General features: G+C 42.7%; 1 protein-coding gene across 1 annotated transcript; it reads left to right on the plus strand.

The window, feature by feature from the left end:
• The first annotated feature begins 3,199 nt into the window (after window positions 1-3,199).
• GXYLT2 (glucoside xylosyltransferase 2) lies at window positions 3,200-94,146 on the plus strand. The gene is made up of 7 exons (XM_012474206.3): window positions 3,200-3,668; window positions 24,609-24,801; window positions 39,792-39,923; window positions 73,563-73,814; window positions 76,036-76,159; window positions 85,059-85,231; window positions 92,275-94,146. The coding sequence occupies exons 1-7, from the start codon at window positions 3,394-3,396 to the stop codon at window positions 92,455-92,457; spliced, it is 1,332 nt and encodes a 443-aa protein (XP_012329629.3). The 5' UTR covers window positions 3,200-3,393; the 3' UTR covers window positions 92,458-94,146.
• The last annotated feature ends 24,038 nt before the right edge of the window (window positions 94,147-118,184 follow it).

Genomic DNA, 118,184 nt, shown 5'->3' on the forward strand with positions numbered 1-118,184 from the left:
TTTCAACATATGCTTTGCTAGAACACTGTGATAGATGAGCTGTAGAATTCTTTCTGTAAGATTGGGGGTGTAACGAGTTTCACTAACCTTCCGTAGGCACTGAAACTTCCCCCAAATATGATGGACCTAGAGTCAGAGAAGTCTGCTTTTGTACCTGCTGGGCCCCAAAGTTGGGCAGTTAGTCACATTTTACATTTTTTTCTCTCTGTTCCCTCTCTTTTGAAAGTGTAAAGTAAAACCAAAAATAGGCAACTTTTTCTTAAGCCATTCCAGTGTAGAGAACAAAACCTTATGAAAACAGGAATGTCAATTGTGTAATCATTGTTCTAACTAGGTGAATAGAAGTCCTTATGTATGTTTTACAAGAATTTCCCCCATAGCAGACTTTATGATTTAACTTCAGTGACAATTTGTGTTTGGCGGTAAAGGATTTTGTCCATGGCCCGAATTAAGACCATTAGAAAGCACTAGGCCGTGGGAGCAGTAACTATCTGATGACTGTTCTCGTGCATCCGGTGTCCAGGGATATGGGCCGATGTGCCTCGTCTGTGTTAGAGAGTGGAACTGATGTGTTTGGCACTGCATGGGATCTGGTGCTCCTCTTCTCCTGGATTCACATCCTGACCCAGGGCCCGCTTTTACTAATTTTCTGCCCTAGCCTGGTTCGAGGACGTCATCCAACTGACTTTATCAAGTAGAATTGGGATATATTTGATATACATTTGCCTAAAATCATGGAAAAGTGTTTTCATCCTCCTTTGCCTGCAAGGTACATTCTACTGCTTTGAACTTCCAAATATGCCTAGTCACTTTTTAAAATGTACAAGTTTTCATAAAAATGAAGATTGCTTTCTTTGTATGTGCTTATTATCTTGACTACCTGAATTGCAAGGAATTTTTATATATTCATATGTTCCGGAGTCAGCAACTTTCCTGTTGGTTCATTATTGAATGTGCTGTAAATGAAGTCTTTTGCAATTAAATTGAGATTTGCCCACATCCAAAAAAAAAAAAACAAAAACAAAAATAAAAAGAAAAACAAGGACCAATCAGAGCAATCCAAACAAAAGTTGGGTTTGGACTCAGTGGAAGGAGGTAAATCAGGCTTTTTTTTTTGCTTCAATGAGGTTCAAGAAAACTGAGTCCTCTCTTTGCTCCAGTCTAGCTGTCCCAAATTATTCTTTTATGTTTGAGGCTAAAACCCTGGCTACTAATCAAGTGTTACTTTGACTCATTTTGCCTTAGTTTATCTTTGTTGCATCCATCCTCCTAGAGGTACAAAGGAGGGGGCAAGACAGAATTGGGAATGCCTGCTTCTTTGCACCACGTATCAACATAATGGTGGCCATTTTAAAACCTGAAAGATCTAAACATCAGGCCTCAGTCTGGCCTAGTGTTTCTCAATAGGGTCCCAGGATAGCTTTTGTTGTTGACGTGTCCTGAGCATTGCAGGATGTTTTGCATATGCTAGGAGAACCTATCAGCCTTCTCAGAATTCCAGATGCTTCCTATAGGATGGCACCCTCCCCTTATCATCTTTGAGAACTAATGGATTCTTTGTGCTTGCTCACCTACATCATGTCCCCCACGCTGAACCTGCACCCTGCCATTTCCTAGGTGTCTACTTGGCAAGAGCTTCCAAATTACTAAATATTCTTATCCCTAGAACTTTAAATACAATAGGTTCTCAAGGAACTAAAATAAAATGCTAATATGAGAATAATTCAGAATATAACTGAATTTTAGATGATTTATAAAGCAACATGGAATCTTGCAGAAACTCAGGGACAGGCCGGGTGCAGTGGCTCACGCCTGTAATCCCAGCACTTTGGGAAGCCAAGGTGGGCAGATCACGTGAGGTCAGGAGTTCGAGACCAGCCTGGCCAATATGGTGACACCCCATCTCTACAAAAATTAACGGGTGTGGTGGTGTGCACCTATAATCCCAGCTACTTGGGAGGCTGAGGCAGGAAAATGGCTTGAAGTAGGGCGCCAAAGGTTGCAGTGAGCTGAGATGGCGCCATTGCACTCCAGCCTGGGCAATAGAGCAATCAAAAAAAAAAGAAAGAAAAAGAAAAGAAAAGGATGATGTTGTTATAACGAGTTTTCTTTGTTCTATGGTGTGCTTGAAAAGAGAGTTAATGGTTAATGGAGTCCTGGCTGTCAATTCACCGTGAGTCATAGAGGATGTGTCCTAATGTTTCAGATTTGTGACTGGGGATGCCCTGGAAGAATAGTCTGGAAATTATGACCTTCATCTGGCGATTGTAGCTGTTAAAGTCTCCAAAGAAGCCATTCTTACATTGTGTCATGAAGCTATTACTCTAGCTCAAATCTGTGCCGAAAAGAAAATGTGTGTTAATGTATATATGATAAGCTATGTTTTATTGGACTAATTATTACAGAACTTTTATTAGGCACCTACTGTGAGCCAGGCACTGTGCTAGAGTCTTTGAAGGCATTATTTAATTTAATGCCCACAAAACGCCTCTGTGGTGAGCAGTATTGTTATTCTCATTTTGCATGTAAGGAAGTTAAGGCTTAAGAAAGTTGTGCAGCTTCCTCAGGATCACCAAGCCAGTTAAGTGACTGTCAGATTTCAAATTCAGACTTTGAAATTCATTCTCTAATTTCTTCAGGCCACATGGATCTGTTCGGTCCAGTCTAGCTGTCCCAAGTTCTGCTTTGGTGTTTAAGGCTGAAACCCCAACTACTAATTTTACTTGCTTTGCTTTACTGCTTGTGTCCTTGTTGAGTATATCCTCCTCCACAAAGAAGGGACGTGGCAAGACAGAGGCAGCAAGATTTTATTCAACAGGTATTTATTAGCACCACTACGTGCAGACCTCTGCACTGTGCAAACAGGACAGACATGTTCCTGCCTGAGAAGATGAGTGGATAAGTGCACGAATGTGTGGATAGATGGATAAAATAAATTAGGGGGAAACATATGGAATAAACGAACAAATAAGTTAATCATGGCATGAGAGAATCAGAGGGACGAGTGGATGGCATGGGTGCGTGGGTGAATGGGGAGGTAAACGAACGAACGAATGAATGAATGAAGCGGTTTTGAGTCTGCGCTACCAGAATCCCGAGTGCCTGGCGGCGGGCGGGTGGGCGGAGGGGCGGCTACTCCACACAGTACGGTAGGTGCCGGCTGCTCCTCCTGGAGCCCCGCTTGCACCGCCTCCCCCTCCTTTCCTCCTGCTCCTCCTTCTCCGCCGCCGCTGCCGCCGCCGGGCGCCCGCCGGCCGCCACGACCCCAGTCCCCGGCGGGCGGACGGAGGAGGCGACCGCCGCGCGCTGCTGCACTGGTCGTGCCGCCGCCGCGATGCGCAGAGGGGCCGAGCCGCCGGGGGGCCGCAGCCGCCGCCGCCGCCGTGCCGCACTATGAAGCTCCGCAGCAAGGCGGCGGCGCTGCTCCTGCTCGCGCTGGCCGCGCTGCTGCTGGCGCTGCTGTCCCTGCGCGCCGGCCGCGCTGAGCCCCCCGCGCCGCCCGCGCGCCCCGCGTCCGCCCTGCAGCGCCACCCCGCGCCGGTCCCCGCACGCTGGCCGGGGCCGGGCGCCCTCCCCAGAGCCGGGCCGGGAGCTCGGAGGCGCCGTCCCCCCCGTCCGCGCCCCCGAGCGGAACGCCGGGGCTCTGTGAGACTGGAGAAGTTGGCGAGGTGAGTCGTGGCAACCCCAGAATCCCATGTGGGGACCCGTGTCTCGCTCCATACACCCGTGCCAAATCCAAGGGAGGCTTTGGGCCGGAGAGACAGACTTCCAAGTTTCACCCACGGGCTGCCCACTTCTGTTTCTTAGCCTGATTGAAATGAAGACCCACCTTGGTGGACTCCTCCTAACAGCTCAGTACTGATAAACGCGTACATTTTGAAGTGTCAAGGAAAGTGGTTTTGTACGTTACATTTTTTAACTGTCAAGGCAAGGCGTATTTTTGCACTCTTGCAAACATGCACCCTTTGTTTAATTTTTCAAAAGCCATCACGATGGAAGAATGCTTATCTAATTCTCATGTTTCACTGGAGAATTTTACCGAAACCGTAGATCTGATTGAGTTGGAAAAGTTAGATGTTTACCAAGGACTGGCTGCCTCTCATTCAACCTCGAGTACCCTCGTGCTTAGAACAGAAGAGACACTTGACCTAAGTTTATTAAAAAGAAGTTTTCTCCTTGAAAGGACTGATAAGTGGTACAGAAAAGACGGAGTGGGGGTTTCCTGATCTTCATTCTGTTTCAGGTTCAAGTATGGTCAAAGGGTCCTACAAGGAAAACATCTTAACCTTCGACCTTCTGTTTGATACTCTCTTTCCCTACACAAAGCTTAACACGCGGAGGCTTTTCATCCGAGCGCTTTATCTTTGGCCTTTGGGTTGCTGGAACGCCCACAGGTTAGGGATTTGCGTTCATTTCCTTTGTTGTGGAGGGTTTTCCACCATCCCCTTGTCTTGTAGCGGGTCTGTTTCATCTCCCCTTTTCAAAACTGTTGTTTCTAACTGCCATTGCAACGTCCTCATTTGCTGGGCTCTTTAATTTCAACCTGAAAAAAGTTGAAAAATTCCTTTTTGACCATAATGACTAAATCTCTTTGGCACTATTACTGTAATCAAGAGAAAAGACATGAAACCTCAAGAAGGAGCTGTGTCAGCTTTGTTTGCCTTATGCCACAGTACAGATGGATCCTGACAAGTTTTAGGGGGGAAAAAAAGCTCCCAATAATCTATCACTTTAAAGTACTTATAACACTTTACAGCCCTTTCTGGATGTATACAGTGTTTAAGGATATCTCTGTTAGGAAATTAATAGGATTTCCCCTCTTCTATACTGGAATTTCTTATAATAGATTAATTAGGGTTTAACTGCAAGTTTAATATGATTTCTAAGTTTGATGGGACAATTGGTAAGATAATAATATAATAACTGTCACCCCTTAACGTAGCTAACCTATTGCCAGGGACAGTGCTAACCGCAGTAAATAAAAATAGTCACAGTTAACACTTACATATACAACTACATAATCCACACCATAACCTCCCCCACCCCCGATTTTTCTTTTTTTAGAGACAGATTCTCTCTCTGTCGCCCAGGCTGGAGTGCAGTGGCTCGATCTTGGCTCACTGCAATCTCTGTCTCCCAGGTTCAAGCCTCCCGGGTTCAAGTGATTCTCATGCCTCAGCCTACCAAGTAGCTGGGATTACAGGCATGTGCCACCACGCCTAGCTAATTTTTAGTAAAGAGACAGGGTTTCACCATATTGGCCAGGAACTCCTGAGCCCAAATGATCCACCTGCCTCAGCCTCCCAAAGTACTAGGATTACAGGTGTAAGCCACTGTGCGTGGTCCACACCATAACCCTTTGATAGTCGTTCTCAGTGTGTAGACTTCAGAGCAGTGGCACAGGCATCATCTGGGAACTTGTTAGAAATGCAGATTCCTGGGCCCCACCCCAGCCCTATAGAATCAGAAGCTTTGGGGGTAGCATCAGCAACCTGTGTTTTAACAAGTCCCTCCCATTGTTTCTCATGCATAACAAAGTTTGAGAACCTGCTCTGCAAATAAGCACCAATGTGATCCCCTCTTTTCAGATGAGGAAAGTATTGCACAAGGGTTAGCAATTTGTCCAAGGTTCACAGGTAACCTGGTAGAGAAGGATGAAGATTCAGGCAGTGTGGGCTCTGGTTGAGCACTTACCTGTTATGCTGATGTCATGCCATAGACTTGCCTGCAATTCGTAATTTTACTGAGATGTTTTTTAAAGAAACACTATAGATTTTTGGAACTGTCTCATTCTTCAAGGTGTTGAGAACAGCGGCGCAGCATCTTTTTGTCTCTATCTGAACAAAGTGGCTCTGACTAGGAGGAGATCATGAACAGAATCCAAATGGATGTTTTAGGGAAGGACTATTTCCAGGAGCAACCGTACACTTGAAGCCATTTTTCTTTTGAACATATCTCTTAGACTATCATGGAAATCATGGCCAACACCATAGGAATAAAGAACAATATTTTAAAACTGGGGAAGGAGTGAAAAACAAAAGCCACAGGAAGTCTCAGACTCAAATGTGTAAACAGCTGACATTTTCTGGGACTTATTTATCTTTCTCTTGCTACCTCAACAGAAATGGCAGCAGAAGATTCTGAAGTTGTGAGGGAGCAGGAGGAAAGATCTCTACTAGGGCTCCTTTATTGCTTTCCTGATTCTGCTTGGGTTAAATTTTTGTGGTTTAGGAGGAATTTTATTTAGGGAAGGAAGAGAAAGCCTCGTGTTTTCAGAAAACGAGTGCTTTAATCTCTTGATATGGCTAGAATCCAGAAGAGATGAAGGCTATGTGATCTCATTTCTCTGGCCTGGGGAGGGTCAGACTTGCGGTTGTAGTTAGCTGAGAGCCTGGAGTTGGATGCGACACAGTCCACCACCTGCTTACCATCCACAGCCTGTGCTGCCTTGCCTCCCCTAGGGGCCTGCTGTAAGTAAAGTTCTGCCACGTCAATGCAGGAAACATAGCACTCTCCTTCCACATCTTGTTTTCATTTCACAGAAGTTTCCAAGGACTTGCCTCGTTAGTAGGCAGACCCTACAATTTTATAACTAGTCATTTGTATGCAATCTGTCCTGCAGTGGCCTCCTTCTCTATAAATATAAAGCCAGAAGGTAAGTAAGGTCTGAGCTTTTCTGTCAAGGGTGGGGAGGATTTGAAAACGAACACCATACTGGAGGCAGCAGTCCCAGTGCACAAGAGAAATGAAATCTTCCTTCTATTTTGGTTTATTGGTGATTTATAGCTGGCTGACTTCCAAAAAGAATTTGAGATGACACATAGTAAAAGACACATATACAGTAAGTCCATTGAAATGATATAAAAAATGAAAAGTCGTAAAGAAGAGGGGTAAATAAATACTGTTTGTCAAAAAATAAACAGTACTTTTGTTAGTAGGATTAAGTGTTAAATTTAACTCTAAGCTTCCCAGCAGCCATTTCAAAAAGGGAACCATGATGGGCTGCCTCATTTTCACTGAATAAGAGGAAAGGTTTATCAAGAGAGATCTTCTTTTTTTTTTTTTTTTTTTTCATGGAACTGCATCATAAGATGAGAATTGTACTTGGGAATAGATTTTAGACATTAGAAGACTCTCTCTAGGTTGCTTCTGAAAACCCCTCCTTGAGCCCACATATGGAAAAGGAAGTTTAACTGCGAATCAGTGCAATATAAAAAAGAATTTGGCATGTAGAGTCCAGCAAACTGGGTTCTAGTCCAAAGCCATTTCACCTTATTTTCTTCATCTGTGAAACGAGTAAATTAATCCAAAAGTTGTCTGAGATCTCTTCCAGCTCAGGCATTTGATGATCCTGTGATGAGATCATCAAGTTTAGCAACAAAATCCCAACGATGGCTATTGCATGGCCCTTTGTGCTAACTCTTGCAAAATCACTGTTTCTCATTTATGGGCTCCATCCTAGGACTCTTACTGATTACTCAACCTCAACCCTCTCCAGAACTTTATTCTTTTTCTTCTGTGTTGGCCTGGATATTGCTGTTTCTCTTAAAATATGGCTTCTAAGGGAGACTTAAGCTACCTCTGAGCCCTGTAGTTTTCCTCTGCCATTTTATTCCACAGTCATTCAGCAAAGGTGATTGCACATTTACTCTGCCAGGCACTCCTAGTACAATGGTGAATGGAGATGCTGCCCTCCCAGAATTTGGGGATGAGGGAAAGGAGACAATACAGAAATACATTACACTTGGCAGCATCCCCAGCTGCTCCAATGAAAGGAATCATGCGTCTCATCAAGAGACACAATTTCCTGCAGTTCTCTTTAGTGTCTGAGGTAAGTCTTCTCAGAGTATTCAACCCTAAATAAAAATCTCACTAAAAAGGGATGGTGTTCTGTAGCAAAAGGCTTCATCTATGGCCATCCTATAATTAGCCAATAGCCCCAGAGCACATTAAAGGTGTCTGGATCTTGAGTACCATCTATGATATTATGTAGTGTGAGTCTTGATTTTATCCACAATTCATTTTTGCTGATTGGTCCATGAATCCCCTCGATCACCCTCCACACCTACTCAGTCAGTAAGCCCTCTTGGTTCTGTCTCAAAAGTACATGCCCGGTTCCACCATTTCTACTCCATGGTTACTTACTGAGCTCCTAACCACCATTATTCCCTGCCTTGACACCTACAGGTGCCTACTCTCTGGTTTGTGTAGTTTCACTCTAGCGCCTTCTACAGTCCATTTTCCTCACAGCTGCTTAAATAATCTGTACTAAGTAGACCAGATGGGGTTCCACCCGTTTGCTGGTTAAAGCCCTCCAGCGACTGACTTCCCATCCCACTAAGAATAAATTTCAGTTTCACAGTGTGGCCTTTGAGCCCTTCCCTGATCTTAACCCCATTTAGTGTTCTGGCCTCCTCTCCTGCCACTTCCCATTTACTTGCTCCGCTTCAGCCACACTGACCTTCAAATACACCAAGCCCATTCCTGCTTCAGCAGTATGCATCCGTTCTCTGTGCTGGAATGTCTGCGCACATCCTAGCACGGCCAACTCCCCCTTTTCTTTCAGGACTATGCTCAAATGTTTTCTGAGAGGGGTCCTCCTAGCTGTTGAAGAACACAGGATCCTCTCCATCACTCTCTTCTTCCTTACCCTGCCTAGTGCTTTGCTTTTCATAGCACTCACTGTGTGAATATTGTATTTGTTCCTGCCCCCTCATGTACACTTAACAGTGATCTCTTTAATCACTGTTTCACTGACTCCTAAAACAGAGATGAGCTCATGGTAGATACTCAATAAATATTTGTTGAATGAACTAATGAATGAGTGCAGGACCTGGCTGTGCCAGCCCTATTCTATGACTTTACTTATAGTATTAAGTTCCTTATTATCTAATAATATTCAAAATAGTCCTATAGCCTTTAGAAGAATAGTGAGGGTCTTTAATAGTAACACCATTAAGGCCAGGCACAGTAGCTCACACCTGTAATCCCAGTACTTTGGGAGGCCAAGACAGGCAGATCATGAGGTCAAGATTTCGAGACAATCCTGGCCAACATGGTGAAACCCCATCTCTACTAAAAATACAAAAATTATCTGGGCGCGGTGGTGGGCGCCTGTAGTCCCAGCTACTTGGGAGGCTGAGGCAGGAGAATCACTTGAACCTGGGAGGCAGAGGTTGCAGTAAACCGAGATTGCACCACTGCACTTCAGCCTGGGCAACAGAGCAAGACTCCATCTCAAAAAAAAAAAAAAAAAAGTAACACTGTTAAAGGAGAGGGACATTTCTCCTTTTAAATAGATTGTATTATTTTTTATTATTTGTAGTAAAAGGAGGAGAGGTAGGAGGGTTTTTAGAAAACTAAATGGGGTTGAGATCAGGCAAGAGCTCAAAGGCACACTGGGAAACTGAAATGTATTCTTAGTATGATGGGAATTCAGTCACTGGAGGGCACAGTGAGATAGTGTCTCACTAGGTCGCCCCAAGGGAGTGTCTGAGACCACCATGATGATCCATCCCTTTCATAGTGTGAGCTTCTTGTATCCAGGACTAAGCCCATCAATCCCTTCATTTCTCTGCCAACAGCTATTGGTTCACAGGTGTGTCATATGACCCAAACTGGCGCAATCAGCCAGAAGGAAAGAACTTATTTTACATTATTAAACAAAAGACTCCATCTTCTAGATACAACCAAGGAAATTAATAGCCCCAGCTGCCACCATGATCATAAAGGAATCCCCTTTAGGATAAAGCCATCTGTTTGGGCAGTAGAAAAAGAAAGAAAATATGGGTCCTTGAGGACACCACTGAGTCCTGGAATCAAGGCATCCTAAAGTCTAACGTTTCTTGGGCCCTGTGTTGAAGTTGAGGGTTCCGTAATTACATCCAAAATAATCTTAGCTGAACCAGATGGTTCTTTTAAATAAAAATCTTGGAACTATTGATGGAGAGAAAGTGGAATAGTTGGGGGGCCACCCGGGAAGTGACCATCCACCACTCTGGAGCAGCCATTGTGTGCACTTGACCTTATCAAATGCTGTGGGTAACTTACCAGAGGTAGGTTCCTGAGTGAAATTAGAGCTTTTCTTAAGGATTTTTAAAAACTGGGATCACAGACTATATGGTAAATGTACCTGATAGCAATAGCTTGAGCATACCTGTAGAATGACCCTGCGAGGCAGACACACCTGAACGTGTGTTCCAACCTAGGGAATCGTGGAGCGGCCAACCCAGAGATTCATTCTTATGTTCTATGAGGAACATCTGAGCCCCTGTCCTTTCCCGTGGAACACGGACTGTACAGGGGATTGAGGCCTTGAGTTTGGGGTTGCATGAAGGTTGCCAGGTGGAGGTCGTTGAGGGGAGGGTGGTAAGTGAAAACGCCGTAATATATAAACTGCACACATTTTGCAAACAGTTGCGGTTCTTCTGCCCAGCCCTCCCCGACTGGCGTGTGCAGTCATCTTGTCCAACCCACCACCACCGGGCTGTATATAAGGCGGTCCTAAGGGAACAGCATAAGGGCAAACTGTTTCTAGTGGCTGAAGCTGTACACTATGCAACTCAGGGATTGCAGGCGTATTTCTGCCAGTGGAGAAGGCTGTTCTGCTATGGGTGTGATATGGAGAGATGAGAAGTGATGCAGAGCAACCCAGATGGGGTGGGGTGGGGTCAGGTGGGCTCGCGGGTCAGTTCCCAATGTTGTTCCAAGGCCAGCTTCTTGCCTTTCACTGGCTGTGCTGTCTCAAGCTTTTCTAGATTCCATAATGTAATCAGTTCCTCTTTTTCATAATCTAATTTGACTTGCATTTGTTACTTAGTAGCATAGAGTCCTAACTAATTTGAATATAGCACCTGCTTTTAGCACCTTTACTAAATTCAGTAAATACTGGCCATATTGACACTGTGCCTTTTAAAACTCATAAGTGAGAGTCTTTGGAAGAGAATTTGAGAACATATTTTCTTTAGGAATACTTCTCTTCATTTATAATTCACTGTAAAAAAACAAAAGACAAAGTTTTATGTTATACGTATTTTAGCACAATTTTACAAATAATAAAAAGAAAATAAAAGACTTCTGTTGAAGATAGAATTCATTTTACATTTCCCTTAAATATTCTGATTTATTTCAGATTATGAAGTTCTGAAAACTCCTCCTGGAAAAATAAGCTTTTTGACATGTACCTTTATTGGGAGTTGCTGATTTTGTGCCAGCAAAGAGAACCCTGATATATTTCAAGTGACTTTTAGATGATTCCCTATCTCTTTTAGCAACATGAGAAACTGTAATCTCATATGTATAATTTAGAATCCAAGCTTTACATAAGACAGTAGAGAATGCATAATCCAAAATGTGACTCCCGTTTATGAGTGAGAAAACTGAGATCCAAGAGGTGAAATAATAATGTACATAAAACACCTAGCACAGGGTTAGCTCGTGAGAGTCACCAAATGATTCGCTGCTCTGAGTACTGTTATTATGCATCATTGCATTATTAGTAACTGAGCCATAACTAGACCCAGCTAAGTACCTGTGTGACTTTGAAGAAGTCAGTCCTCAGCAAATTGTGGCTTTCTCAGAAATAAGTTCAGTGACAAAAGGAGACAATGCAGATAAAATGCTGACACTGAACATGCCACACCAGAAACTCCCAGCAAGTGTTAGCAAGGGCTAAGATGCAGATTCAAGGCTGGGCCTGGTGACACATGCCTGTAATCCCAGCATTTTGGGAGGCTGAGGCAGAAGGATCGCTTGAGCCCAGAGTTAGAGACCAACCTGGGCAACATAGTGACACCCCCTAATCTCTATTTCAATTTTATACATTTTTTAAAAGATGCAGATTCAAGCAGGCTTTTTCTGTGGGGGCAGGTATGACTTGAAACGGCAACTCAGCTTCTATATATAATAAATGATACACCAATCTCAGTCTCCTGGTACTCATTCAAAGCTGAAGGAATGTGGCCAGGCGCGGTGGCTCATGCCTGTAATCCCAGCACTTTGGGAGGCTGAGGTGGGCGAAATCTGCTTGAGGTCAGGAGTTTGAGACCAGCCTGACCAACATGGTGTAACCTGGTCTTTACCAAAAATACAAAAATTAGCCAGGCATGGTGGTAGGTGCCTGTAATCCCAGCTACTCAGGAGGCTGAGTCATGAGACTCGCTTGAACCCAGGAGACAGAGGTTGCAGTGAGCCGAGATTGCACCACTACAATCTAGCTTGAGTGACAGAGTGAGACCTTGTCTCAAATTAAAAAAAAAAAAAATGTTTTCCAGCAGTTCAAATCTGATTCACAGTAAGGTAGAGTATTGAGACATAAAATAATGTGCTTTTTGCTGCCCTGCCTAGCCTGGTTTTGGCTTGGATATAAAATTTTTAGAGAAAAATGAAGGCTTCTGATGAATTTCATGTTAGTATTTAATAATTATGATGATAACTAATATTGAATGATGACTTAAAATATGTCAGGTGCCTTATTAAGCACTTCACTACGTTATTTCATTTGATCTTCGTAATAACCTAAGAGGTAGGAACTCATATTGGATAGGGCAGAACTCTTTCCGTTGCAAGTGATAGAATGCCAGCTTATCCGTTTGTATCACTTAGTCATAAAAGGAGTTTTAACTGATTCATAAAACTGGAAAGTGCAAAAAGATAAAGCTTCAGTCACAGGTGAAGCCAGGATTTCTAACCATCTTGCCTCCTTTTAAGCTCTGCTTCCTTCTGTGTGAGTGACACTCTCAGGTAAGCTTTCTCCACGTAAGAATTCCCAATAGGTCTGGGCATGCAGCCTCCTCCTCTAGCATCCCCTAAGGGGAAGATCCCATCCAGCCAAAGTCCCAGGGTGGCCTGTGTTGGCCTCACTTGGATCACATGTGTATCCAATCACTGATGACCACATGTGAGATGTGCCTACAGCTGGTGGGATGAGGAGCAGCTGATTCAACCCCTCCAAGCCTCACAGACTGAGAACAGAAAAAGAGTGGTGTCTCCAAAATAAAATTAAGGTGCTTTTACCAGAAAGTCCTAAAAACGGATGCCAATAAGAAACCCAGAATTCAAAGCAGATGTCCATTATCATCAGTATGGCCATTTTACAGATGAGGAAACTGAGGGCTAAAGGTGATTAAAGCACTTGCCCAAGATAGGACAGCCAAGTGGCAGGCCTAGAATTTGAAGCAAGTTCATGTGCTTCTAGAGCAAAACTGCTAATCACCATGCTGTACCTGAGAACAAATCTCACAATTTAAATCATTTGATAACTTTCTAGAACCTCTCTAGTTTTTTGTAATTGTTCAAATTTTGTAGGAAAAAAACAAGTTTTGAAAATGATCCTACTTCAAGTTTAAAAGTTTTTATATATTTACATATTTATATACACACACCAACATATATTGGGTATTACTCTGAAGACAGTATACCAAAAAAGATTTTTTTGAGACAAGGTTTCGCTCTTGTTGCCCAGGCTCGAGTGCAATGGCTCACCACAACCCCCACCTCCCAGGTTCAAGCAATTCTCCTTCTGCCTCAGTCTCCCGAGTAGCTGGGATTACAGCACTTGCCACCATGCCCGGCTAATTTTGTGGGGTTTTTTTTTGAGACAGAGTCTCACTCTGTTGCCCAGGCTGGAATGCAGTGGCACAGTCTCGGCTCACTGCAAACCTCTGCCTCCCGAACTCAGGCGATTCTCCTACCCCAGTCTCCCAAATATTTGGGATTACAGGCACGTTCTACCACGCTCAGCTAATTTTTGTATTTTCAGTAGAGACGGGTTTTCAGCATGTTGGCCAGGCTGATCTCGAACTCTTGACCTCAGGGGATCTGTCTCGGCCTCCCGAAATGCTGAAATTACAGGCGTGAGCCACTGTGCCCAGCCAGTATACCAAAATTTTAACAGTAGTTATGAAATTGGAATTGAACGCCCCCCCACATTTGCCAGTAGTAGTTGAAAATTTTCTATGATGTATGTACTACTTGTATATGCATTAAATAACTTAAAGTATATAAATTACCATAAAAATTAAAAATCCCTCAATGGCCTGAGGCTTAAGAAGCTGGAAATTAGTTGGGGAGACCATTTTTCTTCGTTTCCTCCCTCTAAGTTTCAAAGTCCTTCATGTTCTTTTTCAGGAAATGAGAAATACCCCTTTGCGGAATATGTAATCCTCATGTAATTCTTCTCCCTCGTATGTCAACAGCCATTTATTTCAGCACTGCCGATTCATATTTTAAAATCTCAATAACATGTTAATTTGGAAAGAAGAAAGAGATGGAGAAATAAAATCTCCTATATGTCAGGAACAATCATAAAGGAAAAAATGAAATGAGAATAGTCCAGGTCCCTTCATAGAATAAACACAAATGTGAATGACCTCCACGAATGGCAAATGGATGGATTAGGAAGGTAGAGATGGTGAAGGTCTGTTGTGGAAATCGTTCCCTGCACATGAGCACTCGAGGAGGCTGGGCATGGGAGACCGAAGTCCAGTCCATGCCAGGAACCTTGCGTAGAGGCTTCATCTGCTCAGAGAGGGCTCTTTTTCTAACTTACTTATGTGTGGTTCCAAATGTAACATGATGATTAAAAGCATGGCCTCTTAAGTCCAGTTCTCTGGATTTGAATCCTTGCTGTGACACTGATTTTAAAGGTTATGTATGTGCACGATGATATCTAAAAGCAAACACACACACGTATATGCATAGCTGTAATCACCAACGTTAGGCACTGAATACCTACTATGCATTAGATCTAGACTTTGTTTAAGAATACAGTCTCACTGGGAGGCTAAGGCAAGTGGATCACGAGGTCAGGAGTTCAAGACCAGCCTGGCCAACATGGTGAAACCCCATCTCTACTAAAAATACAAAAATTAGCCAAGCATGGTGGTGGGCGCCTGTAATCCCAGCTACTCAGAAGGTGGAGGCAGAGAACTGCTTGAACCCGGGAAGTGAAAGTTATAGTGAGCTGAGATCGCGCCACTGTACTACAGCCTGGGTGACAGAGAGACACTCCATCTCAAAAAAAAAAAAAAAAAAGAATACAGCCTCATTTCAGATATCATGAGCCAAGCTAAATATGTACTATTAATAATTAAATGCATTTATCAAATAATGTCATTAGCCCTCCATGGAGTTTTTGGCACTCTGTTGGCATTATTCATATAATACCATGACTTCAAGGCAATTGCCAGCTCTTCTGTCTGTCTTGAAAGATTTATGATATTTGATTTAACTCGAAACCATGGGTCATTAAAAGTGATTTAACTTAGCAAAGTCTTTAGTGTCATCTGTGGGTTCTGAGCGAAGAATCTAATCATGGCATCAAGGGAGAACATTTTTGTCAGGGGATTCCTGCCTTCCAAAGCCTGTGGTTTGCAGGGAGCTTTAGGAGTGACTCTCACTGCCAACACTTGGCATGGCTATAATTATCCATCACCGGACTCTCCGTCTAGGGGCTGTATCGAAGTGTTGTTTCCACTTCCTTAACTGCCACTCTCGCCTCATTTGCAGACCTTCTCTGTGTTAAAATAGCAAAAATGGTTTCATCTTGCAAAACATTCCACTAGGGAAGGGGACACCACTAATCTATTCTTCCCATAAGGTGAGCATATTCAGCTTCTTAAAATTCATCTTCTACCATTTCCCCCCATGTATTTCTGTTTCCTTCTGTAAGTAAAACTAGTTGCCAACAGCACAGTTTGGGGCTGTATTTGAAAGAAGTGTGATTTTCCATCCAACTTACTCTGCCAGTCTGTATGGCAGCTTCAGGTGCACCTGAGTTAATTTAGCTTGACAGTTCAGGGAAGCACTGATAAGAGAACTAGCAGGAAACAGCAGAGAAGAGGGTCTGAGTAGAACCAATTACTCGCTTTAATAATTCAGTGTGTTTTGCAGTAATAGGCTACAAAGTAAATAGCACTACACATAAATGCCGTATTTCATTATTTATACACTCCAGAAATTGAAGTTTAATTAAGTTGCACGCTTGAGACTTTTAAGCGATTAAGGAGACGCTTGTCTCAGGCACCATGGAGAGGAAGCATGGAAGTTGCTTCTCCCTCCAAGCATTCTGTGTTATTCTGAATATCATTTTTCATTTGAGTGTGGGGAACACTCAAGCCAGGACAACTGGGGCAACATTTTCGAAACTTCACTTGTTCCCACATGGCATCACAATTCTTTTTTTTTTTTTTTCTTTTTGAGATGTAGTTTTGCTCTTGTTGCCCGGCTGGAGTACAGTGGCTCGATCTTGACTCACTGCAACCTGCGCCTCCCAGGTTCAAGTGATTCTCCTGCCTCAGCATCCCTAGTAGCTGGAATTACAGGTGCCCACCACCACACCCAGCTAATATTTTTGTATTTTTAGTAGAGATAGAGTTTCACCATGTTGGCCAGGCTAGTCTCGAACTCCTGACCTCAGGTGATCCACCCGCCTTGGCCTCCCAAAGTACTAGGATTACAGGCAAGAGCCACTGCACCTGGCCCACAAGTCTTATAATACTGCTACACTACCATTACCTGCTTTAAAATTTTTTGCAACATCTATCCATGTTATAAACATAAGTGCATTGATGTATTTATTTAATAACAGCTTTATTGCAGTTTAACTCAAATACCTTTTAAAAGTATACAGTTCAGGCCGGGCATGGTGGCTCACACCTATAATCCCAGCACTTTGGGAGGCTGACATGGGCAGATCACGAGGTCGGGAGTTCAAGACCAGCCTGGTAAACATGGCAAAACCCTGTCTCTATTAAAAATACAAAAAAAATTAGCTTGGCATGGTGGTGCATACCTGTAATCCCAGCTACTTGGGAGGCTGAGGCAGGAGAATTGCTTGAACCAGGAGGTTGCAGTGAGCTGAGGTCGCACCACTGCACTTCAGCCTGGGCTACAGAGCAAGACTCTGTCTCAAAAAAAAAAAAAAGTGTACTATTCTGTGGTTTTTAGTTTATTCAAAGAATTGTGCCTTCATCACCACCATCGAATTTCAGAACATTTTCACATTTTCATCACCCCAAAAAGAAACCCTGTACCCATTAAGCCATTAGTCACTTCCCATTTGCCCCTCCCCCTCGTTACTGACAGCCATTAATCTCTTCTCTTCTCTTCCACCCTCCCTTTCTCCCTCCCTTCCTTTTTTCCCTCACTTTCTTCCCTTTCTTTCCTTTCTCTCTTTCTTTTTTTTTGAGTCAGTCTTGCTATGTCGCCCAGGATGGAGTACAGTGGTATGATCTTGGCTCACTGCAACCTCCACCCCCTGGGTTCAGGTGATTCTCCTGCCTCAGCCACACGAGCAGCTGGGATTGCAGGCACCCACCACCATGCCCAGATAAGTTTTGTATTTTTAGTAGAGATGGGGTTTCTCCATGTTGGCCAGGCTGGTCTCAAAGTTCTGGCCTCACGTGATCAGCCCTTCTCATCCTCCCAAAGTGCTGGGATTACAGGCATGCACCACCACACCTAGCTAATATTTGTATTTTTAGTAGAGATGTGTTTCTCCAGGGTGGACAGGTTGGTCTCAAACTCTTGATCTCAAGTGATCCGCCCACCTTGGCCTCCCAAAATGATGGGATTACAGGCGTGAGCCACCGCACCTGGCCTCATTAATCTACTTCCTATTTCTGTGGCTTTGCCTATTCTGGACTTTTCTTAAATGTGGAATCATAAAATATGTGGCTTTTTACATTTTCATGACGTTCACAGGTTTACTGTTTTCAAGGCTCATTTACGTTGTAGCATGCATTGTATTGTACTTGATTCCTTTTTATTGCCAGTTACTATTCCATTGTATGGATATACCACATTTGATGTATCAGTTCACCAGTTGATGGACATTTAATTTGGACTTTTTGGCTATTTGGAATAATGCTGCTATTTGAACATTTGTGTGTAACCTTTTATATGGACACATGTTTTCAATTCTTGTAGGTATATAACTAGGAGAGGAACTTCTGGATCATATGGTGCCTTCTGTATTTAACGTTCTCAGGAATAGCCAAACCTCTCCAAAGTGGCTGTACCAGTTTCTAATACCACCAGCAATGTTTGAGGGTCCTAGTTTCTCCACATCCTAAGTACATTTATTTTTAAAAGAAATTTTATATTGGAAAGCCAGAAATTGTCAGTAATAACATAAATAGAAGGTAATTGTCAAATCAAACACTAAGAACACAAAATGTTGTTCATTTCTGGCTTGATATCCTTGCCTACTAAAGGTTCTATTGTCTTTTCAATTGAAAGGGAGGATTAGGCAATATCAGAAAAGTGTTCAAGACATATAAGCAGCAAGCTGAGTCGAGTGCAGTGGCTCATGCCTGTAATCCCAATACTTTGGGAGGCTGACGGGGGAGGATCACTTGATCCCAGGAGTTCAAGACCAGTCTGGGAAATATAGTGAGACTCCTTCTTTACAAAAATATAAAAACACAAAAGAGTAAGAAAGGCCAGGTGCAGTGGCTCACACCTGTAATCCCAGCACTTTGGGGGGAACAAGGCAGGCAGATCCCAAGGTCAGGAGTTTGAGTCCAACCTGGACAACATGGTGAAACCTAGTCTCTACTAAATATACAAAAATTAGCTGGGTATGATGGTGGGTACCTCTAATCCTAGCTACTTGGGAGGCTGAGGCAGGAGAATCATTTGCACCTGGGAGGTGAAGGTTGCAGTGACCTGGGATTGCGCCATTGCACTCCAGCCTGGGAGACAGGGCAAGACTTTATCTCAAAAAACAAAACAATAATTAAAAAAAAAAGAATAGGAAAATATTAAAATTCTTAAAACATATCAAGCTTAGACTTTCTTGTTCTTAGACGTTGAAAAAGCACTGAAAATGGAATAGCTTTCTCACTGTGTGACTCAGTGTTATTTGCTATATCGGAGTCTAAATGTTTACTAGCACCTATGCATCACCCCATTGGAATATGTGGAATTAGGAGGCAGTAGGTCTTATGCAAGACCATTTCCACTTACACTGTACAAGTAATCCAGAGATGGCTGGGGTAGCGTTTGCTATGCTTTTTGTTTTCTTCTCTTAGTCTGATGTTTTCCTTTAGAACTTGGGTAGATTTGGCTGGGTGTGGTGGCTCATGCCTGTAATCCCAGCACTTTGGGAGGCCAAGACAGGTGGATCACAAGGTCAGAAGACCAAGACCATTCCTGGCCAACATGGTGAAACCCCGTCTCTACTAAAATACAAAAAATTAGCCATTAGCCAGGCATGGTGGCACGTGCCTGTAGTCCCAGCTATTTGGGAGGCTGAAGCAGGGGAATCGCTTGAACATAGGAGGCGGAGGTTGCAGTGAGCCAAGATCATGCCACTGCACTCCAGCATGGTGACAAAGCAAGACTGTCTCAAAAAAAAAGGAAAAAAAAGAACTTGGGTAAATTTGAGAAACTATCAAAATTGCTATTTTTTTGATAGGATCATAGATATTAACCCAGTAATTCCATTTCTAGGAATGTAGTCTTAAGGGAAGGAGGAGAGGTGAGATGTGAGCTCAGATCCCTGGTTCCTGACCATAGCTGAACTATGGGTGATAACAAGTGTGTTAATATGCGGACTCCAGGACCTCACCCAAGACCCATGGAATCAGAATCCTGTGGGTTGGGAGTCTGCAGAATGACAAACACTGCAGATGATTATGATGCATGGCCGGGTAGGGAATCCCCTGCCCTACATGGTGTCTGGCCTCTCTTCCAGCCACAAAACTGGAATAATGGTCAAGATTTGGGTAAGGGTCATAGCAGTGAGCAACAGGGAAGGAATGGGTCAGTGGACATTTCAAAGGATCGATCAGGTGAATATGAGCAAGGCAGAAAGAGTCAAAGTTAATTAGAAACATCTTTTTAGGACCAGTGTTATGACTCTCATTTTGACTGCTAAGTTGTAAGTTTGTTTTAAATTGGATTGAGGAGGAGGGGATTTATTGACTTAATAACAAAAGTGCCCAAGGTTAGGGTCAGGTGCACCTAGATCCAGGTAGTATCACCAGAGATCTGTCCTGCCGTCATCTGGCCCTGCTTTTCCACTGTGATTAGTCGATTCCTGTTCAGGCTCTACCAGCTTGGTTACCGGGATCGTTGCCATCAGCCCCTGCCTTAGCAAGAGGTCCTTAAAATTCCTGGACAGCAAATGTTCACTCCAGTCCTCTTTTATAAAGTAAAAATAAGAACATTATTAACCATTAGTTAGAGCACTGCTGGAATTCCCTATCACCCACTCCCTGCCCAATCCTAGTCATTCAAGGGGTTAAGAATTTCTAGGTCCCTAGACTGCACTCCCCTGGGTCCTCACAGTCTTGAGTGACATTTGAGAGGTGCTGAGTGCCATCAGTAGGAGGTGGTGAAAGCCACACCATACCAGGGCCCTTAAACTTTATTATGCATTGTGACTGCATAGCACTAACACTGATTACCTAAAGCCTGAGATGTTTCATGTAATGTGAGAAGTAATAGGGTGAGGCCAGCAAAGGTCTCATTAAATCCCAGCCACTGATACTTGAACTGGCACCAGGAGAGGTTTTATTTTTCTTTTTTAGTACCTGTCACCAGACACTGTGAAAGATTGTTGTCCCTAGCCCCTGCTTTTTGTACTGTGCAGACCCAAATCACTGAAGCCTGCAAAGAAGAGAAGAGGTGGCCTGCTGTCTTGCAGGGCAGTGCATGCTTTTTTTAATTAAAAAAAAAAAAGTCAAATAGTTTGGGGCCACAAAAAAATATAGATAATAACAAAATGAAGTGCCCACCACTCAGCTTAAGGAATAAGATTTTAATCAGAAATAACCACTATCGGGCTGGGCATGGTGACTCACGCCTATAATCCCAGCACTTTGGGAGGCCAAGGCAGGTGGATCACTGGAGGCCAGGAGTTCCAGGCCAGCCTGGCTAACCTGGCAAAACCCTGTCTCTACTAAAAATACACACAAAAAAGTAAACAGGCATGGTGGCCTGCACTTGTAGTCCCAGCTATTCGGGAGGCTGAGGCATGAGAATTGCTTGAGCATTGGAGGTGGAGATTGCAGTGAGTTGAGATTTCACCACTGCACTCCAGCCTGGGCAACAGAGTGAGATTCTGCCTTAAAAAAAGAAAAGAAAAAGGAAATAACCACTATCCTGCTTTTGTTTTTGTTTTATTTTGTTTGAGATGGAGTCTAACTCTGTTGCCCAGGCTGTAGTGCAGTGGCATGATCTCAGCTCACTGCAACCTCAGCATCCCAGGTTCAAGCAGTTCTCCTGCCTCAGCCTCCCAAGTAGCTGGGATTACAGGCACACGCCACCATGCCTGGCTAAATTTGTATTTTTAGTAGAGTCGGGGTTTCACCATGATGGCCAGGCTGGTCTGGAACTCCTGATCTCAAGTTATCTGCCCACCTTGACCTCCCAAAGTGCTGGGATTACAGGCATGAGCCACCGCACCGGCCTGTTATTCTTCATCCTCTGGTCTTATGTTGGTACATGCCAGTCTGGTTTATCTTTTCTACACCGCTATATGATATTCACTTTAAAAACATAGCAAATATGCCAGGTGCGGTGGCTCACACCTATAATCCCAACACTTTGGAAGGCCGAGGCGGGTGGATCACTTGAGGTTGGGAGTTCGAGATGAGGCTGAGGCAGGAGTGTCACTTGAACCCTGGAGGCAGAGGTGGCAGGGGGGCGCCGAGATGGTGCCATTGCACTCCAGCCTGGGCAACAAGAGCAAAACTCCATCTCAAAAAAGACAAAAAAACAAAACAAAAACCCCATAGCAAATATATTCACTTTTCTCCTTTGCATGGTCACTGAAGTTTATTTCCAATTTTTCGTTACCAGTAAACAGGGCTGCTGTGAACATTCTTGCATAGGTCTTGTGCAAATGTGCAAGAGTTTCTGCAGGTTACACATGCAGGAATCGGACTGGAGGGGTGGAGGTTGTACATCCATCTTCACCTGTGCTTAATGTTGCCAAGTGGCCCTCCAAAGTGTTCAGTCCAACTTGCACTGTCCCCACCAGTGCCTGCGCTGTCCCCTGCCCCATGTTCACATGAAAGCTCAGTATGGTCAAGCTTCTATTTTATTTTGTAATTTTTGTCAATCTTAAAATAAATGAATCTATTATTTGGATTTATGCTTCCCTGATTACTAAGATTAAAACTTGTTATCTTTGCAGAAGCCCAATATGGACAGCTAAACCAGAAGGAGTTGTTCTGTTTGGGGGCAGGCAAGGGTGTTCGTATTTAAGATACCTAAGTGATTGCCTTTATGTTGTTAGTCTGTTTGAATCATGCACATATCCCTAAATATCGAGCATAATTTTAAACAAATGAGTTTGCATTAAATCTCTTTTGTAGCGTATTTCAGCTAGTGTCTTGACTGATTTTTAGAAATTGACTGTCATTTTAGCTTTATCTATAACATCTCCTTCATGCCTCTTTACATGTTAATTGGGAGTTGGCCTTAATAGCGAACATGAAAACCCACCCATGAAGCCAAGGAAGAGACCAGGCATGTGAGTCTTTCCAGTGGGGGTCCTTACATTCTTCAGGCAGACCCCTGATTTAGTGCCGTTGTTCTGCTGTCCTCTCTGCATGGCATGCTCCTCCCCAAGATGGGCACATGGCTCACTACCTCCCCTCCTGCAGGTCATTTGCAGAGCTCACCTTAGTGAGGCCTTTTCAAACGTGGCACTGTCAGGAATATACTGCCCCAGCCCGCCAGCAACACCTGGTACCCCCATCCTGCTCCACTGTGTATTCCTTTCGTAGTACTCATCACTGTCTAGCTTTCTATATAAGTTATTTAGTTACCATGTGCTTTGACTACTGTTTCTGTGTTTCCCTTAATTCCTCACAGAATGTAACTTTTTCCAGTGCAGGTGTCTTTGTTTTGTTCACTGCTGTCTTCATAGAATAATGCCTACACAAAATAGTACTTAGTAAAGATTTGTTGATTAATAAATGGGCTAGAGTTAGCAAGGAAAAGAGGGCAGAGAAGAGCATTTCTGAGAGAAAGAGAGACCGACAATGTATGTGCCAAGACCTGGAGCCAACACAGCATGGTCTCATGCACTGAAGTGAAACAGAATATGACTGTGATTATGAATGGCTGTCTCTCCAGGTTGGGGTGCTGGGGGCAGTTGTGAGAGATATAAGTAGGAGCCATAGTCAGCAGCTTGGACTTACCTTGGAGGCAGTGGGGAGCTATTGCATGATTTTATTAAAGAGAATAACGCAATCCTATTTGCATTTTAGAAGAACATCACCCTGGTACCAACCAGGAGAAAGCATAGGCTGGGGGTTAAAGATAACACTGGAGACAGGTGGACCACCCAGAGGGCTTTCTCAGTGATCCAAGGGAAGGGAGATGGTGGCCTCACCAGATAATGGCAGGGAGAATGGAGAGAAGTGGACAATTTCCAGAGATACTTGGGATGTCTCTACTGTCTTTTCCTGTGATTCCCAAAGTAAATGGAATCCAAGTAACTCTCTGCATCTGGTCTTAGCTGAGCCATGAGGCCGTGCTTCTACTAAGCATGCTTGTAAGTAATCAAATTGGGAAGCTTTCCAAAATGCTCCACCCACATCTTCAACTTTCCTCCTGGTGAAAGAAATCTGGAGCAAGACTGCCATTATTCAACCATGCAGTGAATAATGGAGCAGCAAGCTGATTGAACTCGAAGTTTTTGGAAGGAAGGTAGCATTTGACATCCAAGTTCCCCTGGTCTCCAAATCTTTTGTGCAAGTAAATTAGTTTCATTTGTCTCAGGGCACCTTTTCCAGGCCAACTTCTTCCAACTAGCCTGCAAATGTTTCTCAGTGGTGTGTTTGAGGCTTGGCTGCATCCCCTCGTCTGGAACAAATATTTTATTACTAGGAAATAGCTGGATGATGATTCTGGACCCTTGGACTCTATCCCTCTGTCAGCTGTTGACTCAGTATTTGATACCTTGATCATTTTCAGTTTAACCTGCCCCCTTTCCTGGCTGTTTCTCATTAATGTGAATTTCATACTGGAAGATGAATTTTATACCACCACCTCACCAGTATTGGCGAGACAGTCAGGATTAACACCTGAGATGTAGTCAGGGCACATATGTTGTTTTCTTTGCTCACCTCCCAGACGTGCATGACTTTCTTTGGTCCAGTGGTCATGCATTCCACCCCAACTTAAAAACATCCAGATGATGGGAATATCTTGTTGCTTGTTTCACATGGGAAAGCCACAACCCACCCTCCTCTTGTTCAAGTTGCATTCAAATCTAATTTTCATGGCCTGTGCAAGTGGGAGCTCCACAGCCCTGTGTCAGCTGTCGATGTTTAGCAATACTATTTCCAAACATGGGCCAGTAGGCAGCCAGCAGGCACTAGACAGCTGAGTGCTGGCAGAAAAAGCCTCAGACACCTATAGCAGTCCAAACAGTGACTCATCTTGCTATTGCCAGGATAAATATAGGAATAAATGGTATTTTTCTCCAAGCAGGAAGAATTGTCAAAATGCTTATCACTGTATAAAATATAACAGATTGTGCCTGATCATGTTTTGAAATGTTCTAACCATTCACTAGCTGGTTTTTTGTTGTTTTTACTTTTTTGAGTTCAGTAATAGCTTTAACTTGTTTTCCTTCTTTCTAGGAGGCCTGGAGAACCCAGGAGTTTCCAAGCTGTGCTGCCACCCGAGCTCTGGATCCACCTAGCTGTGGTGGCCTGTGGCAGTCGGCTGGAGGAGACACTGGTCATGCTGAAATCAGCTGTGCTCTTTAGCCACAGGAAGATCCAATTCCACATCTTCACTGAAGACTCTCTGAAGCCCGAGTTTGATAAGCAGGTGAATTTGCAGAAATCACGGCCCAGTGTTTTACTGAGTACAAACAGACTACCTTTTAGGAACTGCATATTCTGTTGACTAATGTATTTTGGTGCATGTTCAATTGTGTGACCTAGAACACTTGACTCTGAGCCTTGCTTTCTGGTAATACAGGGATAATTACACCTACCTCATAGGGATATGGTGAGAATTGAATGAGGACAGAGTCTCACTCTATTGCCCAGACTAGAGTACAGTGGTGTAATCTCAGCTCACTCACTACAGCCTCAACCTTCTAGGTTCAAGTGATCCTCCCACATCAGCCTCTCAAGTAGCTGGGACTATAGGCATGTACCACCATGCCTGGCTAATTTTTGTATATTTTTTAATACAGAGACAGAATTTTGCTATGTTGCCCAGGTTGGCTTAAGCGACCTACCTACCTAGGCTTCCCAAAGTGCTGAGATTACAGGCATGTGCCACTGTGCTCAGCCCCTGTTTCTTTTTTCTTTTTCTTTCTTTCTTTTTTTTTTTTTTTATGACAGAGGCTTGCTCTGTCACCCAGGCTGGAGTGCAGTGGTACAATCTCAGCTCATTGCACCCTCTGTCTCTTGGGTTCATGCGATTCTTCTGCCTCAGCCTCTCAAATAGCTGGAATTATAGGCATACACCCCCATGCCTGGCTAATTTTTGTACTTTTAGTAGAAACAGGGTCTCACCATGTTGACCAGGCTGGTCTTGAACTTCTGATCTCAAATGATCCACCTGCCTGTCCCTCCCAAAGTGCTGGGGTTACAGGCATGAGCCACGGTGCCTGGCCATTCTTTTTTTCTTTTTTTTTTGAGACGGAGTTTCGCTTTTGTTACCCAGGCTGGAGTGCAATGGCGCGATCTCGGCTCACCACAACCTCCGCCTCCTGGGTTCAGGCAATTCTCCTGCCTCAGCCTCCTGAGTAGCTGGGATTACAGGCACGCACCACCGTGCCTGGCTAATTTTTTGTATTTTTAGTAGAGACGAGGTTTCACCATATTGACCAGGATGGTCTCGATCTCTTGACCTCGTGATCCACCCGCCTCGGCCTCCCAAAGTGCTGGGATTACAGGCGTGAGCCACCGCGCCCGGCCTGGTTTTTTTTTTCATATACAGTTGTGTATCTGTATGTTTGTACATATAGATATGCATATGTATATGTATGTATACATACATACAAATGTATATATCCTGATTAAATTGTATTTGTAAGGTTTAAGTGAAGCAACCGAGGTTCGAATGAGGCAACTGAGGCCAGTTATTGAAATAAAGAAATTTAATCGGCTCCTGGGCAAGGTTCTGCGGTCCGACAGGAGGGGCCGGAGAAGTCGCGCGGACTTCCTGAGGTGTAGAGTTTTTATGGCTAGAAGTGAGCAGCGAGTAGGGTGCCCTGATTGGTCATGGGGAGTGGGAAGTGGGCGGGGCAGACTGCTATTGGTAGGTAGGCTGTCGGGCGGGACTTCCTTTGGCGGAAAGCGGGCAGGGCAAGATGTAGATGTAGGTAGGCGTGTCCGAGCTCCTGAAGAGGCAGCCGGCCTTACAGTATTTCTTTCACAAAATCAGGATTATACTCTGTATATTGTTGTGGAACTTGCTTTTCTGCACTTAAAACTGTATCATCAGCCTTGTTCCAGTATTCTTACCTCATTCTTTTTGGTGACTACATACTATTTTATTACATGGCTGAGTCCTCATTTATTTGACTATTCTGATACTGAAGAACAGGTAATGAGTCTTTTCCAGTAAAAGAGAAGAGCTTTGGAAAGGCCTCTTCTCCCAGGGTAGATACACACATGACCTTTGCAGATGAGGCTTTGTTTTCCTTGAGAGTTTTCTCTTGCAGTAAGTTCTCGAATGGTGGCAGAGCGAGAGGCTGGTTTGCTTTGTGTCCACTAACTTGAGTCAGCAGTGCTGTATGCTGTCACCAGGCTGGCTGCACTAATGAGAAATGCCCAAAAAAAAGCATGTTGGGCTAAGAAAGGCTTAAAATAGAAAGATAGAAAATGTGTTACATTTGAGTAGGAAAAAAAAATCATCTCGACATCTTTACCAAGAGAAACTAGGGAGGAAATAGACTTGGGGCTTTGGAATTGATTGGAAAATGCCTTGTAAAAGATTTGAGTCAGGGGAAGGGTAAAGGAAAAAGGCTGAAACTCTAATAGTTAGCTCAGAAGCGGAAGTATAAAGGAAATGATAATGAGAATATATCGCTTTTATCAAGGGCTTATGATTTATGAGTTCATCTCATTTAATCCCCATAATCTTCAAAGGTAACCTTTGAAAAAGGTAATCATCAGGTCCCAATTTTACAGACTGAGGTCATTGAGCCTAGAGAACTTTAGCAATTTGCTCATCAGGGTTCAGGTCAAGCGTATTGGCTCAACCTTCCATGGAATTAATCGCTATACCATACTACCTCCTGAACTAGTAGGCAGAAGACTCAAATTCAAAACTCATCTCCACTGTGTACTTGCTATATGACCTTGGGTAAGTCTTTTGGCTTTTTGAGCCTCAGTTTCTCTATCTGCTACTTGAGGCTAGCAGGTTTGATAAAAGAGATGGTAGATCTGTAATCTGGATAGGTCAGATCAGACTACAGTAACAACTCCCCCAGAACTCAGACACTTTTCATGTGCCTGCAGCTTGTCTCCCAGGGGACAGGGCCTCCATTCTGCACAGCCTCTTAGGTTTGGGATGGAAGTAGACTGAGACTATTCATGTGTTAGCTACACTTGCCAGAGCATTTGACATCTGTAGTTCCTGGGATGCCATGGCAGGAAAGAGACTAGACAGTCATAACCCCGCCTTTCATTCCCTCAGTGTGGCAGTGACACAGGTTTTTCCTTGCATGTTGAACTGGCTAGAAGTAGTCACAAGCCCATCCAACTGCAGGGGGCTGAGAAGTGCTCTATAGCAGAATGGACAGAAGCTGGCTATGTGCAGACACTAGTCATGTCTTGTATAATATCTGTCTACTTAGTATTTATTGAGTACCTGCTGCATGCTAAAAAGCAAGGTTGTGGGGATTGAGCAGAACAAAATACAGACTTGGACTTTAAAAGGGGAAGGGAAGGGCCAGGTATGGTGGCTCACGCCTGTAATCCCAGCACTTTGGGGAACTGAGGTAGCTGGATCACCTGAGGTTAAGAGTTCAAGACCAGCCTGGTCAACATGGTAAAACCACATCTCTTCTAAAAATACAAAAATTAGCTAGGCGTCATGGAGTGTGCCTGTAGTACCAGATACATGGGAGGCTGAGGCAGGAGAATTGCCCAAACTGGAAGGTAGAGGTTGCAGTGAGCTGAGATCGCGCTATTGCACTCCATCCTGGATGACAGAGCAAGACTCTGTCTCAAAATAAATAAATAAATAAGGGAAGGGAAGGGAAGACAGATGGGCACATGTACGTGTAACCATATCTATTTTGCAGGTTGTACTTTGCAAGGAGGCCCCCAGTGGTTCCACCTCCTGTTATACACAGCCTGGTATACTTCCCTCCTACACTGTCCCAGGGTCTTTTGTGTGACTAATAGGACAGGGCGGAAGGGACAGTATGTCACTTCTGAGATTAGGTTACAAAAGGCACTTTACCTTCCATCTTGGATCAGTGGGTCTGGGGGAAGACAGCTACCATGTCAGAGTAGCCCTCTGGAGAGCCCTGCATGGTGAGACACGAAGGCCCCTTGCCAGCACTGGTGTGTGAGCTGGGAAATCCTCCAGCCCCATCAAGCCTTCAGATGACCATAGCCCTGTAATCTCATGAAAGGCCCTGAGACAGAACAACCCAGCTCCTACATTTTCAATCCTAAGAAACTATGTAAGATCATAAATGTTTGTGGTTTTGTTTACTTTTATTTTTACTATTTGAGACAAGGGGTTTCACTCTGTTGCTCATTACAGTGGCTCACTGCAGCCTTGAATACCTGGGCTCAAGCAATCCTCCCTCCTCAACATCCCCCAAGTAGCTGGGACTATAGCCGTGTGCCTCCACGCCTGGCTCATAACAATTATTATTATATATTATATTATAATATATTATATATATTACATAATAATAATTATATATATATATGTTATGTTTATATATAGCTGGACATGTTGGCGCATGCTTGTAGTCCTAGCTACTGAGGAGTCTGAGGCATGAGAATTGCTTGAACCCAGGAAGCAAAGGTTACAGTGAGCCAAGATTACACCACTGCACTCCAGCCTGGGTGACAGAACGAGACTCTGTCTCAAAAAAATAAAAATAAAAATAATAAAAAATATACATATATATTTTTTGAAACAGAGTCTCACTCTGTCACCCAGGCTGGAGCGCAGTGGCATGATCCTGGCTCACGGCATACTCCACCTCCCAGATTCAAGAAATTCTCATGCCTCAGCCTTCCAAGTAGCTGGGACTACAAGCTGCACCACCACACCTGGCTAATTTTTGTATTTTTAGTAGAGACAGAGTTTCGTCATGTTGGCCAGGCTGGTCTCGAACTCCTAACCTCAAATGATCTGCCTGCCACAGCCTCCTAAAGTGCTAGGATTATAGGCATGAGTCACTGCACTCAGCACTGGCTAATATTTTATTTTTGGTAGAGATGGGGTCTCCCTGTGTTGCCCAGGCTAGTTTTGAACTCCGGGCTTAAGTGATCCTCCTGCCTTAGCCTCCCAAAGTACTGGGATTATAGGCACATGCCACCATGCCCAGCCTATTTGTGGTTTTATACCACTAAGTTTTGGGGTAATTTGTTATAAGGCAACAGTTAATATATTACATATACATATGTACATACATATACAAACATGTATGTATGTATAAAATACAATATGCCAAATGTAATGCTGTGTGACATAAAAAGGTTACAGCTTCTACCTGGCTTTTTTTTTTTTGAGACAGAGTCTTGCAGTGTCACCTGGGCTGGAGTGCAATGGCGTGCTCTTGGCTCACTGCAACCTCTGCCTCCCTAGTTCATGCAGTTCTCCTGCCTCAGCCTCCTGAGTAGCTGGGATTACAGGTGCACACCACCACATGGCTAATTTTTTTTTTTTGAGACGGAGTTTCGCTCTTGTTACCCAGGCCGGAGTGCAATGGCGCAATCTCGGCTCACTGCAACCTCCGCCTCCTGGGTTCAGGCAATTCTCCTGCCTCAGCCTTCTTAGTAGCTGGGATTACAGGCACGCGCCACCATGCCCAGCTAATTTTTTATATTTTTAGTAGAGACAGGGTTTCACCATGTTGACCAGGATGGTCTCGATCTCTTGACCTCATGATCCACCTGCCTCGGCCTCCCAAAGTGCTGGGATTACAGGTGTGAGCCACCGCGCCCGGCCGCTAATTTTTTGTATTTTTAGTAGAGATGGGGTTTCACGATGTTGGCCAGACTGGTCTCGAACTGACTTCGTGATCTGCCTGCCTCAGCCTCCCCAAGTGCTAGGATTACGGGAGTGAGCCACCTTGCCTGGCCCTGCCTGGCTCTTTGTGGGGATGCCTGCCCCTGCAAAGAACTGAGGCCTCCAGCCAACAGCCATCCTCGCCATCTAGACACGTGAGTGAACACAGTTTTGGAAGATTCCAGCTGCCAGCCTTCAAGACTTTCAGCTGAGGCCCCAGACACTGGAGCAGAGTCAACCTGCCCTCCTGTGCCTTGTCTGAATTCCTGATCCATGAAATCTGTGAGCATAATAAATGATTATTTTATGACAGTAAGTTTTGGAGTAATTTTTTTATGAGCCATAGGAACTGGAACATTATAAATTAGGAGCTAAATTGTATGGGAAAATTATTGCAGATACTTGTGAAGTTGTGCTAGCTGTTGCGTTGTCTGGATGACTTTATACCTTTGATGGTTCATTTCCTCAGGTTTTTATTAAACCAGTGAAGCTCATCTAATGAAGGAAATTATGATAGGGTGTTAAAAACTAGGCAGGCGCTGGGCATGGTGGCTTATGGCTGTAATCCCAGCACTTCAGGAGGCCAAGGCCAGTGGATCACCTGAGGTCCAGAGTTTGAGATCAGCCTGGCCAATATGGCAAAACCCCATCTCTACTAAAAATATTAAAATTATCCAGGCGTGGTGGTGTACCCTTCTAGTCCCAGCTACTCTGGAGTCTGAGGCATGAGAATCACTTGAACCTGGGACGCGGAGGTTGCAGTGAGCCAAGATTATGCCTCTGCACTCCAGCCTGGGCGACAGAGCAAGACTCTCTCTCAAAAAATAAATAAATAAAAATAACTTTAAAAAAATCTAGGCAGGACATATACTACCATCACTTTCTTGTCCATGCAGGGATTATGTTACCAGTTTAGTTGCATACCACCTTTCCCTATGTAAGCCATAGAACTTCTCTCAGCCTTGGTTTGTCATCTGTGTCGTGGGGCAAATGATACCCTGCTTCTTGCAGATTGTGGGGGTGAGGGCAAATCAGATAAAGTATTTTTTTTAATCCCACGAAGATTCTTTGGAACATCTCCTATATGTTAGGCACTTGTTAGGTCTAAAGAAATAGTGGCTGGGCGCAGTGGCGCACACCTGTGATCCCAGCACTTTGGGAGGCTGAGGCAGGCAGATCACTAGGTCAAGAGATCGAGACCATCCTGGCTAACATGGTGAAACCCCATCTCTACTAAAAATACAAAAATTAGCCAGGCGTGGTGGTGCATGCCTGTAATCCAAGCTACTCAGAAGGCTGAGGCAGAAGAATTGCTTGAACCTGGGAGACGGACGTTGCAGTGAGCTGAGATGGCACCACTGCACTCCAGCTTAGGCAACAGGACAAGACTCTAAAAAAAAAAAGGAGAAATAGAGAGAGAAGGAGAGAGGTGGAGGGGGGAGGGAGGGAGAGAGGGGGGGAGAGAGAGAGAGAGAGAGAGAGAGAGAGAGAGAGAGAGAGAGAGAGAGAACAGAACAGCAGCTTTGGTTTCTGTCCAGCCACTGGCACAGGCTGAAGGGGTGGGCTCTGTCACCCTTCTCCAGGGCACTGTGGGCATACCCTGGGTTTTTCAGGATAACTTCTGGGAAGCTCAGTACCACATATTTTTACCTCAGGGTGAAAATAAAACAAAATGCCAGTTACCATCATGATTCCTCAGAAGGCTGCAGTATGGGCGAATTCTGTATTTAATTAGATTTTTTTAAGTTGCATATGTACAGGATGTCTGGTGGTATTTGCTGTCTACGTGGTAGATACTTAAGTACTTTAAAGTTTCATTTATTTTCATCATCTCCCAACAGAGAAGTGGGAGATGCCAGCCGATCGGTTTCCTAGCCTCTTCCGGCAGCTCGGGATGGGGCATGTGGTTGGGGTTTGGCTAAACTGAGCTCCTGCCCAACTCAGAATCAGGAAATAGTGGGACACACAAATAAGGAGGCTACTAGTCCATTCTGGTGGAAGGGGCAGCCAGTGAGTGAGTGAGTGTGTGTGTGTGTGTGTGTGTGTGTCTGTACATGCATCTGCATGTGTGTCTGCCTGTGTTTGGGGTTGGTGAGAAGGGGGCTGCCATGGGAAGAAGTGTCATCAGGAGCCTCCGGTGCCTGGAGTCAGTGGGGCAAACTGTGGCACTTGTGGTGACAGTGGCTAGGGTTTCCTCACCAGACTGGCTTGTGGTAGATTCTGAGTAACAGATGGACAACACACAGATGCCGCAGAGCCTGGGTCTGGTTCAGACCGGATCAGGGCATGGCCCCTGAGTCTGGTTCTCCAGCCCTTCCAGTGGTCTTATGAGCTACCCAATATCCTTTCATTACGTTCTTTTTGGCTTAAAGAGCCTGAATTGGGCCAGGCGCGATGGCTCATGCCTGTAATCCCAGCACTTTGGGAGGCTGAGGTGGGCTGAGGTCAGGAATTTGAGACCAGCCTGGCCAACATGGTGAAACCCCATCTCTACTAAAAATACAAAAATTAGCTGGGTGTGGTGGCACATGCCTGTAATCCCAGCTATTTAGGAAGCTGAGACACGAGAATCGCTTGAACCCAGGAGGTGGAGGTTGCATGAGCCAAGATGGCACCATTATACTCCAGCTTGGATGACAGACTGAGATTCCATCCTTAAAAAAAGACCCTGAGTTGGTTTTATTGTGGGCAACCTAGCATCCTGAGAGTAACACAAAGTAACTAAAAAAGGGTGAGGAGGGTTTTTTTTTTTTACTTTAAAGAATATAAAAGAGCAGCCAGGCGCGGTGGCTCACGCCTGTAATCCCAGCACTTTGGGAGGTGAGGCAGGCGGATCACAAGGTCAAGAGATCAAGAGCATCCTGACCAACATGGTGAAATTCCATCTCTACTAAAAAAAACAACAACAACAACAAAAATTAGCTGGGTGTGGTGACATGCGCCTGTAGTCCCAGCTACTCAGGAGGCTGAGGTGAAAGAATCACTTGAACCAGGAGGCAGAGGTTGCAGTGAGCCAAGATTGCACCACTGCACTCCAGCCTGGTGTCAGAATGAGACTCCATCTAAAAACAAAAAAACACCAAAGGGCTGCTTTTGAATAATACCACATGCTTTTAGAGGAAAGGGACTTTGCCTCTTCATTATTCATATTCATTTCCTTTTTTTCTTTTTTTGAGGATTTAGGAAAAATATCCCAGAGAAAGAGATAAGGTATTCTTCAGTAGTTTAAAGACATATACAATTGGAATTAGATTTCTTCCACGTTGTTCTGCAGGACAAAACAAGAAATGAGAAGGAGGTCTCGGGCAGCTGGTTCTAATTCCATGCAAGGAGCCCTTTTTAAAGGTATTGGAGGGGCTGGGCGCGGTGGCTCACACCTGTAATTCCAGCACTTTGAGAGGCCGAGGTGAGCAGATCACCTGAGGTTGGGAGTTTGAGACCAGCCTGGCCAACACAGCGAAACCCATCTCTATTAAAAATACAAAAATGAGCTGGGCTGTGGTGGTGCACGCGTGTAGTCCCAGCTACTCAGGAGGCTGAGGCAGGAGAATTGCTTGAACCTGGGAGGTGGATGTTGCAGTGAGCCAAGATTGTGCCACTGCACCCCAGCATGGGCGACAGAGGGAGACCCTGTTCCAAAAAAAAAAAAAAAAAAAAAGATATTGGGTTTCTCATTACTGGAGAAGCAAGCTGAGGCTGGCCTAGCACTTTCAGTGATATCCATGGAGGACTCGGGAAAGGGAAGGACTGCCATTGTGTGGTCTTTGTCTTACCTTCATGGTTATTATTAGAGGTTTCCTCCTTTTAGATGCATGGCCATTTGGCACCTCCCTGACTCCTCTGAAGTTGGATGTGATTGTGTGATTTGCTTTGGCCAATTAAATGTGGGTGATAGTGATGAGTGTCACTTTTAACATAAAATATGTCACTTCCTGGTAGAAACTTAAGATCTAGTGTGTGTTTTGTCACACTTCCTTCTCTTGCATCTGTGTTTGCTGATGTGAGTTGAGACGGAGCCTCCATGAGTTTGGCTCCTGAGTGAGAATATTGAGCACAGTTCCTTGCCAGTCTGAAGATGTAGCAGGAGCAAGAAACAAACTTAAGGAAACAAACAAACAAAAAAACTCTTAAAATAAACTTTTGGCAGGGTGCGTAGAGATGAGTTCTCGCTAAATTGCCCAGGCTGGTCCCTAACTCCTGGCCTCAAGTGATCCTCCCACCTTGACCTCTCAAAATGTTGGGTTTATAGATATGAGCTACCACACCTGGCCATAAACTCTTCATAACCCTAGTTTATGCTGACTGATGCAATTGAGTTTGTTTTTTTTTGGTTTTTGATTTTTTTTTTGGAGTTAGAGTTTTGCTCTGTCACCCAGGCTGGAGTGCAGTGGTGTGATCTCCACTTACTGCAACCTCCGCCCTCTGGGTTCAAGCACTTCTTGTGCCTGAGCCTCCTGAATAGCTGGGACTACAGGCGTGCACTACCACACCCAGCTAATTTTGTAGTTTTTGGTAGAGATAGTGGTTTCGCCATGTTGGCCAGGCTGGTCTCGAACTCCTGACCTCAGATGAGCCACCTCACCCAGCTGCAGTTGAGTTTTAATGGCTTGATTGTATCTCGTGTACTACTGTAAGCTGGCAAAACCCTTGTGATAGCAATGTAATGGATTTGAGGTCCTAAGAGTCTTCTGTTCTATAACATCTGTAGATGCTCAAAAATACAATATTTGTTATAACTTGAAAAGAATGAATGAAACTGCAAGAAAGGAGGAGTTACGTACTGAGGTAAAGGATGAAGTAGGCAGTTAGATTGACAAAGGTAGTTAAACCTTTCATAAGAGAGGATGCTAACAGTCAGAGTGGCAAGGATTTTTTTTTTTTTTTTTTGAGACAGGGTCTCTCATTGTCACCCAGGTTGGAGTATAGTGGCGCTATCACAGGTCACTGCAGCCTCAACCTCCCAGACTATTAGAGGATGCTAACAGTCAGAGCCAAGGGAACCAGTGGACTATGTGAATTTCCCATTCTTTTTCCAGGGCTGATTTGGGGCTGTTATGCAGTGGTATAATTGTACTGTATTTGTGCCCAACATTTGTGCCAGTGTTTATTCTGACTGGCCAGTACTGTTACACTGAGAGTTTATGCCTAGTGTCAGTTCTAATGGATCTGTGCAATTATACTGGGTAAATACTAGGTAATGCCTGGTGTGAGTTATCATTAGTCAGTGCCCTTCATAAATCAAATGTCAAATACTTTGTCACTCCTCTCCTCATTCAGAATTGTAAAGTATTTCCAATGATGTATTTTTAAAAAAATGTTTATATTCCAGCCTGGGCAACGTAGCAAAACTTTGTCTCAATAAAAAATAGAAAAATTAGCCAGGCATGATGGCATGTACCTGTGGTCCAGCTACTTGGGAGGCTAATGTGGGAGGATCACCTGACCCCAGGGAGGTCAAGGCTACAGTGGCATGATCGTGCCACTGTACTCCAGCCTGGGTGACAGAGTGAGACCCCCATCTCAAAAAAGAAAAGTTTCTATGGTTATATACACAATATATGTACATTGTAAAAACCAGTCAATTCATAAATAATAAATGGAAAAAACCTCAGTGCACTAATGCTCAGGGACAACAGTTTTGGTGTATGTTTGTAATACTTCTTTCCATTCCTTTTCTTTTCATATAACTATCAGAAATGGGATCTCTTTTATATCACTGATGCTTATGTTACCACATTTCCTCTAAAATGAGTTGACCAATGTTTCCTGGAAAACACCAGATAGTAACTATTTTAGGCTTTGCAGGCTGTATGGTCTCTATCCCAACTACTCAATGTGCTATTTTGTGTAGAGGCAGCCATAAACAGTATATAAACAAATGGGTGTGGTTGTGTTCTGGTAAAATTTTATTTATAGGCACTGAGATTTGAATTTCATATAATTGTCACAAAATATTATTCTTGTTTTGATTTTTTAAAACTATTTAAGAATGCCAAACCATTCTTGGCTTGTGTGCTCTTTGTGGCAGGCTAGATTTGGCTCTGGTACTACCATAATGTGCTGACTGACCCCAGTTCTATGACATTGTCACTAACGACTACATTGCATTCTGTTATGTAGATAGACCCTGGAGCTTACTTAACCATTCTCTTCTTTAGATTGTTTCCAATTTTTCACTGCTACAAACAACACTAAAACAAACAACCTTGAAATAAACAAGTGTCCACTTTTGAAACTTTTCCTTAGGAATAATTCTTAGAATTGTTGTAGCAATGGGAAGGGATTAACTCAAAAAAATTAAAAAGGGCCGGGCGCGGTCGCTCATGCCTGTAATCCTAGTACTTTGGGAGGCTAAGGCGGGCAGACTGAGCTCAGGAGTTTGAGACCAGCCTGGGAAACATGGTGAAACCCTGTCTCTGCTAACCATACAAAAAATTAGCTGGGTGTAGTGGTGTGCACCTATAATCCCAGCTACTTGAGAGGCTGAGGCACGAGAATTGCTTGAACCTGGGAGGCAGAGAGTGCAGCGAGCTGAGATCATGCCATTACGCTCCAGCTTGGGCAACAGAGTGAGACTCTGTCTCAAAAAAAAAAGAAGAAGATACACAGATGGCAAACAAGCATATGAAAAGATGTTCAATGTTATATGTGATTAGAGCATTGTAACTTAAGATAACAATGAGATGCCACTACATACCTACTTGAATGGCTAAAATCTTAGAACCCTGACAACACCAGATACTGGTGAGGATGTGGAGCAACAGGAACTCTCATTCATTGCTGATGAGAATGCCAAATCATGCAGTGACTTTGGAAGATGGTTTGGCAGTTTCTTAGAAAGCCGAATATAGGCTTACCATACAATCCAGGAATTGAACGCCTTCGTATTTACCCAAATGAGTTGAAAACCTACGTCCACATAAAAACCTGTACACAGATGTTTACAGCAACTATATTCACAATTTCACAAAACTAGAAGCAACCAAAATATCCTTCAGTAGGTGAACGGATAAATAAACTGTGATACATTCATACCATAGAATACAGTATTATTAAATGATTTTAAAAATGAGCTCTCGAGCCACAAAAAGACACGTAGGAGACCTAAATGCATATTGCTAAATGAAAGAATCCAGTCTGAAAAGGGAAAGTACTGTGTGATTCTAACTATATCACATTCTGGAAAAGGTAACATGAAGAGATTATAAAAAGATCAAAAATTGCTAAGAGTTCAGGTGAGAGAGGGTGGGAATGTTGAATAGTGGGAGCAGAGGATTTTTAGGGTAGTGACACTATTCTGTATGATACTGCAGTGATACATACATGATGTGCATTTGACAAAATCCATAGAAAGTGTATACAACAGAAAGAATTAACACTAATGTAAATGTGGACTTTGGTTAGTAATAGTGTATTGATACTGACTTATCAATTGTAAGAAATACACCACATGAATGCAAGATGTTAATAATGGGGAAACTGTAGGGTAGGCGGAAGAGAGATGGTATCTGGAAAATCTGTTTTCTGCTCAATTTGTCTTTGTTTTCATTGTTCTTGTTTTTATTTATTTATTTTTTTGAAAGGGAATCTTTGTTGCCCAGGCTGGAGTGCAGTGGCACGATCTTGGCTCACTGCAACCTCCACCTTCCGAGTTGATGTGATTCTTCTGCCGCAGCCTCCTGAGTAGCTGGGACTACAGGTGTGCACCACCATGCCTGGCTAATTTTTGTATTTTTAGTAGAGACAGTGTTTCACCATGTTGGTCAGGGTGGTCTCGAACTCCTGACCTCAAGTGATCCACCCACCTTGGCGTCTCAAAGTGCTGGGATTACAGGCATCAGCCACCACTCCCGGCCTTGTTTTTATTTTTATTTTTAAGAGGCAAGGTCTTGCTATGTTGCCGTGGCTGGTCTGAAATTCCTGGGTGTAAGCAGACCTCCTGCCTTGGCCTCCCAAAGTGTTAGGATTATAGGTGTGAGCCACCAACACCTGGCTGACTTTTCTGTAAACATTAAACTGCCCTAAAATCTAAAAGTGTATTTTTTAAATTTTGTTATAAAATTAATATATGCCAAGAAAGTACTATATACTCACTGTGAAAATTCTAAAGAATATGGAAATGTGGCCTGAGGAAATGAAACCACCACCACCAGCTGTAGAGCTGCCACTTTTAATAATTTGGTGCATATTCATCTAGATTTTTCTCTACATATAAAATATACATGCATATATATGGGGTTTTTTTTTTTTTTTGAGTCAAGTCTCACTCTGTCCCCTAGACTAGAGTGTAGCGGTGCCACCTCAGCTCACTGCAACCACCACATCCGCCTCCCAGTTCAAGTGATTCTCCTGCCTCAGCCTCCTGAGTAGCTGGGATTATAGACACCTGCCACCATGCTCAGCTGACTTTTGCATTTTTAGTAGAGATGGGGTTTCGCCGTGTCGGCCAGGCTGGTCTTGAACTCCTAACCTCAAGTGATCCAACCTCCTGGGCCTCCCAAAGTGCTGAGATTACAGGTGTGAGCCACCACGCCTGGCTTCATGCATATATTTTTTCCTGTAAGACAGTAGTGAAGAAATTTTTTAAAAAAATAACCATAATTTTTTTGCACTTTGCTTTACCCAAAACCCAACTCTATGTTAAAACCATTTTCCATGTCAGTTCATATCTACATAAGAGAATACAATGCAGTCATTAGTGACAATGATATAGAACTGAGGTCAGCAAACTATGGGAGCTAAATCCAGCCTGCCACAAATAACACAAAGGACATCTACTTTATTCTAAGTGTACATAATTCTATTTCTATTTTTTAATTGGATTATTGTTATTTGAGACACAGTCTTCTTCTGTCACTCAGCCTGGAGTGCAGTGGTGCAATCTTGGCTCACTGCAACTTCCACTTCCCTGGTTCAAGCAGTTCTCATGTCTCAGCCTCCCAAGTAGCTGGGACTATAGGCATGTGCCACCACACCTGCCTCATTTTTGTATTTTTTAGTAGAGACGGGGTTTTGCTGTGTTGGCAAGTCTGGTCTCGAACTTCTGGCCTGAAGAGATCCACCCGCCTCAGCTTCCCAAAGTGCTGAGATTACAGGGATGAGCCACCATGCCTGGTCCCTGTAACTGTACATTATGCTATTAGATAGTTCTATCATAATTAATTGTCCCAATTCCTTATCATTGGACATTTTGATTGTTCCCAAGTTTGCTGTGTTTTTTTCCTCCTTCTAAGCTGCTAAGTTCTCAAGTTTTGTTATTACAAACTTGGTTGTGGTGAGTGTCCTCGTACGTCTGTCTTTTGGGGTGCGTTTTTACCAGTTTCCAGATTGCCCTTTTGGAAGTTTGTTCAAATCTATCTCCCCTCTGCAGTTTCTCAACACCGTTGCCAACTGTGAATGTTATTTTTTAAAATCCTAGCAATTTTAATGGGAGAAAATGCTCTTTCATTTAGTGAACATTCACAGTGGTGATGAAGTTAGACTTTCTGTGTAAGTTAAGTTGCCTGAATAATTTCCATTTGACCCTCCAGAAGCTTTCCAGGTGTTTTCCATATTTCCTGGAGCCTAATCACCCTTCCCTTGCTGTCCATGTTTTTCAGTTACGACAGTGGCCTGACTCATATACGAAGAAGTTTGAGCACAGAATCTACTCCATCACATTTTCTGTTGGAAACCCTCAGGAGTGGAAGAAATTGTTCAAACCCTGTGCTGCCCAGAGACTCTTTCTTCCGGTAGGAACACTTGTTTTTAATAAGATGTAGCTTGCTCTTGGAAATAAGGTGAAATTAGCTGAGATGTGTGTAGAAACATTTAACTTAACAGCTGAAAATGTGTGTCTGTTGGATTCTGGAGCTGATGCTGTAAGTCTGCAGCATGTAGACAGGATCCCTGTGTTCTGGAGGTTGTCATAATCAAAGACTGAGGGACTATGAGCATTCAAATCCTGTCTTGGATCACTGGTCTTTGTGACTATGGCTCCATCATTTACTGGTTCCGTGAACCTCATTAAATCCCCCAACTTTACTAACTTCATTTTTATCCATAACCTTGGCACATAGCTGGCCCTCAATAAATATTAGCTTTGATTACTGTTATTTTTCTTATAACAGCCTTTATAAGAGGTTGAGGCTGCAGTGAGCCATGATAATACCACCACACTCCAGCCAACATGACAGTGAGACCCTGTCTCAAAAAAGTAAATAAATAAATAAAATAAGTAAGTTATTTCTCTTATTACTCTTATTTCTCTTACTAGTTATAGCCATGCTACGGTATCTTTCCAAAAAGGTCCAGAATTTTGGTTTAGTCTTTTAGCTTAATGAATTTTTTAATTGCATGTTTTTTTTTTCCTTTTTTAAAATCTCGAGGCCAGGCAAAGTGGCTCACACCTGTAATCCAAGTACTTTGGGAGGCCAAGGCAGGTGGATCACTTGAGCACAGGAGTTTGAGACCAGCCTGGGCAACATGGCAAAATCCCATCTCTACAAAAAAATACAAAAATTAGGCGGGGTGTGGTGGCTCATGCCTGTAATCTCAGCATTTTGGGAGGCTGAGGCGGTGGATCATCTGAAGTCAGGAATTCAAGACCAGCCTAGCCAACATGGTAAAACCCCATCTCTACTAAAAACACAAAAATTAGCCAGGCATGGTTGTGCGTGCCTATAATTCCAGCTACTCGGGAGGCTGAGGCAGGAGAATCGCTTGAACCCAGGATGCGGAGTTTGCAGTGAGCTGAGATCATGCCACTGTACTACAGCCTGGGCAAGAGCAAAACTCCATTTCGAAAAAAAAAAAATTTAGCTGGGCATGGTGGCTCATGCCTGTAGTCCCAGCTACTTGAGAGGCTGAGGTGGGAGGATCATCTGAGCCCAAGAGGTTGAGGCTGCAGTGAGCCATGATTGCACCACTACATTCCAGCCTATGTGACAGAGTGAGACCCTGTTTCAAAAAAGTAAATAAATAATTAAAATTTTAAAAATCAAATAATAATAAAAATAAAATCTTAAATAGAAAAAAGATATATCCAAAGTGAGAATAATATTGCACAGGGATGGCAACTTTGAGTTGTCAATTGCTGCCTTAATTTTTGTGAGGGATTCATGCCTTCAGTAGACATTTGTTGAGTGCCCATTAGGGTGCTGCGCCCTGGCTCAGTGATGGTGACGTGGTAATAAGACAGCCATGGTCCTGTTCCCTTGAAGCTTGAGTCTAGTAGGGCCTTGAACAAGTAATTAGAAGTATGACCGGTACTGAGAGGAGACAGTCTCATGGATGTATATAACATGGGATTCCACCCTGGTCTGAGAGAGATTATAGAAGGTTCTCTTGAGGCAGGGCAGTGGCATATTTTTTTGTAGAGATGGGGTCTTGCTATATTGCTCAGGCTGATTTTGAACTCCTGCACTTAAGTGATCCTCTCCCCTTGGCATCCCAAAGTAGTAGGAATACAGGCATGAGCCACCATGCCTGCCTAGCAGTGGCATTCATATACAGAGATATGAATAAAGGAGAAGTAAGGGTTACTAGGTGACAAGGTCCTGGGAGTCATGAGAGAAAAGAGGGTTCCAGGCAGACGGATCAGTAGATACAAAGGCCCTAAGGTGGGAAAGGCTGTGTTTAAGAAAATAAAAGAAGGTCACAGTAACCAAAAAATAGAAAGAGGAGAGTAAAGCAATCAGCAGAGATTGGAGCTTATAGAGCAAGCTCTATAAGCCATCTAGAAGTGTCTGGTCTTTGTCTTTTTTTTTTTTTAAAGAAACAAGGTCACTCTCTGTTGCCCATGCTGGAGTGCAGTGGTGCACTCCCAGTTCAGGGCTCAAGTGATCCTCCCACCTGAACCTCACAAGTAGCTGGGACTACAGGTATGAGCCACCATACCTAGCTAATTTTTTTTATTTTTCGTAGAGGAGATGTCTTGCTATGTTCCCAGCCTGGTCACATACTCCTGGGCTCAAGCGGACCTCCCATCTTGACCTCCCACAGTGCTGGAATTACAGACGTGAACCATACCACCCAACCATGTCTTTTTCTTAAGGGCAGTGGGAAGCAATTGGATGACTTTTTTACATGCAAGTGGCATGTTCTAACTTGTGTTTTAAAGAAGACACTCTGGTTTATGGCAGCATGGACACGGTTGGTGAGGCCATTTCACCAACTTGGCTTGGGCTTTGGTGGTTGCCTTAGAGATAGATAATGGACCTGCCTGAGACAGAATTTACCAGCCTTCATGATTGGCTCATTGTAACAGTTGAAGGGGGAGTGACATGAAAAGGATTTTACCAGGTTTGTTTTTTTTTTTTTTTACCTGAACAACTGCTAATGTTGATCCATTTGAAATTGCCAATATTCAATCATTAATGATCTACAAAAACGGTAATTTCTTATGACTTGACTTAAGAAATAAATGGCAGGATCATTTAGGGATGGAAAAGACAGGGAAAAGCAGTTTTGGTAAAGGGGCCGAATGAGTTTAATTTGGGTCAGTTTTTGATTTTGAGGTGCCTGAGGATATTCAAGCAGAAGGAATCTTCACATCTATTGGTCTAGAAACCCTAACTGGAGAGTAGCATTTCCTATGCAGAGACCTGAGAGCAGAAAAAACGCTGGATGAATTGTTGGCAGTGATCAGCTGCCCAAGCTCACTTGCTCATTACATCATCTATTTTTCACATGTCACAGACCTTTATACCTATGCTGAGATAGGATTAATCACATAAAAACTGGGGTAGGAAAAGACTCCCTCCAATTGACATGAAAACCTCTAACTTGGTGGTGTAAAAACTAATTACTATTTGAAGTGAGAGAAAATGTTAGGTTTCTGTTTCTTGTCTCCATTTTTTGCAAAATATAAGTGTTAGAAAACTAAAGATAATGTTGGGAAATCGTCTTCCCATTCTATCCAAACTATTAGCAACCCAATGGAACTACATTTGAATTTTTCTTGACCTTGAATTGTGACTTTATTACCACTATTAAGAAAACAAATTCACCACCTAATGGCTTTAATTCTTTCCCAGCTAAGTAAGTGCTTGGTTTCAAATAACAAGTGGGTGCTGGCATTCCTTATCTGCTTCTAATAATGGAAACTAGCCCTCTTTAAAAATAATAGAGAGATTGTGGTTAACAGGACATTTGCCTTTTCCCAGTTGTATATGATAGCAGCAGATTACGAACGTGGCATTTTTGTGCACTGGTGAGATGTATTGATCTTGAGGGTAATTTGAAATAAAGTCTAGGTCGTGTATTCCTTGGAATTCATCTGTATGAAACTATATCAGCTGTGCTGCCTCAACAGCACAGAGAAAATGGAGATCCTAAAGTCCAAACATTCTAGCAGGTAGGCAGCTGACTGAGGACCATGGTCCCACCCATTTTCCGAGAGGCTGTCATCTACCCAAAACTGCAGAACAGACCCTTTCTCAACTAAGATTTTATTGTCTGAATAATATCAGAGCGTAAGTCTTTGCAACTCAAGCCTATTACAGTCTTAAGTACAATTAGTTTGATTCAGATCCCACCAATTCTAACTTTATGAACTCCTAGAATCAGTTGACATGTACTCCTCTACTTCTGTGAATGATGGTCCTGTGGTGTGGGACCATTATTAATGCAAACTAAACTGCAGATGGTTTGATTAAGCATTCTAAAATGCATATTTCTTTCAGGTAATTCAGAAGCTGAAGATATTTAAAACAATATGCCAATTACAAATAAATCAAATTTGTTCATTAAAATTGATCCTGAATACTTTTCTCTTTTTTCTTAGTAAAGGCCAGAAAGCCTTTACATCAGTAAGAGTAACTGAGTTGTATGAATTCACATCACCTTTCCCCCAGTTAATTGGAAGTAGTGAGATTTTATAATAGATCTGTACATTTTGCTACACGCTGTGCCTGTTTAATTATGAAGACTTCTCTCCTCCATAACTGTGGTCCTGTGGGAATCCTAGAGATATGTAAAACATGACAGAGATCACTGGATTGCGGAACCAGTGGATTGCAAAGGCATTATCAGTAAGTGGTACCCAATGTGGTAATTTGACATAGGGTAAGGTTCTATTCATACCTTACCCAGGGAGAAATGTTTTTGTTTTTACTAAGTTTTAATAAGCTCCAAGGTTATAATAATGTCTGATGTCTTTTTTGCTCCAAACATTCACCATAGATATCCATATTTAAGGAAGGAGTTAGAAAGGGTCTCAATCTGTTGCCCAGGCTAGAGTGCAGTGGTGCAAATATGGATGACTGCAGCATCGACCTCCCAGGGTCAAGTGATCCTCCCACCTTAGCGTCCTGAGTAGCTGAGATTACAGGTACACATCACCATGCCCAGCTAATTTTTAAAATTTTTGTAGAGACATGAGTCTCACCATCTTGCCCAAGCTGGTCTTGAACTCCCGAGCTTAAGTGATCCTCCTTCCTTGGCCTCCTAAAGTGTTGGGATTACAGGTGTGAGCCACCGCGCCTGGCCAAATTAGTTATAGCTACAGCCAAGCACAGTGGCTCACACCTGTAATCCCAGCATTTTGGGAGGCTAAGGTGGGCAGATCACAACGTCAGGAGCTCAAGACAAGCCTGGCCAACATGGTGAAACCCCATCTCTACTAAAAATACAAAAATTAGCCGGACATGGTGGTGGGTACCTGTAATCCCAGCTACTCAGGAGGCTGACACAGGAGAATTGCTTGAACCCAGGAGGCAAAGGTTTCAGTGAGCCAAGATTGTGCCATTGCACTCCAGCCTGGGTGACAGGCTTCGTCTCAAAAAAAAAAAGGACTAGTGGGATTACAGGTGTGAGCCACCGTAACTGGCCAAATTAGTTATAGCTTTAACCTGTAAATGTATTCTGAAAGTTTTCTGACTCCCTGTTTCCAAGAAACTTGTCCCACTCCTTAATATTTCAAACGAGTACCATGCCAAATAAAGACAAATCTTAGATTACCTAGCTTTTAGATATTATATTGAAAACAACAACACATAATCTCTTTTTCACTTATGGCTTGTTAAAGAGGCCTGTAACAGGTCCCAATGTTTTGAAATCTGTATGCTTACTAGTGAGTTAGCTGTAGCCTAATGGAAAAGGGAGGCTTATCATACTTTTTAGAACTTTTTATAATTAAGGTCAGACCTCTATATTGTTATTAAAATTACATCTTAGTATTTGCAATTAACATTGAGACATACTTAGAACAAACCCTTTGGATATTAACAAATGTTGACAGACATATAGGAATATATTAAAAAATCCTTATTAAGGGGAACATCAATTAGAATCACCATAAATGATGTTTATACATTTCATCAAGCACCAAGAGGCCATAAATTATTTGGGTGAGATTAGCTACCAAAATGATTACATAAAATGACCCGAGACACCAATTTTGTTGAATAAGCTTTCCATAGTACTTATCATTTACTCACACGCCATTAAAAGTTTGACATTCAGGATATTAGCTACAACTCTTGGTTATGTGTGAGAGAAACTCAACTCCAACTAGGAAAGAAGGAAATTAATTTGTTGGCTTATCCAGCTGCAAAATCCAGACAGCAGGGCTGATTCTAAGTGCAGCTAGATCCAGAGGCTCACATAATGTCGTCAGGACTCTGTGTCTTTCTCTCTCAGTCACTTGCAAGTCTACTCCACAAGCATAACGATTGCTTGAAGCAGCTTGAAATCTAAATTCTAGCAGCTTAGCAACTACAGCAGAAAAAGAGCACGGCAAGGTAGCAACTTCCAAAATGGTGGCATGAGGAGCCCTGTGGAATTGCTCCCCAGTGAAACAAGCATAACTTGTGAAAATTATTTTTAAAATAACTAAATACTTTGGAAATTGTTCTAAGGACCTAGGCAAATGAAATAATGTTTATTCAAGAAAATCTACTACAACTTGGTAATAAGAGTGAGAATCTGTGACATTTGAACCGCAGCCTCCCTCCTTCCCCTTTCCAGTTCAGTTTGATAAAAATTCACCTTCAGGTAGTTCATTAAAGAACACAGGGATTCCTCTCTCTCCAGCTCCCAGTTGAGGAATATGATATCTCCTTGGGAGGCGCAAGCCGTCAGCATTTCTCATTGCTACTAGCTAGCTATGTGTTGCAGAGCCTAAATTCCATGCAGGTATGGCCTAGAGGCCAGGGTGTTTCTTAATTAAGAGGAGGCTTGCAGCTTCATGAGAACAGCAAGCTAAACCATAGGCCAGTTAACTTACAAGGGAGAGCCAGAGGAAAATGAAGGTAAAAAGTGCCCTTTTGGTGTTATAACAGACATCACAGATTGGCCTAAAAAATTCAGATGGGCCTGAATTTAATCGGCCTGAATTTAATCGGATCAGACTGTGGGGGCAGATTTGTGCTCCACTGAGGAAATAACTTCAAGAAAATCGTGAAAAAAAAATTAAAATGCTCTATTAGAAAATATTCACTTAATGCAAAATAAAGCAGAAAAGAAAGAATAGAGGAACAACAAAGATATGAAATATTTAGAAAACATAAAGTAAAATGGCAGATATAAATTCCACTATATAAATAATAGCGTTGAATGTGAATGGATTCAACAATCAAATAAAAAAAAAAAAAAGCAGAGTTGCAAGCCAGGTGTGGTGACTTAACGCCTATAATCCTAGCACTTTGGGAGGCCGAGGCAGGTGGATCACCTGAGGTCAGTAGTTTGAGACCAGCCTGGCCAACATGGTGAAACCTCATCTCTACTAAAAATGCAAAATTAGCCAGGTGTGGTGGTGTACACCTGTATTTCCAGCTACTCGGGAGGCTGAGGCAGAAGAATCACTTGAACCCGGGAAGCAGAGATTGCAGTGAGCCAAGATTGCGCCATTGCACTCCAGCCTGGGCAAAAAGGGTGAAACTCCATCTCAAAAAAAAATAAGGCAAAGTTGCAGTTATAGTTAATAAAGAATACAGTCCAACTGTGTGCTGTCTATAGGAGTTGGCTCATGCCTGTAGTTCTAGCTGAGGTGGGCAGATCACTTGAGCTCAGGAGTTCAAGACCAGCCTAGCCAACATGGTGAAACCTAATCTCTCCTAAAAATACAAAAATTAGCTGGGTGAGTGGCATGCACCTATAGTCCCAGCTACTCAAGAGACTGAGGTAGGAGAATTGCCTGAGCCTGGGAGGCAGAGATTGCAGTGAGCCAAGATCATGTCACTGCACTCCAGCCTGGGTAACAGGAGTAAAACCCTGTCTCAAAAAAAGAAAAGAAAAGAAAAGAAAAAAAAGCACTATATTATGCAGTCAGCAGCTACAAGAAAGCTGGAGTGGTTATGCTAATATCAGAAAAAATAGAATCTTATGAGAGCTAAACAGATATTTTATAATGATAGAAGTGTCAATTTATCAAGAAAGTATAAAAATACAAACATATATGCATCTAAGGACAAAGCTACAAAATACATGAAGCAAAAACTGACAGAATTGGAGGGAAAAATAAGCAATTCATCAACAGTAGTAGTAGTTGTAAGTGCCCCTGTTTTCTTTTTTTCTTTTCCTTCCTTCCTCCTTTCTCTCTCTTCCTTCCTTCCTTCCTTGTCTCTCTTTCTTTTTCTTTTCTTTTCTTTTCTTCTCTTTTATTTCTCACAGGGTTTCATTCTGTCACCCAGGCTGGAGTACACTGGCATGATCATGACTCACTGCAGCCTTGACTTCCCAGGCTCAGGTGATCCTCCTACCTCAGCCTCTCAAGTAGCTGGGACTATAGGTGTGCACCAAAAAGCCAAGCTAATTTTCATATTTTTTCATAATTTTCATATGAGATGGAGTTTCACCCTGTTGCCCGGGCTGGTCTCAAACTCCTGGGCTCAAGTGATCCACCTACCTCAGCCTCCCAAAGTGCTAAGATTGCAGGCATGAGCCACTGCACCCAGCCACCTTACTTTCAATAATGGATTGAGCAACTAGGCTGAACGTTGACAAGAAAATAAAAGGACAACACTAAACCGACTGAATCAACAGACTTCTTTAGAACACTCCACCCAACACTAGTAGAACACACCTTCTTCTGAGTGCACTTGAAACTTTCTCCAGGATGGACCACATGTTGTACCATAAAAGAAGCTGTAATAAACTTAAAAGGATTGAAGTTATACAAAGTATGTTCTCTGACCACAGTGGAATGGAATTAGAAGTCAGTAACAGAAAGAAATTTGGGAAGTTCACAAAAATGTAGAAATTAAGTAACATTCTTCTAAATAGCCAATGGCTTTAAGAAGAAACTACAAGGTACATTACAATGAAAATGAAGATAAAATATGCCAATATTTATGGGAGACACCTAACACAGGGTTTACAGGGGAATTTATAAACTTCAACGGCACAAATGAGGAAAGATCTCAAGTCAATAGCTTTCACTTTGTAGCACCTCAGAAGAACAAACTAAATCCAAGCCAGCAGAAGGATGGAAATAATAAAGATTCAACTGAAAATTAATGATACAAAGAAGAGAAAAAAGAATAGAGAAGTAACACCAAAACTAAAAATTGGTATTTTGGAAAGATCAACAAAATTGACAAACCTTCTGGTAGACTGAGCTAGAAAACAAGGGAAGACTCAAACTACTAAAATCAGGAAGGAAAGAAGGAACATGACTATCAATATTACCAAATAAAAGGATCATAAAGCAATACTGTGAATTACTGTATGTCAATACATTAGGTAACTTAGATGAAATGGACAAATTTGAATTCTGTGTATTGTCTTTTAATTTTTTTTTTTTTTTGAGACGGAGTTTTCTGAAGTGCAATGCCACGATCTTGGCTCACAGCAACCTCTGCCTTCTGGGTTCAAGCGATTCTCCTGCCTCAGCCTTCCCGGTAGCTGGGATTACAGGCACCCACCACCACGCCCAGCTAATTTTTTTGTGTATTTTTAGTAGAGATGAGGTTTCACCATGTTGGCCAGGCTGGTCTCGAATTCCTGACCTCAGTTGATCCACCTGCTTCAGCCTCCCAAAGTGCTGGGATTACAGGTGTGAGCCACTGCGCCCAGCCCACTTTAATAGTGTTGTTGGCAACACAAAAGTATTTAATTGTGTTTAATTCAAAGTTATCTATTTCCATTTTTGTTGTGCTTTTGGTGTCATATCTAAGAAACCATTGTCTAATCCAAAGTCATTCGCTCATTTCTGAACCAATCATTATGTCCAGGAAGACAGGATACTCTGATTGGCTTGACTTGAGTCACATTATCTTTCATGGGCAACAGGGGCCAACAGCATCTAAGCCACATGAATTGGGTTTTAATGCAAGAGAGTGGCTCTTGTCAGGAGATGGAGGAAGATATGAAGGGAAGGGCAAACAATAAACATCTGTTTGACTTAACAATGAAGTTTTATAACATTTCTTCTCAGGCCTTCAGAGAGGTCCAGTTACTTTGTTAAGGTGAGGAGTATGAGATAATATACAAAGTGTGGCCTTCAGAAAATTTAATGCCACAGTATTAGGAAGCATTTAATGGAGACAAATTAATTTGTGATATTAACATATAGATATAGTATGGTAAGTTGTTAAGAACACAGACTCTGTAAGCAGCCCAGATATGTTTAAATCTTGTTTCTTCCACTTACCACTTTGTAACCAGAAGAAATAATTTCAACTTTCCTTGCCTTTAGTTACTCATCTGTAAAAAGGCAATAATAATATTGCCTAGCTCATAGTGTTGTGAAATTTTAAATTAGTTAATCCATTTAACACCCTTGGAAACAATGCCTCGCACATAGTGCTAGATGCTGTTTTTATTATTATACCTATTTTTTAGGACTGATATGTGGCATGAAACTACTGAAATAGTTAATTCTCTTTCCAAAAAGGACCTTATCTTGGTTAATAGCAATATCACTTTTTTTTTTTTTGGCCCAGTTGGCCAAGCCATAACTAACCAAGAACAATTGTAAACATGCCCCAGCAGATAACACTCCTATTATAGCATCAGCCACATTATAGGGAATTGTCTTTTTGACTCCAGAATAATCAGCATTGTAGTATTAGATGCTAATAGTTGCAGTAGTTGCTAATAGATGCAGTAGTTCTAGAACTGAAGAGTCATTATATTTTTTATGAAACCTAGTATAAGAATCATAATAATGTATGTTGATTACTTACTGTAACATAGTTCTTTGGTTGAAAGTGATCATATATAATGTTGGCTGTAGTAAGCACAAATATTAAAAAAAAGAAAAATAAATGAAAGTGATCATAATTGATTCAGGCTGAGTTAATCAGAAGAGCGTGTGATTGAAAGGATGTTGAGCCTGGGCACCGTGGCTCATGCCTATAATCCCAACACTTTAGAAGGCCAAGATGGGAAGATGACTTGAGCCCAGGAGTTCAAGACCAGCCTGAGCAGCAAAGGGATACCCTGTCTCTGACAGCAGGTGTGGTGGCACAGGTCTGTGGTCCCAGCAACTTAGGAGGCTGAACTTGGAGGATCACTTGAGCCCCAGGAGGTCTAGGCTGCAGTTGAGCAGTGATGGCCCCACTGCACTCCAACTTGAGCAACAGAGTGAGACCCTGTGTCAAAAATAATAATAATAACAATAAAGAAAGGAAAGGGTGTTGGGAGCTTTCAGAATGAAAGAGGAGCTTAGCCAACTGGTCTTGTGCTTGATTAAAGATGGCAAGGAAATTATTTGAATTTGTATTTATTTTTTCCTAAAACTACATAAAAATTGATAATTTTAATTTAATTTTATTTATTTTTTTGAGACAGGGTCTTGCTCTGTCACCCAGGCTGGAGTGTAGTGGTATGATCATGGCTTACTGAACCCTCAACCTCCTGGGTTCAAGTGATCCTTCCAGCTCAGCCTCCCAAGCAGCTGGGACTACAGGTGTGTACCACCATACACAGCTAATTTTTGTATTTTTTGTAGAGATGGGGTCTTGCTCTTTTGCCCTGGTCAGTCTCAAACTCCTGGACTCAAGCAGTCTGCCTGCCTCAGTCTTCCAAAGTGCTAGGATAATAGGCATGAGCCACTGTGCCTAGCTGATAATTAGTTTTTTAAAAGAGCATAAGTCTATTCTGGGACAACAAGAATAGTGTTTACCAACCTTAACTTGAGACAGCTAAATCTTTAACCGGCAGTGGGAAAAAGGCAGAAGTAAATGATATATATGGGAAAAAAATAACAAAAACAAAAAAAAACAAAAGCCAATGAATTAGTGGCATCAACTACATCTAGAGATGGCAATGAAGATGAATCTAAAATCAGGAGGTGTAGTTACTTTTCTGTTTGAAAAGCAGTTAAGGCTTCAGACTGCCTGTTTCATACTGTTTAACTTGGAATTTTATCCTCCCTTGGGCAAAATATTGGAAGTTTAGTTTCTGAAGAAAGTAAAACAGAGGGTCTCCGGACTAGGAGAATCCAGGAACAGTTAAGTATACCATGTTGAAAATATGAGATTCAATAAAATACTTAAACATGAATGTTAAGACTCCAGGCCTATTTCTACCATGTAGACCCCAGCACCTTGCAAAGAAAATTATGCCTTCCAGACAGAGATTTGGAAGCATATCTATAGAGATTTAAGAACATTGACATGAGAGGATTTCCCATTAGGGTGGCCCACCAGAGCTTCCTCCAGTGATGCGCGTAGCTGACAGGCTTACTCCACCTACGTCCAAGCAGCTGGAATATGAATAGTGATCTACCGATTGCTAGACCTTTGAAGAAGCCCTCTAATAGGAAAGACAGGGTCCAAAACAAACAAAAAGAGCTTATCAACCTAGAGAAAATCATATTTGGAGGATGAATAAAACTTCTAAAGAAATTATTATTAGAATCTTAGAGAAATAAAATAAGACATAATATGTATGAAGGAGGCATGAGGTTCTATTTCAAAAATGAAACATTTAGAGGATTTTAAATACCTGTTGTACATTCAAAGTACAGCAGAAAGAAATAGAACTCAATAAAAGAATTGGGGGGGAAATTAAGGAACTCTTTCTGAAAGTACAGCAAAAACCAAAAACTAAATAGAAGGAGAATAGCAATAAAATGATCAGAAGCTGGTCCAACATCTGAACAATACTAGCTCTGGAAAGAAAAATCAGAGAACACACAGGATAGGAAATCAACAGTGAAATTAATTCAAGAAAATTTCCCAGAACAAGCAGACATAAATTCCCAGATTGAGAGAATCCATCAGAAGACATCACATATGATAGAAAAAACCATACAGCATTAGGCAGATTGACTAAACTTTCAGAACAATGGGTGAAAAAGAAGATAATGTTAACTATCAATCAGAAAGGGAAGAAAAAGTCACATTCCCCAAACTAGAAATCAAAAGGGCTTCAAACTCTTCAACAGTACTGGACAAAATGTCAAAATATTGGAGCAATACCTTTAAAATTCACAGACAACATTATTTTCAATCTAGAATTCTATACCCAACCAAACTACAAATTAAGTGTCTAGGTAGCAGGACGTTTTCAGATGTGCACCGTTTCAAAATACTTACCTCCTGTGAGTGTTCCTACTTCCTCCTGTGAGTCTAATGTATTGTACTGAAATGGAGTACATTAAGAAAGATGAAGATGGGCCGGGCGTGGTGGCTCACGCCTGTAATCCCAGCACTTTGGGAGACCGAGGCGGGTGGATCACGAGGTCAAGAGATGGAGTGAAACCCCATCTCTACTGAAAATACAAAAAATTAGCTGGGCACGGTGGCGCGTGCCTGTAATCCCAGCTACTCAGGAGGCTGAGGCAGGAGAATTGCCTGAACCCAGGAGGCAGAGGTTGCCGTGAGCCGAGATCGCACCATTGCACTCCAGCCTGGGTAACAAGAGCGAAACTCCGTCTCAAAAAAAAAGAAAGATGAAGATGTGAGATCCCAGAAGCAGGGAATACCATTCAAAGGGGGTGTGAAAGGAGTATCAGAGGAAGGGAGATGATAGCTGCACAGCATCCTGGTTGGAGAAAATCAGGAAGCCATGGAAGAAGCTTTAATAAACATATAGAAAACCGGCCAGCGCAGTGGCTCATGCCTGTAATCGCAGCCCTTTGGGAGGCCGAGGCAGATGAATCACTTGAGGTCAGGAGTTCAAGACCAGCCTGGCCAACATGATGAAACCCTGTCTCTACTAAAAATACAAAAATTAGCTGGGTATGGTGGCACAAGCCTGTAGTCCCAGCCACTTGGCAGGCTGAGGCAGGAGAATCGCCTGAACCCAGGAGGCAGAGGATCTAGTGAGCCAAGATTGTGCTATTGCACTCCAGTCTGGGTGACAGAGTGAGACTCCATCTCAAAAAAAGAAAAAAAAAAAGAAAAGGAAAATGGAACAAATTAACAACAGAAAACGAGTCATTAATTCCAGGAAAAACACTTGTACAGAGAAGGAAAGTATGGCTGCTTATTTTGTGGCTTCACTGGAAATAATGTTTGCATGGCCATCATAATATTGTATATTGATCTAAACGATATTTTGATATAATTGTATTGGGGGATGGGAAGGTATGTGTGGGGTTGGGAATTTGTGTGAAAGAGAGCTAAAACCTATTGTTCCAGGGTAGGGAGTTAATAGATAAGATATATTTTTTAGAGACATAGAGGTATATACCTACAGAATCAGTTTAAATAATTGGAATTGGTGGTTTGCTTTGGGAGTAGAGAATATGGTGGAGGACATAGAGGAAGAACCATTTTTACTTCTTTGTCCATGTGTCTGCCTATCTATCTGTGTGTATTATTTACTAAGCTTTGGTTAACTATTCGACTATTCTGAGTTTCCCTAATTGTGGGAAATAACCCACCAGTGACTCACTGTTGTAACTAGTTTAGTGGATTATTGTCAGCTTTAAAAAAAATGAAATGGAATAGAATGGATATGTGTTGCGTCTAGTAAAAACAAGTATTCTTTTTGACATTTCCATCTTATATATTTATATATGTATAAACTAGAATTGTGATGAAAATGCGTTTTTTACTACGAGATACAGCTGAAAATAGTTTAAGAGATGCTGTTTTAAAATATGTCTTCAGGACATAGCACTGAAAAAAGAGGAATGTATGGTAGGTGGCCAGAGACCACCCAGTGCTGCACTTAACACAGGCTGCGATCTTTAGGTTTATGATTTCATTAACTCTTCACAACTCTTTGAGGAATATGCTCATTTGCATCCTCTTTACAAATGAGGAAACTGAAACTGAGGGAAATTAAATCCTTTTCCTGGGGTAAATCTTGGAGTCTGGATTGGAGCCCAAGATTCTCCTATAGTGTAGTCATTGTGCCCTACTTCTTAGAATGTATTAGTGCCAGCATTTTCTCCTGTACTTGTAGAAGACATTCCTAAAGTGTTCCCAAAATACCTCCTTAGGAAAATTCTCCTGAACCTTCCATTCTTTAACTGTTAAATGGGTAAAGAAAAAAAAATAGAACACATGTCTTTGCTCAGACTTGCCAGTTTAATGAGGTGTTTGTATTTATAATTGCTCCCCATCCCTGCTTTAGTTTTCTATATCCTACCATCTTCAAAGTTAGAATACTACACACTTATTTGTTTTATTTTTTAGCTTTTCTCAGGAGCATGTAAGCCCTCTCAGGACAAAGATTTTTAATCTTGTCCAGGCACAGTGGCTCATGCCTATAATCCCAGTACTTTGGGAGGCAGAAGTGGGAAAATTGCTTCAGGCCAGAAGTTTGAGACTGGCCTGGACAACATAGTGAGATCCTTTCTCTACAAAAAAAAAATAATAATAATTAAAAAAAAAGAAAAAGGTCTTTGATCTCCTGCACCTAGAGTAATATCTGGTACATATTAACAGAAGGCCCTCTGTAAAGCTATTTGGATGGATGAATGGGTGGAAGGAAAGATGGATGTATAGATGGATGGGGGAGGGCCAGTGGATGGAAAGATGGACAAATGGATGGATGGTCTTATAAAAAAGGGCTTTAACCACTGCTTACAAAAGTGGCAGAGATGATTTAAAGATAGAACACTTATAAAAGTGCTGAGCCCTGAACCCAATGTCTACTCAGTAATGTTAGCTGTATTAGAGTCTCAAATGTAAGAAAAGGGAAAAGCTTCTCTGAAAATCAGTCTAATTTGAGTGAAGAGCTACAGTTCCTTGTGATCTAATCATCCTGTTTTCAGCAACTCCTAGCAGAGAACACATTCTCTGGGGAGGCACCATCTGACTAAGAAACTAGACCCTGCTTTAAATGACAGTTGCCATGGCTAACGGAATGTCTACAGCCAACAAGGAAAGATACTGTGTGCTTGCTGGCTGGGATTGCAACACCTGATAAGAGGAGGAAGCAAGCCAAAAGCAAGCATGGAAGCAGATGGAAGATCTGAGACAGCCATTATCTCAGAACTTGCCGGAGAAACCAGATACTTTCAGTTACGCAAGGCCTGTGGAAAACGTCCTGCATGCAGTTCTAACAGTTGGCTGCACAGCTGAAATGATGAAATCAAAGACCAAACACACATTTATGAATCAGAATTTTAGAAGAACCATCTTGAACAAAGCCATCACTGATTTTCTCAACTCAGAGGCAATTAGAATCTTGTTTGCAAGGCTAAACTGATCAGAAGAGTCTACTTCATTGATTGGCACATGCCTGAATGCAGCCATGACATTGGTACACCCTGCTCTTTGTTAGAACGTCACAAAAATGAATATGTAAGTTATATGTAATTCCACAAGGGGGCACAATAGATACAAAAATAGAAATTGATAGACCAGTTTTCTCCTGTGCCACCCCATTTTAAGGTAATAATTTAACAAAATGAACAGTCTTAAAATCTCAGATTGAAACAATGTGGAACACTAATTAAGAATGCATATTTATTTTTCTGCAAACTCCCAAATATATATATGTATATGTGTGTATACATATAGAAAAGATTATGACCAGCCTGGCCAAGGTGGTGAAACCCTGTCTACTAAAAATACAAAAATTAACCTGGCATGGTGGCACCCATATACCCAGGAGGCTGAGGCAGGAGAATTGCTTGAACCCAGGAGGTGGAGGTTACAGTGAGCCGAGATCACACCACTACACTCAAACAGAATGTTGTTTGTTGTCTGCACACATAAAATTACAGGGAAGTATCCCAAAGTAGACAGTTAGAAAGTTAGTGTGTATAGTATGAGTCCACTGGTAGTCTTTTCTTTTTTCTTTTTTTGACATGGGTCTTAGTCTGTCACACAGGCTGGAGTACAGGGTGCTGTCATGGCTCACTGCAGCCTCAACCTCCCCAGGCTCAGGTGATTCTCTCACCTCAGCCTCCTGAGTAGCTGAGACTACAGGCATGCACCACCACACCCAGCTAATTTTTATATTTGTTGTTGAGATGTTTCACTGTGTTGCCCAGGCTGGTATTAAACTCCTGGACTCAAGCAATCCATTCCACCTGCCTTGGCCTCCCAGAGTGCTAGGATTACAGACTTGAGCCACAGCACCCAGCCAGTATTTTTAAAATGCAAAGAAATGGCCAGGTGCAGTGGCTCACACCTTTAATCCCAGCTACTTGGGAGGCTAAGGCAGGAGGATTGCCTGAGCCCAGGAGTGGAGGTTGCAATGAGCCATGATTGTGTCATTGTACTCCAGCCTGGGTGACACAGCAAGACCTTATCTCAGAAAAATAAGTAAATAATATGAAAATGCAAAAATATATGTGTTCATTTGTGTGTTTATAAACATTTACACACAAAACTATTCAGTAATATTTATTGAACCTCAATTATGTGACTGGCCCTAGAAATATGACTATGACTCCTAATTTCATGGAGTTTACATCTAAGTCAGAAAAGAATGATAAAAAATAAGTAAATTCATTAATTTCAGGCAGTAATAAGAATTACAGAAAAAAACAAAAGAGATTAAGGAGTGATGGAGTCATTGAGTCAAGTTCTGACTTCCTGGCCATACAAAGACCCCATGTGCAATGCATAGAAACAGACTGTGGTGATGTTCACTATTAATGCTGGTTGATTCTGAAGAGAGAAGGGCTTGTTATGGGGGGTTGATGTGGTGGTGTGTGTTGGTTGATTCTGAAGAGAGAAGGGGTTGTGAGCATAGGGACAGGTAAAGAGCAACTTGAACTTTGTTGACTGCCAAATTGTTTGTATGTTTTTACAACACACAAGCATGAATTTGTGTATTGTGGAATTCAGACAACTTGTTTTTTTCCTGAGATGGGGTCTCGCTCTGTCACCCAGGCTAGAGTGCAGCGGTGCAATCATGGCTCATTGCAGCCTCCACCTCCTAGGCTCAAGCAACCCTCCTGTCTCAGCCTTCCAAGTAGCTGGAATTACTGACACAAACTACCACGCCTGGCTAATTTTTTAATTTTTTGTAGAGATGAGATCTCTATATTGCCCAGGCTGGTGTTGAACTCCTGGCCTGAAGCAATCCTCTTACCTTGGTCTCCCAAAGTGCTGGGATTACAGGCATGAGCCACCACACTGGCCCAATTTTTAGAAATAGCAAGCCAATAAGAAAGAGAAAAAAGACAAAGCGTATCAGAGCTTTACATAATGTATGCAAGCTATCTGTTCACATTTGGGAAGATGTCACAGGCACCAGAATTACAGAGCCATGAAGGTATAGAACTTTTTCTGACCATGTGTTCTGGGTCTGGATGTATTTTCATTAAGACAGAAAATAAAGGTGGAAATGATAATAGAGAAAAGGGTTATTGTACTGTCCTGTTTATTCATCTTCCTGCTTCCCGTATCTCTTTTCTTCTGTGTACCATTCCTACATTTTGGTTTTTGAATGCTATTCTCATCAGATGGATTCTGGCCCAGAATCTTCCTAGAGTCCCTGTTGCAAGGTCAAGTCCAGACCTCTGGGCCTGGTGTTCAGGGCCCTTTGCATTCTGAGTTTACCTATTAACTTTCAGCATTATTCGAAATCATGAATTTCCTATTCCAGCCACGCTGGTGTGTCACACTCTTTCCCAGATGCTGTGCACACGACCTTCTGTCATACTGTTGCCTTGAGACAATACCCTGGCCATTCCACTCCCCACCTCCAGCCTCACTTAATAAAATCACACCTAGTTCTTCAGAACTTAGCCCAACACCCTAATAGTCTAAGCTCAGAATTCTCTTTGCCTTTAACAAATTATTTCTCACAGACAGACAGGCTCACACACACGCACACACACGTATACACAGTCCTGAGTTCAGTGTCAATGTGAACTCATTTTTTTTAAATAAATAGATACAGATAAATAGAGAAGTAATTATGGATACTCAATACCTGTGGAAAAAGGAAAAGATAAAAATAATAAAAAGAAGTAATGGCTGGGCACCGTGGCTCATGCCTGTAATCCCTTCACTTTGGGAGGCAGAGACGAGTGGATTACCTGAGGTCGCGAGTTCAAGACCAGCCTGACTAATGTGGAGAAACTCCATCTCCACTAAAAATACAAAATTAGCTGGGTGTGGTAGCACATGCCTATAATCCCCAGCTACTTGGGAGGCTGAGGCAGGATAATCACTTGAACCCGGGAGGCAGAGGTTGCAGTGAGCTGAGATCGCGCCATTGTACTCCAGCCTGAGTAACAAGAGTGAAACTCCATCTCAAAAAAAAAAAAAGAAGTAATTATGGATATGTATGTATACATGGGTTTGTATACATACATGTATATCCTAGCTCTATCCACTGTTAAGAGGCTAGAAGCAGCGACACCCGAGTAGCAATGAATACCCCTAGCACCTGGATATTGGTTTCTGAATTCCATCCTCCGGTAAAAGGAACCAGGGCTCCTGGGAGAACTGTTCATTCCTGGCTGAAGGCAGGGAAAATGCAAGATGCCCCTGAAGTTAACCTTATGGTGCCAGAAAGTAAGGATGTGCTAAAAAAATAATTTTTAACTATAAAAATAATTTTTTTTTTTTTTGAGACGGAGTTTCACTCTTGTTACCCAGGCTGGAGTGCAATGGCGTGATCTCGGCTCACCGCAACCTCCGCCTCCTGGGTTCAGGCAATTCTCCTGCCTCAGCCTCCTGAGTAGCTGAGATTACAGGCACGCGCCACCATGCCCAGCTAATTTTTTGTATTTTTAGTAGAGACGGGGTTTCACCATGTTGACCAGATGGTCTCGATCTCTTGACCTTGTGATCCACCTGCCTCGGCCTCCCAAAGTGCTGGGATTACAGGCGTGAGCCACCGCGCCCGGCCCCTAAAAATAATTTTTAAAAGGAGGGAGTTCATATTGGAAGGAGACAGGAGCCAATCTGAAAGAGTTCCAAATGACTGGAGTTGGAACAACTTGAGCAACAAAATAAATAATGATTGTATTTAATTATAACGCTCAGATAAAATAATTTTTCATAAATAACTGACTTGAAAAAATAAATACATAACTGAATAAATAAATGAAAAATCACACGTCTTTCTTATAGAAAATTCCAATTAATACATGTAGAACGAATGAGAAAAATAGAAAATCATTGTTAGAACACCATAGTAATAATTACTGCAGGTAAGATCTACCTGTGAATTCTAAAATTAAGGAGTGAAAGTTCAACCAGAAACAGGATATTTGTATGATTTTAAAGTATCACTTCCAAAATATTTAGTAATGAAAAAAGGGAAATCCTTAGTTTACTTTGAAGAATATTGGCAGACTCCACCTTTGCCAAGCAATCAAGGCTAACATCACTTGGCCTGGTCAACATCATTTATGCCCAGGTGTGTTTCACCTCTGTGTTGTTCTTCCCCGTTAAGCATAACCTCAATCTAAACATGGGAAAACATCAGACACCCAAATTGAGGGACTTTGTTCTAAATAACCGGCCAGTGCTCTTCAAAGCTGTCAAGGTTATGAAAACAAAACAAGGAAAGGTTGAGAAATTGTTACAGATTGCAGGAGATGAAGGAAATGTGACAAATTCAGTGTTTGGATCTTGGAACTGAAAGAGAAGATTTGTGGAAAAACTGGTGACATCTGAGTAAGTTCTTTAGTTTAATTAATAGTATTTCTACCAGGGTTAATTTCTTAGATTTGATTAATGTTCTGTTGTTATGTAAGATGTTAATACAAGAGAAAGCTGGGTAAAGAATACATGGGGACTTTCTGAACTTTTTATACCTCTTCTGTAAATTTAAAATGATCTCACAATGAGAAATTTAAAAACACAGCCAGGCACGGTGGCTCATGCCTGTAATTCCAGTACTTTGGGAGGCCAAGGCGGGCAGATCACCTGAGGTCAGAAGTTCAAGACAAGCCTGGCCAACATGGTGAAACCTCATCTCTGCAAAAATACAAAAATTAGCCAGACATGATGGCGAGTGCCTGTAATTCCAGCTACTGAGGAGACCAAGATGGGAGAATCACTTGAACCCACAAGGTGGAGGTTGCAGTGAGCCAAGATCTCGTCCTTGCACTCCAGCCTGGGTAACAGAGAGAGACTCTGTCTCAAAAAAGAAAAAAACACATAAAAGGCTGAGGTGGGAATATCCCTTGAGCTCAGGGGCTTGAGGCCACAGTGAGCTATGACTGCACCACTGCAGTCCAGCCTGGGTAACAGAGTCAGACCCTTTTCTCAAAAAACAAATTTTTTTTTAAGTACATGCAGGTTCCTGTGGCCCTTGCCAGACCTCGTAATTTAGAATCTGCAGCTAGGGCCTGGTAATCTACATTTTAAGCAAATGTCTTCAGTGAGTCCCCTGCCACTGATGTTTAAAAACAACTGTTCTGGACTGGGCGTGGTGGCTCACACCTGTAATCTCAGCACTTTGGGAGGCCGAGGCAGGCGGATCACCTGAGGTCAGGAGTTCAAGACCAGCCTGGCCAACATGGTGAAACCTTGTCTTGAAAAAAAAAAAAAACTGTTCTAGCAGGGCATGGTGGCTCACACTTGTAATCCCAGCACTTTGGGAGGCTGAGGTGGGTGGATCACTGGAGGTCAGGAGTTCAAGACCAGCCTGACCAACATGGAGAAACCCCATCTCTACTAAAAATACAAAATTAGTGAGGCATGGTGGCGCATGCCTGTAATCCCAGCTACTTGGGAGGCTGAGGCAGGAGAATCGCTTGAACCTGGGAGGCAGAGGTTTCGGTGAGCTAAGATAATGCCATTGCACTCCAGCCTGGGCAACAAGAGTGAAACGCCGTCTCAAAACAAACAAACAAACAAACTGTTCTAGCACTGACCAAATCTGTCATTTGCATTGTGAGCATGGTCTGTGTTAGGTGAAAATCAGCACAGTCAAGCAGAAGGATCATGAGCTTTAATGTCAAAGCGCCTGAGTCTCATCCAGGTGCTGCCATTTACTAATAGGACCTTAGGTAAGCTGTTTAGGCTTCTTTGTTAAATGGGGTACCATTCAGCAGGTACTGTCAGAGGTTGCCACTCATCTGTGGAAATGTTCTTTCTCATCTGGCTTTCTGGCTTTGCTCAATAATTATTGTCTCTGTAGTAGCCTGCCTAAAGATAGTTCCTGTGTGCATTCTTAAAAAACAGTGTGACAGAATGGTGGAGGAAAGGGCTGGGTGTAGTGACTCATGCCTGTAATCCCAGCACTTTGGGAGACCAAGGCAAGGAAGGCGAATCACCTGAGGTCAGGAGTTTGAGACCAGTCTGGCCAACATGGTGAAACCCTATCTCTACTAAAATTACAAAAATTAGCCAGGCGTGGTAGCGAGCACCTGTTGTCCCGGCTACTCGGGAGACTGAAGCAGGAGAATTGCTTGAACCCAGGAGGCAGAGGTTACAGGGAGCTGAGATCGCACCATTGCACTCCAGCCTGGGTGACACAGTGAGACTCTGTCTCAAAAAAAAAAAAAAATAGTGGAGGAAAGGGAACTTATTTTATCAAATTGAAAATATGTGTTGAAATATAGAGTGTTCTCTTACTTTCTGATTTTAGTCTGGGAACCTAGCAGTTTTGGTCCCAGAGGAAAAAGTCCAAACAGCCCTAGAAGCCCTATTCCATCCAGTTTGTCTTTCTGTAGAATGAGAAGGGGCAGGGGACAGCAAAATATGCTCCCTTGAATCTCCTACCCAGGAGAAGGCTCTCTGTTAAAGGAGAGAGGACACAGGTTAGAAGGGGATGCTGTCCATGCACCTCTCTTAGCAAAAGTGCTCTCTCTGACTGCTTTGACAACATTTTACCCAAAGATGTGCGTATTCCAGGAATGATGGATGCTTCAAATAGGATAAGGGGAAAAAGTGGGGACAGGGACTTGATGTCATTACAGAAATTAAATATTATCTTAGGATAACTTCTCAAAATGTATTTGGCTTAGGGAAGTGAAAATCTACAAAGATAAAAATAGTTGAATAAATACCATAGAGTACACCATAAAGCAATCTTTATTTTAACTGAAAAAATGTAGTAATGGTATCTGTATTTCTCTTTTTCCCTTTTTTTTTTTTTTCTGAGACAAGGTCTCCCTCTGTTGCCCAGGCTGGAGTGCAGTGGCATAAACATATCTCACTCTAGCCTTGATCTCCTGGGCTCAAGTGATCCTCCCTCCTCAGCCTCCCAAGTAGCTGGAACCACAGGCACCCCACCACCACACCTGGCTTTTTATTTTTTTGTGGAGATGGGGTTTCACCATGTTGCCCAGGCTTGTCTGGAACTCCTGGCCTGAAGTGATCCTCCTGCCTTGGCCTTCCAAAGTGCTGGGATTACAGACATGAGTCACAGCACCCAGCCTCTTTTTCCTATTCTTTATTGTGATAAAATAGAAATCACATAAAATGTACCATTTTAACCATATCAAAGTGCCTAGTTCTATGGCATTAAGGACAGGCACAGAGTTGTGCTAAAATGTTTTCATCTTCCCAAACTGAAATAATGTCAGTGCTTCCTGCACCTTTCCATTGGGAGCATCATTTTCTTTTAGATGTGGGGTGTTGCTGTAGTGCCCAGGCTGGTCTCAAACTCCTGGGCTCAAGCTATCCTCCCATCTTGGCCTCCCAAAGTGCTGGGATTACAGGCATGAGCCACCATACCTGGCTGTGAGCATTGTTTCTTTAGTTATAGTTTGATTTTTTATACATCAAGACTGTGACTTTCTGATTCTGTGTAGTTTAGTAGTTGCTGTTTTCATTATAGTCAAGTCTATTTGTTTGTTTGTTTAAAGACAAGTTCTGTCTCTGTTGCCCAGGCTGGAGTGCAGTGGTGCAATCATAGCTCACTGCAGCCTCAACCTCCTGGGCTTAAGCAATTCTCCTGCCTCAGCCTCCCAAGTAGCTAGGACCACAGACACATGTCCCTGGTTCTTTTTTTTTTTTTTTTTTTTTGAGACTCTCTGTTGTTGCCCAGGCCAGAGTGCAGTGATGCAGTCAGCTCACTGCAATCTCCACCTCCCAAGTTCAAGCGATTCTCCTGCCTCAGCCTCCTGAGTAGCTGGGATTAGACGTGTGCCACCATGTCCAGCTAATTTTTGTATTTTTAGTAGAGAGGAGGTTTCACCATGTTGGCCAGGTTGGTCTTGAACTCCTGACCTAAAGAGATCCACCTGCCTCGGCCACCCAAAGTGCTGGGAGTACGGCCGTGAGCCACCGCACCTGGCCCCAGCTCCGTATTTTTTAAGTATGTAGGTGATATCTTCTCTTGGCAAAAAAGGAGTGTTTCTCTTTTTCTTCTGAAACTTTGTTCTTTGCTCTTTTCTGTTTCTACCTCCTGTTTTAATCCTCTGTAATATTTCTTCTCTCTCCAGATTATCACCAGCATCGTTTTCTAAAGGTTCCCTCTCTGAAATTCGTTTCTGCTTGAATCTGAATGGCACCTTTGTCTTTGCTTCTGTTCTTTTCCTCCCTTAGCTCCCTTTCTAGCCCTTTAGTTTTTAGGGCATTTCCGAAAAGCTTGGGAGGTAAGGAAGTGGAATGATGTGCATGGCAACCTGACTGTCTTGTCAACAGAGGCCTGGAGGGTGACATCCAGGCCATTGAAGCAAAAGCAGGATATTCCTGTGGTTGGTGATACAGTGGCTTTCCTTCATGAACTTGAGTCTTCTGTGTTTCATTTGTTCACAGATCTTCTCATCTCTCAGAACCTGTCCTTCTCTTCTACAATCCAGTGGTTCGGAGCTAGCTCAACATTTGAATTCCTTAGCTCGTGTAAATATTTATTGGATGCCTAACATATATCATGTCAGGCATAGGTCAGGCACTCAGACTTCAGATGTTACCTAGATAGGGAAGGTCCCAGCCCTCAAGGGACTTCTATTCTAGTTGGAGGAGGCAAGCAACAAATGAGAAAACAATTTAACCAAAGGCCACTGATTGTGAGACATGACAGAAGGAAGGAAGTTGGGTGGTATCATAAAGAGAAAATGGAAGGAAGGAAGGGGGAGCCCTCTGGGAAAGTCTTTCTGAGAAGGGATGAGTCAGAGCTGAGTGTTTGAGAATAATGAGTGAAAAGCTCTGCCTGGCATTTGGGAAGCATTTGGTGACACTTCACCAGCAGGTCTGGGAAGCTGCTTATCAGGAACTACAGGAGCTCCATGGAGCTTTACCTCCAGACTTAGGGAAAGAGCAATGACTGCTAGTTCACCTACGTTAGCAGATTTTGGGAAGCATTAATTTTCACACTAATCACAGGTTTAATACTTTAGGCAATGATCAAACACGAGAGTTCACAAACCTGGAAACTGACTAAAGCATCAGGGGTAACACATGTATTTCATAATCAATAAAGATGCCTTTTTTTTTTTGGCTGGGCATGGTAGCTCACACCTGTAATGCCAGCACTTTTGGAGGCCAAGGTGAGAGGATTGCTTGAGCTCAGGTGTTGGAAATCAACCTGGGCAACATAGCGAGACCTCGTCTCTACAAAAAAATTTAAAGATTAGCTAGGTGTGGTGATACATGCCTGTGGTCCCAGCTACTGGAGATGCTGAGATGGGAGGGCCACGTGAGCCCGGGAAGTTGAGGCTGCAGTGAGCCGTGCCACTACACTCCAGCCTGGGTGACAGACCAAGACCCTGTCTCAAAAAAAAAAAAAAAAAAGATGTCATTTTAAAGTGCATTTGAGGGCTTTATCATCTTCATGAACTTAGGAAATGAAGTGAGAGAGAAGACATCCCAGTCGTGGAGAAGAGTAGGACATTCCAGAAGGCATGTCTTAGTTCAGGTGCTAGAACACAAGACCGTAAGTTGGGTAGCTTATAAACAACAGAAAGTTACTTCTCAAGGTTCCAGAGGCTGGGAAGTCTAAGATCCAGGCATCAACAGATAGATTCAGCGTCTGTCTAGTGAGGGCCTCCTTCCTGGTTCATAGATGTTGCCTCCTCACTGTGTCCCCGTGTGGTAGAAGGGGAGAGAGAGCTCTTTGAGGCCTCTTTTATAAAAGCGCTAATTCTATTCATGAGGGTTCCACCCTTATAACCGTATCACCTTTTAGGATTCTACATCTTCATCCCATCACCTTGTGAGTTAGGATTTCAACATATGAAGTTGAGGAAAACATAAACATTTAGTCCATGATAAGATGATTCCTTTGTTAAATTAGAAATTTATAGCTTTAATTTTTTGTTTGTTTGAGAGACAGGTCTCCATCTCTCGCCTAGGCCTCTGTGCAGTGGTGTGATCATAGTTCATGGAAGCCTCAAACTCGGGGGCTCAACCGATCCTCCCACTTCAGCCTCAGAAGTAGTTAGGACTACAGGCGCACACTACCACACCCAGCTACTTTTTTTTTTTTTTTTTTTTTTTGAGACGGAGTTTCGCTCTTGTTACCCAGGCTGGAGTGCAATGGCACGATCTCGGCTCACCGCAACCTCCACCTCCTGGGTTCAGGCAATTCTTCTGCCTCAGCCTCCTGAGTAGCTGGGATTACAGGCAAGCGCCACCATGCCCAGCTAATTTTTTGTATTTTTAGTAGAGATGGGGTTTCACCATGTTGACCAGGATGGTCTCGATCTCTTGACCTCGTGATCCACCCACCTCGGCCTCCCAAAGTGCTGGGATTACAGGCTTGAGCCACCGCACCCAGCCCCCAGCTACTTTATTATTACTGTTATTTTATTGCAGAGATGAGGCCTTGCTACATTGCTTAGGCTGTTTTCAAACTCCTGGCCTCAAGCTATCCTTCGGCCTCCAGCTCCCAAAGTGCCTGGTGAGCCACCACACCTGGCCTGTAGTTTCAGTTTTGTGTTTTCTTTCTGACAGAGGGGACTTAAATATTTGTTTTTGTCTAACAAAGACTTAAGAGCATCTCAGATAGAGGAGACCCTGGCTGTAGATAGAGAGAGAATTAGGAGCTCATTGGCTCCCTATTAGGTTTATTTAGCTCCCTACCCTCTGCTCACTTTGACAATAATAGAGCAATAATGAAAGGTGTAAGGCCCTAGAGCCAAAAAAATAAAAGAAAAAACTGGATTGTGCTACGCAGTAGAGGAACACCAGTGACAGCAGACTAAGTTGGAGAGGTAGACTGAGCGTGTGTATCCTGTGGAGCCCTTCATAGACTATGGTACAGGTGTGACTATTTGAAATGCAGTGAAGGCCAGGCCTGGTGGCTCACTCCTATAATCCCAGCACTTTGGGAGGTCGAGGTGAGTGGATCACCTGAGGTCAGGAGTTCTAGACCAGCCTGGCCAACATGGTGAAACCCTATCTCTACTAAAAATACAAAAAATTAGCCAAGCGTGATGGTGGGTGCCTGTGATCCCAGCTACTCAGGAGGCTGAGGCAGGAGAATCACTTGAACCCAGGAGGCAGAGGTTGCAGTGAGCCGAGGTCACACCATTGCACTCCAGCCTGGGCAACAGGAGTGAAACTCCCATTTCCAAAAAACAGAAAGAAATGCAGTGAAAGGCCTTGCAGGGGTTTAAGGATGAAAATAGGGTGACCTATTGTAGGTTTTGTTTTTGTTTCAAAGCCCTCTGGACATTTTGTAATGATATAAGGATCAACCCATCAGGAAGGTGTAACCATTTCAAATGAGTAGACACCTAATAACAAAGCTTCCAGTTCCACAAAGCAAAAACATTCCTAGACAAATAGAGAAAAAGATAAATCAACAGAGTTCTAGACTCCAGCATTTCTCTTTTAATAATTAACTATCCTTTGTGTGAAAATGAATAATGATTCCCAAATCATCTCTGTTGACATAAATGAATTTGCAGTAACTCCACATATCTCCATCCCTTTTTCTTTGTGTCTGGATGTAAAGCTCCGTGGAGCTCCTGAAAACCAGTGAGGATATAGAAGACCTTAACAACACTATCAACCAAGTGACCTAATCAACAGCTATAGAATTTATAGACTACTCCACCCAGCAACTGCAGCATAAACATTTTTTATCAAATGTACAGGGAACATTCACCAAGGTAGGCCATATCCTGGGCCATAAAACAAGTCTAGGTCAATTCGAAAAGACGGCAATCCTGCCCTGTGCTCCCTGACTATGAGGGAGCTAACTTAGAAGAGGATAACAAAAAGATACCTGGAAAATCCCAGATATTTGGAAATTAAAGAAGACACTTGTGCAGAACCGATAGCTTGAAGAACAAGTCACAATGGACATTAAAAATCCCTTTGACTGCTCTGTGAAGAGTGGATTGGAGGGGGACAAATGCAGACACAGGGCGACCAGGTTATAGAACTTTGCAGAATTCTAGGAGAATGGCCATGGTGCCTTGGACTTCGGGTGAGGAAGCAGAGAAGGACAGAAATGGACAGACATTTTGGAGGTAGAGCCTATGGGACTTGCTGAGGATTGGATGCAGGCAATATGGGTAGATGAGGAAGCAAGGATGACCCTGAGGTGTCTGGGTCAAGTCATTGAATATCTCCCTGTTGCTCTCAGGATTAAGTCCAAATTTGTCAACATAGTTCCTGATCAGGCTCCTGCCCACTTGGACAGCCTTACTCCTCCTCTCACTGTAAACTCCAGCCCCGCTGAGCAACTGGCAGTCCTGCCTTTGCCATGTTCTCTCTTTTCACATGCTCTTCCATGTTTGCCCTGCTCTCCACTTACTTATCTCTTAGCTTAAATGTCACTTCAGCTAGGAAGCGTTCCTCGCTTTTCCTCCAGCCTGGCTTAGCGGTTCTGGTCTGTGCTTATGTGCTACCCTCGTCATCATCGGCACCTCACTTTGCTTTGCCCCTTTTCTGTCTACCCCTTTAAAGCTCCCGTGAACAGGGAATATGTCTCGTTCTTTCATTACTGGCTACTACCATAGCCAGTTACTGGTTACCTTGGCTGTCAGTCAAGAAACCTTGCCCTCGTGAGAGTGGGATGAGAATAAGATCCTATAGCATTTATTTAGTCCTTGCTGTGTGTGTGTCAGGGGCTTCACACAAATGATCTCATTTAATCATCCTGGCAGCATTGTGAAATGCATTATCAATCCCATTTACGAGAGGTAACTGAGGCTTAGAAGGCTTAAGCAGGCCAGGCATGGTGGCTTATGCCTGTAATCCTAGCACTTTGGGAGACCAAGGCAGGAGGATAGCTTGAGCCCAGGAGCTCAAGACCAACCCAACAACAAAGCAAGCGCCTGTCTCTACAAAAGACAAAAAAAATAGCAGCAGGGCGCAGTGGCTCATGCCTGTAATCCCAGGACTTTGGGAGGCTGAGGTGGGTGGATCACTTGAGGTCAGGAGTTTGAGACCAGCCTGGCCAACATGGTGAAACCCCGTCTCTACTAAAAATACAAAAATTAGCCAGGTGTGGTGGCACACGCCTCTAATCCCAGCTACTCAGGAGGCTGAGGCAGGAGAATTGCTTGAACCCAGGAGATGGAGGTTGCAGTGAGCCAAGATTGTGCCACTGCACTCCAGCCTGTGTGACAGAGCGAGACTGTCTTGAAAAAAAAAAAAAAAATTAGGCCAGGCTCGATGGCTCACACCTGTAGTCCTAGCACCTTGGGAGGCCAAGGCAGGCAGATCACGAAGTCAGGAGTTTAAGACCAGTCTGGCCAACAGTGAAACCCCATCCTTATTAAAAATACAAAAAATTAGCTGGGTGTGGTGGCAGGCACCTGTAATCCCAGCTACTCAGGAGGCTGAGGCAGGAGAGTCACTTGAACCAGGAGGTGGAGTTTGCAGTGAGCTGAGAGCACACCATTGCACTCCAGCCCAGGCAACAGTGCAAGACTTCTTCTCAGAAAAGAAAAAAGAAACAGAAAAAAAAAAAAAACTAGCTGGGCGTGGTGACTTATGCCTGTGGTCCCAGCTACTCAGGAGGCTGAGATGAGAGGATCACTGGAGCCCAGGAGGTGAAGGCTTAGTGAGCTATGATTGCACCACTGCATTCCAGCCTGAGTGACAGAGTGAAACCCTGTCTGAAAAAAAAAAAGAAAAAGGGCTTAAAGAACTTGCTCAAAAGCACACAGTTAATGGTGGAAATGGAACTGGAACATTGGTAGTCAGATTTCAAACCTAAAACTTTTAACCACCAAGTCATACTGTCAAAGTCAGCAAGTTGAAAATGAATTTGAAGGTAAACTGGTGAACCCCTGATCATCTTGCTGCCCGTGGCCAGGCTTTGGCCCACACTTGCTGCAGATGGCTGAGCAGGGTTCACTGGAGGTGGGTGCCCAGGTTGGGGTGGCGCACGGAGTGGGAGCAGAAAGATCCATTACATTACAGCCAGCAGCGTCGGGTACAGAGAACTATTGTGTGCTGCCTTTTAATCCCACCCCCATTCTAAAAAAACAAAGGCCTCATTGCTAGTGCTGGCTAATTTCCATAAAGGAATTAGAATGGCTAATTTTATATCCTTTCAGTAAATATTCCTCTTCCCATTATAACAAGGCCAACAATGATCCTCTTCAAATTAATACCAGCAGTAATTGCTGCAAAATTAGCCTCCGGAGATCCAATGCTATCAAAAAGTGATTTTTTTTGCGGGGGAGGGGTCTTTTATTTTTTCAGATAAAGAGCAAAAAGTCCTTATGTACTTATTTTCAGTCAAGCTGCTGAGTGAATCATGGTATTAGGAAGGTTCAAAAACTTCATTGCTGTGCTTGACTCTGACTACATAAAAGGCTTTTTGTGGTCAACACATGTTTTGAAGTGCTGTGAGCATTGATGCAAATGGTAACTAATTACTCTTGACATTTTAAAAGCGAAAACACAAAGACTTCTTACAAAACCACTGTTTATTGAGTGCTTACTATGTACCAGCCACTGTATTGAGTACCTTGTGAGTTTCATTTCACTGCATCCTATAACAACAATCTGGGTGGGTGGTAAACTGAGGAACTTGTCTGAAGTCACGGGGGTAGTGGCTCAGGCTGCCAAGACTTGAACTCACGAAGACCAGACTCAAGATTCTTAAGTGCTGTTTTCTCACATTTCTCTGAGATGGAACATTAGGGCTACTTTTGTGTATTCCTTTGAAATATGATCTACATACCAAAATGAGCATGCCAAAACATTAAATGCTTAGTTGAAGAAGCAGTCAATTTGTAGAATTCTTCCTGATTTTGAAATTGGAATCTTCAAATTCTGGGGGTTTTCTTGAGACAGAGTCTCATTCGCTCTGTCCTCAGGCTGGAGCGCAATGGCACGATCTTGGCTCACTGCAACCTCTGCCTCCCAGGTTCAAGGGATTCTCCTGCCTCAGCCTCCCAAGTAGCTGGGATTACTGGCACACGCCACCGCACCCAACCTTTTTTTTTTTTTTTTTTTTTTGAAACAGAGTCATTCTGTCACCCAGGCTGGAGTGCAGTGGCACAATCTCCGCTGACTACAACCTTCACCTCCTTGGCTCAAGCAATTCTTGTGCCTCAGCCTCTTGAGTATCTGAGATTACAGGCACACACCACCATGCCTGGCTGATTGTTGTATTTTTAGTAGAGATGGGGTTTCGCCATATTGGCCAGGCTGGTCTCAAACTCCTAACCTGAAGTGATCCGCCTGCCTCAGCCTCTCAGGCACCGTGCCTGACTTAGAATCTTCAAATTCTTAAAATGGATGTTAAGATAATCTTCATTTATGAAATGGCAGATGATCAGTATTTTTAATTTCATTTTATTGGTTTGTAACATCCATTCCTCTAGTAAATGAAGAACAAAAGATAAATCCCGTAGTTAATCATGTGGGTTTCAGAATTACTCAAGTCTGAAATTCCTTTGATACTTGTATCATAGAGTACCCATGTTCATCAATTTTAAATATTGGGGATCCCAGTGGCATGTTATACTAGTCTGCTTGGGCTGCCATAACAAAATACAAGACTCGTGCCTGAAACAACAGAAATTTATTTTCTTATGGTTCTGGAGGCTGGAAGTCTGAGATCAGGGTGTCAGCATGGTCAGGCTGTGGTGACGGAGCCTCTTCCTGGCTGACAAATGGCCACCTTCTCACTCTGTCCTCACATGGCAGAGAGAAAGAGAGAGACAGAAAGGGGCGGGAGGGGGAGAGAAAGAGGAGAGAGAAAAGAGAGAAGAGAGAGAGAGAGAGAGAGACAGAGAGACACAGAGAGAGAGAGAGAGAGACCTCTCTGATGTTTCTTCTTATAAGGGCACTGATCCCATCTTGAGGACCCAGCCTTTCTGACCTCAACTAAACCTAATTATCTCCCAAAGGCTTCTTTCCAGATGCCATCACAATCACATTGTGGGTGAGGACTTCAACATGTGAATGTTGGGGACACAGACATTCAGTCCATCAGCGTTATGGTGTTAGGATGATGTTAGGGCAGGGATCCAAGAAGATTCAAACCCTCCCTTGGTTAAGCTACCCCTAAGTTTGGGGAACAATGGCAAAACAAGGCAAATAACACTACTACTAAGTACAGCTTTGAAGTCTCAAATCTCCGAGCAAAGCTCTGGAAAGCTAAGCAGTTCGCACAGGAGAACTCATTCGCCTAAGATGGCTTGAATCATCCACAGCAGAGGTCAGCAAACCACAGCCTGTGAGCCAGGAGTGGCTTTTACATTTCAAATGGTTGAAATATCAGAAGAAGGATATTTTGTGATATCTGAAAAATATAGGAAATTCAAACTTCTATGTCCTGAAATCAAGTTTTATTAGGACACAACCACTCTCATTATTATTATTATTATTATTATTTTGAGACAGAGTCTCTCTCTGTCACACAGGCTAGAGTGCAGTGGTGTGATCTTGGCTCACTGCAACCTCTGCCTCCCAGGTTCAAGTGATCCTCCCACCTTAGCTTCCTGAGTAGCTGGAACTACAGAAGCATGCCACCATGACTGGCTAATTTTTCTATTTTTTTTTTATAAAGATGAGGTTTCACTATTTGTCCTGGCTGGTCTCAAACTCCTGGGATCAAGCCATCTGCCCGTCTCGGCCTCCCAAAGTACTGGGATTACAGGCATGAGCCACCACGCCCGGCCCGCTCTCATTGTTTGTCTGTTATCAATGGCTGCTTTCATGCTACAACAGCAGATTTTAGGAGTTGAAACAGAGCCTGAAATATTTACTCTCTGGTCCTTTAGAGGAAAAAGGTTGTATTGCTGATTTACAAGCAAAGCTAGCCAATGACTTGCACTGCCTAATCCCAAGACAGATCGTAGCTAAAAATATCATTTTAGGTGGGTCACAGTGGCTCACACCTGTGATCCCAGCACTTTGGGAGGCCAAGGTGTGAGGATCGCTTGAGTCCAGAAGTTTAAGACCAACCCGCACAACAGAGCGACACCTCATCTCTACAAAAAATTTTAAAAAATTAGCCAGGCTTGGTGGTGCATAGCTGTAGTCGCAGCTACTCAGGAGGCTGAGGTGAGAAGATCATTTGAGCTCAGGAGGTTGAGACTGCAGTGAGCCAAGAGCATGCCACTGCACTGCAAGCTGGACAACACAGCAAGACCCCCATCTGCAAACTATATATATATAGTTTTGTTTTGTTTTGTTTTAAAGATGGAGGTCCCCCCCCCCATTAACACTAGAAGAAGTGGATCCAGAGACAGAGAGTATTTACCCCCAAGGCTTGGTATGAGCTGGTTTAAAGATTATCCACTTTAGGTTGCAGTGAGCCAAGATCACACCACTGTGCTCCAGCCTGGGTGACAGAGCGAGACTTCATCTCATAAATAAATAAATAAATAATAAATAAATTAGATTGTCCACTTCAAGTTTTCTAATGCCACACTGGATGTTTCAAGGAAAAACTAAGAGAGAAAATCAAGTGGCCTTACTGGGAGATGGAAGAAGTGAGAGCCACAGTAATTTGCTGTTTTTATTCCTTTGTAAATTCAACCCTTATCAAATATAGTCCACGGTCCTATAATTGGGCTAAACTAGACCAAGATTTATCTTCTTTTACGTCTCCACCTCTTGACCCACACTCATTCCTCAAGTCAAAGAAGAAGGAAGGAATGGGAGCTAAGAGTGGAACCTTTCCAGAATTTAATATTAATCAACAAAGCTTGGCTAGCGTTATTTGCCTATCAGACCTCTTCGTTGCTGACCTGCTTTTGTTTTGTTTTCTTCTCCTCTCCCCTTTATACTCACTCCTTGCACACAAAGGTGATTTTAAAGGATGTGGACTCACTTCTCTACGTGGACACCGATGTTCTCTTTCTGAGACCTGTTGATGACATCTGGAAGCTTCTGAGACTGTTTAATTCCACCCAGCTTGCAGCCATGGCCCCCGAGCATGAAATCCCCAAGATTGGCTGGTACAGCCGCTTTGCTAGGCATCCTTTCTATGGCTCTGCAGGAGTTAATTCAGGAGTCATGTTAATGAATTTAACCCGGATAAGAAGTACCCAGTTCAAGGTAAACGAGTGCTTTTAAATTCCATGTTTAAATACTGAGAGTTAGTCTTGTCAACAGTGACATTCCCAAAGTGTCAATGTGCTGATTTTGGAAATAGGTGACCTAGAACATAGGTGAGGTTAAAAGGAACCAAAGAAAAGTATTTAGAGAATTATGGAATATTTGTTTATTCAGGAAAAGCCCAGATGGCTATGGAATTTAAAGTTTCAACAGAGTTACCATTTAGGAATATTATGTTGCATTTCTGAATTCCATAAAGTTTGAACTCTTCATACCCAATGCTTCAAAAGACTGTAAAATTTCTTGGAATTACCCTAGGAATATATAAGTCCTTGATGATATTTATATAAGAATATTCATGATCTCATCTTTTATCCTAGCAAAGAACTGGAAAGAACCTAAAAGAAAATCAGTGGAGAACTGTCAAAAAATTATCCTCCTGGTGAGGGGCAGTGGCTCACCGCACTTTGGGAGGCCAAGGCGGGCGAATCACTTGAGGCCAGGAGTTTGAGACCAGCCTGACCAACATGGCGAAACGCTGTCTCTCCTAAAAATATAACAATTAGCCAGGCATGATGCTGCACACCTGTAGTCCCAGCTACTCAGAAGGCTGAGGCAGGAGAATCATGTGAACCGGGACAACAGAGGTTGCAGTGAGCCAAGATCATGCCGCTGTACTCCAGCCTGGGTGACAGAGAGATGCTATCTTAAAAAAACAAATCATCCTTGTATTCAAAAGAATAGGTTGATCTGTAAATGAGATAATAAGATCTCTAAGAAATGTATTATATATGTGAGACAGGTTCTTGCTGTATCGCCGAGGCTGGAGAGCAATACTGCAATCATAGCCTCCTGTAGCCTTGACCTCCTAGGCTCAAGTGATCCTCCTAGGCTCAAGTGATCCTCCTGTCTCAGCCTCCTGAGTAGCTGGGACTTCAGGCATGCATCATCACACCCAGCTGATTTTTTTATTTTGGTAGAGACACAGTATCACTATGTTGCCCAGGCTGGTCTCAAACTCCTGGGCTCAAATGATCTTCCTGCTATGGCCTCCTAAAGTGAAGGGATTATGAGCACAAGCCACCATATGTGGCCTCTAAGAAACATTAAATGAAAGAAAATTAAATGCAGCACATCATGTTACTGTAGACTATGATTATTTTTATGCCTTAGAAATTTCCGGAAGAATTAATGGGGCATGGTGGCATGTGACTGTAGTTCCAGCTACTTGGGAAGCTGAGATGGGAGGATCGCTTGAGTCCAGGAATTCCAGGCTGCATTAAGCCACTGCACTCCACCCTAAACAACAGAGCAAGACCCTGTCTCTAAAAAAGAAAAGAAAGAAAGAAAAAGAAATGTCCAGAAGAATACCTAAGAGACCATTAATTATTAATTGTGAATACTTCTGGGGAAAGTGGGAATGGGATATGGAAGAATGTTTTTATTTTAAAAAATAAAATAAAGTAGCACCTAAAGTCCCACCTACTCAGAAGGCTGAGGCAGGAGAATTGCTTGAACCTAGGAGGCAGTGGTTGCAGTGAGCCAAGATCATGCCTCTGTACTCCAGCCTGGCAACAGAACGAGACTCCATCGTTAAAAAAAAGAAAGAGGTTCAGTTTCAGGCCAGGTGTGGTTGCTCACGCCTGTAATTCCAGTATTTTGGGAGGCTGAGGTAGGTAGATCACTTGAGGCCAGGAATTTGAGAACAGCCTGGCCAACATGGGGAAACCCTGTCTCTACTAAAAATTATTAAAAAATTAGCCAGGCATGATGGCGTGCCCCTGTAGTCTCAGCTACTTGGGAGGCTGAGGCACCAGAATCACTTGAACTGGGAGGTGGAGATTGCAGGAAACCAAGATTGTGCCACTGCACTCAAGCCTGGGTGACAAAAAAAAAAAAACAAAAACAAAAACAGGAAGGAAGGAGGGAGGGAAGAGAAGGAAAGAAGGAAGTGTTCAATTCCAGGCATGGTTTTCTAAGTGGAAGCCATAGGTTCAACTATCAATTCCCAGTACATCTAGTATCCGTGTGTACAGCTGACAAAAGAAATGCAGTCAACAGCCCAAATTTTGCTTTGTCCTGTGCCCTGAGGATAGCAGGACCTCTCCTCTATTTGTTTTCTTCCTCTAAAGGGAAGAAAACCAGTCCCTTTACTTTGTTTCTCAGTGGACAATATGTATTTGCTTTGCTTCAGCTGTTCTGATGGTTTTCTCTTTTCCAGAACAGCATGATTCCAACAGGTCTTGCTTGGGAGGACATGTTATACCCCCTGTACCAGAAGTACAAGAATGCCATAACGTGGGGAGACCAGGATTTATTAAATATTATTTTTTATTTCAATCCAGGTAAGTTATCTTTGGAGAATGCCTTTTGTGTAGGAGTATACCCAGCACGCCCCACGGAGCACATTCCATGCCCGGGTTGCTATTGACTAGACTTGAATAGTGCACAGAGGAGCCTGTGTTCCCCTGCAAAATTTGCCCTTTCATCCACCCCCCCCGGGTATCTGATGGAGGCGGGGCCTTGCACTACTGACACAGAAGTCCAAATGTTGAAACCTCCAACACTGGACTCCATTTTTAGAGAAAATCTTTTAGATTTTTGCTATACCATTCTTCTAAGAAGTATAGGCAAAATTGGTGTGAGGTAGAACACTACATGGAAATATTATAATCTAGGCAGGAGACCCTCTGTAGCCTAAACAATTGCTAGATTGAAGGAAATTGATTCTCAGGGTCCTTGGAGTTAAGGGTCATATTCAGGGTCAAAAGATCCTAGATAAAGAACTCAAATACCCAATTCCCTTTTGCTTTTCATCTGGGGCAAAAGATATTCTTCTTATATTGTTAGGTGGATGATTTGGTGGGGTAGAGGGAGAAAGGGAGATGAAAATTTCTGGTCTGTGTGTGTCTTTTTTCCTCTTCCTTGTTAAAACTTTATTCTTATTAAAAATTAAAACTGCTGGGTACAGTGTCTCATGCCTGTAATCCCAGCACTTTAGGAGGCCGAGGTGGGATCAGATGAGGTCTGGAGTTCGAGACCAGCCTGGCCAACATGGTGAAACCTCGTCTCTACTAAAAATACAAAAAAATTAGCCAGGCATGGTGGCAGGCACCTGTAATCCCAGCTATTGGAAGGCTGAGGCAGGAGAATCCCTTGAACCCAGGAGGCAGAGGTTGCAGTCAGCCAAAATCACGCCACTGTACTCCAGCCTGGGCGACAAAGTGAGACTCTGTCTCAAAACAAAAAAAAAAATTATAACTATGTTTTCTTCTTGAGAAAGATCTTTGGTCAAAAAAAAAGCAATTCTTACCTTACCCTTTTCAGGCCTTTCCTTTGCATTTAAAAATCCTAAAGTAGAGATTCCTGTTCAGAAAGACTTTGCCTGTGTTTGTATGTCACCCTTGAGACACATCCTGTGCACCTTTTTAAAAAAACAAAATTCTAGAATAAAACCCAATTTCATATGACTTTGGATCAAAAAGGATCAAATCCTGGAAAAGAAAAAAAAAATCAAGTTGAGGGCCAGGCGCGGTGGCTCACGCCTGTAATCCCAGCACTTTGGAAGGCCGAGGCGGGTGGATCACGAGGTCAAGAGATCGAGACCATCCTGGTCAACATGGTGAAACCTGGTCTCTACTAAAAATACAAAAAATTAGCTGGGCATGGTGGCGCGTACCTGCAATCCCAGCTACTCAGGAGGCTGAGGCAGGAGAATTGCCTGAACCCAGGAGGCGGAGGTTGCGGTGAGCCGAGATCGCGCCATTGCACTCCAGCCTGGGTAACAAGAGCGAAACTCCACCTCAAAAAAAAAAAAAAAAAAAAAAAAAAAAAAAATCAAATTGATACAGAGTTTCTTGGAAAGATTCCCAGTACTAATTCAGTAGAGGAAAGGGGAATGTCTTAGCTGTTCATCTGTGGCATTTTTTTTTTTTTTTAGACAGACTCTGACTCTGTCGCACAGGCTGGAGTGCAGTGGCACGATCTTGGCTCACTGCAATCTCCGCCTCCTGGTTCAAGAAATTCTCCTGCCTCAGCCTCCCAAGTAGCTGAGATTATAGGAGCATGCCACTGTGCCTGGCTGATTTTTATATTTTTAGTAGTGATGGGTTTCCCTGTGTTGGCCAGGCTGGTCTCGAACTTCTGACCTCAGGTGGTCTGCCCACCACCTCCTCCCAAAGTGCTGGGATTGTAGGTGTGAGCCACTGTACCCGGGCTTTTTTTTCTTTTTAAATGAGATGAAGTCTCACTCTGTCTCCCAGGCTGGTGTGCAGTGGTATGATTATGGCTCACTGCAGCTTAAACCTCCTGGGCTCAGCCTCCCAAGTAGCTGGGACTATAGGTGTACATCACCACACCCAGTTATTATTATTTTTTTTTTTTTCTGGAGGGAGAGGGAGTCTTGCTCTGTCACCAAGGCTGGAGCGCAGTGGTATGATCTCAGCTCATTGTAACCCCTGCCTTCCAGGTTCAAGCGATTCTCCTGCCTCAGTCTCCCGTGTAGCTGGGGTTACAGGCAGGCACCCACCACCATGCCCGACTAATATTTATATTTTTAGTAGAGACAGGGTTTTGCCATGTTGGTCAGGCTGGTCTTGAACTTCTGACCTCATGTGATCCACCTGCCTTGGCCTCCCAAAGTCCTGAGATTACAGGTGTGAGCCACTACACCCAGCCAATTTTTTAAATTTTTTGTAGAGATTGGGGGCAGTCTCACTATGTTGCCCAGGGTCCTCTGCAACTCCTGAGCTCAAGCAATCCTCCTACCTTGGCCTCCCAAAGTGCTGGAATTTCAGGCATGAGCCACTAGTCCTAGCCTCTTAGGGCATACTTTAATCCATTTCACTGTAACAGTAAGTCTGCATCTCTTCCTTTTTCTTCATAGATAGGTTTCATCTTTCTCTCTCTCTCTCTCTCTCTCTCTCTCTCTCTCAATCTCTCTTTTCTTGAGATGGAATCTCGCTCTGTTGCCCAGGCTGGAGTGCAGTGGTGTGATCTCGCCTTACTGCAACCTCTGCCTCCCAGGTTCAAGCACTTCTCCTATCTCAACCTCCCAAGTAGCTGGAACTACAGGTGTACACCACCACACCTAGCTAATTTTTGTATTTTTAGTAGAGATGGGGTTTCGCCATGTTGTCCAGGCTGGTCTTGAACTCCTGACCTCAGGTGATCTACTCTCCTCAGCCTCCCAAATTCCCAAAATGCTGGGATTACAGGCATGAGCCACCATGACCGGTTTTTTTTGTTGTTGTTGTTTTGTTTTTGAGACAGAGTCTTGCTCTGTTGCCCAGACTGGAGTGCAGTGGCACGATCTCAGCTTACTGCAACCTCTGCCTCCTGGGTTCAAGTGATTCTCTTGCCTCAGCCTCTTGAGTAGCTGGGTTACAGGTGCGCCCACCACCACACCCGGCTAATTTTTGTATTTTTAGTAGAGACGGGGTTTCACCATGTTGGCTAGGCTGGTCTTGAACTCCTGACCTCAAGTGATCCACCAGCCTCGGCCTCCCAAAGTGCTAGGACTACGGGCGTGAGCCACCACGCCCGGCCTTTTTTTTTTTTTTCTTGAGACTGAATCTCTCTCTGTCACCCAGGCTGGAGTACGGTGGCAGGATCTTGGCTCACTGCAGATTTTTCTGCCTCAGCCTCCCGAGTAGCTGGGATTACATGCACCTGCCACCACACCCTCCTAATTTTTGTAATTTTTGTATTACAGGCATCTGCTACCATTCCCAGCTAATTTTTTGATCCGCCCAGTGGATCACTTGAGGGAATACAGGCGTGAGCCACCACACCCGGCCCTTTTCTTTAAATATTGTGTTTGCACTTTGTCGTGTGGCTGAAACAATATGGACAGAGAGACTTACATCAGTCTCTCTGTTTGGATTCCCAAACTAAGGAATCCAAAAGATTCACACAGTTGCCTCCCCAGATCCTCTTAGCCTGTTGCTGATTATTTGAGGATGTGATTAGTGAGTAAATAATACCCAAAGGCAGTTGTAAACAGCTTTGCAATTAAACAGGAGTCCCTTGTCTTTAATTGGGGCAGAAACCAGAGGAGATTAATTGCTTCTACACTCTCCATCTGAGATCTATTGAGTAAAACAGGATATTGGAAAATAATTGTGACGTTGTTCTAAATTCTGGTTCTACGCAATGTCAAGTAAATAGCCAAGTTTTCTGGTTTTAGATGAGTGATTATTAGGTGGACTCCCTGATTGTTCTTTGTACAGCCTGCATTTGATCTTCCTGTTTCCCACTTTACCCAGGTACTTGATTAAACATGGGATCTTTGAACTGAGATCCAGCAAATATCCATCACATTGTAAGGTTTCTCTTCATGTATGTTAATTGCCAAGTACTTCCCACAAACCAGAACAAACTAAATTTGAAAAAAGATTTGTCACCTTTATCCCTGGAAAGGAAAGAGGGAGACAGTATTGGCCACAGCACAGCAGATAAACATGTTTATTGTTATGGTTCTTCAGGTTGCCATGGGTGATGCAATGCACATAAAACCTGTAACACATATCAGGAATGTTGTCATTATAGTCTCTTGTAACTGATAACACCGCTTTTTAAAATGTGTTTAAAAGTCATTAGCTAGAAAGTGTTTTAAAACTCTTGCTGTAATTAGTAAATACCTGTGGGTATATAATTGCAGTGCTGGGTAATAGACTGACTCGAGAAGAGACAGCTGAAACCCTTGGGGGCATGCATGTATCTATCCCACAGGACATTTCCTGGCAGGTGAGCCAAGGCAGCTTCATCAAGGGGTGGAAAACTGAGTTCACACCTTTACAGGTGAGTCTGAGTCAAGAGCAGAGTTCTATGGAAGGGGTAAATCTGACAGGAACCAAAAGAGAATTCTATGTAGAAAGATGTGTTTAGATGAATGCACTCAGATTTCAGGGAACACAACTCCACTCAAGCCAGCTAAGTAAGGGTGGATATTGTAAGAGGCCAGGGGCAGTCTCATGACCACACGAGTCAGGTCAAGCCAGGCTTTATGAGAACTGGCTTTGGGAAGTTGCCAAGGACCAAAGCAGTTTCTTCATCTCTCAGAGGCCTCGTGGTTTCTGTCATCTTTGCTTCTCTCCATACCAGTCTGATTCTACTCTGCCTCTCAGACCACATTCTCTGTTTGCACGTGGCCCAGCCTGATTGTCAACCCCAATTCAATACATATTCATAAGTCCACAACCAATGATGATGGATCTCCTGTGTTTCTTTTTTTTTTTTTTTTTTTAATTTTTTTCTCACCCCTTCACCCCTCCTGTATTTCTTAATTCAAATTCTTGACAAAGAAAAAGAGACTGGCCCAGCCCAGCTGCAGCTGAATTCTCTAATTTGGGAACCACCCTTGATCAGGCTCTAGAGGGGCAAAGACCTGTGGCATTTTCCTCTCTCAAACATGACCACATAGGTCTACTCCTTCTTCAAGGGCAATTTCTGGAAAACTAGGAGGTGGGTAGCGAAGAAAATGAAACCAGCCAAGTATAAATGACAAGGCAGGGCATCCAGCTAGAGTAGAGGCAGTAAAATTCTCCCTGAAGGGAGAGAGAAGAGCTGAAATACCCATGGAGTACAGTAGATTGTGAGTTGAGTGTGTGATACTAGGGAAGTGGAAGGAATTCATGGGGACCTAAGGGAGCAGGACTCACTCACCTGGGACAGGTCTCTTCAGTGGCCCCAGGAGTGCCTTATTCTCTTCCTGCCTGGGGTCACTGTAGCCCTGCCCTTGAGCATGCAACCACATTGTATATATTCACCGCACCAAAGCACCCAGCAACACACAGTCATGAGTTCTGTATTGTGAGGTTGACAGGCCTTGTTATTTGATATTGGTATTGGTCTGGGAAACTGGTAACAAATCACTATTTCGGGAGTCTGGGAAGTTCATGAGCCCTGATGTAAAACACAAGAGAAAAGGACAAAAATTGTACAGTCTGTGTGAGAAGGGGTCATGTCAACTTTATGTCTTTCACAGTGCAAGGCTCAGTGCTTTAAATGGAGTTGGTGTTCAAAACTGTTTGGTTGAATGAATGGAATTAAGAGAAAAGAGGGAAGGGACAAAGTGTTCATAAATGGAAGAGAAAGAGCCATAGCAAGGAACATGACCAATCTAAACTCATGAAGGCAGAAATTGGCCTTTTCTGTTACTTGCTTTGTCCACAGTGCACACAGCAGACACTCAACAAATATTCATTGATTCAATCAATCAATGTATTCACAAAAACAGGCTCAAGCAGTTCATTCAGCTGGAAGCTTTAGAAGGCGCTTAAACAGCACAATGTAAATGCTCAGGTGGGCATCATTAATGAATGATGTGACGCATTAGGTGACAAAAGGAAGCAGTTGGGCTGTGGCCAGGCACAGGCACAGTTCAAAAGCACTTTTTTTTTTTTTTTTTTTGAGACGGGGTTTCGCTCATTACCCAGGCTGGAGTGCAATGGCATGATCTCGGCTCACCGCAACCTCCGCCTCCTGGGTTCAGGCAATTCTCTTGCCTCAGCCTCCTGAGTAGCTGGGATTACAGGCACGCGCCATCATGCCCAGCTAATTTTTTGTCTTAGTAGAGACGAGGTTTCACCATGTTGACCAGGATGGTCTAAATCTCTTGACCTCGTGATCCACCCACCTCAGCCTCCCAAAGTGCTGGGATTACAGGCTTGAGCCACCGCGCCCGGCCTCAAAAGCACTTTTAGATGTTTTCCTTTATTTAGCCCTCACATCCAACCTCTGCATTAAATTGCAGAAAGGTCACACAGCTCATAGAGGAGTTGTGATTCAAATCTAGATAGGGTGACTTGAGGATGGCCACTACTCCATCCCACTTAGGGACCACGTATGTCCAAATGTTCAGGTAAATCCAAGTAAGGGAATGTCATGGTAGAATGGAGTTATCCTGCGAAAAGAGAATATCACAGTGTGTGTTGAGCAATCAGGAATTCGATAAAGGGTGCCTAAATGTCACTGGCCTGTAAAAGACTGAACCATGGAAACATACACAGCCTGCCAGATGGGATGTGTGACAATCACTTCATTCTTTGCTTTCCGTCTTGAAGCTTACTGTAAGTAATCACTAAGCAATAATTTTTTTCCGTGAGACAGGAATGCCATCAACCCAATGAACAAGCACATCTTGAAGTTGCTTTTCCAATGGTTGTGGTGTTACTGATTTGTGGTAATCCTCTCTTGTGCTCTCTCACAGGGCCTTTCTCATGATCAGCAACACACATTTGCAGAGAGCTTTGATCTATACTCCTCTGACCCCAACCTCAAAAAGCATCAAGCTGTGGAGCCGGGAAGCCAGGGGTTCATGAATATATTGCTAACTGTATAATTCTGGTCACCAAGAGGAAATTTTCTGAATCCAATAGGATAAGTTTCTCAACACCAGCACTATTGCTATTGTGGGGGACTGTCCTGTTCGTTAGAGAATGTTCAGAGCACCCACTAGATGCCAGTAGCAGCCTCCCCCATGTATAACAGCCAACAGTGTCTCCCTCCAAATATTGCCAAATGGCCCTGGGGTAGAGGAGCGGAGAGGGGGCAAAATTGCCCCTGGTTGAGAACCACTTGTTTAGAGATACAAACACACCTGTGTACATATGTGCACATATGGCCACGGTGCATATAGTTACCTTGGCATAGGGCTTTTTTGTCTTTGCTTTTTGCTTTGGGGTTTTTCTCTTTCCTGTTGTAGGTGGGGAGTTTTTTGTTGTTGGTTTTTGTTTCTGAGATAGAGTCTCACTCCGTCACCCAGGCTGGAGTGCAGTGGTGAGATCTCAGCTCACTGCAACCTCTACCTTCCAGGTTCAAGATTTCTCGTGCCTCAGCCTCCTGAATAGCTGGGATGACAGACTTTTCTGACTCCACGCCTGGCTAATATTTGCATTTTTAGTAGAGACAGGGTTTCATCATGTTGGTCAGGCTGGTCTCAAACTCCTGACCTCAAGTTATCTGCCAGTCTCGGCCTTCCAAAATGCTGGGATTACATGTGTGAGGCACTGCACCAGGCTGAAGGTAGGGGTTTTGCTGTTGTTTTTTTTCTTTTGTTTTTGGTTTGTTCTTAATCTAAAGAGGAATCTTTGCCTTAATCTTGACTCCCCTTTTTTAGATCTGTCCATTTTACAAAACCTTTCCAAAGAGTTGATTACAACTGCTAACACTATTTTTGACATTTTTGTATGTATTCTTTTTTTTTTAAGACAGATTCTCAGTCCATCACAAGCTAGAGTGCAGTGACATGATCATAGCTTACTGTAACCTCTAACTCTTGGGCTCAAGGAATCCTCCCATCTCAGCCTCTCAAGTAGCTTCAAGTGTGCCACCGTGCCTGGTTAATTTTTTTTTTTTTCATTTTTTATTGTTTGTTTTCTGTTGCCCAGGGTGGAGTGTAGTGGCATGATCTTGGATCACTGCAACCTCTGCCACTTCCTGGCAATTCTCCCACCCCAGCCTCCCAAGTAGCTGGGATTACAGGCACCTGCCACCATGCCTGGCTAATTTTTGTATTTTCAGTAGCAATGGGGTTTCGCCGTGTTGCCCAGGCTGGTCTCAGACTCCTGACCTCAGATGATTTGCCTGCCTTGGCCTCCCAAAGTGCTGGGATTACAGGTGTGAGCCACTGCACCTGGCCAAACTGCTAATTTTTAAAATTTGTGTAGAGACAGGTGTCTCACTATGTTGCCCAAGCTGGTCTCAAACTCCTGGCCTCAAGTGATCCTTCCACCTTGGCCTCCCAAACGCTGGAATTACAAGTTTGAGCCACCACACCCAGCTCGTACAACTGCTAACACTATTGAACCACTACTGTATGCTTGATACCCTGCTAAGCATTTTAGATGTGTGTTTAAAATTTAATCATCAAAATCAGATAGTGGTCATATTGTTCCCAGTTACAGATAAGAAAATGAAATTACAGGAAGTTAAGTGATTAGAGACTGATTTCAGTGAGAGAGTTGGGATTTGGACCCGGGCTACCTGATGCCTGTGTTTGCCTTCTTATTTAAGATGCTATACTGCCTTCCTTTTTTAGATGAAACCTACATCATCACTGTGTGCCCCTTCAATTCTTGATCTCAGAATTTTGACAAATGGGGCAAAATTTTGATCTATGTGTAAAAAATCACACTCCTGTATCTTGAAATTATGTGCTGTGTACAGTTAGCGAAAACAGTTTAATCACTTGAGAACTGGCACTGACTCTGGGCACATATGTCTTTTTATTTTCACCACCAGAGTGTCTCTATGTATTCCCTTGCCAGTGGAACTACCGTCCCGATCACTGCATGTATGGAAGCAACTGCAGAGAGGCTGAGCATGAAGGTGTCTCTATTCTGCATGGAAACCGAGGTGTCTACCATGATGATAAGCAACCAACATTCAAAGCACTCTATGAAGCAATACGGGATGTAAGTGTGTTCTTGCTGCTGTTAGCAGATGTGCTTATCCGCACAAAGCAATGCTGGCACTTTAGTCACCTGTCCCTTTGAAGGCCAAATATTCCCAAAACATAGAATTATACCAGTTATTCCCAACCTAGGTCACTCTCTGTCACTATATCCACTTGCCACCTTGTACTATATCCTATCTACTTGACTTATTTCCACATATACCATTCATTATCTTTTACTTAAGTAAATTTACTTTAGGAAGAAATTTATGTGTGTTTTTTTGTTTTTTGGTCACCCAGGCTGGAGTGCAGTGGTGGGATCTTGGCTCACTGCAACCTCCACTTCTCGGGTTCAAGTGATTCTCCTACCTCAGCCTCCCAAGTAGGTGGGATTACAGGGACATGCAACTATGCCTGGCGAATTTTTGTATTTTTATAGTAAAGACAGGGTTTCACCATGTTGGCCAGCTGGTCTCGAACTCCTGATCTCAACTGATTCACCTGCCTCAGCCTCCTAAAGTGTTGAGATTATAGATATGAGCCACCTACTTTAGGAGGAAATTTCATGTCACAAAGACAGCTCATGCCTTTTGCCATAGTGGAAGGTAACACATTAGGGTGAAGATCAGACAATAAAGAGAAATTGATATCATTCAGTTCTAGCTAAATATGTTGCCTGGTTGCCAGCTCCAGTCTGTTACTCAATCGGAGGTCAGGGTGGTCAGTTAGGACAAGGAGCCAAACTGAAGGTAGCAGTCAAGCCTTCATTTGCTTAACTGCAGAATGCGTGCAAGCAGCAGAGAGAGGCCCTGTCTCCTCAGTCTTCCATTTTTCTCCACCAAAGGGTACAAGATAAGAATCAAGTGGATACAGCACAAATGGCAGGAACCTTCTCACTGCCCAGGGGCACTGGAGAAAAGGTTCTTGCCTCTTTATGGACCCATGGGCCAGGGATGGGAGAGAAGAGGAGAAAATAGGGTAGGAATGCAGGTATGTGTATGAACATGGCTGGCTGGAGCCCTTTAAGCAACTCCCTCAAGAAAACTGCAACATAGTAAGAACCCATCTGTACAAAACATTTAAAAAATAAGGCAAGCTTCATGCCTGTAATCTCAGATCCTTGGGAGGCTAAGGCAGGAGGATTGCTTGACCTCAGGAGTTCAAGGCTGCAGTGAGCTATGATTGTACCACTTCACTCCAGCCTGGGTAACAGAACAAGATCCTGTATCAAAAAAAAAAAAAAAAAAAGAATATTTCATGACACAAGAAAACTACATGAAATTCAAATTTCAGCACTGCTAAATAAAGTCATATTGGGAACCAATGACACCCATTCATTTATGTATTGTCATTTTTCTTTTGGTAGAGATGGGATTTTGCTTTGTTGCCCAGGCTGATTTCAAACTCCTGGCCTCAAGTAATCTTCCCATCCCAGCCTCCCGAAGTGCTAGGACTACTGAGCCATCGTGCCCAGCCATTTATGTATTGTCTATGACCATGTTGGCACTGTAACAGCAGGATGATTAGTTGTGACAAAGAACATGTGGTCTACAAAGCCTAAAATATTTACCATCTACTCCTTTACAGAAAATGTTTGCCAAACCCTGACATAAAACATGTAGAATTTATTAGGCTTTGTTGTTAAAAATTGAATTCACTTAAGTTTCATGAAAAGGCTTTGGTAGAAGTGAGGTTGGGGTAAATCCCATAACATAGTAACATTTTTTTTGTGTATAAAAGTGTGCATTTACAAAAAAGAAAAAAAAGAGAGACCCAGCACAGTGGCTCATGCCTGTAATCCAGCACTTTAAGAGGCTGAGGTGGGAGGATTGCTTGAGATCAGGAGTTTGAGGTCAGCGCAGCCAACATTGTGAGACTCCATCTCTAAAAAATGAAATTGGCTGGGTGTGATGGCTCACACCTGTAATCTCAGCACATTGGGAAGTTGAGGTGGGCAGATCACTTGAGGTCAAGAATTCAAGACCAGCCTGGCCAACACAGTGAAACCCCATCTCTGCTAAAAATACAAAAATTAGCCAGGTGTGGTGGTGCATGCCTATAATCCCAGCTATTCGGGAGGCTGAGACAGGAGAATTGCTTGAACCTGGGAGGCAGAGGTTGCAGTGAGCCATGATTGCACCACTGCACTCCAGCCTAGGTGACAGAGCGACACTCCATCTCAAAAATAAATAAATAAATAAAATAAAACCCAATTAACTAATTAATTAATTAAAATAGGCCCAGTGCAGTAGCTCATGCCTATAATCTCAGCACTTTGGAGGCTGAGGCAAAGAGTTCAAGACCAACCTGGGCCACATAGTAAGACCCTGTCTCTGAAAAAATGCATTCAAAAAAAAAAAAAAAGAAAAGAAAAAAATAAGGCATGCATTTGGTAGGGAGAGTCCTGGAAAATTCCAACTCTGAAATTCCCAGAGTTGACTGGGGGCAATGGCTCACACCTGTAATCCCAGCACTTTGGGAGGCCAAGGCGGGCGGATCACCTGAGGTCAGGAGTTTGAGAGTAGCCTGACCAACATGGAGAAACCCCATCTCTACTAAAAATACAAAATTAGCTGAGTGTGGTGGTGTATGCCTGTAACCCCAGCTGCTCAGGAGGCTGAGGCAGGAGAATCACTTGAACCCAGAGGTGGAGGTTGCAGTGAGCTGAGATCACACCACTGCACTCCAGCCTGGGCAACAAGAGCAAAACTCCATCTCAAAAAAAAAAAAAAAAATTCCCAGAGTTGACTTCTGTACAGGGAAAGTGTTTAGCATGCATCCAAGGAAATGTCTTTTTCTTCTACATTTCCTACTGTTTGGTTTTCAAAGGCTGGGTGATTTAATTATGCAGAAAATTTGTTCTGTGCTTAATGATATCCTCACATTTAAATATTCAAACACTGACTCTGGGGGCAAACTCATTCAGGAGTACAAGCAGAAGTTAAATAATACACAGCAGCCACATGTCTATCAGAGCCACTCTCGGATTTCTTTTGTGATCTGTCACCTGTGGTTTGGATTGATTAGTTGTGGTTCTTGAGTTACAACTCATCTTGTTTGTTTTCTGGGGGATCAGAAAGAAGGCTGAACAACTTTGTTTCTTAAATGATTCTACTTAGTACATTCCATGATTTTCCTCAGTTGGGGCTAAAAATACAGTTTTCATTCACAGACATTTAATCAGAAAAATCACTAACCCTGACCCAAAATGTGAGTAAACATAAAGAGACTGTATCATAAAAGATGTATTTCCCCATCCTCTACAATGCTGTGAACCTGGAGTTGGAATTCTCCCTACCAAATGCATACCTTATTTTTTTCATTTCTTTTCTTTTCTTTTTTTTTTATTGAATGCATTTTTTCAGAGACAGGGTCTTACTATGTTGCGCAGGTTGGTCTGGAACTCTTTGCCTCAGCCTCCAAAGTGCTGAGATTATAGGCATGAGCTACTGCACTGGGTACAGAGCTTGCCTTTGGGCCTGAACAGACGGGTTCAAATCCCAGTTTTGTCACTTTCTGGTAATTCGCCATTAACTGTGCTCTTACCTTACTGGGCCTCAGTTTTTCATTTATGAAGTGGAGGTAAGATTATCTACCTCAAAGAAGTGTTGTGAGAATTCAACAAAATGATAGTCTTTACACTTTAGTACAGCACCTGACTTACAGTGTGTGTGATAACGAGACGTTGTTTCAGCCAGGCGCAGTGGCTTACACCTATAATCCCAGCGATTTAGGAGGCCAAGGCAGGTGGATCACTTGAGGTTGGGAGTTCAAGACCAGCCTGACCAAAATGATAAAACCCTGTCTCTACTACAAATACAAAAATTAGCTGGGGGTGGTGGCGCATGCCTGTAATCCCAGCTACTTGGGAGGCTGAGGTAGAAGAATGGCTTAAACCCAGGAAGAAGAGGTTGTAGTGAACCAGGATTGCACCACTGCACTCCAGCCTAGACAACAGACCGAGACTCCATCTCAAAAAAAAAAAAGATATAAAGAAGTTGTTTTGATGATAACAATTTTACACTTTCCCTAGCTTTTTCACATTTCTCACTTTCTTCTTGCTTATAAACATTTTCTCTATATGTATTTTTTCTCTTTCTATCTCTCTTTGAAAATGTTCCCTCTCTTTCTATTTCTCTCTCTGTCTGTTTCAGGTGCTCACAGACACCCTACCCTGTGTGTTACATGTTTGTGTGAAAGGGCAGTGCAACTTCCAGGCAAGGAAGACATCTATCATTAGACATTTTTCAATAATTTGCTTGACAATCACTTATGAAGGACCTATTTTATGCAGAAACAATTCTAGTTTCTAGGAATTTGGAAGGTAATAAGATGGACAAAGCCCTAGTCTTCAAGAAGCATGTATTCTAGTGGGGGAAACCAGACAATACTCATTGAAAAAAGAAAGAAAAATCCAGCCTAGGCAACATAGTGAAATGTGTCTCTACAAAAATGAATAAAGAAAAAAAAAAATTAGCCTGGTGGCACATGCCTGTAGTCCCAGCTACTGGGCGGGGAAGGGGTGGGCCTGGGGTTGGAGGATCCCTCGAGTTTAGGAGGTCAAGGCTACAGTGAGCTAGGACTACGTCTCTGTACTCCAACCTGAACAACAGAGCAAGACTTTGCCTCTATAGGAAAGAACAAAGAAAAACAAACAAACAAAAAAAAAAACTGGGCGTGGTGGCAAGTACCTGTGGCCTCAGCTAATTGTGAGGCTGAGGTGGAGGATCACTTGAGCCCAGGAGTTCCAGGCTGCAGTGAACCATGATTGCCCCTCTGCACTCCAGCCTGGGGACACAAGACCCTATCTTAAAACAAACAAACAAACAAAAATCCTCTGAGATAGTGAAAGGAGTTCAAAAGGTGTAAAAAGAGTGGGCTGATGGGTCCAAAGTCCCGGTCTGGAAAGGAGCATTCCACCAGCTGGGGGCGCCGGGAAGGCTGCTTTTAAGTCCTAGACTTATCAGATGGAGGCAGCCCTGTGGAAGATTCCATTAAGCAGAAAGAATAACCAGGGGAAAGTCCCAGACAGAGTCCGGAATGAATTTGGTGTGCTGGAAAGACAGGAGTGGCCAGGTAAGAGGAGAAAGGAAGAGAGGGGAGAGTTTACAGGAAAGCCCCTTCGGGAAAGTGATAGGCTCTTGATTTATACAAGGGATGCAAGAGTGAAAACACAAAGGCTATTTATTTGTGAGCCTAATCGCAGCCACCCAGGTGAGCAGTGGGGCTGGCATGGGCTTGTGTGGTAGCAGGAAAATGGGAAGAAGTGGCCACATTACAGATATGTTTTGAGATAGAGTTTACAGGACTTGCTGATGAATTGGATGAGGGTTGTCAGGGGAAAGAGGAATTGAGGGTGATTCCAAGGTTTTGAACTATCCTGTTCCCATTACTGGGGCTACAGTGGTGAAAAGGACAGATTCAGGACTGCCCTCAAGGGATTTATCAATGGTTTTAAATTTTGTGATTAAAGAAAAGGGATCCCAAACTTGGTCTGGGACAGAACCTTCTTGTATTATGTAATCCATAATCTCCTGAGAAGAAATTGGCATCTCTAATAAACCTGTGTAAGCAGCATTTCTGATGAATTTTAAAAGGATTGAGATTTGTTCTAGGAAACCAGACACCCACCTCTGCTGTTAGGCAAGAGTGTACTGACCCTTACCCAATTCTTCTTTCCTTTCTCATTAGTCTTTCCATGTAAATGCCCTGAACAAGAATGGATCTTTGACTTCATCTATTAGCAGCTTTCTTCCCTTTCAACAAGTCTGTAATAAAACTTTGACACATGTACATAACTAAGTGATCTGAAAGATTTATTTTGGGAAATACTGCTCATAGACATATTCCATGAAAAAAACATAAGATTTTTTAAAAATGATGATCTCAAAAGCCCAATATTAAGATAGTAGTAAACAATCACTAATATTTGGTACCTGAATTATTAAAATATGGTTTATTGCCAATAAACTTTACTAGTAATTGCTAAACTCTGAACTTCATGAGATTACCATAGACATACCCTAAAGTTTCTTCATTAAGATTACTTTTTTTTTTGAGATGGAGTCTCACTCTGTCACCCAGGCTGGAATGTGGTGGCGCGATCTTGGCTCACTGCAACCTCTGCCTCCCAGGTTCAAGCAATTCTCTTGCCTCAGTCTGCTGAGTAGCTGGGATTACAGGCACACACCACCACTACCACCATGCCCGGCTAATTTTGGTATTTTTAATAGAGACGGGGTTTCACCATGTTGGTCAGGCTGGTCTCAAACTCCTGACCTCGTGATCCACCCGCCTCAGCCTCCCAAAGTGCTGGGATTACAGGCGTGAGCCACCGCACCAGCCTAAAATTACTTTAAAGGCAAAAAAGATGAAGAATTCATTGTTTTGTTGCAGTAGATTTCAAGTGAGTGAAGTCTTAAGTCTTGCTTCTACTCAGCATAAACATGCTATATATAGACTTTCCTGGCCTTAGAGACATGTATCATTTTTAGATTGTAAGAGTCTTAAGGACCCAAATAAATCTTTACATTTTTATTTTTATTTATTTATTTTTTTAAAGATGGGGTTTCACCATGTTGGCCAGGCTGGTCTTGAACTCCTGACCTCAGGTGATCCACCCACCTCGGCCTTCCAAAGTACTAGGATTACAGGCGTGAGCCACTGGGCCTGGCAAATCTTTATATTTTTAAATTTTTATTACTAGTCTTTTTTAGTGAAACGGGTCTTTCCATGTTGCCCAGGCTGGTCTCAGCCACTGGGCTCAAGTGGTCCTCCTACCTTGGCCTATCAAAGTGCTGGGGTTACAGGTGTAAGCCACCATGCCTGTCCTTTTTCTTTTTAAAGAGGTAAAAAAAAATGAGGTTCAGAAAGTTTAAATGATTACCCGAGATTGCACAGCTGAGACAGGATTTTAACTTAGATCCTCAAAGGTCTTTTCACTTGTCCAAACCTGAGCCTGTGTGCTTATCATAATTCTTGTGTCATTTCTTAGTAAAAGTGGTCTGCATCTAAAATGATATTTCCGTTACTAAAATAAACTTTTTTTTTGTCATCTTTCAGTTTCCCTTTCAAGACAATCTCTTTCAATCCATGTATTACCCCCTTCAGCTGAAGTTTTTGGAGACTGTGCACACTTTATGTGGACGAATCCCGCAAGTTTTTCTGAAGCAAATTGAGAAAACAATGAAAAGGGCTTATGAGAAACACGTCATCATCCATGTTGGCCCCAACCAGATACACTGAAAGTTTTGTCTTATTGGAAGTCAATTAAGTATCTTGTGACCAAGGAAATATTGATCTTTAAGCTGCCTGGGTCTTTTTGTGTGAATATTTAATGGTGCTTCACGACTGTTGAGTTTTTAAAAACCTTGTTAAATTTTGCCAGATCAGTTGCTCCCAAAAGGGAATATGCTTTTCTTTATTTTTTTTCTAAAATGCTATTTATCTCTAAAAAAAAAAAAAAAAAAAGACTATTATGCATTTAACATTGTTTAAGCAGGTTGAGCTAGCTGTGAAAGTAGCTTTTGTGAGCCTTCCAATTCCTAAATGTCTGAGACCATTTCCGTGGCACCTGAGGTGTTATATTGATCTAGCATTCCTGAGACTTTCTATGCAACTGACTCCCCACACCCGTGTTATAAAAGTAATACACACTTGTGAAACAGACAGACACACTTGTAGAGCATATGGGTTAATGGCTCAAAATTAAGATTAGATTAGCCATAATCCTGTTGACCAGTGGAAAAAATTGTTTCCATTTTAATGCAGTTCCTTCCAGCCTTTTTTCTCTACTTTTGCATTTTCCACTCTAACACACATCTAAAACAGGTAATCTTAGTAAAAGCTGGACTTTTTGCTGAGATATTTATGTAGGGGACTAAAATATTAGACAAGATGATTATGTGTACAGAATTTTATTTAAAATACGTCTGAGAGGAGCATTCAAATTTCAACTACTTGGACAATGTTAAAGGATGAAGCATATATCTGGGGGTATTTCTTTTTCTTTCTTTCTTTCTTTTTTTTTTTTTTGAGACAGAATCTCACTCTATCACCCAGGCTGGAGTGCAGTGGCATGATTTCGGCTCACTGCAACTTCCCCTCCCAGGTTCAAGTGATTATCATGCTTCAGCCTCCTCCCCAGTAGCTGGGATTACAGGTGTGTGCCTCCACACCTGGCTAATTTTTGTATTTTTAATAGAGACACAGTTTCACCATGTTGGCCAGGCTGGTCTCGAACTCCCGACCTCAAGTGATCCACCCGCCTCAGCCTCCCAAAGTGCTGAGATTACAGGTGTGAGCCACCGCACCCAGCCAATCTGAGAGTATTTCTAAAGAAAAAATTGTTTTGATTTGCGGAGGACTAAATCGTAATAAATTTCTATGCAACTATCGCTTCTGAAAGGAAATTCAGTAATTTTTGTGTTTACTGCAGACAAAAACATTTGATCTGTTAGTCATGAGTAGCTGTGGTCATCTCTCTTTTTTAAACTCTTGGGCAATGGGTGGAAATCAGAGACCACTTCAAATTTAATGTGTACAGAATAAATAGTTCAGCTTCTTCTGTTGGCAAGAAAATTTAACTTCCTACCAGCCTTAGAAAGGTCTCTTTAAACAATTTCTTTCCCCCTGGGGTTACCCAGCTGGTCTATACAGGCTTTAATCACCTCACTGTAGTGGAGGAAGTTGAATATTCTCTTCCCCAAAGGGAGCTGCCTTAATCCCTAGTTGCTCATATAGTTGGTATCAGCGTAGCAATGTTTTGCATAATGCTTTATTTTTCTCAAATGACTTTTGCATAAATGATCTTCTTGATATTTGGAACAGCCTGGTAGATTTAGTAGGGGCCTGAATCATCTCTATAAGGTAAACAAGGAAACTGTAACACAAAGAAATAAACATAATATAATTGCTATTCTGTAAGACATACAAGTCTGTGTATGATGCATCTTATTTACAGAGAAATTTTTGGAAATTAAAATATTAAATACCTTTTGTTATGCAGAGACAATGATCTGAAAGTATAAAATGAAAAATATTATCTTGTTGATGTAAATGTGATATCCTATATATTAGAATCCAGTAAGATATCATGGGTGCTATATTAGCAAAAAAAAGTCTTACCCTGAAAAAACTAGATATGAAAATCTCAGCACTACACAGAACTGTATAGATGTCAGTCAGTTTTGGTAGGCAAGGTCATTATAGTAGTAACAAATTTAAATCTAAAATTTTAGGGTAATGCTTTCCTTACGATCAGTTGCCCTGTGATTTGTTAAGGAAAATACCATTACGATGGGAAACTCTTATTTTTGATGTTATGTTTTATGTTTCCTTATTTGACCACTAGAGGTGGCATCATTATTTTGTAACTTTAGTACTAGGCCTTTCATTTGTGGTAGGGACACTTACGAGATGGAGCAATTTTTGAATTGTCTTTTGCATAGGGGAAAATGCTTCTTATATACCCATAAATTGGGTGTTAGTGAAAGAGCCAGAATGGAATATTATTTCCTAATTCCATCCCAGTTTCCTTTCTACTTATTCAGAATGGCCAGTGAAACACACAAATGGCACTCAGATTTGTTGATGGCTCACAAACTGAAAGAGATTCCTTCCCTCCTTTGGTAAGTCACACAAAAACATCTGCTGTAAAGACTTCAAATACAATGCCTTTCTTTTTTATGACAGCCAAGTTTACCCACAGCTCTCAACTACCGGTACTGGTCTGACTGTGCAGAAAAGGGTTGCCCAAAAAGGTCAATGATATAACCCTAGAACATTCTAGAATTATGAATTTTGAAACTGTGAAAACAGAATCTCGTGTGGTTGTCTGCCTTGGAATTCCTGTGCTGTATCCTGAAATTTTAGGTGAATTTGGCAGAAAATTTAGGGAAAATTTGCTTTTCTAATCCTTACTGCCTGAAAGTGCTAATTATTTTCCATAGCTAGGATATTACCATGAAGCAATATTTTCTCTGCCTTTGGTAACTCCCATTAAATTACTACATTAACCGTCTTTGAAATCTGGGAGCCACAAATTTTAATTCAGTGGCCTGCTAAAACAGGTACACTGTGGTCTAAAGTTTGCCAAAGGTGGTGCTGCCCCATATGCCACATTGAGTATTCTGAAGAAGGTGGGCCAATTCTTTTCTCTCCTCCTGCCTTGCCTTTTCTCTCTTCCCTTCTGTTTTCTTCTTTACTCATTTCTTTTTCATTTCTGTTTAATGCATACAACTATGGAGTTCCATTACAGAAGTCAAGAGCACTTTCTGATAAATGTGACAGTAGTTTTGTATGCATCAAGATTGAGGTTTTTCAACAGCAATGTCACTAGAAATGCTGACAGTATTTTTCTTGCTAAGTGTTTCTCCAGTATAAATCTCAGAAATCATGACTTACATGGAAAATCCTAATATTTAAACCATTATTAACTGGCCAGAAAAGCAATTTAAGTTTTTCTTCAACTTCCAAAATGGCAATTTAGCACTTTGGATACAATGCTCCAAGCTTTACTATTTATAAGATATGTCTATTTCACATTCAGTGCTTCCATTGCAAATTATTGTGACTTTTACCAAATTCGGTGTTGAAATGGGTATTTATATGGACTCAGGCATTTGAGAGTATTTCTTTTATTTGCAGTTATGGTGTTCATGAGCAAAAACAAACCAAATCATACAAAACATTATTATTCACAGTTACTGAAAACAAAATAATGATCTAATAACAAAATAATCAAACCAACCCAGCCTGAAAACAAGACAACATTCATTCCAAATTTAGATTTATTCATAAATATTATCTGATATTTGTACATATAAAAGATAAACTAAATGTGTTTGATAAACCAACATGAACATGATTTCATCACTGAATTCAGAAATGTTAAGTTCTATGACAGCACAAATCTTTCTTTCTTCCTTTCTTTCTCTTTCTTTCTTTCTTTCTTTCTTTTCTTTTGCAAGCTAACACAGGACATATTCTTTTTTTTTTTTTTGAAATGGAGTCTCTTTCTGTCACCCAGGCTAGAGGGCAATGGCACAGTCTCACCTCACTGCAGCCTCCACCTCTCAGGTTCAAGCTATTTCTCATGCCTCAGCCTCCTGAGTAGCTGGGACTACAGGCACACTCCACCATGCACCACTAATTTTTGTATGTTTAATAGAGATGGGGTTTTACCACGTTGGCCAGGCTGGTCTCGAATTCCTGAGTTCAAGTGATCCGCCTGCCTTGGCCTCCCAGAGTGTTGGGATTACAGGCATGAGTCACTGTGCCTGGCTGACATACGCTCATTTAATAGAATTACAGGGAAATTGTTTATGTTTTTCTTTTTCTCTCCTACTTTTTCATATTCCTCTTTTTCATTTTTGCCTTTCCCTTTCTGTCTATGACATAAGCTTCTGAGTAGTACCAAGAAGCTTGGCTTTAGTAGCAGAATGACAGAACTTAAGGATCCCTGTGCAGGTAGGACTAAGTTCTAATCCTTAAACCAAATCTTTATGTTAAGAGTTTTCCAGATTTCTTTTTTTAAATCAAGCAACACACACACACAGAAAAGGAGGAGCCAACATTTGTTGTACCTGTGAACTGAGGAATTATAGATAGTTAAACCTTAGGTCAAATCATTTCACAATTGCATTGGTGGTAATTAAAGCTGATGAGATTTCTCTGACAAAGAGACAGAAAGTTTTGTCCTAGTTTTTGTGCTTCACAGGCCAAAACTGGAAATATTCTTGTCTGCAAAATAAAATGTTTATATTTGTATCACCATAGGCATGAACATGTAAGAATCAGGTACAATTTCTGCTTCATCAGTTTTACATGTTTGTGTTGTCACTGAAAAATTGTACCCACTGTTTATAGCTCCCAAGAAACCCCGAATTCATTTCTTTGTTTGTTTGTTTTTTGAGATGGAGTCTTGCTCTTGTTGCCCAGGCTGGAGTTGAGTAGCACAATCTCGGCTCACTGCAACCCCCACCTCCTGGGTTCAAGTGATTCTCCTGTCTCAACCTCCCCAGTAGGTGGGATTATAGGCACCCACCACCACTCTTGGCTAAGTTTTATATTTTTAATAGAGACGGGGTTTCGCCATGTTGGTCAGTCTGGTTTCAAACTCCTGACCTCAGGTGATCCACCTGCCTCAGCCTCCCAAAGTGCTGGAGTTACAGTTGTGAGCCACCATGCCCGCCTCTGAATTCCATTTTTATGTTGGAAAACATCTTTTTTTTTTTTTTTGTAATTTTTATTTGCAAAGAAATGAGCAGGAAAAAGAATACTCTAAAGAAAAGGAATTATTACGGCAAATTAAAAGGGACACAAGAAGGCGGGGCGCGGTGGCTCACGCCTGTAATCCTAGCACTTTGGGAGGCCGAGGCAGGTGGATCACAAGGTCAAGAGATCAAGACCATCCTGGCCAACATGGTGAAACCCCATCTCTACTAAAAAATACAAAAAGTAGCTGGGTGTGGTGGTGCGTGCCTGTAGTCCCAGCTACTAGGGTGTCTGAGGCAGGAGAATTACTTGAACCCGGGAGGCGGAGGTTGCTGTGAGCCGAGATCACGCCACTGCACTCCAGCCTGGTGCCTGGTGACAGAGCAACACTCTGTCTCAAAAAAAAAAAAAGAGAGACACAAGTACTATGATTTAATTACTGTCTTGTCTTTTAAAAATGTCACCTTTTTTTAAATTAAAAGCTTTAAAAACATGTCTTTGGGTATTATTTTGGAGGTATGTTTCTTTTTATAAGATGTCAAGTTTAAACATTTATAATAAGTAATATTTAAATTCTTTTTTTTTTTTTTTTTTTTTTTTTTTTTTTTGAGACGGAGTTTCGCTCTTGTTACCCAGGCTGGAGTGCAATGGCGCGATCTCGGCTCACCGCAACCTCCGCCTCCTGGGTTCAGGCAATTCTCCTGCCTCAGCCTCCCGAGTAGCTGGGATTACAGGCACGCACCACCATGCCCAGCTAATTTTTTTTTGTATTAGTAGAGACGGGGTTTCACCATGTTGACCAGGATGGTCTCGATCTCTTGACCTCGTGATCCACCCGCCTCGGCCTCCCAAAGTGCTGGGATTACAGGCTTGAGCCACCGCGCCCGGCCGTAATATTTAAATTCTTACAACTAGTAATGAAATATTTGGTTTAGTAATTAGCTTAGTCTATTTTTAAACATCATTAAAATTTGCTTTGTTTATTAAAATGCCATCCTATAATGTTATATGATTTTAATGGTGTTTTCTGTTTAATATAAAGAGTTTGAAGAATGTGAAAATTATTTATCTATGTTCTTACATTTTATTTAACAAAATCAAGCCTAACTTGTTAGCTAGTACACATATCAAAAATAACTGACTAAACCAGATGCCACGGCTCATGCTTGTAACCCCACATTTTGGGAGGCTGAAGCTGGAGGATTGCTTGAGGCCAGGAGTTCAAGACCAACCTGAGCAACAAAGCAAGCCCCTATCTCTCAGAAAAAAATTTAAAAATTAGGTGGGTGCGGTGTTGCACACCTGTAGTCCAGCTACTCAGAAAGCTGAGGTGGGAGGATCATGAGCCAGGGAAGTCAAGGCTGCAGTGAGCCATGATCACACAAATGCATTCCGGCCTGTGCAACAGAGTGACCCCGTCTAAAAAAAAAGAAAGCCAGGTGCAGTGGCTCACACCTGTAATCTCAGCACTTTGGGAGGCTGAGGCAGGCAGGTCAAGAGGTCAGGAGTTTGAGACCAGCCTGACCAACATGGTGAAACCCCATCTCTATTAAAAATAAAAAAGTTAGTCAGAAATGCTGGTGTGCACTTGTAATCCCAGGTACTCGGGAGGCTGAGGCAGGTGAATCGCTTGAACCTGGGAGGCAGAGGTTGCAGTGACCTGAGATGGTGCCACTGAACTCCACCCTGGGCGACAGAGCGAGACTCCATCTCAAAATATTAATAATAATAATAATAATAATAAGGCTGGCACAGTGGCTCAAACCTGTAATCCCAGCACTCTGGGAGGCTGAGTTGGTCAGATCATAAGGTCAGGAGTTTGAGACCAGCCTGGCCAACATAGTGAAACCCTGTCTCTATTAAAAATACAAAAATTGGCTGGGTGTGGTGGCGAGTGCTTATAATCTCAGCTACTCGGGAGGCTGAGGCAGGAGAATTGCTTGAACCTGGGAGGTGGAGGTTGCAGTGAGCCAAGATTGCACCACTGCACTCCAGCCTAGGCAGCAGAGCAAGACTCAATCGCAAAAGAAAAAAAAAGGTTCTATATTCAGACAAACTTGGACTCAAATCCTCGCTTATAAATTATTAGTTGTATAACCTTGTAGAGAAGTAGCTTAACCTCTCTGTGCCTGAAACAACAGAAATTAAAATATCTAACTAACCCTTATAAGGGTTAGTATGACAAACAAGAGATATAATAATAAGACTTTTAGCATAATGCTGATTCAAACCACTCGCTAATTTTAAAAGCATGCCTTATGATCATGTCTACATTATTATTGTAGAAAAGTACAATCTGGGGCTGGGCAAGGTGGCTCACATCTGTAATCTCAGCACTTTGGGAAGCTGAGGTGGGCGGATCACAAGGTCAAGAGATCGAGACCATACTGACCAACGTAGTGAAACCTCGTCACTACTAAAAATACAAAAATTAGCTGGGCATGCTGGCGCTCCCTTGTAGTCCCAGCTACTCGGGAGGCTGAGGCAGGAGAATTACTTGAACCCGGAAAGCAGAGGTTGCAGTGAGCCAAGAATACACCACTGCACTCTAGCCTGGTGACAGAGCGATACTCCATCTCAAAAAAAAAAAAAAGGTCAAATCTGGGTGCATTTAAGTAAAACATGAGGCCGGGTACACTGGCTCATGCCTGTAATCCTAGCACCTTGGGAGACCCAAGCGGGTAGATCACTTGAGCTCAGGAGTTCATGACCAGCCTGGGCAACACGGGTAAACCCAGTCTCTACTGAAAATACAAAAAATTAGCCGGATATGGTGGTGTGTGCTTATAGTGCCAGTTACTTGTGGGGACTGAGATGAAAGGATCGTTTGAGCCTAGGAGGTTGAGGCTGGCAGTGAACCCAGATTGCTCCACTGCCCTCCAGCCGGGGTGACAAAGTGAGACCCTTTCTCAAAAAAATTAAAAAAATAAAAAATAAAACATGAAATTTCAGAATATTTAAAATATTTGTGCCACCTGCCTCCACTAAATAAATGACTAATAGATTTTTAAAATATCAGATGGAAGGAATGACAATTTACCAGTCTACCATGGTGTCCTATGTTTACTTACTAGAGGGTTCATATGCAGAAGTTCTGCCCTCTTTATCTTTTTAGAGGAACTATGTAGCAAAGTGTGACTCACTGGCTGCAGTACTTTGCAGTTCTCACTACAATCCTGTTTCTGTCTGCTTCCTAATCAAGTCCTTTAGTTGGAACAGAGTTCAAAAGCAGCCTCCCCCTCTTTCATCACAATCTCACAATATTTCCCTTCCTTCTCCTTCTTCATTATTCCATTAAGTCATAAATCTCACCAACATCTACCCCATGCTTCATCCCAGAAACCTGGGCATTATCTTTGTCTCTTTCCTCCCCCGATTTTACATCATTGTCATCACTTCGCCACTAAACCACACCACTTCCAGTACCAATTTCTGTGGTAAGTTAAACCCCTTTGAATTTCCAGTAACAGAAAACACAGCTGGAACTAGCATAGAAAAAAAGAGAATAGACTATGTCTACCTCCTGAATATTAACTGAGTCAGCTTCCTCTTTTTATCTTTATTGCTATCTCTGCTCAGAATCCTTTGAGTCCCTGTCATCTCCGGCCTGTATTGTGCCCTATGTCTCTCTTCTGTCTCTACATTCACTCTGGTTCCCTCTAAACCATAACCCACCCCCACCCCATATTCCCGTTAGCTCTTAGTATAACGCCTAAGCCCCTTTCCAAATGTCTCAGAGGCCGGTCATGGCGGCTCATGCCTGTAATCCCAGCAGTTTGGGAGGTCAAGGCAGGTGGATCATCTGAGGTCAGGAGTTTGAGATCAGCCTGGCCAATATGGTGAACTCAATCTCTACTAAAAATACAAAAATTAGGCAGGTGTGCATGCCTGGCTACAGGTGGTGCACGCCTGTAGTCCTAACTACTTAAGAGGCTGAGACATGAGACTCACTTGAACCCAAGAGGTGGAGGCTGTAGGGAGCCGAGATTGTGCCATTGCAATCCAGCCTGGGTGACAGGGTGAGACTCTATCTCAAAAAGAAAAGAAAAGAAAAGAAAAACAAAACAAATGTCTCAGAAAGTCCCTGTATAATCTACCTCCTATCTCCTCTGTTCTCATCTTGAGTTACTCTCCCCAACTACACTAATTTCCATTTATGCTGGTTTGTTTTCTCTTTAAGTATCTAAGCTTTTTTCCTCCCCCAGGGCTTTTGCATGTACCTGGAATCCTACACCTTGCCTTGCACCTTCTTTCACCTGGCAAATTTCCACTATCCTTCAGGTCTGAATTTAAATGTCATTTCCTCATGGAAGCCTCCTCTTATTATGTCATATAAGGGCAGGTTTTCCTTTTATATTGACTTGTATCACCTTGCACTTTTTATATGCATCATCTATTATAATAATACTAATACTTATTTGTATAAAATTATTAGTTTATTGGATACCTGGCCCCGTAGACACATAGATCCTTGAGGGTATGGTCCTTGCTAATTCTGTTCTCTGCTCTATACCCATCATCCAGCTCAATACCTAACACATTTCTCATGCTCAAAAAATATGGGCTGGGCATGGTGGCTCATGTCTGTAGTCTCAGCACTTCGGGAGGCCCAGGCAGGTGGATCACCTGAGGGCAGGAGTTTGAGACCAGCCTGGCTAACATAGCAAAACCCCATCTCTACTAAAAATACAAGTATTATCTGGGCATGGTGGTGGCCACGTGTAATACCCACTACTCAGGAAGCCGAGGCGGGAGCATTGCTTGAACCTGGGAGGCAGAGGTTGCAGTGCGCCGAGATCGTGCTATTGCACTTCAGCCTGGGTGACAAGATTGAAACTCCGTCTCAAAAAAAAAAAAAAAAAAAAAATTCAAGGAATAAATAAGTGAAGTTATTCATCTGCATCATGAATGGGGTCCGATTTCTATTGGCAAAGCTTCACAATAGCCTGTATTGATTTTGAGTGTTCTCAAAAACTACTTTTCCTGTAAATATTGGTGCTGGGATATAATAACCCATCCTATAAAGTTTCAGCCAGGCATAGTGGCTCACACCTGTAATCCTAGCACTTTGGGAGGCCGAGGCGGGCAGATCACCTGAGGTCAGGAGTTCAAGACCAGCTTGGCCATTATAGTGAAACCCTGTCTCCATTAAAAATACAAAAATTTGCTGGGTGTGGTGGTGCATACCTGTAGTCCTAGCTACTCGGGAGACTGAGGTGGAAGAATTCCTTGAACCCAGGAGGCGGACGCTGCGGTGAGCCAAGATTTCGTCACTGCACTCCAGCCTGGTGATAGAGCAAGACTCTGTGTCAAAAAAAAAAAAGAAAGAAAAGAAAAGGAAAGAGAGAGTAGGAAGGAAAGGAAAGGAAGGAAGGAAGGAAGGAAAAAGAAAGAAGGAAAGAAAGAAAAAGAAAGAAAGGAAAGAGAAAAGAAAGAAGAAAGAGAAAGGCTCATTTAGTGAAAGTATTTTGAGACCAGGTGTGGTGCATGATGCCTGTAATTCCAGCACTTTGGGAGGCTAGGCAGGAGGATCATGAGGCCAAGAGTTCAAGAGCAACCTAGGCAACATGGCAAGTCCCCATCTTAAAAAAAAAAAAAAATTCTAATTGCTGGGACTGATGATCCTCCTGACTACAAGTGCATACTTGTAGTCCTAGCTACTTGGGAGGCTGAGTCAGGAGGATCATTTGAACCCAGGAGGTCAAGCCTGTAATGAGCTATAATTGTACCACTATACTCCAGCCTGGGTGAGAAAACAAGACCTTGTCCCTAAAAAAAAAAAAAAAAGAGAGAGAGAGAGAACGTATTGATTGAGTCAGTTTATTTACTTATTAATAAAATGACATGGTTAGGTCAGTTGAGGTTAAAGTTCCTTTCTGGGTAAATGCTTTCTGTTTCCATAATCTGTTTTTTATAGCTCTGTGGTAGATATTTGTGGGATTTTGTCTGCCTGACAACCACCCCACTCCTGGTATCAATTTCTTTAGTCATTAAAACTCTACGAATTGTGACAACAAACACAACTCAAACTAGTACAGAGAAAAAAAGGTAATAGATTGTCTTGTGTATGTGAAAAATCCAGAAATAGCTCTCTATTCAAAGGCTCAAATGATGCTAAGGGAAATATATCATTTTAATAATGCTTTTTTTCATTAATATTTTATTGAGAACCACACATCCTTCTAGGATTCCAGCCATAAAATTTTCATGTCATTTTAATAGAATCATTCCATCTTTGGAAAAATAGCTTGTCTCCATGTTCAGATGAAAAATGATATTGCCAACCTGGGTCAAAACATCAAGAAAATTGTTCTCCTGTTGTTTGTCTTAAGACAACTATAATATTTCTTTTTCCCCTCATTGAAAACTATCATTAACCAAATAAAGCCCTCATACTAGAAACAATTCAGTAATAACATGAATGAATGATTTGGGAGGGGGTGGTTCCTTGTCGTAAATTTGATCTGTTGGACAAGAGTACTTTAACAATTCCTCAGTTGCACATTCCTCATATACTCCCAGAGGTGGTAGTCAAAATCACAAATGTTGACGTATCCAGTAAACTCATATGGGCTCTATGTCATGTATATGACATATAGGCTGTAACTATAAAGAGACACCTGGGAACACCTATGCCTGTTTCATTATGGAGCACTTAGAGTTTATCAAAACAGTAACATTTTTTTTTTCAGGAATGCTATTCTGGGTCAAGTGACAATGCAAGTCTAAATGTCATATTCGGAAATTGAATTATTCTAAATTATTGTGATTAGAAAAGATTGCAAGTGGTCTGGCGCAGTGGCTCACACGCCTGTAATCCATCCCAGCACTCTGAGAGGCCAAGGCAGGCAGATCACCTAAGGTCCAGAGTTTGAGAACAGCTTGGCCAACGTGGCAGAACACTGTCTCTACTAAAATTACGACAACGACAAAATAATTTTGCCAGATCTGATGGCAGGCACCTATAATTCCAGCTGCTAGGGAGGCTGAGGCAGGAGAATTGCTTGAACCCAGGAGGTGGAGGTTGCAGTGAGTCGAGATCATGCCACTGCATGCCAGCCTGGGCGACAGAGCAAAACTCTGTCTCAAAAAAAAAAAAAGAAAAGAAAAGAAAAGAAAGGATTGCAAGCACACAGTTGAAAGAAAAATGAAAGGACTGATACTAGCTTTTCAAAACCATATTAAGTGTTTAAAACTTGGTCATTGTGCCTGTAATCCCAGCTACTTGGGAGGCTGAGGCAGGAGAATCACTTGAACATGGGAGGCAAAGGTTGCCATGAGCCGAGATCACGCCATTGCACTCAAGCCTGGGCAACAAGAGGGAAACTCCGTCTCAAAAAAAAAAAAAAAAAAATTGACCAGTGTTTATAACAGCTCCTCTAATATTCTATTGTTTGTATGTGTTTGGTGGTTTTAAAACATAAAACAAATATGTGCTCAATTGAGAAGAAATTCAGATAAAGTCATTAACTAATTAAGAAAATAGTTGTTGTATTGTGTGTTGGAATCTAAGCTTCTTAAGGTCGCCATCTGCCTATTTAGAACCCACAGTTTCTGGCATCTAACAGATGACCAGCATAGCATGCCCTGCCTTATTCCCTTAACGTACATTATTTCCATGCATGCCAGCTCAAATTCTGATTCCTAACCTGTGACTCTGCCTGAAGGCTCCTTTTTTGCCACTGCAGCCTGCTCTGCTTGCCTACAGGCAGGCGGAAAGTGTTGGGAAATTAACACCTCTGGGAGTAGCCCTCAATCACTGACTGAGGGGTTGGTAGATAAATGCCTCAGCTCCTCCTCTTCTATGGAAGGGTAACTCTGATCTGTTCCAGAATTGCGTCCCAGAATTTTCCAGTGTGAAGAAGCTCAAATTGCTCACAGTAGTAACTTTCTTAATTATATACATTATTTATTGGCCTTCTTGCCTTCCCTGTCTCACTTCCCCACTCCTCCCAGTGTTTCCTTGGATTTGGCCCCCAAATAGACCACTTGTACTTAAATCTTTGTCTTATCATTTGCAATTGGTAATTTTTTTCATGTGAATAAAAAATGGAATTTTGACCAGGCATAGGTGACTCACGCCTATAATTCCAGCACTTGGGAGGCCCAGGCGGATGGATCATCTGAGGTCAGGAGTTTGAGACCAGCCTGGCCAACATGGTGAAACCCTCTTTCTACTCAAAATACAAAAATTAGCTGGACATGGTGGTGGGCGCCTGTAATCTCAGCTACTCAGAAAACTGAGACAGGAGACTCACTTGAATCTGGGAGGTAGAGCTTGCAGCAAGTCAAGATTCCACCACTGTACTCCAGCCTGAGTGACAGAGTGAAACTCAGTCTAAAAAAAAAAAAAAAAAAATTTAAATAATACCTATATTGTATCTAAGTTTACTAATTGTAAGAATAATTATCCTCCCCACTCTACTCCTCCTTCATCATCTCTGTTTCTGCTGTTTTTTGTTTTTTTTTTTGAGATTGAGTCTCACTCTGTTGCCTAGGCTGGAGTGCAGTGGTGTGATCTTGGCTCATTGCAACCTCCACCTCCCAGATTCAAGTGATTCTCATGCCTCAGCCTCCCAAGTAGCTGGGACTACAGACATGAGCGAGCACACCTGGATAATTTTTGTATTTTTAGTAGAAATGGGGTTTCACCATGTTGGCCAGGCTGGTCTCGAACTCTTGACCTCAGGTGATCCGCCTGCCTCAGCCTCCCAACGTACTGGGATTACAGGTTCACACCATCATGCCTGACTAATTTTTGTATTTTTAGTAAAGACAGGGTTTGCATGTTGGCCAGGCTGGTCTTGAAATCCTGACCTTAGGTGATCTGCCCGCCTTGGCCTCCCAAAGTGCTGGGATTACAGGCATGAGCTACTGTACCTGGCCCTTCATCTCTGTTTCTGTTTTTATTTTTATTTATTTATTTTTCGAGAATGAGCTTTTGCTCTGTCGCCCAGGCTGGAGTGCAATGGCACGATCTTAGCTCACTGCAGCCTCCGTCTCCTGGGTTCAAGTGATTTTCCTGCCTCAGCCTCCCAAGTAGCTGGGATTATAGGTGTCTGCCACCATTCCTGGTTAGTTTTTGTATTTTTAGAAGACACCGCGTTTCACCATGTTGGCCAGGCTGGTCTCAAACTCCTGATCTGAAGTAATCCACCCCTGTCAGCCTCCCAAAGTGCTGGGATTATAAACATGAACCACTGCGCCTGGCAAGTCTTGGTTTTCTATTTTGGAAAGTTTGAATTAACTCTGCACAAAGTATTTGGAATTTAGCATTCTTATACATTCTCTTATTTTTCTCTCATCACTGGATTTTACTAGCTATTATGATGTTACATATTCAAGGTTTATAACATTTCTCCTGCAGTTTGTAGCATGGCGATTACTTTAATTTTATTATGAATGATAACATAGTTGGTATTTTTAACTCTAAAAATCCTCCAATGCTTTTAATTTTATTAAGTCTATTTCCCTTTTTAAGGTATGTATTTTAAATGCATTGTATTCTAATTTTTTTAAAAATTTCTGACTTGTGTTTAGGGAGTCAATATTTTTGTACAACTCTTTTAAGATATAATTGAAATGCAATAAACTACATATATTTCAAAGGTATGGTTTGATTGGTTTTGACTTACATATGCTCATTTGAAATCATCTCCACATACAAGATAACACATATTTCCATCACCCACAAAGGGCTCTTCATACTCCTTTCAATTTGTTCCTTCCTCCACCTCTCTCCCTGACAATTGGTCTGCTTTCTTTTACTCTACATGACTTTTCACATTCCCGAATTTTATGCAGATGGAATCACACAGTATGCATTTTTTTTGTCTGGCTTCTTTGACTCTGCATACTTATTTTGAGATTCATCCATGTTGAATGAATGAGCTCTTTATTCCTCTTTATTGTTTAGTAATGTTTCTTTCCATGGAATAATAATAATTTGTTTACTCATTCTCTTGTTGATGGACATTTGCTTGTCTCCAGTTTGTGTCTATTACAAATAAAGTTGTTGTAAATATTTGTGAAGAAGTATTTGCCTGAACATATACTTTCATTTCTTTTGAGTAAAAATTAGAATTTGTAACAGAATAAGTGAGTAGTATGGTAGGTGTACGTTTAACTTTTTAAATTTATTTCGTCTTTTTTTCAGACAGGATATCACTCTGTTACCCACAGTATAGTGTCACGATCATGGCTCACTGAGGCCTTGACCTCCCAGGCTCAAGTGATCCTCCCACCTCGGATTCCCAAGTAGCTGGGACCACAGGCACATACTAATGTGCCTGGCTAGTTTTTAATTTTTTGTAGAGATGGGTCTCCCTATGTTGCCCAGGCTGGTCTCGAACTCCTGGGCTCAAGTGGTCCTCACACCTCAGCCTCCCAAAGTGTTAAGATTACAGGTGTGAGCCACCACGCCTGGCTGTATGTTTAAAGAAACTGCTCCATCATTTACATTCCCACCAGCTGTTCCAGTTGCTGCACAGCCTTACCAAGATCATATAGAAAATATTTTTAATGTTAGCCCATCTAATGAGTGTGAAGTGGTATCTCATTGTGGTTTCAAGTTATATTTTCCTCGTGCATAATGTTGAGCATCCTTTTATTTGTTTATTTGATACTCATGTCTTGATTGGTGAAGTACCTCTTCAAATATTTTGCCCATTTAAAAAAGTTGGGATGTTTGTGTTTTGTTATTCAGTTTGGGAACTCTTTACATGTTCTGGAAACAAGTCCTTTGACATATGTGTTGCAATTTTTTTTTTTTTTTTTTTTTTTTTTTTTTGAGATGGAGTTTCACTCTTGTCACCCAGGCTGGAGTGCAATGGCACGACCTTGGCTCACTGCAACCTCTGCCTCCCAGGTTCAATTGATTCTCCTGCCTCCGCCTCCTGAGTAACTGGGATTACAGGCACACATCACCACGCCCAGCTAATTTTTGTATTTTTAGTAGAGATGTAGTTTCACCATGTTGACCAGGCTGGTTTTGAAGTCCTGACCTCAGGTGACCCACCTGCCTTGGTCTCCCAAAGTGCTAGGATTATAGGCATGAGCCACCACACCCAGCCTGCAAATATCTTTTCTTAGGCTGTGACTTGCCTGTTAATTTTCTTTTTTTTTTTTGAGACAGAGTCTTGCTCTGTTACCAGGCGCCAGGCTGGAGTTCAGTGATGCAATCTCGGTTCACTGCAACCTCTGCCTCCCAGATTCAAGCAATTCTCCTGCCTCAGCCTCCCAAGTAGCTGGGACCACAGGCGTGCATCACCACGCCCAGCTAATTTTTGTATTTTTTAGTAGAGATGGGGTTTCACCATGGTCTCGATCTCTTGACCTCGTAATCCACCCACCTTGGCCTCCCAAAGTGCTGGGATTACAGGCGTGAGCCACCGTGCCCGGCCTAATTTTCTTAATGGTGTCTTTCTAAGAACAAAAGTTTTCATATTGATAAAGTCTGATTTATTGCCTAGTGCCAGGCTCAGTGGCTCACATCTATAATCCCAGTGCTTTGGGAGGCCAAGGCAGGAGGATCTCTTAAGCTCAGGAGTTTGAGACCATCCTGGGCTATACAATGAGACCTTGTCTCTACAAAATATTTATTTAAATTAGCCAAGCATGATGGCATGTACCTGTGGTCCCAACTACTCAGGAGGCTGAGGTGAGAGGATTGCTTGAAACTGGGAGGCAGAGGCTGCAGTGAGCCCAGATCCTGCCACTGCACTCCAGCCTGAGGGACAGAGCAAGACCCTATCTCAGAAAAAAAAAAAAAAAGTCTGATTTATCAACTTTTTCTTTTTTGTTTTATGTGTTGTGATAAATTATTGTCTATCTTATATTGCAAAGATTTTCTATGTCTTTTTCCAAAAATTTTATAGCTTCGGGGGTTTCCTTGTTTTGTTTTGCTTTGAGACAGGGTCTCGCTCTATCACCCAGGCTGGAGTGCCATGACGTGATCATGACTACCTGCAGCCTTGACCTCCCGTGCCTCAAGCAGTCCTTTCAGCTCAGTATCCCAAGTACTGAGACTTGGGATACTACAGGCCCACACCACCATGTCTGGCTAATTTTTTGTAGAAAGGGGTCTCATTTTGTTGTCCAGGCTGATCTCAAACTTCTGGACTCAAATGATACTCCCACTTTGGCCTCCCAAAGTGCTAGAATTACAGGAGTGAGCCACCATGCTCAACCAGTTTTAGATTATATACTGCTAAGGACTGAAAGTTTGTGTCCCCTCAGTATTTGTACATTGACATCTTACTTGCAATGTGATCATATTAGGAGACGGAACTTTTGAGAGGTAATTAGGTCATAAGGGTAAACTGTCATGAATAGAATTAGTGTCCTTATATAAGAAACGTAGCTGGGCACAATGGCTCACACCCATAATCCCAACACTTTGGGAGGCTGAGGCTGGCAGATTACCTGAGGTCAGGAGTTTGAGACCATCCTGGCCAACATGGTGAAAACCCCATCTCTACTAAAAATACAAAAATTACCAGGCATGGTGGCGGTGCCTGTAATCCCAGCTACTTGGGAGGCTAAGGCAGGAGAATTACTTGAACCCAAGAGGCAGAGGTTGCAGAGAGCCAAGACTGCGCCACTGCACTCCAGCCTAGGTGACAGAGTGAGACTCTGTCTCAAAATAAAAAAGAAAAAGAAACATGAGAGAGATGATTTCTGTCTTGCTAGTGGTTTGCAAACCAGGAAGAGCAACTCTCTCCAGACACTGGATCTTCCAGTGCCTTGATCTTGGATTTCTCAGCCTCTAGAATTGTAAGAAATAAATGTCTGTTGTTTAAGCCACCAAGTTTATGGTATTAATCTTACCTCAAACTGACTAGGATATATACTTAACTATACAATGCATTTTGTGAGGTTTGTTCTTGGGTTCTTGCTGAGTTTAAAAGGAAGAAACTGAGGCCAGCACAAGAAGACCCAATGTCTTTTTTTATTTATTCAGGCTCCTGGGCGAGGTTTTGCAGTCCAACAGGAGGGGCTGGAGAAGTCGCACAGACTCCTCTCAGACATGGGGTTTTATAGGGAGTGAAGGAGCTCAATTGGTTGTGGGAGAGCAGGACTACTATTGAGTAAGGTTATAAGCCTTTGTTTGCATACAGGACTTGGCTGCTATTGGTTAGAATTACTCAGCTGCTATTGGCTAGAAAGACTTGGCTGCTATTGGCTAGAATCACAAGACCCTGCTTGCATACTGGGTTCTTTAAGGGAAAGCCAGGCTGTGCGAGAAAGGGAGAAGGGAACATGCCCGAGCTTGTCCGAGCTTTCAGGGGAAAAAAGGGGTGGGGGGGTGTGTCCGAGCTCCCGGCAAGGCAATCGGCCTTACACATTTTGAGTCAATTTTTATGTATGGTGAGAGGTAAGGGTTCATGTTCATTGATTTCTATACAAGTATCCAATTGATTCAAAAGTTGATTCAACTGACTTGTGTTTACCTAGATATGGATATTCAAAGCAATACTTGCTTTAAAAAATCAAAGGCAGCCGGGCATGGTGGCTCACGCCTGTAATCCTAGCACTTTGGAAGGCTGAGGTGGGGGGATCACCTGAGGTCAGGAGTTCAAGACCAGCCTGGCCATCATGGTGAAACCCCATCTTTATAAAAAATAAAATAAAATAAAATAAAATAAATAAAATAAAAAATCAAGGGCAATAAGCCTTTATATTCATTCATTCATTCAATAAATATTTATTGAGTTTCTATTAAGTGCTAAAGTTCCTAATAGGCTTTGGAGACCCATAGTGAATAAGATGCAACCCTACCCTCAAATAGATTACACTTTAATTGTGGAAATAAATATTAAAATAATTATAATATGGTATGATAAAAGTATGTTATAGCTGTGTTTTTCATGCCACTATCAAAGAAGCTACAGCCAATGTTTAAAAAATAAAAAAGAAGAGAATATGTCAGAGTATATAGCAATGGCCAGGCACGGTGGCTGATGTCTGTATTCCCAGCACTTTGGGAGGCCGAGCTCTGCAGGTCAATTGAGGTCAGGAATTCAAAACCAGCCTGGCCAACATGGTGAAACTCCGTCTCTACTAAAAATATACAAATTAGCCAGTTGTGGGGGTGGGCGCCTATAATCCTAGCTAAGGCAGGAGGCTAAGCCAAGAAAATCGCTTGAACCCGGGGGGCAGAGGTTGCAGTGGGTGAAGATGGTATCACTGCACTCCAGCCTGGGCAACAGAGCGAGACTGTGTCTTAAAAAATAAGAAATAAATAGCAATATAAATATTGCTTTATAAAATCATATTTTAATTATATAGTATATAATTAATGTTTATTGGGTTGCAGTATAAAATAATATTTTTTAATTGAGACAAACTGTCACTTTGTTGTCCAGGCTGGGGTGCAGTGGCGCAATCTCGGCTCACTACAACCTCTGCCACCTGGGTTCAAGCACTTCTCCTGCCTCAGCCTCCCAAGTAGCAGACTTGTGCCACCATACCTGGCTAATTTTTGTGTGTCTAGTAGAGATGGGGTTTCACCATACTGGCCAGGCTGGTCTTGAACTCTTGATCTTAACTGATCTGCCCACCTTGGCTTCCCAAAGTGCTGGGATAACAGATGTGAGCCACCATCCCCAGCCTGTAGTGTCCAAAGTGTGAGGTTGAGGAGAATTTGAGAGACAGAAGAGGAAGAGGTGATGTGATCACAGAGGCAGGGACTGGAGTGATGTGGTCTCAACTTAAGGAATACTGACAGTCACCTGAAGCTGGAAGAGACACAGAATGGATCTTCCCCTCGAGCTTTCAGAGATAGCACGGTCCTACTGACACCTTCATCTCAGACTCCTATCCTCCAGAACTGCAAGAGAATACATTTCTGTTGTCTTCAGCCACCCAGTTTGTGGTAACTTGTTACAGCAGCCACAAGGAGCTAATATAATTATAAAGGGGGAAAAACAACCTTACAGAGATGAAACTTGGCAGATACTACCTTCTTCGTGTAATCAACATGAACATCATTAGTAATGAGACAAATTGAAATGGTGTATCATCCAATGGGATGGAAAGAGAAGAATACAGCATTCCTTTATGATATTCCTGCCAGAGATGCATGGCCTAGATCTAATAAGGAAAAAACATCACACAACTCCACACTGAGGGCCAGTCCACACATTTGTACTCTTCAGCAGGATCAAGGTATGGAAAGTCAAGGAAAAACTGAGGAGCTCTTTCAGCCTAAAGGAGACTGAAGAGACATAACAACTGAATGAAACGCTTGAACCTAGACTGGATCTTTTTCTTATAAAGAATATTATCAAGTCAATTGGTGCAACTTAAGTAAGGTGTGAGGGTCAGGTGGAGGTAACATACCAATGCCAATTTCCTGGTCTTGATGATAGATAGCATTTTGGTTATGCAGGAGAATGTCATTGTTGTAACAATTGTTGTATAATAATAATCGTTGTACAATTATGTTTAGCAATTATATACTAACGTTTTTAGGGGTTTGGGGGTATCTCTTCAGCAGCTTACTCTTAAATAGTTCAGGAAAAAAAATGTTTGTATTGTACTCGCAACTTTTTTGTTGTTTGTTTTTCAGATGGAGTCTTGTTCTGTCACCCAGGCTGGAGTACAGTGGTGAGATCTTGGCTCACTGCACCCTCTGCCACCTGGGTTCAAGTGATTCTCCTGCCTCAGCCTCCCGAGTAGCTGGGACTACAGGTGCATGCCACAATGCCTGGCAATTTTTTGTATTTTTAGTAGAGATAGGGTTTCACCATGTTGGCCAGGCTGGTCTCAAACTCCTGACCTCAGGTGATCCACTCACCTCGGCCTCCCAAAGTGCTAGGATTACATGCGTGAGCCACCGTGCCTAGCCTGTACTTGAAACTTTTACGTGAGTTTGAAATCATTTCAAAAGAAAAAGAAAAACCATAAAGATTATTTTACATCTTAACCTATATAAGTAAGAACACTACCTAACATTGAGTCAGATCACTGGCTTCATTCTCTCGGCAAACCAATGAGTAAGTCACCACTATTGACTTCAATTTACACATAAGGAAACTGAGGCACTTTGTTATTAATCATTTACCTGAGTTCACACAGCTTAGAAGTAAAAGCCAGAAATTAAACAAGATGTCTGATTTTAGACCTTTTTCTTTTAACCAATGCATTATTCAATTTTGTCATATTCAATTATTGTATATATGTGTATGTATGTGTGTATGTGTGTATACACAGTCATGCACACATAACAATGTTGCAGTTGATGACAGATCACATAAATGACAGTGGTCTCATAAGATTATAATACTGTATTTTTACTATGCCTTTTCTATGTTTGGGTATGTTTAGAAAAACTAGTAACACTATTACTATTGTATTACAATTGCCTATAGTATTCAGGATAGTAACACGCTGTAATGGTTCGTAGCCTAGGAGCAATAGAAAGTATCTTAGCCTAGGTGTGTAGGAGGCTATACCATCTAGGTTTGTGTAAGTACACTCTACGATGTTTGCACGACAATGAAATTGCCCAGCAGTACGTTTCTCAGAATTTATCTCTGTTATTAAGTGACACATGACTGTGTATATATTAGTCAGGGTTCTCCAAAGAAACAGAACCTATAGGATGAGGGTGTGTGGGTATGGGTGTTGAGAAAAGGAGACACACACACACACACACACACACACACACACAGAAAGAGAAAGTGTGCAGAGTTGAAGAAGAGAATGGCTGCTGGGTTCAGGGACCATCCTTGATCTGTGGAATACCCTACTCTCCTCATAAACTTCTATTTTGTTTTTTTTTTAGACTGAGTTTCACTCTGTCACCAGGCTGGAGTGCAGTGGCACCTTCTCAGCTCACTGCAACCTCCGCCTCCTGGGTTCAAGTGATTTTCCTGCTTCAGCCTCCTGAGTAGCTGGGATTATAGGCCTGCGGCACCATGCCCAACTAATTTTTTGGATTTTTAGTAGAGACAGAGTTTCACCATGTTGGCCAGGCTGGTCTCAAACTCCTGACCTCGTAATCCCCCCACCTTGGCCTCCCAAAGTGCTGGGATTACAGGTATGAACGACCACGTGCGGCCAAAATTCCCATTTTCTTTCACACATTTTGAAGCCAACTTCCACTACTACAGTCAGACCTAATAAAGATGGCCACCTAGGCAAGCCCACTCTGCCAGTTGCCTCCTCTGACACTGCTCTTAAACCCAACATGGCCACCAGTAGCCATCATGCCTGTGGTGACACCAGAGACAACAACCCAGGGTCTTTTTGCACAGATCTTTTGTTACCCTTGTTTCCACTAAAAAAGTGGAAAGTCTCTGGGAAAAAAGTAAAGTCTGATGGTTTGTGAAACTGCTCTCATACTTGTTTAGAAAAGTGTATTCAGTTTATTATCTTCCTATCTCAACCTCATTGGTATTTATTACGTGTACAAATAAAAACTTCAGGGCAAGAATAAAAAGCCATGAGAATCAAAAGAAGGTCTAAAGCTTTGTACAGTGGTATTGTAACCCAATCTGTCCTCTGTTCTCCAGCTTGTTTAGACTGGATATTGGTTTTTCTAGATTTTTCTTCAATCCCTTCTTGTCCCTTCCCACAGACCCATCTCAGAAGGACAGCCAAGCTCCAGTATTTTTCCCTGAGGTTAAAAAAAGATCCACCCACATGTTCTCTGACATAGTTCTGGCTGTTTTCTCTCTCCCGTCTCTTTCTGTCTCCATGTTCTACAGCCTAGTCTGTGTCTCCTCCATGTTCAGGCCTTTTCCCTCTTGTGCTTACCCAGAACATAGGCCTTCATCTTGCCTGTTTTCCTGAATGTTCATATTTATTTAAGGTCCACCTCTCTTATTAGACCATGAGATCCATGGGGGAAAGAGAGACTATGCACCAACCTTTCCCCCAGCACCTTGAAGACCCTCACAGACTGTTTACCTTAATACGATTCCCTCTGTCTGGAGGGCTCTTCTCTCTCAGTACGAATCTTTTCTAGTCTTTAAGTGAGACCCTTTCTAGTGCTTGCTTCGGCAGCACATATACTAAGCGAGACCCTTTCTAAAAAGCAGCTTCCATCTCTGCCTGGAAGAAATTTTGCAGGCCTCTGAATGTCTGATATACAGCCTTGCTTTCTACCTTGCATGAGGGACTACACTCACATCTTATCTTTCCTAGTATTTTGCAACTTTCTTGAGGACAAGAAAGTGTTTGGGGGCCCTGAAGCCAGTCTAGGTTTGAATCATGGGTCAGTCACCTGCCTATGTAGTTGTGCGATTCTGTAAAAGCAATTTCACCTCTTTATATTTCAGTTTTCCTTTTTTTTCTTTATTTATTTTTGAGACGGAGTTTTGCTCTTGTTGCCCAGACTGGAGTGCAGTGGCGTGACCTTGGCTCACTGCAACCTCCTCCTCCTGGGTTCAAGCAATTCTCCTGCCTCAGCCTCCCGAGTAGCTGGGGTTACAAGTGCCCGCCACCACGCCCAGCTAATTTTTGTATTTTTAGTAAAGATGGGGTTTCATCATGTTGGCCAGGCTGGTCTCCAGCTTTCAACCTCAGATACAGGGGACTGGTTCTCTGATGGCACAATTTGAGAGAGCTATTTTGGGTGTGAGTGTCTTGTGCCTACATCTATCACCTAGGATCAGGATCAAAGCCACTGTCTTTTAAGAGGGTCAATAGTGTAATGGCTCTCTCCAAACTTGCATCTTCTAACACCAAACAATAACCTTCTTCCCTCCCTCCCTCCTTCTTCCTTCCTTTCTCCCTTCCTCCCTTCCTCTCTCCGTCCTTCTCTCCTCTCCTTCCTTTCATGACTTTGTGCTGTGCTGGATTTTAGGAAGAGGTGGAACAATCCCTCCCCTCCCCTCTCCTTTCTCCCCCCCCTCCCCGCCCCTCCCCTCTCCTTCCTCCCCCCTCCCCGCCCCTCCCCTCTCCTTCCTCGCCCCCTCCCCTTCCCTCTCCTCCCCTGCCTTCCCTTCCCCTCCCCTCCCCTTCCCTCTCCTCCCCTGCCTTCCCTTCCCTTCCTTTCTTCCTTTCTCTTTTTTTTTTGACAGAGTCTCACTTTGTCGCTCTCAGGCTGGAGTACAGTGGCGCAATCTTGTCTCACTGCAACCTCAGCCTCCCGGGTTCAAGCGATTCTCCTGCCTCAGCCTCATGAATAGCTAGGATTACATGTTCTTGCCACCAGGCCCGGCTAATTTTTTTTTTTTTTTTTTTTTTTTTTTGTAGTTTTAGTAGAGACGGGTTTTGCCATGTTGGTCGGGCTGATCTCAAACTCCTGACCTCATGTGATCTGATCTCAAACTCCTGATCTCATATGATCTGCCCACCTTAGACTCCCAAAGTGTTGGGATTGCAGGTCTGAGCCACCGTGTCCGGGCACTACCATTTCTTTTAAAAGCTCACAGATTCAGAGTATAAAAATGTCCACAAACTGGCTGGGAGCTAGATGTTTTAGGTTCTGGGTTCTAGAGCTGTCTCGCCAGACTTGCTGTCTATGACACAGTTTTCCCTCTTGTAAAATGTCAGAGCTGAAGAGGACTTCTGAGGTTCCCGCCCTCTCCTACTTCCTGGGTGATTATGTAATGTAATAATAATCACAGCGGTAATAAAAACCGCAGCCACCTTAATCGAGTCTTCCAGCTTCCACGCACTGTGCTAAATGTTTCACATTTGCCATTTTACTCAATCCTCTTGGCTATCTTACACCCCCCATTTTATATATAAGAACCCTGAAGCTGCCTGAGTTTAGGTAACTACTTCAGGGCCACACAGGGAGTAAGTAGTTGAGTTGGGATTTGAATATTGATTCCAAACCTTGAGCTCTTAATCACTCTGGGTTAGGCAGGGAGATATTCTTGCTAGGATTACTAGTAATGCTGAGTGTACGTATGTATGTATTTTAAGTTTTATTATTTGAAACAGTCTCGCTTTGTTGCCCAGGCTGGAGTGCAGTGGCGCGATCTTTGGCTCACTACAACCTCTGCCTCCTGGGTTCAAGCGATTCTGTGCCTCAGCCTTCCGAGTAGCTGGGATTACAGGCACATGCCACCATGCCAGGCTACATTTTGTATTTTTAGCAGAGACGGGTTTTCGCCATGTTAATCAGGCTAGTCTTCAACTCCTGACCTGAAGTGATCCACCCGTCTCAGCCTCCCAAAGTGCTGGGATTACAGGCGTGAGCCACAGCACCAGGCCTGTATTTATTTATTTATTTATTTTTAAACACGGGGTTTCACCATGTTGGTCAGGCTGGTCTTGAACACCAGACCTCAGGTGATCCGCCCGCCTTGGCCTCCAAAGTGCTTGGATTACAGGCGTGAGCCACCATGCCCGGCCTTTATTTCTATATAGAGAAAGGTGCGGCGACGGTCTCACTTTGTTGCCCAGGCTGTCTCGAACTCCGGTCCTCTCGCCTAGGCCTCTCTCCCAAAGTACTGGGAACACTGGCGTGAGCCCCCCGCCTGGCCTCGCTGAACGTTTTTTAGGCGCATTCTGAACGCGAAGTGTACACACGGAATTCTCACAGCAACTGCATAGGACATCAGTACCAGTGCCTTCATTGTACAGATGGGGGAAATGAGGCTCAGAGAGGCGAAGTAAATAGCTTAAAGTCACAGAGAGAGCAAATTGCAGGGATTCAAAGCCTGGGAGTCCGCCTGCAACCCTCTTGCCGGACTGTCCAGTTTTCAGCTCCGCAGAGGGTGGCCGAGGGCTGGGACTCCAGGAGCCGCAGGCACACAGCGCGCTCAGCAGCTGCGCTGGGCCTTTACGTCACG

The sequence above is a fragment of the Aotus nancymaae genome, unplaced genomic scaffold (genome assembly GCF_030222135.1).
Source record: "Aotus nancymaae isolate 86718 unplaced genomic scaffold, 86718_ANA_hifiasm-v0.15.2.pri h1tg000046l, whole genome shotgun sequence".
In the NCBI taxonomy this organism is placed as follows: Eukaryota; Metazoa; Chordata; class Mammalia; order Primates; family Aotidae; genus Aotus; species Aotus nancymaae.

Coding starts and splice junctions, on each gene's coding strand:
- GXYLT2 (XM_012474206.3), top strand. CDS start 3,394: ATGAAGCTCCGCAGCAAGGCGGCGGCGCTGCTCCTGCTCGCGCTGGCC. Junction 3,669..24,608: donor AGACTGGAGAAGTTGGCGAG/GTGAGTCGTGGC, acceptor CCTTCTTTCTAG/GAGGCCTGGAGAACCCAGGA. Junction 73,815..76,035: donor TAAGAAGTACCCAGTTCAAG/GTAAACGAGTGC, acceptor TCTCTTTTCCAG/AACAGCATGATTCCAACAGG.